Genomic DNA, 142,920 nt, shown 5'->3' with positions numbered 1-142,920 from the left:
TGGCCGGTGCCTGTAGTCCCAGCTACTCCGGAGGCTGAGGCAGGAGAATGGTGTGAACCCGGGAGGCAGAGCTGGCAGTGAGCCGAGATTGTGCCACTGCACTCCTGCCTGGGTGACAGAGCAAGACTCTGTCTCAAAAAAACAAATAAACAAACAAAAACAAACAAACAAACAAAAACCTATTTTGGTTTGTACAACCTGGAAGATCCCCAGAGTCTTCCTTGGCTCTATTTTTTGTCTCATTTTTTTTCTTTGGCATTTCTCCTTTACATGACTCACAGTTGACACTGCCGTGGGCCTGAAGAGCTCAGTCATGTCCCAGGGCAATTCCTACTGGGGTGGGTGTAGGTTGCACTTCAGACAAGTTGCGAGGTGTGCTTCTGGACAAAAGTAGTCAAGGATGGCTGATAATGGGGATAATGGCCAGGCCATTATCCCTATTATCTCATCGGGATAATGGCCTGCTACAAAGAAGGATCTCATAACTGAGCAAGAAATCCATCCTTGCTGTAATCACCCAACTGGTTCTTCTTGCCTGCTGCCCAGAAAAGCCAAGACACCAAGAACAGCAGGAGTTACAGCAGAGAAAGTTTAATAATCACAGGGCCAGTCAAGTGAGAACAGGAGATATTTCTCAAATCCACATCCCCAAGAATTTGGAGGCTAGGGTTTTTCAAGGATAGTTTGGCAAGCAGGGGACTAGGGAATGAGGAATGCTGAGTGGTTGGGTCAGGAATGAAATCATAGGGGATCGAAACTGTCTTCTGTGCTAAGTCAGCTCCTGGGTGTCAGTTGCTGGTCCAGGTGGCGCCAGTTGGTCCATACGGAATGCAAGGTCTGGAAAATGTCCCAAATACCAGTCTTTGATTGTACAATAGTGATGTTGTCCATGGGGGAATTGGGGAAGTTATAAATCTTGTGACCATTGGCTATATGATTTCTGAGTAATAAGCAGTTACAAAAAAAGGCAAGTTATAAAACAATGACTGGTTAGAGTTTAACTATATCCACATCTTAGAAGAAACAATGGCTGTTAGAGTTTAACTATGCCTTCATCTTAGCAGAATTCAGGCCCCTACCACAATTCTAACCTTGAGGTCTTTCATTAGTTATACAAAGGCAGTGTCAGTCAGTCCCTGAGCAAGAAGGGGGTTAGTTTCAGGAAGGGACTGTTATCAGCTTTATTTTATTCGTTTTATTTTTTATTTTTATTTTTTTGAGATGGAGTCTTGCTGTGTTGCCCAGGCTGGAGTGCAGTGGCGTGATCTTGGCTCACTGCAACCTCTGTCTCCTGGGTTCAAGTGATTCTCTTGCCTCAGCCTCCAAAGTAGCTGGGATTACAGGCGTGTGCCACCATGCCTGGCTAATTGTTGTTTTTTTTAGTAGAGATGGGGTTTCACCATGCTGGCCAGGCTGGTCTCGAACTCCTGACCTCAAGTGATCCACCTACCTCGGCCTCCCAAAGTGCTGGGATTATAGGCATGAGCCACCATGCCTGGCTTGCTTTGTTTTAAAGTTAACTATAAACTAAAGTCCTCATATAGTTGGCTTGGCCTATGTGCAGGAATGAGCAAAGACAGCTGTGAGCTTAGAAGCAAGACGGAGTCAGTTACGTGATATTTCTTTCACTGTCACAATTTTTGCAAAGGCAATTTCACAGCCAGCCAGCTGGAATGGGGGCAGTTGATGGAGGTGGCTTTGCCACGAGCTGAGTATGGGCCCAGTAATATATCTTTCATTTCCTGAGGCTATCAAGAATACTCACTTCTGGCCAGGCGCAGTGACTCACACCTGTAATCCTAGCACTTTGGGAGGCCTAGGCAGGTGCATTGCTTGAGTCCAGGAGTTCAAGACCAGCCTGGGCAGATCAGACATGGCAAAACCCCATCTCTACAAAAAATACAAAAATTAGCTGGGTGTGATGGTGGCATGTGCCTGTAGTCCCAGCTACTCGGGAGGCTGAGGTGGGAGGATGGCTTGAGCCTGGGAGGTGGAGGTCACAGTGAGCCGAGATTGTGCCACTGCACTCCAGCCTGGGTGACAGGGCCAGACTCTGTCTCAAAAAAAAAAAAAAAAATTCACTTCTTTCTTCTTCTGTAACACCTTGTCAAATGCAAAGGGCTGTTTATTAATGAGAGTCTTCAGCCTCTATAATTCTTGTAGCTCTATTCTAAGAAAGAAATACTTAGCATGGACATAGTCACAAGGGAGAAGCAGCTTGGCAGTGAGGACTTCTGCACTTTATCTATCATGGCCTGTGGCCAGCTGGGTCAGAAGGGCTGGAGGGAGAAGAAAACGGAGGACAGAAGTCTTTGGTAGAAAAATAAACAGCAGGCCGGGTGTGGTGGCTCACGGCTATAATCCCAGCACTTTGGGAGGCTGAGGTAGGTGGATCATGAGGTCAGGAGTTCAGGACCAGCCTGGCCAAGATGGTGAAACCCTGTCTCTACTAAAAATACAAAAAATGAGCCAGGCGTGGTGGTGGGCACCTGTAATCCGAGCAACTTGGGAAGCTGAGGCACAGAATTGCTTTAACCTGGGAGGTGGAGGTTTTGTTGCAGTGAGCCTAGACCACGCCACTGCACTCCAGCCTGGGCGACAGACCAAGACTCTATCTCAAAAAATAAAAATAAAAAGCAAATACCAAGCAAATTGTCTTGATCATGGACAAGGAGAAGTGGGCCATGCACACCTGGGACCAGCTAGCTCATAAATCTATGATAAAAGTATCAGATTTGAACTTGATTGTCAGTTGTATTTGAGATGACTGCCCCTCACTAGGGACAGGCAGGTGAGTTCAAATGAGGTTCTGGTGTTCTTCTTTGAACTCTGGGCATTTCTTTGAGTCTGAAAATATTAGAAATTCATGGCACTACCAGAGACCTGGGAGGGTTTCGTCAGTGATAGCATCCATCACACAAGCAAGAATGTTAATATGGTTGAGCACTGTGGCTTATGCCTGTAAACCCAGCACTTTGGGAGGCCAAGGTGGGAGGATCACTTGAGCCCAGGAGTTTGAGACCAGCCTGGGTAACCTAGAGAGACCCTGTCTCCACAAGAAAATAAAAAAATCAGCTGGGCATGGTGGTGCATGCCTGTAGTCCAAGCTACTGTGGTGGCTGAGGTGAGAGGATCACTTGAGCCTGGGAGGTCAAGGCTGTAGTGAGCTGTGATGGTGCCACTGCACTCCAGCCTGGGTGAACGAGTGAGACCTCATCGCTTAAAAAATAATAATAAAAAAAGAAGCTGAGGCCTTTGGGGAGGTGATTAGTCATGAGGGTGGAGCGCTCAGGCTGGGATTAGTGCTTATATAAAATAAGCCCAAGAGAGCTTGTTTGTCTCTTCTACTATGTGAGGACACAGTGAGAGGGCACCATCTAGGAAATGGGCCCTCAATAGACACCGAATCTGTCTGTGCCATGATCTTGGACTTCACAGCTTCTAGAAAATGTGGAAAATAAATATTTTTCCTTCCTTCCTTCCTTTTCTTTCTTTCGTTTTTTTGAGACGGAGTTTTGCTCTTGTTGCCCAGGCTGGAGTGCAAGGGTGTGATCTCACTCCCTGCAACCTCCAGCTCCTGGGTTCAAGCGATTCTCCTGTGTCAGCCTCCTGAGTAGCTGGGATTACAGGCATGCGCCACCATGCCCAGCTAATTTTTTGTATTTTCAGTAGAGGCAGGGTTTCACCATGTTCGTCAAGCTGGTCTCAAACTCCTGACCTTGTGATCCACCCACCTCGGCCTCCCAAAGTGTTGGAATTACAGGCATGAGCTACAGTACCTGGCCAATATTTGTTGTTTATAAGCCATCCAGTTTATGGCATTTTGCTATAAGGAGCCTGAATGGACTAAGACAGAAGGAGAGGAATGCAACTGTATGAGAGCATATAACAAAGGAACTTGAACGTGACCTAAGCTGTCATGTGTCATGGAGAGAGGAAATCCTGAATTCCCCTTGCCTTACTCCTGAGGCCCACGCCAGCCATGTCCACACATGCCTGGGAACATGTCAATAGAAAACACACGCTTCCCAGCCCAAACTCCCTTCATTTAGTCTTACTGTGTGCCCAGGAACAATGGAGAGCTGTACCTCTACCCAAGCATACAAACTCACGTGATACAGAGGGCTTAACTTTTTTTTTTTTTTTTTTTTTTTTGAGATGGAATCTTGCTCTATCACCCAGGCTGGAGTGCAGTGGCGCAATCTTGGCTCGCTGCGACCTCCACCTCCTGGATTCAAGTGATTCTCCTGCCTCAGCCTCCCGAGTAGCTGGGACTACAGGTGCACACCACCACGCCTGGCTAATTTTTTGTGTGTTTTTAGTAGAGATGGCATTTCACCATGCTGGTCAGGCTGGTCTCAAACTCCTGACCTCAAGTGATCCACCTGCCTTGGCCTCCCAAAGTGCTAGGATTACAGGCATGAGCCACTGCGCCCGGCCAGGACTTAACTTTTTAAACTTCATAATCAGCAGGGTGTGATGGCTCACACCAGTAATCCCAGCACTTTAGGAGACCAAGGTGGGTGGATTGTTTGAGCCCAGGAGTTTGAGAGCAGCCTGGGTAACATGATGAAACACTGTCTTTACAAAAAATACAAAAAATTAGCCAGGCGTGGTGGCGCACGACTGTCGTCCCAGCTGCTCAGGAGGCTGAGGCAGGCGAATCACTTGAACTTGGGAGGTGGAGGATGCAATGAGCTGTGATTGCGCCACTGCACACCAGCCTGGGCGACAGAGTGAAACCCTGTCTCAAAGTAATAAAATAAAATAAAACAAAACAAAATAAAAATTTCACAATCAAACCTGCCATGTAATGTATGAAGATATTCTCTAGATCTTCATGCTGATACTGTGTACTTAGCATTATCTGTCCCATAACAATGTATCCCATGCTATTGGCAGGATACCTGGGATTCCTTGTGAACAAGGCTAACCCCACGCAAAACCGAGGCTGATAAATTTTCTCTTTGGGATCCCCCCTTCTTGGCAGATACTTTGCTGTGCTTGCCCCTGGAACAAGTTTAGTGCATTTGATTTTCTTCCCATCTTTCCATCAAATGTGCATCACAGTCCTCAGAGTTGGAAAGAAATATTCTGCTTTATACTGAGTTACTACTACTTTTATCATTCAGTCCTTCAGGCCTGCTTTCCAGTTCCAAAAGGATTGAGGCTGTTTGGAGATACTAATTCCTGCAATTTGGAACCTTCCTTTTTATTTATCTTCCAGTCTCTTTAAATCGTACTGTCTCTCCTTTAACAGTGGCACAACCAGGCGAAGGACCCAGATGTGTGGACCCCAGGCCTCCTCTGCTCTCTTCCATTGAGTTAAAAAGCTAGTTGATTGGGTGTGGTGGCTCGCGCCTGTAATCCCAGCACTTTAGGAGACCGAAGCAGGTGGATCACCTGAGGTCAGGAGTTCGAGACCAGCCTGGCCAACATGGGGAAACTCTGTCTCTACTAAAAATACAAAAAATTAGCTGGGTGTGGTGGTGGGTGCCTTTAATCCCAGCTACTCCGGAGGCTGAGGCAGGAGAATCACTTGAACCCAGGAGGCGGAGGTTGCAGTGAGCTGAGGTTACGCCATTGCACCCCAGCCTGGGCAACAAGAGTGAAACTCCATCCGAAAGAAAGAAAGAAAAAGCTAGCTGACATACAATTATTCATACGTATTCTTTTTTTTTTAATTAAAAAAAATTTTTTTGAGATAGAGTCTCATTCTGTTGCCCAGGCTGGAGTGCAATGGCGCGACCTCGGCTCACTGCAACTTTGGCTCACTGCAACCTCTGCCTCCCTGGTTCAAGTGATTCTCTTGCCTCAGCCTCCTGAGTAGCAGGCCTGTGCCACCACGCCTGGCTAATTTTTGTATTTTTAGTAGAGACAGGGTTTTGCCATGTTGGCCAGGCTGGTCTCGAACTCCTGACCCCAGGTGATCCGCCTGCCTTGGCCTCGCAAAGTGCTAGGATTACAGGCAGGAGCCACTGTGCCTGGTCAAAAAAATTTTTTTCTTTATAGAGACAAGGTCTCACTGTGTTGCCCAGGCTGGTATCAAACTCCTGAGCTCAAGTGATCCTCCTGGCCTCGGCCTCCCAAACTGCTAGGCTTACAGGTGTGAGCCACCACACCCAGCCTGTACCTATTCATTTAAAAATTAATTGTATCCTGTCTCTAGCTTTCAGACATGACACTTATTTACTTATTCTTCCACTGGTTATTGCTCTTATTCAGAGAACCCTGAAGGATTGGTAATATCCTAAAACCAAGGACTGTCTCTGTTATGGCTGACTTATGTTCCCCCTCCCCCAAATTCATATGTGGAAGCCCTAACCCCCAGTACCGCAGAATGTGACTGTATTTAGAAATAGGGCTGTTAAAGACGTGATAAAGTTAAAATAGGGTCATGAGGCTGGGTCCAATTCCAAACTGACTGATGTCTTTAATTAATTAATTAATTTTGAGTCAGAGTCTCACTCTGTTGCCCAGGCTGGAGTGCAGTGGCGCAATCTCGGCTCACTGTGACCTCCACCTCCTGTGTTCAAGCAATTCTCGTGCCTCAGCCTCCTGAGTAGCTGGGACTACAGGCATGTGCCACCACAACTGGCTAATTTTTGTATTTTTAGTATAGACAGGGTCTCACTATGTTGCCCAGGCTGGTCTTGAACTCCTGGCCTCAAGTGGTCCTCCCAAATGCTGCCTCCCAAAATGCTGGGATTACAGGCCTGAGCCACCATGCCTGGCCAAGAAGAGGAAATTTAGACACAGAGAGACAGCAGGGATGTGTATGCATAGATAACAGAACATGTGAGGACACAGTGAGTAGGCGGCTGACTGCAAGCCAGGGAGAGAGGCCTCAGAAGAAATCAAACCTGCCAACACCTTGATCTTAGACTTCCAAGCCTTCAGCATTGTAAGAAAATAAATTTCTGTTGTTTAAGCCACCCAGTCTGTGGCACTTTGCTATGGCAGCCTGCGCAGACAAACACAGCCTCCAGTGCTTTAATTTCAGACCACCCCCTTTTTAGCCCAGAGGGAGGAACTACGATTTGACACGGGGGAGGGGGCTTTGCAAAGCTGTCCACCTCACACCCAGAGCACAGCCTGGTTTGGCAGACAGACTTAACAAGCCCAGGCCTGGGATGTGTCTCACGGGTGCAGCATTCTGTTTCTTTTTTCAGGGTGTCATTTCTGAGGGTTTCAAATCCTTCTACTCAGAAATGAGCTCGGGGACAGGCAACATCCTGGTGAGGCTCCAGACTTCTGCGGAGGACTCTACTGAGAGAGCTGTGGGAGTCTCAGGGTGGGTAAAAGGGAAGGACTCGGGGATACACCCAGAAGGAGGATTGTGGGAGAGGCGAGACAACAGGAGTTAGGGAGGGCAGAGGAAGGGACACACTCTCTCAAGCGTGAAACTGGCTTTCTTTCAACAGGCATAGCACGGAAGGGCATTTCATGAGGTCTAGAGGCATAGAAGGGGCCAGGTGTGGTGGCTCATGCCTGTAATCACAGCACTTAGGGGGGCCAAGGCAGGAGTGAGAGGTGACAGCGTGCTGGCAGTTCTCACAGCCCTCGCTCGCTCTCCGCGCCTCCTCTGCCTGGGCTCCCACTTTGGCGGCACTTGAGGAGCCCTTCAGCCCACCGCCGCACTGTGGGAGCCCCTTTCTGGGCTGGCCAAGGCGGGAGCCGGCTCCCTCAGCTTGCAGGGAAGTGTGGAGGGCGAAGCGAGAGCGGGAACCCGGGCTGCGCGCGGCGCTTGCGGGCCAGCTGGAGTTCCGGGTGGGCGTGGGCTTGGCGGGCCCCGCACTTGGAGCAGCCGGCAGGCCCTGCCGGCCCCGGGCAATGAGGGGCTTAGCGCCCGGGCCAGCGGCTGCGGAGGGTGTACTGGGTCCCCCAGCAGTGCCAGCCCACTGGCGCTGTGCTCGATTTCTCGCCAGGCCTTAGCTGCCTTCCCGCGGGGCAGGGCTCGGGACCTGCAGCCCGCCATGCCTGAGCCTCCCACCCCCTCCGTGGGCTCCTGTGCGGCCCGAGCCTCCCGGATGAGCGCCGCCCCCTGCTCCACGGCGCCCAGTCCCATCGACCACCCAAGGGCTGAGGAGTGCGGGTGCACGGCGCGGGACTGGCAGGCAGCTCCACCTGCAGCCCCAGTGCGGGATCCACTGGGTGAAGCCAGCTGGGCTCCTGAGTCTGGTGGGGATGTGGAGAACCTTTATGTCTAGCTCAGGGATTGTAAATACACCAATGGGCACTCTGTATCTAGCTCAAGGTTTGTAAATACACCAATCAGCACCCTGTGTCTAGCTCAGGGTTTGTGAATGCACCAATCAACACTCTGTATCTAGCTACTCTGGTGGGGCCTTGGAGAACTTTGTGTGGATACTCTGTATCTAACTAATCTGATGGGGACGTGGAGAACCTTTGTGTCTAGCTCAGGGATTGTAAACGCACCAATCAGTGCTCTGTCAAAACAGACCACTTGGCTCTACCAATCAGCAGGACGTGGGTGGGGCCAGATAAGAGAATAAAAGCAGGCTGCCCGAACTAGCAGTGGCAGCCGGCTGGGGTCCCCTTCCACAATGTGGTGGCTTTGTTCTTTTGCTCTTTGCAATAAATCTTGCTACTGGTCACTCTTTGGGTCCACACTGCTTTTATGAGCTGTGATACTCACCGCGAAGGTCTGTAGCTTCACTCCTGAAGCCAGCGAGACCACGAGCCCACTGGGAGGAGCAAACAACTCCAGACGCGCCGCCTTAAGAGCTGTAACACTCACCGCCAAGGTCTGCAGCTTCACTTCTGAGCCAGCGAAACCACGAACCCACCAGAAGGAAAAAACTCCGAACACATCCGAACATCAGAAGGAACAAACTCCAGACGCGCCACCTTAAGAGCTGTAACACTCACCGCGAGGGTCCGCAGTTTCATTCTTGAAGTCAGTGAGACCAAGAACCCACCAATTCGGGACACAGGAGGATCACTTGAGCCCAGGAGTTCAAGACCAGCCTGGGCCATATGGCGAGACCCTGTCTTAAAAAAAAAAAAAAAGAAAAGAAACATAGGAAACACTGAAAGGGAATGATGTCAGGTGAGTTGAGAACTAATGGTAATTCAGGGGTGGCGTGGGTGTCTGGGCTTCCAGCCCTGTTCTGCTTCTCTTTATAAGCCAGTGCTATGGCCTGAATGTTTGTGACCCTCCAAAATTCCCCTGTTGAAACCAGATAACCAAGGTGATGGTATTAGAAGGTGATGGTGTCATGAGGGCTCTGCCCTCGTGAATGGGAATAATGCCCTTAGAAAGGGGCTCCAGAGAGCTGTCGTTTTCTTTTGCCAGGTGAAGATACATAGAAAGTGCCATTTACAGGGAATGGGTGTTCATTAGATCCCAAATCTGCTGGCACCTTGATCTTGGATTTCCCAGTCTCCAGAACTGTGAGCAATAAATTCCTAGTCTTTTTATTTTTTATTTTTATTTATTTATTTTTTTTGACGGTCTCACTCTGCCGCACAGGCTGGAGCACAGTGGCGCAGTCTCGGCTCACTGCAACCTTTGCCTCCTGGGTTCAAAGGGTTCTCATGCCTCAGCCTTCCAAGTAGCTGGGACTACAGGTGCATGCCACCACGCCTGGCTACTTTTTGTGTGTGTGTGTATATATATATATATATATATTTTTGTTGTTGTTGTTGTTTTTTGGTAGAGATGAAGTTTCACCATGTTTGCCAGGCTGATATCGAACTCCTGGCCTCAAGTGTTCCACCCGCCTCGGTCTCCCAAAGTGCTGAGATTACAAGCGTGAGCCACCACACCAGGCTCTATGATTTTTTTTTTATTTTTATTGAGACAGGGTCTCACTCTGTCACCCAGGCTGGAGTGTGCTGGTATGATCACGGCTCACTGTAGCCTCAATCTTCTGGGTTCAGGTGATCTTCCTGCCTCAGCCTCCCCAGTAGTTGGGACCACAGGCTCATGCCACCATGGCTGGCTAATTTAATTTTTTTTTTTTTTTTTGAGAGTGGAGTCTTGCTCTGTCGTCAGGCTGGAGTGCAGTGGCGCAATCTCGGCCCACTGCAACTTCCATCTCCCGGGTTCAAGCGATTCTCCTGCCTCAGCCTCCCAAGTAGCTGGGATGACAGGCATGCACCACCACACCCAGCTAATTTTTTTGTATTTGTAGTAGAGACGGGGTTTCACCATGCTGGCCATGATGGTCTCGGTCCCTCACCTCGTGATCTGCCTGCCTCGGCCTTCCAAAGTGTTAAAAAATGTTTTATTTGTAGAGATGGAGTCTTGCTATGTTGCCCAGGCTGGTCTCGAACTCCCAGCCTCAAGCAATCCTTCTGCTTTGGCCTCCGAAAGTGCTGGGATTACAGGCATACACTACCAGATCCAGCCAAATTTCTATTATTTATAAATTATCCAGTCAAAGGTATTTTGTTACAGCAACCCAAGTAGACTAATACATTCAGGAAGCTAATTTAATCATAATTCATAATTATTATCCATGACATCTGTTACTCAATTATTAATCATTAATCAATATTAATTATCTAGTAATCATTAACCATTGCATCTATTAATCATGCCAACCTAAATAACAGAGAGAGCTTTTCTAAAAGAAAAAGGTATTTACTCGGGAACAGAGCATTGCAATAGGAATGCAGTTGTCACAGTAAACTCTGTGTATATTCCGGGAGGCAAAGGGAGACAAAGCTTTTTTTGTTTTGTTTTGTTTTGTTTTTTGAGACGGAGTTTTGCTCTCGTGGCCCAGGCTGGAGTCTGCAGTGGCGCGATCTCGGCTCACTGCAGCCTCTGCCTCCCAGGTTCAAGCGATTCTCCTGCCTCAGCCTCCCGAGTAGCTGGGATTACAGGCATGCGCCACCACACCCGGCTAATTTTGTATTTTTAGTAGAGGCGGGGTTTCTCCATCTTGGTCAGGCTGGTCTTGAACTCCCAACCTCAGTGATCTGCCCGCCTTGGCCTCCCAAAGTGCTGGGATTACAGGCTTTAGCCACCACTCCCGGCCTGACAAAGGTTTTTAAACAAAAAATGAGGAGCAGTACATAATTGTTTTGAGATAATTATTCTTGGCTACACAGATCAGTAACGGGTATGATGCCAGTTTGAAGTTGGATAGGCAATTGCTGGGAAGATGTTCTTGCAGAAGTATTTTTGGTGTATGCAAGGTTGTGGGTTTTGCAGAGTTGGAGTCTTTTGTAATAGTTTTTGTGATCAGGCACCCAACCCTGAGAATCTTCTCTTCATGGCCTTCCCCATCTCTATTTGTCAGGGTTTTCTTTTTTAAAAATTTTTATAATTTTTTTTTTTATAAACAGTCTTGCTCTGTCACCCAGGCTGGAGTGCAGGGGCCAGATCATAGCTCACTGCAGCCTTGAACTGAGACTACAGGTGTGTGCTACCACATCCAACTAATTTTCTTCATCTTCTTTTGGGGGAGAGGGGGACAGGGTCTTGCTATGTTGTCCAGGGTGTTCTTGAACTCCCGTGTCAGGGTTTATTTATTTATTTTTTTCAGTTCCATTCTTTTTTGAGACAGGGTCTTGCTCTGTCTCCCAAGCTGGAATGTGCAGCAGTATGATCTCAGCTCACTGCAGCCTCAACCTCCCAGGCTCAGGTGATTCTCCCACCTCAGCCTCCTGAGAAACTGGGATTACAGGCACGCACCACCACACTAGGCTAATTGTATTTTTAGTAGAGACAGGCTTTTACTATGTTGCCCAGGCTGGTCTCGAACTCCTGAACTCAATATGCCCTCCTCGGCATCCCAGAGTGTAGGGATTACAGGCTTGAGCCACCGTGCCAGGCCTGGTGACTCCATTTTGACTCTGACAACTTTCACAACCTTTACCATTTCTTTTCTCCAGGCTTCTTGTATGACAAACTCATTCTTTAATTGAAAAAAATATTTACTGAGAGGAGACAGCCCCTTCTCTGCAGTGCTGCCTGTTGCACTCTTGCAACGTATTTTCATGCCTTCTCTAATAAATGCCTTTCTTTTCTTTTTTCTTTTTTTGAGATAGAGTCTCCCTCCATCGCCCAGGCTGGAGTGCAGTGGCGCGATCTCGGCTCACTACAGCCTCTGCCTCCTGGGTTCACGCGATTCTCCCTCCTCAGCCTCCAGAGAAGCTAGGATTACAGCCACGCACCACCACCCCTAGCTAATTTTTGTATTTTTAGTGGAGATGGGGTTTCACCATGTTGGCCAGGCTGGTCTTGAACACCTGACCTCAAGTGATCCACTGGCCTTGGCCTCCCAAAGTGCTGGGATTACAGGTATGAGCCACCATGCCCAGACCTAATAAATGCCTTTCTTTACCTAAAAAAAAAAAAAAAAAAAAAAATTTAAAAAAATGGGAAAAAAATTTACTGACTACAGTTGCTTTGCCAGGTACTTAGCAGTGGAGGAGGCAGTGCTTGCCGTCTTGCAGCTTGAAGTCTGGGTGTGCAGAGAGGCGCTGGGCAAACACACCCATGCTGCGCGTTTGGGAAGGGGCAGTAGAGGGCGCTGTGGGCACACGGGGACCGAGAACTACTGGGTGGGGAGGCCTCGGGGAGCAAGCTAAGTCCCCAAGGATGAAAAGGAGTGGGAGGGAGAGAACCGTGTCATGAAACCCCTAAAGTAATTGAGTGCCAGCACAGGACGCTGAAGAAGCACAGAGGGTCCGAGGCTGAGACAGCAAGTAGAGACCTCCTGGAGGAACCTTCTAGAAAAAGTTAAGGGTTTTAGACTCTTCCTAAGGGAAAACGGGCAACTATGGGGGATTTTAAGAGAGGAGTGACTTGACGTTCTGTGCTTGTTGGGTGGATCATGAATTAATTGTAGGAGCCAGACTTGGAAGGCTCCTGCAGCAGTAATTCAAGCCAGAGATGATGGTGGCTTGGGAGAGTGTGACTTCTGTGGGGACTGAGAAGTGACAGGCTTAGAACTTCCAGGACATTCCAAGAAGTCTGCTATGGGAGTAAGGAAGAGGGAGGAGTGAAGGATGACTCTCGGATTTCTTTTTTTTTTTTTTCTTTTCTTTTTTTTTTTTTGAGACCAAGTCTTGCTCTGTCACCCAGGCTGGAGTACAATGGCGTGATCTCAGCTCACGGCAACCTCTGACTCCTGGGTTCAAGCAGTTCTCCTGCCTCAGCCTCCCAAGCAGCTGGGACTGCAGGTGCTCACCCACCATGCCCGGCGAATTTTTGTATTTTTAGTAGAGACGGGGTTTCGCCATGTTGGCCAGACTGGTCTCGAACTCCTGACCTCAGGTGATCCGCCCACCTTGGCCTCCCAAAGTGCTGGGACTACAGGCATGAGCCACTGCACGCAGCCGACTCTCAGATTTCCAAGTAGACCGTGGAGAGCAAGGGAGAAGAGGACCTGGCCCGGCGCGTTGGCTAACACCTGAAAGCACTTTAGGAGGCTTTGGTGGGGAGAGGGGATAGTTTGAGGCTGGGAGTTCAAGTTTGAGACCAGCCTGGGCAACATGCAAGACTTCATCCCTACAAAACAAAAATTAGCCAGGTGTGGTGGCATGTGCCTTTAGTTCCAGCTACTCGGGAGGCCAAGGAGGGAGGATCACTTGAGCACAGGAGATTGAGGCTGCAGTGAGCTATCATGGCACCACAACTCTACAGCTTGGACAACAGAGCAAGATCTTGTTTCTGAAAAAAAAAAAAAAAAAAAAAAGGTGAGACCTAGTCTCTATAAAAATAAAAATAAAAATAATAATAATAACAATAATTTGTAAAGTTAGCCTGGTGTGATGGTGCGCACCAGTAGTCCCAGCCACTTGTGGGGCTGAGATGGGAGAACTGCTTGAGCCCAGGAGTTCGAGCCTGCAGTGAGCCGTAATTACACCACTGCACTCCAGTCTGGGCAATCAAGCAAGACCTTGTCTCTAAGAAAAAAAAAAAAAAAAAAAGAGGCCGGGTGCGGTGACTCACGCCTGTAATCCCAGCACGCACTTTGGGAGGCTGAGGCAGGTGGATCACGAGGTCGGGAGTTCAAGACCAGCCTGGCCAACATGGTGAAATCCCGTCTCTACTAAAAATACAAAAATGAGCTGGGCATGGTGGTGTGCACCTATAGTCCCAGCTACTTGGAAGGTTGAGGCAGGAGAATCACTTGAACCCGGGAGGCGGAGGTTGAAGTGAACCAAGATCATGCCACTGCATTCCAGGCTGGCGACAGAGCAAGACTCTGTCAAAAAAAAAAAAAAAAAAAAAAAAAGCAAAAAAGAAAAAAACAAACCCCAAAACAGAGGATCTGTCTAGGAGGCTTGCTAAGGGGAAGTGGAAGCAGTACAGCTCAATAGCATAAGCCTCAAAGGGACAGGGTTAAAAAACAACAAAGACTATGGATAGGCCAGGTGCAGTGGCTCACTTCTGTAATCCCAGCACTTTGGGTGGCTGAGGCAGGAGGATGGCCTGAGCACAGGAGTCTAAGAGTAGCCTGGGCAACATGGCAAAAACCCCATCTCGACAAACAACAATAACAACAAAACACTAGAAAAATTAGCCGGGCTTTGTGGTGCACACCTATAGTCCCAGCTACTCAGGAGGCTGAGGTGGGAGGATCGCTTGAGTCCAGAAGGCTGAGGCTGCAATGAACCAAGATTGTACCACTGCACTTCAGCCTGGACAATAGAACAAGACCCTGTCTCAAAAAAAAAAAATAGTATGGAGAAGAAATAGTGACAATACCTGGAAATAGTATTGTCGTGCCAAGGTATGGCAGATTGCATTATTGGTCATGATATTTGCTGTCCCTTCAGGAAGGTCCCCAGTGACAGCAGGCTTGGCCATCTGAATGAACCTTGAATGAAACCAGACATTAAAGGATAAATGTTGTAGTGAGACCATATCTCTAAAAAATTTTTTAAAAATTAGCCGGGCTTGGTGGCATGGGCCTGTAATCCCAGTGACTCAGGTGGCTGAAGTGGGAGGATCGTTTGAGGCCTGAACTCTTGAGACCAGCCTAGGCAACGTAGCAAGACCATCTCTCTCTCTCTTTCTCTCTCTCTCTCTCTCTCTCTCTCTCACACACACACACACACACACACACACACACACACACACGACAAATGTATCCTTCTAGTTGTATAAAATGTCCAGAGAGGCAAATCCATAGAGATATAAAGTAGATTATTGGTTGCCAGGGGCTGGGGGAAAGGGAAAGCAGGAAGTGGCTGCTGATGGGTACAGAGTTTCTCTTCAGGGTGGTGAAAATGTGCTTGAGTTAGTGGTGATGGTCACACAACATTGTGAATACATGAAAACCCACTGAGTTGTAGACTTCAAAACGGCCAATTTTGGCCGGGCACGGTGGCTCACGCCTGTAATCCTAGCACTGTTGGGAGGCCAAGGCAGGAGAATAACTTGAGGTCAGGAGCTCAAGATCGGCCTGACCAACATGGAGAAACCCTGTCTCTACCAAAAATCCAAAAATTAGCCGGGCCTGGTGGTGCACGCCTGTAGTCCCAGCTACTCAGGAGGCTGAGGCAGGAGAATCGCCTGAACCCGGGAGGCAGAAGTTGCAGTGAGCTGAGATCACGCCATTGCACTCCAGCTGGGTGACAGAGCCAGACTCCGTCTCAAAAACAACAACAAAAAAACCTACCAAACAAAAAACAAACAAAACGACAAGTTTTATAGTACATGAATTATATCTCAATTTAAAAAGTAAAATATATACAATTTTTATTTGCCAATAAAAATAAAAAATTATAGAACAGTGACATGCTTGTCATACTGAATTTATGGGAGTTTCTTGAATCTGCTACGCATGTCGCCTCTGAATCTTTGCACATGCAGTTCATTCTACTTAGTAACAAATGCTTCAATACCACCTCTCCTCTTTTTTTTCCTAATGGTAAAATTCAGGCTATACACTAATCTACAAAGAGAGAGCATTTCAGGTGAGAATTGTGTTATCAGCATTTTATTTAAAAAAATTTTTTTAAGACAGAGTCTTGCTCTGTCGCCCAGGCTGGAGTTCAGTGTCACCGTTCTAGCTCACTGCAGCCTTGACCTCCTAGGCTCAAGCAATTCTGCCTGAGCCTCCCAAAGTGCTGGGATTATAGGCATGAGCCACCATGCTGGGCCCTCACAGGCACTGTGGTCCATGTTACTGCTAGATCCCTGGGAGTCCTGGGTTTCTCCCAAATGAGCAGACTGAGCCACGGCCCCAGAGTGTGATCTGGGCTTCACTGTGGAGCTGTGGCCCTGCAGAGTGGCACGGCTTTGCAGCTGCACTCTTTGCAAAAGTCACTGGGGATGTAGGACTGCAACCAGTGGGCCTGGGCAGTTGTCTGAAAAACCAGAGGGCTGACCTTGTCTTGTACGTCCTTTGAGTGGCATTTGTTACTAAGAAGCTCAAGGCCAGCACTCTGCTCCATAGACCAGCTCCTTCCCAGGTGGTACAACCCCAGGCCTGGGAATGTTACGCTGGCTTTCCCAGCAACTCATAGCCAAAGTCAGGGAGATGAAAGGCATTGTTGCTTAGTGGCTTGTAGCTCTCTTGACATAATCAGTGGTCTTTCCTTTGGGGAAAACCCTATTCTCTGAGTGACACACAAGAACTGGCAGCACTAGCTGCTTAGGTACATTTTGGGAAGACGGATCTGCCCCGGAATAGCTAAAGGAGGCAATCAGGGGCATTAAGTCTGGGACTTCCCAGGCAAAGGCTTGCTTTATGCCAGATCACTGGAGTCACCAAACCTATTACTCCTTTCCTTTCCTTCCCTTTCCCTCTCCTTTTCCCTTCCCCTTCTGCTTCTCTTCTTTTTTTTTTTTTTTTTTTTTGAGACAGAGTCTTGCTGTGTCACCCAGGCTGGAGTGCAGTGGCGCAATCTCGGCTCACTGCAACCTCTGCCTCCTGGGTTCAAGCGATTCTCATGCCTCAGCCTCCTGAGTACCTGGGATTACAGGCACCTGCCATCACACCTGGCTAATTTTTGTGTTTTTAGTGGAGACGAGGTTTCGCCATGTTGACTGGTCTTGAACTCCTGACATCAGGTGATCCGCCTGCCTTGGCCTCCGAAAGTGCTGGGATTACAGGCGTGTGCCACCATGCCTGGCCCTATTACACCTTTCTAACCTTAAAACAATACTATGAGCTGGGCGCGGTGGCTCACGCCTGTAATCCCAGCACTTCAGGAGGCTGAGGCTAGGGGATCATTTGAGCCCAGGAATTTGAGGCCAGCCTGGGCAACATGGCAAGACCCTGTCTCTACAGAAAATACAAAAATCAACTGGGCATGGTGGCTCAGGCCTGTAATCCCAGCTACTTGGGAGGCCAAGGCACAAGAATCCCTTAAACCTGGGAGGTGGAGGTTTCAGTGAGCTGATATTGCACCAGTGTACTCCAGCCTGGGGGACAGAGCGAGCGAGACCCTGTCTAAAAAAAAAACCAATAAAAAACCCCAACACTATGAGTTAAGTGCCATTTACCACATTTCAAAGAATAGAACTCTAACAGCTAACATTTCAATTATTTATTATTTAAAAAAAAATTTTTTTTTTTTTGAGACAGAGTTCTAGTCTTATTGCTCAGGCTGGAGTGCAATGGCACGATCTCGGCTCACTGCAACCTCCGCCTCCTGGGTTCAAGTGATTCTCCTGCCTCAGCCTCCCAAGTAGCTGGGATTACAGGCATGCGCCACCATGCCCAGCTTATTTTGTATTTTTAACGGAGACGGGGTTTCTCCATGTTGGTCAGGCTGGTCTTGAACATCTGACCTCAGGTGATCCACTATCTCGGCCTCCCAAAGTGCTGGGATTACAGGCATGAGCCTCCGCACCCAGCAAAAAGTTTTATTTTTAGATACAGGGTCTTGTTCTGTCTTCCAGGCTGGAGTGCAGTGGTGCAATCATAGCTCACTGTAGTCTTCAACTCCTGGGCTCAAACGATCTTTCCACCTCAGCCTCCCAGGTAGCTGAGACTACAGGTGTGCTCCCCCCGCCCACACACACCTAGCTGATTTTTAATTTAATTTGATTTTTTTGTAGAGATGGGGTCTTACTATGTTGCTCAGACTGGTCTCGAACTCCTGGGCTCAAGTGATCCATCTCTGCTTCCCAACGTGCTGGGATTGCAGGTGTGTGTGAGCCACTGCCCCCAGCCCACCTAATATTTCAGTTCTGTCTAAAGTCTCCAGCTCTGTACTCTGGACTGAACATTCATTGCCTCAGTTAATCCTCCATGCAATGAATGAGGCACTGTTGTCAACATCATTCTTCTGTAGGAAAAGAATTCAGGCCTGGTGAGCTCAATCTCTTTCCCAAGGCCAAACAGCCAGCAGCTATCTCACCAAGCAGCTTGACACCAGCGCGCTCACTTGTAGCCACAACACGCCATAGCTTCTGCTCTGCTATTCAGCAGAAACTCAGATCATCCTAAACTTGGCCAAAGTTGAATAAGAATTGGCTGGGGCTGCATTTGAACATCTTTTTTTCCCCAGCTTTATTAAAGCATAACTTAAAAATAAAAATTGTATATACTTAAGGGTATACAAGGTGATTTCTTTCTTTCTTTTTTGAGATGGCGTCTCGCTCTGTTGCCCAGGCTGGAGTACAATGGCGTGATCTCGGCTTACCGCAACCTCCGCCTCCCAGGTTCAAGCAATTCTCCTGCCTCAGCCTCCCGAGTAGCTGGGACTACAGGTGCGCCACCATGCCTGGCCAACTTTTGTATTTTTAGTAGAGATGGAGTTTCACTATGTTGGCCAGGCTGGTCTCGAACTCCTGACCTCGTGATCCACCCGTCTCGGCCTCCCAAAGTGCTGGGATTACAGGCGTGAGCCACCGCGCCCAGCCTTTTTTTTCTTTCTTTCTTTTTTTTTTTTAAAATGAGACAGGATCGATCTCTGTAGCCCAGGCTGGAGTGCAGTGGTGTGATCACGACTTACTGCAGCCTCAAACTCCCAGGCTCAAAGTGATCCTCCCGCCTCAGCCTTCCAAATAGCTGGGACTCTAGGCATGCACCACCACATCCTGTCAATTTTTAAATTTCTTTTTTTGTGGAAATGGGGTCTCATTGTGTTGCCCAGGCTGATCTTGAACTCCTGGGCTCAAGCAATCCTCCCACCTTGGCCTCCCAAAGTGCTGGGATTATAAGTGTGAGTCATTGTGCCTAACCTACAATATGATTTTTGAAATACATTGTGAAATGATGATCACAATCAAACTAATTGACACATTCATCACCCCATACAGTCACCTGTTTATGTGTGTGGTGAAAATATGTAAGGCCTACTCTGTTAGCAAATTTCCAGTATATAATACAGTATTGTTAACTACAGTCAGTCACCAAGTTTTACATGAGGTCTGCAGAACCTATTCATCCTATAGCTGCAAGTTTATATCCTTTGACCAATATCTTCCCATGTCCCTCCTTCCCCCTGAATCCCTGGTGGCCACCCTTCTCTCTATGTAAATTTGGTTTCATCAAAAGTCATTTTACATGTATTCAACAAGGGTAGGATGAGTGTCTACTATAGGGAAGATATTGTGCTCAAAATGTGGAATCTGAAGATGGAAAGCCACAGTTTCTGCCCAACAGAAGGTTTAGCATGGTGGAAAGACAGTTGAGTAAACATTTACCGTCGAGCTCATAGAAGGGAGGTACTGAATTCAATAGGATCCCACACAGCCTAGAGTTTGCCTCAGAAGTCTTCACAAAGGAATTCATGCTGGAGAAAAACTGAAGAAGACCTGTCAGAAATCACCTGATTTGAAAAGAAAAAATGTTGCAGTAGAAAGGGTGGGGAGTGGGGAAAGCAAAGTCAGGCTGGGCACAGTGGCTTATGCCTGTAATCCTAGGACTTTCGGAGGCCAAGTGGGGAGGATCACTTGAGCCCAGGGGTTCAAGACTAGCGTTGGCAACATAGTGAGACCACATCTCTACAGAAAATTAAAAACAAAAAAAGCCAAATTTGATAGCAGGCACTTATGGTCCCAGCTACTCAGGAGGCTGAGATGGGAGGGTCGCTTGATCCCGGGAGGTTGAGGCTGCAGTGATCTATGATGGAACCATTGCACTCGGGAGCCTGGGTGACATAGCGAGACTCTGTCTCAACAAAAACCAAAAAGCAAAATCACCCTTTTAACCAGATAACCATGCAAGCTTATTAGCCTTTGAATTTAAGGAAAAGCTTGGTAAATGATTGCAGAATCATTTATATCCCCTGATATTATTTTATAAACCATCTCTAATTTTCAAATCAACCACAGCTTTTTCATTTATGGAATTAATCTAAAGCTGTTCCAAGCCTTAAAATGAATTTAAGGCTGGGTGCAGTGACTCACACCTGTAATCTCAACACCGAGGTTGGAGGATCTCTTGAGCCCTGGAGTTCAAGGTTACAGTGAGCTCTGCCCAAGCTACTACATTCCAGCCTGGGTGATACAGTGAGACCCTGCTTCTAAAAAATTAAAAAATTAAAGAATTCAAGTATAAATATCTTTAGCAGGAAAGAAAACCTAGCAAGTTTCATTAGCACTGGGAGCGTTATCTTTCTTCTCCTTGGGTGTCAGAAGCGTGAGAACAGTAAATACTGTGTAATTCAAAAATACATTTGCTTCAATTTTCTTTGGCCTTCAAATCCAGCTAACATTGAGCTGATCAGAAGTTAACTTCCATTCTTAAAGTGGAAGCACATCTTTTGATCTGATGTTTTCTTCTAAAAAAGGGGTTTGGCTGGGCGGACAGTGGCTCATGCCTGTAATCCCAGCACTTTGGGAGGCTGAGGTGGAAGGATTACCTGAGGCCAAGAGTTCAAGACCAGCCTGAGAAACAGGGCAAGACCCTGTCTCTCCAAAAAAAAAAAAAAAAATTAGCTGGCCATGGTGGTGTGGGCCTGTAGCCCCAGCTACTTAGGAGACTGAGGTGGGAGGATAGCTTGAGTCCAGGAAGTTGAGGCGTCAGCCAGCTGTGATCGCGCCACTGCACTCCAGCGTGGGTGACAGACCAAAACTCTATCTCTAAAAAGGGGGGCTTAATATGCTTTTTTTTTTTTGGTTTGAGACAGAGTCTCCCTCTGTCGCCCAGGCTGGAGTGCAGCAGCATGATCTTGGCTCACTGCAACCTCTGTCTCCGAGGTTCCAGTGATTCTCGTGCCTCAGCCTCCCAAGTAGCTGGGATTACAGGTTCACACCACTCTGTCTGGCTAATTTTTGTATTTTTAGTAGAGATGGAGTTTTACCATGTTGGCCAGGCTGATCTCTAACTCCTGACCTCAGGTGATCTGCCCACCTTGGCCTCCCAAAGTGCTGGGATTACAGGTGTGAGCTACTGCCCCCGTCCTAATCTTCTTTTTATCCAGATGAGGGACTAGTGTATTAAAAGCATAGAAAATGGAGAATATGATTTATTTTTTAAAAATTCAAAGATTTATATATTTCTGGAATGTCAAGTTCAGGAGAGGAGATAAAACTGGGCTGTAACTGAGGATAACTTTGAGGAACATTTTATACCTCATTAAAAAGTTGAAATTTCACCCTGGTTGGCTGGTAGGTAACTATGGAAAACTTTTGGCAAGAGTCTGAAATGATCAATTTTATCTACTTATAAAGCTCCTCTCAATGGCAGCCCAGAGGACGGATTGGAGAGGACCAGGAAGATCATAAACAGTCAGTATCAGGCTGGGCCAGGTGGCTCATGCCTGTAATTCCAGCACTTTGGGGGGCTGAGGGAGGTGGATCACCTGAGGTCAGGAGTTTGAGACCAGCTGGCCAACATAGTGAAACCCCGTCTCTACTAAAAATACAAAATTAGTCAGGCGTGGTGGTGCTTGCCTGTGGCCCCAGTTACTCGGGAGGCTGGGAGAATCGCTTGAACCCGGGAGGCAGAGGTTGCAGTGAGCCAAGATCACACCACTGCACTCCAGCCTGGGCGACAGAGTGAGACTCTGTTTAAAAAAAAAAAAAAAAAAAGTCAGTATCAATTACAGAGTTACTGTCTCTGAGCTCCAAACGCACCATCCTGTGCCCTGCTTTGTGATGCTGGGACAAGCAAGCCACATTTCTGCTTTGCCAGATGGTTCTATGTTAGGCTCTGGCAAGACAGTTTGCTAGGAGACTGCAGAAGTAGGGTAATCAACTCGTCCCACTTTCCCCAGATCTTTCCCATTTTTAGCACTGAAAGTTCTGCATCCCGGAACCCCTTCCACGGGGGCTGGTCACCTCCAGGAGAAGGGACTTTTGCTTCCTGTCTGCCTGCTTTTTTTGTGTTATCCCAGCAACACTTCACTTCAGAAGCAGCATCAGCAATTCCTTCCTGTGGCAACCACGGTAAAAGTTCGTGCCCAGTTTCCTCCTCTGTCTCTTCTCCTAACTGACTCAGGCTCCCTCGTGTGGTCCCCCATGGAATCATGTGCCCCTTCCTCTTGGGAACTGTGAGTAACAAACTGTCTTTTCCATAGCAATCATCTCCTCATCTGTTACCTCAAAATTTATTTCCTTTTCTTTTTTTACTTTTCGAGATGGAGTTTTGCTCTTGTTGCCCAGGCTGGAGTGCAATGGCACGATCTTGGCTCACTACAACCTCTGCCTCCCAGGTTCAAGCAATTCTCCTGCCTCAGCTTCCTGAGTAGCTGGGATTACAGGCACCCACCACCACATCCAGCTAATTTTTGTATTTTTAGTAGAGACGGGGTTTTACCATGTTGGCCAGGCTGGTCTTGAACTCCTGACCTCAGGTGATCCACCTGCCTTTGCCTCCCAAAGTGCTGGGATTATGGGCATGAGCCACTGCACCTGGCCTCTCTTTTTTTTCCTTTAGAGACAATGTCTAGCTCTGTCACCCAGGTTGAAGTGCAGTGGTACAATCTCGGCTCACTGTGGTCTCCACTGCATGGGCTCAAGAGATCCTTCCACCTTAGCTTCCTGAGTAGCTGGGACTACAGGCATGCACCAACATGCCTGGCTAATTTTTGTATGTTTTGTAGAGATGTGGATTCACTGTGTTACCCAGACTGGTCTTGAACTCCTGGGCTCAAGCAATCCTTCTGCCTCAGCCTCCCAAAATGGTGGGATTACAGACAGGAACCACTATGCCCAGCCTCAAATTTTCTATTAGTATTACATCTTTTTTTTTTTTTTTGAAACTGAGTCATGCTCTGTTGCCCAGGGTGGAGTGCAGTGGCACGATCTCAGCTCACTGCAAGCTCTGCCTGCCGTGTTCACTTCATTCTCCTGCTTCAGCCTCCCGAGTAGCTGGGACTACAGGTGCGTGCTGCCACGCCCGGCTTTTTTTTTTTTTTTTTTTGTATTTTTTAGTAGAGACAGGATTTCCTCATGTTAGCCAGGATGGTCTCGATCTCCTGACCTTGTGATCTGCCCACCTTAGCCTCCCAAAGTGCTGGGACCGCGCCTGGTCTACGTGATATTTTAAGACAGGAGGGTAAGCACTGAAAACCATTTGGCAATTAAGTATTGATTATTTGGGTGAGAGTGGTGAAGTTACTATTTTAAAAATAGCTTTCTAGCTTCTACAGTACTCCAGGGCACAGTAGGCGGGGCTTGGGAGTAGATGCAGGGCATCCGTTCCCCATATCCACGGTGGAGGGGCAGGGCCCAGTTACCACTGATTTTGCAGAAGGTTAGTCGAGCTGAAGTACCAGAGGCAAGCTTGTTCAAGGGCTGTGGCTGGAGGGTTAGATGCTTGGCTGATGAAAAATTGATGCCACAAGAATTCAGGAGAATGGGACTTAGTAGTCTAAGACAGGGGTTCCCAACCCCCAGGCCATGGACTGATATGGGTCCATGGCCTGTTAGGAACTGGGCTGCACGGCAGGAGTGAGCAGCAGGTGAGCCAGGGAAGCTGAGCTCCGCCTCCTGAGCACCGCTGTCAGATCAGCGGTGGCATTAGATTCTCATAGGAGCGTGAACCGTACTGTGAACTGTGCAGGCAAGGGACCTAGGTTGCTCGCTCCTTATGAGAAGCTATTGATAAATGTAATGTCATTGAATCATCCCAAAACCATCCCCCCATTCCCACCTCACCCACCCTACCCATGGAAAAATTGTCATCCACAAAACTGGTCCCTGGTGCCAAAAAGGTTGGGGATCGGTGCTCTAAGATGTCAGGGTTTAAAGAATCAATTAATTTGGCTGGGTGCAGTGGCTCACACTTGTAATCCCAGCACTTTGGGAGGCCGAGGCAGGTGGATCACAAGGTCAGGAGTTCGAGACTACTGCGGCCAACCTGGCGAAACCCCGTCTCTACTAAAAATACAAAAATTAGCCGGGCATGGTGGCAGGCGCCTGTAATCCCAGCTACTCTGGAGGCTGAGGCAGAAGAATCACTTGAACCTGGGAGGCAGAGGTTGTTGTGGGCCTGAAGAGGGTTTTCTTTCTAAATGGTAAGGCAAAACTTTATGTGGAGAAGACTCTAGATGTTTCTAGATGTTTGCCCTTCACTTCCTGCCGGAGACGTGGATGTGCAACCTGGAGATGCAGGAGTTATTTTGCAACGAGGAGGAAGAAAGACACAGGGTTGGATGATGAAGCAGGAGCAGAGGAGCACATCTTATTTTTATTTTTATTTTATTTTTTATTTTTGTTGTTAAAAAAGACAGAGTCTCACTCTATCACCCAGGCTGGAATGCAGTGGCATGGTTATAGCTGAGTTCAGCATCAAACTCCTGGGCTCAAGTGATCCTCCCACCTTGGCCTCCCAAAGTGCTGGGATTATAGGAGTGAGCCACTGTGCTGGGCCTGGGAGCCTATTTTATCAGCCTATGGTTGTAAAATAAAACATATATACAGAAAATGACACCAAATTGTTGGGTGTGGAGGTATGTGCCCGTAGTCTCAGCTACTTGGGAGGCTGAGGTGGGAAGATCACTTGAGCAGAGGCAATTGAGGTTGCAGTGAGCTATGACAGTGCCACTGCACTCCAGCCTGTGGAACAGAGTGAGATCCTGTCTCCAGAAAAAGAAAGAAAAAAGGAAGGAAGGAAGCCAGCTACACCAAACAAAAGTCTACCTTAATGAGATAAGACAACAGCCTTTTAACTTCCACTTGCTTCAAGAACAGAACATTGCTGGGCACCCCAGGAACCCCGCCGTGTTCCCCATTGCAGTCCTCTCCCTGCTCCCCTGGGTAGCCACTGTGCTGTCTTTTTTTTTTTTTTGACGGAATCTTGCTCTGTCACCCAGGCTGGGTGACAGTGGCGTGATCTCGGCTCACTGCAACCTCTGCCTCCCGGGTTCAAGCAATTCTTCTGCCTCAGCCTCCTGAGTTGCTGGGACTACAGGCACGTGCCACCAGGCCTGGCTAATTTTTGTATTTTTAGTAGAGCGGGGTTTCACCATGTTGGCCAGGTTGGTCTTGAACTCCTGACCTCGTGATCTGTCCACCTTGGCCTCCAAAGTGCTGGGATTACAGGAGTGAGCCAGCACTCTCAGCCTGTGCTGTCTTTTATAGCAATCACATTTCCCAGTTCCTTCTGGTTGTCACCCCAATGTGCACCCCTATTATGTTTGTGCCCTCCAAAGTTTCTACATTGAAGCCCTAACCGCTTGTGTTATGTTTAGCTGTCTTTGGAGCTGATTCTCTAAGGAAGTATTAATAAAGTTAAATGGACATTCTTTAGGGACCCACAGAAAACCTCTGATTCCTAGAGGCCTGGGTTTTTAAAAAAATGTATTTATTTATTTTTATTTTTAAGAGACATGGTGTCACTCTGTTGCCCAGGTTGGAGTGCAGTGGTGCAATCATAGTTCACTGCAGCCTTGACCTCCTGGGCTCAAGAGATCCTCTTGCCTCAGCCTCCCAAGTAGGTGGGACAACAGATGCATGTCGCCACGCCAGCTAATTTTGTTTTTATTTTTTAGAGATGGGGTTTTGCTGTGTTGCGCAGGCTGGTCTTGAACTCCTGGCCTTGAGTGAGCCTTCCATAAGGACTTGGTTTTTAGGCTCACCTGAGCCAGAAAAATGGTTCCAGACAGCCTTCTTCTGGACCTTGAAAAATAGGCATAAAATTAATTTCTTATAGGTTTCAGCTAGTGTTCATCAGGTTAAAAAAAATTTTTTTTTTGTTATTGCAGCCAAAAGCATTCCTTCCTGATAACAGCTTATAAAAACTGTCCATCAGCCAGGTGTGGTGGCTCACACCTGTAATTCCAGCACTTTGGGAGGCCAAGGCGGGCAGATCACAAGGTCAGGGGTTGGAGACCAGCCTGGCTAACATGGTGAAACTCCATCTGTACTAAAAATACAAAAATTAGCCAGGCATGGTGGCACGTGCCTATAGTCCCAGCTGCTCGGGAGACTGAGGCAGGAGAACCACTTGAACCTGGGAGGTGGAGGTTGTCGTGAGCCGAGATCGAGCCACTGCACTCCAGCCTGGGCAACAGAGCAAGACTTTGTCCCAAAAAACAAACAACCTGTCCATCCAGGCAGCCTGCTTCAGGCCTGGGTTAACCATTGAATGTGTTTGCCTTTCATAAACCTCAGCCTCATCTCCGTTCTGACCACGTCCTCGCTGGCTCTATTAAGGGACACATATCCAGAACTGGTCACACTAATTCTAGTATGGTCTCGGTGTGAGTGGGATGGCTCATCTTTGATGAATTTCCTGATCTGAGCTGGAACCTTTGAGCACAGTGGCTCTCCTTTCCTTTCCTTCCACCTAATAGCTGAGGCCTTGGGCAGGCAGCTTCCACTCTCTGCGCCTCAGTTTACTCATCTTTAAAGTGGGGTTAATAACTTCGCTTTGGGATTGGCTTGGTCAACACCCTTCCAACCCCCTTCAAGCATGACTCCCTATAATGGTGGGATTGAAAAGCCCCCTTTGCAGCTAGATGTGGCTTTGTTTCTGTGTCCGCACTAAAACCACGTAAATGGAAATGTTTGCACAAGTTCCAGTAATTCACATTGCAAGGGAGATGCCATGCCCTTCTTCCTTCCTTGCTTTCATTGCCTGGAATTTACATGTGATGTCTAGAGCTCAAGCAATTGTCTTGGGTCATGAGGCAATGTGCTAGAAGTAACAGACAGTAAGTAGAAGTCAAGGTAATTCGACTTCCTGCCCCTAGGCTTTTTGCTTTATTTATTTTTATTTTAGTTTATTTTATTTTTTTCAGACGGAGTTTCACTCTTGTTGCCCAGGCTGGAGTGCGATGTCATGATCTCAGCTCACCACAACCTCCGCCTCCTGGGTTCAAGTGATTCTCCTGCCTCAGGCTCCCGAGTAGCTGGGATTACAGGCATGCACCATCACACTCAGCTAATTTTGTATTTTTAGTAGAGACGGGGTTTCTCCATGTTGGTCAGGCTGGTCTCTGACTCCCGACCTCAGGTGACCCGCCCGCCTCCCAAAGTGCTGGGATTACAGGTGTGAGCCACCGTGCCAGGCTCTTTGTTTTATTTTTAGGAACAGCTCTAATAAGATAGAATTCACATATTATAAAATCCACCAATTTAAAAGATACGATTACTTAGTTTTAGCATTGAATTGGGTCATTCTTGCATTGCTATAAAGAAATACCTGAGACTGGGTAATTTGTAAAGAGGTTTAATTGGCTTACAGTTCCGCAGGTTGAACAGGAAGCATGGCAGCGTCTGCTTCTGGGGAGGCCTCAGGAAACTTACAATCACGGCGGAAGGCAAAGGGGTTGCCAGCGCTTTACATGGCCAGAGCAGGAGGAAGAGAGACGGGGGAGGTGCTACACATACACACTTTTAAACAAGCAGATCTCAAAATAATAACTCACTATCACGAGAACAGCACTGAGGGGATGGTGCTAACCCATTCATGAGAACTCCACCCCCCGATCCAATCGTCTCCCACCAGGCCCTTCCTCCAACACTGGGTATTACAACTGGACACGAGATTTGGGTGGGGACACAGATTCAAACCATATCAGGCATATTTCCAGAGTTGTGCAACCATTACCACAGTCAATTCCAGAACATTTTCATCACTCCAACAATAAATTTTTTTTTTTTTTGAGACGGAGTCTGGCTCTGTTGCCCAGGTTGGAGTGTGGTGGCATGATCTTGGCTCACTGCAACCTCTGCCTCCTGGGTTCAAGTGATTCTCCTGCCTCAGCCTCCCAAGTAGCTGGGATTACAGGCACCCACCACCATACCTGGCTAATTTTTGTATTTTTGGTAGAGACAGAGTTTCACCAGATTAGCCAGGCTGGTCTTGAACTCCTGAACTCAGGTGATCTGCCTGCCTCGGCCTCCCAAAGTGCTGGGATTACAGGCGTGAGCCACCATGTCTGGCCTCCAACAAGAAATTCTGTATCTGTATCCATTCAGTCACTCCCTAATCCCCCAAGTCCTTCAGTCCTAGGTAACCACGAATGTACTTTCCATCTCTGTATATTGGCCTATTCCAGATATTTCATATAAATGGAATGATATATTGTGTGGTCTTTTGTATCTTCTGCTTGGCATGTCGTTGTGGCTCAGTCATGTTGTAGTATGGATCAGTACTTCATTCCTTTTTATGGCTGACTAATATCCCATTGTGTGGGTGTACCACATTTTAGTTTCTAACCAATTAAGCATATCCTGAAAAATGCCATTCTGACGAAAAGAACTACTCACGGTGGCTCACGCCTATAATCCTGATACTTTGGGAGACTAAAGTAGGTGGATTGCTTGAATCCAGGAGTTGGAAACCAGCCTGGGCAACATGGTGAGACCCCGTCTCTACAAAAATTACAACAATTAGCTGGGTGCGGTGATGCGCCCCTGTAGTCCCAGCTATTTGGGAGGCTGAGATGGGAGGATCACTTAAGCCCAGGAGGTCGAGGCTGCAGTGAGCCATAATTGCGCCACTGCACTGTAGCCTGGATGACAGAGTGAGACCCTGTATGAAAAAATAAAAACAACAACAGCAACAACAAAAGTGCACAGACAGTTCTGGGTCAGATCTTGGCACACAGTGAGTATTATCGGGATGTGATTACTATTAGGGATTGTTTTTATTTTCTGAAAATTTTCTTTTTTCTCTTTTTGTTTGAGACTGTTTTACTCTGTTGCCCAGGCTGGACTGCAGTGGCATGATCTCGGCTCACTACAACCTCCACCTCCTGGGTTCAAGCGATTCTCCTGCCTCAGCTTCCCAAGTAGCTGGGATACAGGTGCGTGCTACCACGCCCGGCCAAGTTTTGTTTTTTTTGAGACAGTCTTGCTCTGTTGCCCAGGCTAGAGTGTGGTGACGTGATCTCGGCTCACTGCAACCTCCACCTCCCAGGTTCAAGCAATTCTGCTTTAGCCCCCTGACTAGATGGGATTACAGGCACCTGCCACCATGCCCGGCTAATTTTTTGTATTTTTAGTAGAGACAGGGTTTCACCATGTTGGCCAGGCTGGTCTTGAACTCCTGACCTCAAATGATCAACCCGCCTTGGCCTCCCAAAGTGCTGGAATTACAGGTGTGAGCCACTGCACCCAGTCAAAAATTTATTTTTTCTCTTAGAGGTGGGATCTTGGTCTGTCACCCAGGATGGGGTTCAGCAGCAGGATCACAACTCACTGCAGCCTCACCCTCCGAGGCTCAAGTGATCCTCCCTCCACCACCTCCTGAGTACCTAGGACTACAGGAGCGTGCCACTACACCTGGCTATTTTTTTAATTTTCAATTTTTTTTTTTTTTTTTTTGTAGAGAAGGGGATCTCACTATGTTGCCCAGGCTGGTCTCAAACTCCTGGCCTCAAGCCCCTCAGACTTCTGCCTCGGCTTCCCAAAGTGCTGGGGTTACCGGCTGGGATTTCAGAGCCCTGAAACATCCTTATAACAATATTATTGACTTATGATTATAAAAGTAATTCATGGTAGTTGTTGAACATTTGGAAACTACACACCAAACAAAAACAAAAAACACCCAAGTGGAAAATAAAAATCATTGTTAATTTCATTCCGATTGAGACGAATTTAGTATGTCCAAGAAAAATGAGAATGAAAGATGACGGGGGATATCCCAGGATCCACAGAGCTGTGTCGTTGATCCCAGACTGTACTGTTTATGGGGTGGATCCTGCCAGCGTCCCTGTGGGGGCAGCCTTCACAAAGAGCAGGGCGCTGTGCTCTCCCTCCCACCCCACTCCCTATGCGTGGAAGGGCTGAAGGATGGGTTTCCCACAAGAGAGCAGCTACTCCTTCGTGAGGGTAGGAATCGGGGCGCGGGGAGAACGCAGCAAGCCCACGCTCCCTCCCAGACCTTGCCAGCTCTGCCTTGAAGTCTCCTCGGACTCCTCCAAACCTCTGCAGACTCCAAAGGTGTTGGTCGTTGGCCGAAGGGCGGAGGTGTAATTCTTCCAATCCTACCCTGTGCCAGGGCTCTGCGCCTGGGCGGAAGTGTAATTCTTCCAATCTCACCCTGCGCTGGGGCTCTGCGAAGCCCTGACCCTAGTCGCCAAGGGTTTCCCAGCAGTCCCCGGCAGCCCTGCAGGAGTCAGTTTTATAAGACCTAGACCCACAAGAGACGTCCTCCAAGCCCGCCTGTTAAAGGAGTCACTGTTTCTGAAGAGCCAGCTCTCAGTGATTTCACATCTGGGAGGCTCCAGGGTTTCAGGAAGTGTGAGTCGTGATAGAAAGTTTGTGCAGATCTAAATTATACCGAGAAAGACAAGAATAAGACTGGGCATGCTTCCCTAATTTTTTTTTTTTTTAAATCAGGGTGAGGTGGGGGCCCTGTGCCTTAAACTGGGGTTGTATAGGTTGTGCACTGCACAAATTTGTTTGACCCAGGAGGCATGTGGAGGCTGAAATGCAACCTGTGCCCTTTCACCAGCCACACATCCTGGTGTGGAGCTGTGTCTACCCAGAGGAAGGGAGGACAGCCTTTTCCTAATTTGCACAAAGGCGTGTACAGGGGAGCTCAAGGGTCCTGAACTGGCAGTTCCAGTAGCCTTCTCTGACTTCTGGCTGGACCTACGTCCTAAGTAGCACCCACAGGTCCACGTTAGGTCTGAGACCTGAAGAAATAAAACAGCCAACAGAATGGAATCAGACCACACTTTGAGACTGTGGTAGGCTGAATAATGTGGCCTCCAAAGTTTCCATGTCCTGGCTGGGTGCAGTGTCTCATGCCTGTAATGCCAGCAGTTGGGAGGTCGAGGTGGGAGAATCACTTGAGTCCAGGAGTTCAAGACCAGCCTGGGCAACATAGTGAGATCCTGTCTCTACTAAATAAATAAATAAGCCATGTGTGGTGGCACGCATCTATGGTCTCAGCTACTTGGGAGGCTGAAGTGGGAGGATCACTTGAGCTTGGGAGTTTGAGGCTGCTGTGAACTGTGACAGCACCACTGCACTCCAGCCTGGGCAACAGAGGGAAACCCTGTCTCAAAAACAAAACAAAACAAAAAAGTTTGGGCACGGTGGCTCACACCTGTAAGCCCAGCACTTTGGGAGGCCGAGGCAGGCAGTTCACCTGAGGTCAGGATTTCGAGACCAGCCTGGCCAACATGGTAAAACCCCATCTGTACTAAAAATACAAAAATTAGTCAGGCATAGTGGTGGGTGCCTGTAGTCCCAGCTACTCGGGAGGCTGAGGCACTAGAATTGCTTGAATCTGGGAGGAGGAGGTTGCAGTGAGCTGAGATTGCACCACTGCACTCCACCCTGGGCAGCAGAGTGAGACTCAATCTCAAAAAAAACATGGCACAGTGGCTCATGCCTGTAATCCCAGCATTTTGGGAGACCGAGGCAGACTTGAGGTCAGGAGTTTGAGACCAGCCTAGTCAACATGGTGAAACCTCATCTCTACTAAAAAAAATTAGCTGGGTGTGGTGGCAGGCTCCTATAATTCCAGCTACTTGGGAGTCTGAGGCATGAGAATCCCTTGAACCCAGAGGTGGAGGTTGCAGTGAGCTGAGATTGTGCTACTGAGCTCTAGCCTGGGTGACAGGGGGAGACTTCATCTCAAACAACAACAACAACAAAAAACAACAACAAAACAAAACAAAACCAAAAAACAAAAGAAAAAGTTTCTCTTGCCCCCCAAGGCTTGGCTAAGTATTAATAATAATTAAGAAGGTTTCTACATCCTAATCCCTAGAACCTGTGAACGTTCCCTTATATGGCAAAATGGACTCTCAGATGTGATTAAGTTTGTTCAGTTGGGGAAATGATCCTGGGTTACCTGGGTGGGTCCTGAATAGAATCACAAAGATGCTTACAAGAGGGACACAGGAGAAGTTGGTCAGAGGGATGTCGATGTGACAATGGAAGCAAACATTAGAGGGATGCGGGTTTGTTTGTTTGTTTTTTGAGACGAAGTCTTGCTCTGTTGCTTAGGTTGCAGTGCAGTGGTGTGATCTCAGCTCTTTGCAACCTCTGCCTCCCGGGCTCAAGCAATTCTCCTGCCTCAACCTCCCGAGTAGCGGGGATTGCAGGTGCTCACCATTACGTCTGGCTAATTTTTATGTTTTTAATGGAGATGGGGTTTTGTCATGTTGGCTAGGCTGGTCTTGAACTCCTGACCTCAGGTGATCCACCCGCCTTGGTCTTCCTAAGTGCTGGAATTACAGGCATGAGCCACCTCGCTCAGCCAAGGGCCACTTTTGGAGAAGGAGGAGGGGGCCACGAGCCAGGGGATATGGGTGGCTAAAAAGACAAGGACATGAGGTCTTCCCTCAGTGCCTCCAGAAAGAATCAGCCCTGCCAACCACTTGACTTTAGCCCAGGGACGCTGATTGCTGGCTTCTGACCTCCAGAACTATAAGAGAATAAATCTGTGTTATTTCCTTTCTTTTCTCTTTCATGCTTGCTTGCCCAGGGAAGCTGATTGTTGGCTTCTGACCTCCAGAACGGTAAGAGAATAAACTAACTTCCTTCCTTCCTTCCTTCCTGTCTTCCTTCCTTCCTTCCTTCCTTCCTTCCTGTCTTCCTTCCTTCCTTCCTTCCATCCTTCCTTCCTTCCTCCCTTCCTCCCTTCCTCCCTTCCTCCCTTCCTTTCTCTCTTTCTCTCTCTCTCTCTCATTCTTTCTTTCGTCTCAAATCCCTGGGCTCAAGTGATCCACCCACCTCAGCCTCCCAAAGTGCTGGGATTATAGGCGCGAGCCACCTTACCCAGCCAATCTGTGTTGATTTGGGGTTTGTGGGAGTTTTGCAGCATGGCCACTCAGTATGGAGTGCTTGGATCTGAGCTTCTCTGGTCCCTTGGCCTAGTAAAGCTCAAGGTAGCTTTGCCCTATCCTAAGTGTCTTACTTCTGTTAAAACAGTTTATTCTCACGACAACCTCTAGGAGGTAGGCATTGTCATGTCTCAGTTTTATGTGTGTGGTCACAGAATCAGAGAGGTTAAGTGATTTGATTAAGGTCACACAGCTAGTAAGTGAGGGAGCCAGAATATAAATCTAGACCATTTGAATCCGGATCAGAAGTTCTCCACGTTTGATCTCACTATAATCTTTTAAGTGAGCCGGGTGTGAAGGCTCACCTGGTACCTGTAATCCCAGCACCTTGGGAGGCCAAGGCAGGAGGATCACTTGAGCCCAGGAGTTCAAGGTTGCAGTGAGCCGAGATCACACCACTGCACTTCAGCCTGGCCAACAGAGTGAGACCCTGTCTTTTAAAAAAAAAAAAAAAAAAAAAAGGCCAGGCTTGGTGGCTCACGCCTGTAATCCCAGCACTTTGGGAGGCTGAGGTGGGTGGATCACTAGGTCAGGAGTTTGAGACCAGCCTGGCAAACATGGTGAAACCCCGTCTCTACTAAAAATACAAAAATTAGCCGGGCATGGTGGCATGTGCCTGTAATCCCATCTACTTGGGAGGATGAGGCTGGATAATTGCTTGAACCTGGGAGGTGGAGGTTGCAGTGAGCCGAGATCGAGCCACTGCACTCTAGCCTGGGTGACAGAGCAAGACTCCATCTCGGAAAAAAAAAAAAAAAAAAAAAAAAAAAAAAAAAATTCTTGCAAGTGGAGAGAGAATTGCAACCTTTGTGGCACCTTTAGACACTTCCAAAGCGTTTGTGTTTCATAGAGAATGCTTTTCTTTTTGACGTAAGTCTATTTCTTAACACATTAGAAAGAGAGTTTCTCGTGGAGGAGCTTTGTCATTGTCAGGAAATGCTGCATTTCAAGTGGTTTCACAGCTAGCATAACGTTGTAAAAGCAAAAATATATTCAAAATTATTTGACATTACAGAGGCCCAAAATAGTGCTGATCAAGATGTCTGGTACAGTTCTTTTCACAGGGTGCCCTGATTTCATCAGCCAGCATTCCTAATTTAAAATAAGGAAAACAAAGGCAAAGTCCCCAGCTTCCCAAATCTGTACGATTATTCCTTTGTTTTCGATTCTGTGATGGTGATGATTTTTTTTTTTCCCTGAAGAAATGCAGATCTCCTTATTGGTGGATCTTTTTCTCTACAAGAGGCTTTGCTTCTAATTTATTAGGTATTGATTCATATAATAAAAATCTTCCTTTTAAAAAACAAAGTACTACATTTCTTTGTTAAAAAAAAAAAAAAAACAAACCCCAGGAAGTTCTTAAAATAGGAGTTCCTGAAATTCAGCGAAACACACAAATTGTGTTATTTTAAGGCAAGCCACTTGTAACCACATCTAAGTCAAGAAATAGAATTTGCCAGCTGTTCATAAGCCTCTCCACGTGCCCTAGCCCAGGCGCCCAGGCCCAGCCCCTCCCTTCTCTCTACCAAAATTAACCCTCAGCCTGGCTTTTTTTTTTTTTTTTTTTTTTTTTTTAAGATAGAGTCTCACTCTGTCATCCAGGCTGGAGTGAGGTGGCATGATCTCAGCTCACTGCTACCTCCACCTCCCAGGTTCAAGTGATTCTCATGCCTCAGCCTCACCAGTGGCGAGATTACAGATGTGCACCACCACACTCAGGTAATTTTTTTGTATTTTTAGTAGAGATGGGGTTTCGCCATGTTGACCAGGCTGATCTTGAATTCCTGACCTCAGGTGATCCGCCCGCCTGGACCTCCCAAAGTGCTGGGATTACAGGCGTGAGCCACCGTGCCTGGCCAGCCTGACTTTTATAGCAATCATCTCTGTGTTTCTTTATAGTAATTAGTTATCCAAATGTGTGTCCATAGTTTAGTTTTGCCCTTTACAACTTCTAAAATGTTATTATTATGCCTCTTTTTTCTTATTCAGAGAATGTTGAATTCTCAAAGAAAAAAAGAGAATTTTGAATTGTAGTGACATCAGCATACGTTTTGAAGTATGTGAATATATATGCATATCTGAATATATATGTGAATATATAAAATTTTAAAATATCAATATTATCACTAGTAATATGATGACTGAATATAGTTTAAGATTTTCTTATGGTGCTTTTTTTTCCAGGAGGATATATATACCCCATTAGGGATTTATGTCAAATTAATATATCTTAAATTACTTTAAGACATTGTTTTAGCCTGGGCAACATAATGAGACCCCGTCTCTATAAAAAGTAAAAAATTAGCTGGGTGTGATCACACACGTCTGCAGTCCCAGCTACTCTGGAGGTTAAGGTGGGAGGATCACTTGAGCCCAGGAAGTGGAGGCTGCAGTGAGCTGTGATCATACCACTGCACTCCATCCTGGGTGACAGAACAAGACCCTGTCTCAAGAAAACAAAAAACCAAAACCATTGTTTTGTGGGTGATTGAGTCCCAATTGCAAAAATTGTTTTGACATTCCATTTACTTGGAAAATATAAACCAATGAACATATGTATTCATTTTCCTCTCTATTGAGCAAAAGGTACATCCTGTTCATACCAATTTGCACTTTGGTTTTTTCACTTAACTACATCTTGGAGGTGACTATATATGTGTGTACACATGGGCCGGGTGCGGTGGCTCACGCCTGTAATCCCAGGACTTTTGGGAGGCTGAGGTGGGCGGATCACTTGAGGTCAGGAGTTCAAGACCAGCCTGGTAAAAATGACAAAACCCCATCTTTACTAAAAATACAAAAATTAGGGCGTCATGGTACGTGCCTGTAGTCCCAGCTACTAGGGAGGTTGAGGCAGGAGAATGGCTTGTATCCTGGGAGGCGCAAGTTACAGTGAGCTGAGATCGTGCCATTGCACTCCAGCCTGGGCGGCAGAGCAAGACTCTGTCTCAAAACAAAACAAAACAAAACAAAAAAAAGTCAAAAAAACAAAACAAAAAACACGTGTGTACACACTTGTACATACACACACATCACATATATATGTAATCTTAATATATCTTACTCATTTTCACAGCTGTACAGTGCTCTGTATTTGTGGATATAGCATAGTTGACTTAAGCAGCACCCTCTTCATGGCTATTGCAATAGTTTCCAGTTTTTTGCTATCATGCATAGGGCTCCAGTGAAGAGGCACGTTCATATGAAGTTTCCTATTTCTGTCTGTGTCTTTGGACCTAATTCCTAGAAGTAGGATTGCTGAGTCAAAGGGCAAATTCACTAGATATTGCCAAATTCTCCTCCATGGAGGTTTTATCTTTTTATATTCCATCAGTAAAATGGAAGAGTCCCTGTTTCCCCACAGCGTTGCCAACAAGAGGGCTGTCCAACATTTGGATTTTTGCTAATCTGTTAGGTGAGAAATAGGATCTCAAGGCAGTTTTAATTGTGTTTCTTTTATTATGAGTGAGGTTGAGCTTTAGTTTATTTTTTATTTTTTGAGACAGGCTCTTGCTTTGCCAGTCAGGCTGGAGTGGAGTGGTGCAATCTCGGCTGGCTCATTGCCACCTTCGTCTCCCAGACTCAAGCGATTCTCCTGCCTCAGCCTCCTGAGTAGCTGGGATTACAGGTGCATGCCACCATGCCTGGCTGCACCATGTTGCCTGGCTGCAACATGGCATGCACCATGCCATGTTGGCCAGGCTGGTCTTGAACTCCTGACCTCAGGTGATCTGCTTGCCTCAGCCTCTCAAAATTCTGGGATTACAGGTGTGATATTTTATTTTTTATTTTTTGAGACAGGGTCTTACTCAGTCACACAGGCTGGAGTGCAGTGGTGCAATCATAGCTCACTGCAGCCTTGAACTCCTGGGCTCCAGCAGTCCTCCCATCCTCCCACCTCAGCATCCTGAGTAGCTGGGATCACAGGTGTGTGCCACCATACTCAGCTAATTTATTTTATTTTATTTAGAGACAAGGTTTTGTCATCTTGCTCAGGCTGGTCTTAAACTCCTGGGATCAATCAATCCCCTCACCTTCCCTTCGAAAGTACTGGGATTACAGGGATGAGCCACTGTGTCTGGCTATTTTTATAAATTTAGGTGGCATTTGCATTTTTTAACGTGAACTCTCTGTTTATGTATCTTGCCTGCTTTCAATAGGTTTCTTGTTTTTTTTTTCCTCTTAATTTTTAGACACTGTTTATATTTTAGGGATTTTAACTCTTTTCTGTGATATAAGTGGTAAATATTTTTCTTATTTTGTCATCTGTAGTCATTGGTTGTGTATGGCTTATTTTGTGGCCACGCAAAAGGTTTTTGTTTTTTTTGTTTGGTCATTTAACAAAATTCTCTTTTATGGCTTCTGGATCTTGAGTAATAGTTTGGAAAATTTACACCCTCCCCGGTCATGAGGGAACTCACCAGTGTTTTATTATCTGTGAGGCTGTGTTTTTTCATTTAGATCTTTGATATGTTTAGGATTTAATCTGGTATATGGGGTGGGAAATGCATTCAAGCTTCTTTGTTTTCACGTGGTCATCTAGTTGCTTCTACGCTACTAAATTAAAACCTTTTCTAAAGTCCCTTCCTGAATTAGAAATTACTACATCATCATATAAATCTCCATCAGCAATTGCTTCTGTCTTTGGATTTTCTAACCTTCTCTTGATCTGTCTGCTTATTCATGCATCAGTAACACATTTTAAAATATTGTTCTTATTTACTTTTTTTTTAGCTCCAACCATGGCAAGGACGCATATTGTTTTATTTTTATTGTATTATTTTTATTATTTTTGATTTTTTTGATACAGAGTTTTGTTCTTGTCGCCCAGGCTGGAGTGCAATGGTGCGAACTCGGCTCACTGCAACCTCTGCCTCCCGGGTTCAAGGGATTCTCCTGCCTCAGCCTCTCGAGTAGCTGGGATTACAGGTGCCTGCCACCATGCCCAGTTACTTTTTGTTTTTTTAGTAGAGATGGGGTTTCACCATGTTGGCCAGGATGGTCTCGAACTCCTGACCTCAGGTGATCCACCCGCCTCGGCCTCCCAAAGTGCTGGGATTATAGGCATGAGCCACCACGCCTGGCCACTTGTATTGTTTTAAGTATTTGGTAGAGCTACTGCCTAAGTTGTTGGTGGCAGCCACGGCTGGTACTGCTTCTTTCTGGGTCTGGGGCAAAAAACAAAACAAAACAAAACAAAAAAAAACACACACATACACACAAAAACCCTTGATGATATCTGTATTGGGATTGCAATAAATTTGTAAACAAACTCAGAGGCAATTGAGTTCATGATGCTGGCAGCCTGCTTCTATCCTTGGAATTCTGGTGCCATCTAGTCGCCATTATGTGCAACAACAACTTTCTGAATTTCAAAAAGAAAATCTGGGAGGTCAAAGCAGTAAACATTTATTGTCTCACACACTGTTTGTGGGTCAAGTATTTGAGAGCGGCTTATCCACATGGTTCTGGTTCAAAGACACTGGCCTGGGGTTCAGTCATCAGAAGGGTTTAAAGGAACTGGAGAATGCCCTTCCAAGGGGGCTCACTCACACTCCTCTGGGTCCACTTGCTCTGGGGGAAGCTAGGCCAACGTCATGGGGACTGTGGGGAGGGCCAGACAGTGAGCAAGTTAATGCAGAGAGTGAGGTGGAAGCTGTAATGCTAGATAATTTTAGACTTGCAGAAAAGTGCAGATAGTATAGAGAGGTCCCGCATATCTCTCATCCTGTTCCCTCTATTGTTATTAGCATAGCACAGTGATCAAAACTAGGAAATTAACATTGGTATCACAGTATCAACTAAACTACCAATCTTATTTGAATGTTAACACTCTTTCTATTGATGTCCTTTTTTTTTTCTTTTTTCTGTTCCAGACTCCCATATTGTGTTCAGTTGTTGTGTCTCTTCTAGACAAGAACATTTCCTCTGTATTTGCTTGTGTTTCATGACTTTGACACTTTGCTTTTTTAAGAGGCAGGGTCTCTTTCTGTTGCCCAGGCTGGAGTGCAGTGGTGAAATCATAGCTCACTGCAACCTTCAACTCCTGGACTCAGAGGATCCTCCTGCCTCAGCCTCTTGAGTAGCTAGGACTACAGCCACATGCCGTGATGCCCAGCTAATTTTTTTTTCGGGAAGGGGTCTCACTATGTTGCACATGCCGATCTTGAATTATTGGCCTCAAGCAATCCTCCTGCCTCAACCTCTCAAAGCTTTGGGATTATAGGTGTGAGCCACCATGCCCAACTGACTTTGACAATTTTGAATGGTACTGATCAGTTAGTTTATAGGATATCCCTCAATTTGGGCTTGTCTGACATTTTCTCATGACTGGACTAAGGTTATGAGTTTTTGCCAAGGACACCACATAAATGATGTTGTATCCTTCTCAGTGCATGATATCAGGAGGCACCTGATGTCAGTGTATCTTATTGCTGGTGATGCTGACCTTGATCACTTAAATTGCTGTATGCTGCACATCTCCACTGTAAAGTTACTATTTTCCCCTTGGTAATCAAAAACTATCTTGAAGGAGATCCTTTGAGACTATACAAGTCTTTTTCCTTCTCAAACTTGTGCCCACAAATTTTAGCATCCATTGGTGGATCTTGTCTGCAACAGTTATTGCTGTGACATTTGACTAATGGTAATTTTTCATATTCCTTTCTCCTTTTACATTTATAAATTGTAAATCTACTGAAAGATAGAACCATCCCTTCTCCTCATGTATTTATTTTTTTATTTCGATCCATGCAGAAGTGTGATTTATTTATTTATTTATTTATTATTTTTCAGGTGGAGTCTTACTCTGTCACCCAGGCTGGAGTGTAGTGTTGTGATCTCTGCTCACTGCAACCTCTGCCTCCTGGGTTCAAGCGATTCTCATGCCTCAGCCTCCTGAGTAGCTGGGATTACAGGTGTGTGCCACCACACCTGGCTAATTTTTTTTTTTTTTTTTTAGTACAGACAGGGTTTCACCATGTTGGCCAGGCAGGTCTCAAACTCCTGATCTCAAGTGATCCACCTGCTTTGGCCTCCCAAAGTGCTGGGATTACAAGTGTGAGTCACTGCACCTGGCCCAGAAGTGTGGATATTTATTTTATTCTATGGATTAAAACCTGATATTGAGAGACTTACATTTTCGACAGTCTGCTGGGTATGAAATGGTATGCCATTGTGGGTTTTCCCTTTCTTTTTGTGGAGAGCAGAGTCTTGCTATGTTGCCCAGGTGGGTCTTGAACTCCTGGGCTCAAGCGATCCTCCCACCTCAGCCTCCCTAAGTGTTGGGATTACTGGTGTGAGCCACCGTACCTGGCCTCATTGTGTGTTAATTAGAATATTCTGAATACTGATGAGGTTGGGCATCTTTGGCCTTTCCTACTGTGGCCTCTATGAAGTGCTTTTAAAAAATCCTGCTCTTGCCTCTCCAGGTCAGGATGTTAGGCTCACTGGACAGAGAAGAGTCTATTTTTTTGGGAAGTTGGCATGAAATACTTTAAGAACCTGTTAATAAGGTAAATGTAACTTCTAGGCTTTGCATAACCGTCTATATGCTGTTGAGGGCTGTTGCTGTTTGAGTTCTCTGGAAGCAGACACTAAGATGCAGTTTGGGGTGCAAGAGACTTATTAGGGGTTGACGCCTGTGGAAGGGAGAGGGGAGCCAGGGTTGAGCAGATGGAGAATTTGAATTAGACGTAGCACAACCTTGGCCATGGTCAACCCTGCAAGAGCTCTGCAGCATAGATAGCTGCTGTGGTCTCAATGTGTCCCCCACAATTCGTGTGTTGGAACCTTAATCTCCAATCCAACAGTGTTGGGAGGTGAGACTTTTGGGGTGTGTTTAGGTCATGAAGGCTCCACCTTCGTGAATGGATTAATGGTATTATAAAAGGGCTTGATGAAGGGAGTTTATCCTTTTTTGCCCTCCGCCTTCTACCAGTGTTCCTCCCCTCCGGAGGACACAGTGTTCAAGGCACCATTTGGAAGCACAGATAAGACCCTCATTAGACACTGAGTCTGCTAGCGCCTTGATCTTGGACTTCTCAGCCTCCAGAACCATGAGAAAATAAATGTCTGTTCTTTGTAAATTACCCAGTCTCAGGTATTCTGTTTTAGCCGTACAAATTTATGAAGAGAATAGCTTATTAGACTTGTTATCTGTTTGGCTCAGATTGCTGGGCCTTATATTCCTTACTGGGGCTTTCCCCGGAAAGGTGTGCATTTGGGCAAGGCAGCTCTCTGCAATTGAGGCTGGTCCTGAAGGACTTGATAGCAGAAAGTTGTCTGCTGACAGCACTCCCAGTGGCTGAAGCAGCAAATCCTGCTTGGAAGAGGGATCTGGACAGGGTATCTCTGTATCCACCGTTAGTCCCAAACTTATATTGGCACTGCAAACCTCTCCTCTGAATTCTGCACTTGAATGTTTAATGGGCTCTCAAATTACTTGTATCCAAAGCTGAGATCCTGATCTTCCGTCCCAAACCTGCTTATCCTGCAGGCTTCCCCGTCTCAGTTAACAGCACCTGCATCTTTTCCTTTGCTTAGGCTGAAATCTTTGGAGTCATCTTTGACAGACTCCTCTCTTTCTTCCGTATGCCATGTCTGATATGTCGGCAAATCCCATTGGCTTTATCTGTGAAGTATTCCACATGCAAACACCTGGGCCAGGACACAGATCACCTCTTCCCTGGGATATTGCAATAGTTTTCTAACTGGACTCTCTGCTTCTATCCCTTCCCTGTGAAGTCATTCTCCTGTTGAAATGCAAATCAGATCCTGTTTCTTCTCTGCTTATTACTGGCAGTGGCTTCACAGTCACTACAAGTAAAACCTTCACAGCCGGCAGCGTGGCTTCTTCTCTCCTCTTTGACCTCTGCCTTGTCCTTACATCTTCTCTCTCTTATAAGAATCCGGTGATTAGATTGGGCACACTGGATAATTCGGGATAATCTCTCCATCTCAAGATCCTTAATTTCGGCCAGTCCAGTGGCTCATGCCTGTAGTCCCAGCACTTTGGGAGGCCAAAGTGGGTAAATTGCTGAGCCTGGGAGGTCGAGGCTGCAGTGAACCAGGATGGTACCACTGCACTTCAGCCTGGGTGACAAAGCAAGACTTTGTCTCAAAAAAAAAAAAATCCTTAGCTTCATATGTGCAACATCCCTATTGCCATGTAAGGGAAACTGCAGTATATTCCCAGGTTCTGGGGGTTAGGATGTGAACATCTTTGGGGACCGTTATTCAGCCTACCCCAGAGGTTGAGTGTGGACTTCTTGGCAAAAAATTCACCTCGTCTTGTGCATCCTTCAGACCCTCCAAGTTACAGTATAGTATGGTTAAAAATGTGAACTGGCTGAATTCAAATCCTGGCTTTGACAAAGCCTGACACCCTAGGTGTATGACTTTGGGCAAAGTATTTCTTTGTACTTCAATTTCCTCATCTGTAAAGTGGATTAATAGTAATACCCAGGGTGGCTTTGAAGATTAAATGAATTGATGCATACAAAATACTGAGGACACCCCTAGCACATAATATGTGTTCAGAAAAATGCTCCGAAGTTGACGTGTTGTTTCCAGGAAGATCTGATGTAGTCAAGGAGATACGTTTAAGCCATATGCTTAGTGAACAAAGCACCCACTTTGTCCCAGTTCAGTGTTTCTAGCAGAGGGAGGGAAAGAGTAACAACAACCAATGGTAACTGAAACTTGTACCTGAAGGGCATACGTTTGAGTCTGGAAGTAAAATGTGAGGTGATGGCAAAGAGCAGGGATATTTGGATCACATCAACAGTTTGGAAGTCAGCTCCATCCTGTGTGATCTTGAATGAGTCACTTCACCTCTCTGAGCCTCAGTCTCTTCATCTGAGAAATGGTGCTAGCCCAGCACTTAGCCCCCTGGAATTGCGGCAAGGATGAAAACTGCTTCATGCAGGCCGGGTGCGGTGGCTCACGCCTGTAATCACAGCAGTTTGGGAGGCTGAGATGGGTGGATTACCTGAGGTAATCAGAACTTGAAGATTTGGAGTATTCTTAGCCTATGCATATTGTAAAAAATGAAAAAGCATGTTCTGAGAGAGTACCAGGTGTCTGCCTGGAAAATCATGTGATGAGAAGAACATGGGTACAACTCATGGTTTTTATCAGCCATCTTGGCAGAAACCAGAAATAGAGATGAGATTTTACCAGAAGACATGCTGCCAGCTTCAACGAAAGGGCCAGAGGTGGGACAGAATAAGGGAGAGTTGTCTCCTTCTGGATTTCAAGGGGTGGGGCTATATCTTCCTTGGTTTCAGTGGGCTAGGCTGCCTCCACCCAGAGCTTTGGAAGTGGACCCGCAAGGTCATGGGAATCGGGCCTCCACTCAAGACTGTGGGGGTGAGGCTGCTGCCCCAGTGGGCTCAGAGTTCAAAGCATCAAGCCAAAGAGGATTATTCTTTTTTTTATTTTTATTTTTTGAAATGGAGTCTCACTCTGTAGCCCAGGCTGGAGTGCATTGGCACGATCTCGGCTCACTGAGATCTCTGCCTCCCTGTTTCAAGTGATTCTCCTGCTTCAGCCTCCCGAGTAGATGGGATTACAGCACCTGCCACCATTCCTGGCTAATTTTTTTTTGTATTTTTGGTAGAGACGGGGTTTCACCATGTTGGCCAGGGTGGTCTCGAACTCCTGACTTCAAGTGATCTGCCCACCTTGGCCTCCCAAAGTGCTGGGATTACAGGCGTGAGTCACCGTGCCTGGCAAAAGGAGCTTTAAGATCTTCTTGAGCTTTAAGATCTAGTGGAATTTACCTTGCTAGATTTTGGATGTAGTTGGGACCTGTTGCTTCTTTCTTCTTTCCAATTTCTCCCTTTTGGAATTGGAATGTCTATCCTATGCCTGTCCCACTATTGTATTTTGGACACATGTGACTTGTCTGGTTTCCTGGGTTCACAGGTTTCAGAGGAATTTTGCCACAGATGAGTCATACCTTGAGTCTCACTCATACCTGACTTAGATGGGATTTAGATGAAACTTTGGACTTAGAATTGATGCTGGAATGGGTTGAGACTTTTGAAGGTGTTGGAATGAGGGTGAGTGTATTTTGCATGTGAGAAGTACATGAATTCGGGGGACCCATAGGATGAGGGCTATAACTGAAAAGTGTTCCCCCCAAATTTCTATATTGAAGCCTAACCCACAGCGTAATGTATTTGGAGACTGGGCCTTTAAAGACGTAATTAAGGGCTGAGCATGGTGGCTCATGCCTGTAATCCCAGCACTTTGGGATGCCATGGCAGGTGGATCACTTTAGGTCAGGAGTTCAAGACCAGCCTGGCCAACATGGTAAACCCCGTTTCTACTAAAAATACAAAAAAAGTAGCCAGGCATGGTGGCACACGCCTGTAATCTCAGCTACTCGGGCATACTCCAGCCTGGGCAACAGAGCAAGACTCTGTCTCACAAAAAAAAAAAAAAAAAAAAAAAAGTAATTAAGGTCAAGTGAGGCAATAAGGGTGGGGCCCTAGTTCAATATTAGCGATGCCTTCATATGAAGAGGAAAAGCCACCCGGAGTGTGTAAGTTCAGAGGAAAGGCCAAGTGAGGACACAGTGAGAAGGTGGCCACATGCAAGTCAAGGAGAGGCCGCAGAAGAAACCAAAACCTGCTGATACCTTGATCTTGGACTTTTAGCCTCCAGAACTGCGAGAAAACAAATATCTGTATTTTTTAAGCCACCTAGTCTGATATTTTGTTATGGCTGCTGGGCTAACTAATACAAGTGGTGACCTTTAGGGGTCAGGGTCAGGAAACTTTCACTATTGTTTTCCATAATTAATTAACACATAAAGGGATAAGAATGGGGGTAATTTACTTTCTTTTTCTTATTATTTATTTATTTATTTTTTGAGACAGAGTTTTGCTCTTGTTGCCCAGGCTGGAGCGCAATGGCACGATCTCGGGTCACCGCAACCCCTGCCTTCCAGGTTCAAATGATTCTCCTGCCTCAGCCTCCCGAGTAGCTGGGATTATGGGCATGTGCCACCCACACCTGGCTAATTTTGTATTTTTAGTAGAGACGTGGTTTCTCCATGTTGGTCAGGCTGGTCTTGAACTCCTAACTTCAGGTGATCCACCTGCCTCGGCCTCCCAAAGTGTTGGAATTACAGGTGTGAGCCACCATGTCTGGCCTCTTTTTTTTTTTTCCTGTTCTTTGTGCCCTAAGTGATATTTTTCATAACAGCTCTAAAAGGCTGTGCTATTATTATTTTCAACACTCTCCAAATGTAGCTAACACATGGGAAAGTGGGTTCCAACTTCCCCTTCTAATGTCTAGGATATGATAGAAGCAAGAATCCATTCTTTTCTGTCCTGCAATCATGTCGCCATATCTCAATAAAGGATCAATAAATTCCTCAGTGATATTTCATTGCTATGCTTACCCCTTGTTATAGAGTGCTAAGACTATAAATTTACGCAGCCACTCAGAAAAGAAAGCTTGGTGTCTAAAGTACTGTCTGATGAAAAATGTAATAGACAAATACTACTGCACAGGGGTACATCAACTCACCTTCAGAAAGGGGATTGGGTCCATAAATAATTTTAAAGTTCCAACTTTTGGCCCTGGGGGAGCAATCTTTGCATGAAAATTTTTGCAAGTTACAGTCCTATGGTGCTTTGCCTTCTCTACATTATAATGGTGCTATATTCAAGATCCAGAACCAACCACATCTGCCACGTGTATCTGAGAGTTTGTGGGGAAATCACTTCTCTTTACTTTTCTGATTAAATTCCCAGCCACACAAATCTTGCCAGTCATGGTAGAGAAATATTGGACCATTAAAGACCAGGTTAAAATGCTAAATACTTCAAAGCTCTCTGATAAAACAAAACAAAACAAAAACAAAAACCAATATGGTTTTTTCTATCCTTCCTTTCTTTTTCTGTAGGAGTGAGAACCAGTACTGCAGTAAACATTTTCTTAATTCCAAATGATTTAATGATCTGGATGGTATATTTTCGGTCGCTTATCTCTTCCTTATTCTGGGTTTTGTAGGTTTTTTTTTTTCCTATATCAGGGATCATAATCCATTTCTTTTGACCATGGGTCTTGGGGTAATTACTTTACAGCTTGGGAATTTAGTTAATCTGAGCAGAGCTCTGGGTCTTCTTTTCTTAATCTTCATAATCTTTCCTAACATGGGCCTTGACATCCAACAGCCTGTTAATTCTAAGGTAATCACTCCTCTTCAGGCAGCTTCTAAGTGCCTGCTTTAAATCCTATTTAATTGGACAAGATGTTGTAAATTCACTTACTTCTTTGTAACAGACACACAACAGAAGCTGAATCAGGCTGATTAAAAATACAAAGAGTTTATTTTTTTTTAAAAGAGTTCCTTAACAAACCATTGAGAGTCGAAGCCCCCCAGAACAATGTTCAAAACATGACAATGAAATGGTCTGATGAGCCAGGTGCGGTGGCTCAAGCCTATAATCCCAGCACATTGGGAGGCCGAGGCGAGTGGATCACCTGAGGTCGGGAGTTCCAGACCAGCCGGGCCAACATGGCGAAACCTCGTCTCCACTAAAAATACAAAATTAGCCAGGTGTGGTGGTGTGCGCCTATAGTCCCAGCTACTCAGGAGGCTGAGGCAGCAGAATCGCTTAAAGCCGGGAGGTGGAGGTTTCAGTGAGCTGAGATCACACCCCTGCACTCTAGCCTGGGTGACAGAGTGAGACTCTGTCTCAAAAATAAAATAAAATAAAATAGTGAATTCTCTAAACACAAAAAGGTGTCCATGTGCTAAGTACCCCTCCACCCCCTGCGCAAAAGAGAGACATATCTATACATTTTATTTAAGGTTGTCTCTGGAAGATCTATAATTAAGATGATAAAGTCTTTCACAGGAAATATCCAGGGCAACTGCATGCATGCAATTATAATTAATGACAGAATAGTCTCTTGCATTTCTAATCAATTAATTATGTATTCAGCACCCTGGCCTCAGGACTAGTTATAGAAGTGGTGACTATAGCAGCCATGTTTTATATTTGCTAATTGCTTATTTTTAAAAATAAATTTTTTATTTATTTCTTTATTTTGAGACCAGGTCTTGCTATTTTGCTCAGGCTGGTCTTGAACTTGGGCTCAAGTGATCCTCCTGCCTTTTATGTAGCTGGGGATTACAGGTGCGTGCCACCACATCCCGCTACTAATTAGTTCTTTAACACATTTCTGCAGCCTTTTATGAAGACCTCTGATGGAAATATGGCTGAATTGACAGTAGATTTTTTTTTTCATCTGGACAAAGATCAAGTGCAATTACTGCAGTTGTGGCAACAAAGAGCGTTCTCCTTCCTTTCATGCTGTGTCTTTAGCTCTTTGGTTAAAAACCTGGGTTGGCTGGAATCCCCCATTCTAAAGAGCAAGTGAGGAGCAAATAGATTGATCTCTGCCAGCTGTTTTTCATTTTCCCTCCTAGGTCCACCCTTTACCTTTCTCCACTCTATTATGTGCCCAGGAGGCTGGCTTGTGTAGATTACATCAGTGGACTCACCTCTTGGCTTTGGATGAGGTCAGTGAATGGGAGGCTTCAGCAGAGGATGAAAGGGTAGATGCAATGATGTCAGAGCATTCATTCCTCCAGCCCCTCTCTGCCAGGCTGTCTTGGGTCTTGCTGTATCCTGGGCTTTGGTAACCATTTTCTCCTCAACTCCTTCTGGTCTAGGAGGAGGGGCAATGGCTATCGGTGCTGCTAGCTTCAAATAGTTTGCTATCCCTTGTTGGTTTCCCTTAACCCCGTCCATACATTTCTGTAAATACTCTCTTTATTAAATTATTCTTGCTGGGCATGGTGGCTCATGCCTGTAATCCCAGAACTTTGGGAGGCTGAGGCAGGCAGATCACTTGAGGTCAGGAGTTCGAGACCAGCCTGGCCAACATGGCGAAACCTCATCTCTACTAAAAATACCAAGATTAGCTGGATGTGGTGGCAGGTGCCTGTAGTCCCAGATACTCGGGAGGCTGGAGTGAGAGAATCGCTTGAACCTGGGAGGTGGAGATTGCAGTGAGCCAAGATTGCGCCACTGCACTTCAGCCTGGGTGACAGAGTGAGACCCCGTCTCAAAAAAATTTTTTTTAAATAAATAAAAATTAGAAAAAATAAATAAATTATTCTTCATTTCCCCTTTGAAGGTGCATCCCCAGTAAACTATCGCAAGAACAAAAAACCAAACACCGCATATTCTCACTCATAGGTGGGAATTGAACAATGAGAACACATGGACACAGGAAGAGGAACATCACACTCTGGGGACTGTTGTGGGGTGGGGGGAGGCGGGAGGGATAGCATTGGGAGATATACCTAATGCTAGATGACGAGTTAGTGGGTGCAGTGCACCAGCATGTCACAAGTATACATATGTAACTAACCTGCACATTGTGCACATGTACCCTAAAACTTAAAGTATAATAATAAAAAAAAAAACTACAATCCTCAAAAAACAAAAAAAAGAAGGTGCATCTCGGTTTTGTCAAAATTCTCACCAGTAGAAACACCAATATGACCCAAGTAAATGTCCATTCTTTTAAATATGAATTAATTCGATAAGCATTTATCAGTATTTATACAGAAAATGTTGAATCATGTCAATAGAGAATATTTACCTTGGCATTTTCCCATTTAAACAGATTCTCTAGAAAAAAGTTAAAGTAACAATCAGAAAAAAAAAAAAAACAAGAAAAGAAACAAGAGAAGACTTCTCTCATAGCTCTCAATATATATTTCTTAGCAAAGCACCTGGGAAATATTAATCACTTTATTGTGCACATAAGGACTTTGTTGCTGAGAAATCATCTTTTTCAATTCTGTAACGTCCCAAAATTGTTTCTGTGCTTCTTGTTGGTGGAGACCATATCATGTTCATTTTAAATAACAGCTTTATTGAGATATAAGTAACATAAAATGCATACTTTTATAAAAGTGTACAATTTAGTGGTTTTTAGTATATTCATAAGGTTATGGAACCGTCATCACTGTCCAGATTTAGAACATTTTAATCATCCAGGGAAAAACATTCGGTCTGTCATTATTGAGTATAATTTTAGCTGTGGGTTTTCTTCTTTTCATACAGGGTCTAGCTTTGAGGCCCAGCTTGGAATGCAATGGCACAATCATGTCTCACTGCAGCCTCAACTTCTGCACTCAAGCAATCCTCCCACCTCGACCTCTCACCTCAGCCTCCTGAGTAGCTGAGACCACAAGTGCATGCCACCATGCCTGGCTATTTTCTTTTAATATGTTTTTGTAGAGATGCAGTCTTACCATGCCGCCCAGGGCTCAAATGACCCTCCTGCCTCTGCCTCCCAAAGTGCTGGAATTACAGGCATGAGCCACTGCCTCTGGACGTTCTTCATATATGATCTTTATCATGTTGGGGGAAGTTCCCTTGTGTTCTTAATTTGTTGAGTATTCTTGTGATGAAACACTGTTGGATTTTGTCAAATGATTTTTCTGCATCAACTGATATGATCTTGGGTTTTTTTCCTTCATAATATTAATGTGGTGTATTACATTGATTGATATTTCTATGTTTAACAACTCTTGCATTCTGGTGATAAATCCCACTTGATCATAGTGAATAGTTATTTTAATATGCTGCTGAATTTGGTTTGCTAGTATTTTGTTGAGGATATTGACGTCTATCTTCCTTAGGGATGTTGGCTTGTAGTTTTCTTTCAGTATCTTTGTCTGGCTGTTGTATCAGCATAATGCTGGCCTCTTAGAATGAATGAGGTAGTCCTCCCTCTTCTTCAATTTTTGAAAGAATTTGAGAAGAGTTGGTGTTAATTCTTCTTTAAATGTTAGGTAGAATTCCCCAATGAAGGCTTCTGGTCCTGAGATTTTCTTTGGAGGGGTTTAATAAAGTGTCTTTAAAAAAATTATTGATTCAATCTCCTTACTAGTTATAGGTCTATTTAGATTTTCTGTTTCTTCTTGCATCAGTTTTGGTAGACTGTGTGTTTCTAGGAATTTATCCATTTTATCTAGGTTATCCAATTTGTTGGTGTACAACTGTTCCTAATATTCTCTAATAATCCCCTTTATCTCTGTAAAATTGGTAGTAATGCTCTCACTCTCCCCTCTCATTTTAGTAATTTGAGTTTTCTTTCTTTATTTTCTTAATCTAACTACAGGTTTGTCAATTCTGTTGATTTTTTTCAAAGAAACAATTTTAGGTTTGTTGATTTTTCTCTATTGCATTTATTCTGTATTTTGTGTATCTCTGGTCTAATCATTATTATTTCCTTTCCTATGCTAGCTTTAGGTTTAGCCCGCTTTTCTTTTTCCAGAGTCTTAAGGTGTAAAGTTAGGTTATTAATTTGAGATCTTTTCTCCTTTTAATGTAGTCATTCATAGCTATAAATTTCCCTCTAGTAATGCTTTCCCTGCATCCCATAAGTTTTAGTATGTTGCATTTTAATTTTAATTTGTCTCAAGGCATTTTCTAATTTCTCTTGTGCTGTCTTTTTCGACCCTTGGCTGTTTAAGAGTTTGAATAATAACAACTTAGTTTCAATAGAGTACAAACACTGCTCTTATTCATTTCTCTTCTTTCTCCTTTATCTTGTTATTCTCATAAGTTATATCTTTACACACTGAATTCTCATTAACATAGACAATAGAACAATAACATAATTATTGTTCTATGTATTTGTCTTTTACATCACAAAGGAAAAGAGAAGAATTACAATAAATTGTATTTTGTATTTACCTGTGTAGTTACCTTTACCAGTGTTCTTTATTTCTTCTAATGGCTTCAAGTTCCTGTCTAATATCCTTTTATCTCAGCCTGAAGAGTCCCTTTGACATTTCTTGTAGGGCAGGTCAACTGGTAATGAATTCCTTCAGTTTTTATGCTTCTCCTTTATTAATTTCTCCTTTATTTTTGAAGGACAGTTTTGCTAGATACAGAATTCTTGGTTGAGTTTTTTTCTTTTAGAACTTTAAATGTGTCATACCATTGCCCTCTGGCCTCTGTGGTTTCTGATTAGAAATCAACTGTTCATCTTATTGAGCATCTATCATATGTGATGATTCACTTGTAAATCTACCTGTAAATTTCTTTGACTTTATATTGCTTGAAGTGTGTTGAGTTTACATGTAGTTAAGATAAAATTTGTTGAGCTTAGGTGTAGCTTCTTGTCTTTCATCAGATTTGGGAAGTTTCAGCCACTATTTCTTTAATTTTTTCCTGCTCCTTTCTTCTCCTTCCAGAATTCCTATGATGCATATGTTGGTACACTTGATGGTGTCCTACAGATCCCTGGGACTCTGTTCATCTTCTTCATTCTTTTTTTTCGTTCTGCTCCTTAGACTGAATAATTTTGATGGCCTTAAATTTAAGTTCACGGATCCTTTCTTCTTCTTGCTCAAGTCTGCTGTCGAATACCTCTAGTGAATTTTCCACTTATTGTACTTTTCAGCTCCAGAATTTCTGTTTGGTTCCTTTCTATATCTTTATAGGTATTCAGGGGTATTCTCACTTTATTCACACGTAATTTTCATGTTTTCTTTAGTTCTTTATTCATGGTTTCCTTTACTCATTGAGCATGTTTAAAAGTTGACTTAATGTTTTTCACTAGTAATTGCAATGTCAGAGATTCCTCGAGTGTGGTCTCTATCAGATTTTTTTTTCCTGTGAATGGGCCATATTTTCCTATTTATTTGTATGCTTAGTAATTTTTTTGAGAGCTGGATACTATCAATATTATAATGTGGTAATTCTGAAAAAATGATTCTCTAACTCCTCAGAGACTGCTGATTTTTGCTCATTGAGGATTAGAGCATCCATTTGTGACTTTCTCAAATTTTTTTTGCAGAGTGTTTATTCCTTTTGTGTGTGATCATTGAAAATTCTGTTTGGCTATCTCTGTAGTTAGACCTATCAAAGATTTCCTTAAATGTCTGAGTCCAAAGAGTAGGGAGGAAAGTGTTCTGTCCCTTTAGAGCTTCTGCTGCTGCTGCTGGAGACGCTACTGCAGTAGAGAGAGCCAAAACCAAGGCAAGAGTCTGTGCCAGTCCCTTGGAGCCAAAATGCACAGCCCCACATTCTTTGAGGAAATATATTTAGCCCTTGTCTACTATCTCCAATATGTGGGCCATCTGTTTGCTTAAATTTGATATTGTTTTTGTTGATTATTAGTCACATTTCTTGCATCTTAGAATGTCTCATAATTTTTAATTGTATTAAGCCTTATTGTTTTAGGTGACCTTTTTTCTGTATTAGACAGTTGTGTAGTTGATCACATTAATCTGAGCTGGTACTGAGTGTGGTCAGAGCTCATTTGCAAAGTTTGCAAGATTTAGTCTATCTCCATTTGCTCACATTTGCTCACATTCTTAAGGCATGGCTGTTGATGGCATTCATATAAAAGCCTTATGGTACTTTGCTTCTTTGTTATGTAAAAATTGGGAATTTTCATACTATTTTAAAGAGCTTTTCAGCTTAATTCTTTAGCTGTGCCTGCATGTAGCATAAGAATCTGGGTATTAGTATTTGAGGACTCTCAAATCTCCAATTTTTCACTATATCCCATTATCACTACGTCATGTGATTACCAAAATTCTTGGTGGTTTCTCTGAAATCTGGCAGCAGGCCTTTTCCCACAACAACATCTGAGTTTTCACGCCTGTAATCCTAGCACTTTGGGAGGCTGAGGTGGGCAGATCACCTGAGGTCAGGAGTTCGAGACCAGCCTGGCCAACATGGCAAAACCCCATCTCTACTAAAAGTACAAAAATTAGCCAGGTGTGGTGGTGGGTGCCTGTAATCCCAGCTACTCGGGAGGCTGAGTCAGGAGAATCACTTGAACCTGGGAGGGGAAGACTGCAGTGAGCCGAGATCGCACCATTGCACTCCAGCCTGGGTGACAGGGCAAGATTCTGTCTCAAAAACAAAAACAAAAACAGAAAATACACATGTATGTATATTTCCTTTTTTCCTTCTGGGATTCTAATTACATGTATAACAGCCCATTTGATAGTATTTAACAGGTAAAGGAAGCTCTGTTCCTTTCAAAAAAATTCTATTTTATTTATCTCTTTTGCTCTATTTAAAAAATTGAAATTGTGTATATTTAATATGTACAGCATGATTTTTTGATATACATACACATGGTAAACTGATTACTGCAGTGAGCTAATTAGTATGTCCATCTGTCTACATAGTTAGCATTTTTTTGGTGATGAGTACACTTAAGATGTACTCTCAGCAAATTTCAAGTATACAATACAGTATTATTAACAATAGTCCCCATGCTGTACATTAAATTTCTAGAACTTATCCATCCTACATAACTGAAACTTTGTACACTTTGACCCAGATCCCTCTGCCTACTCCTGTTCCTTGTAACCATCATTCTACTTTCTGCATCTATGAATTTGACTTTTTTAGATTCCACATAAGAGTGAGATCATTCAGTGTTTGTCTTTTGGCATCTGGCTTATTTCCCTTAGTAGAATGTCCTCTAGGATCATCCATGTTGTCACAAATGGCAGGATTTCCTTATTTTTCTAAAAGGTGAACTATATTTATATATATATATATATATAATATATATATCTCATAATTTATCCATTTATCTGTTGAGGGATACTTAGATTGTTTCCATATCTTGGCTATTGTAAATAATGTTGCAATGAATGTGAAAGTGCAGATATCTCTTTGAGATACTGATTTCTTTTTCTTTGGATATATACTCCGAAGTGGGATTGCTAGATCTAAGGTAGCTCTATTTTTAATTTTTTGAAGAACTTCAGTACTGTTTTCCATGATGGCTAATTTACATTCCCACTAACAATGTACAAGGGTCCTTCTTCTCTACACCCTCAGCAATGCTTGTCATCTTTTGTCTTTATGATGATAGTCACCTTTTGCTCCATTTTGGATAGTTTCTGTTGCTATTTCTTCTAATTCACTGATCTTTTCTTCTCCATTGTGTAACCTATTGTTAATCCCATCCAGTGACTTAATTTTTTTTTTTTTTTTGAGATGGAGTCTCATTCTTTCACCCAGGCTGGAGTGCAGTGGCACCATCTCAGCTCACTGCAACCTCTGCTTCCTGGGTTCAAGCAATGCTCCCACCTCAGCCTCCTAGATAGCTGGAACTATAGACGCCCACCACACCTGGCTAATTTTTGTATTTTTAGTAGAGATGGGGTTTCACCATGTTGGCCAGGGCTGGTCTTGAACTCTTGACCTCATGATTTGCCCGCCTTGGCCTCCCAAAGTGTTGTGATTACAGGCATGAGCCACTGCGCCTGGCTAAGCCAGTCATATCTTGAACATTGTCCGTCTTTGAGCTCTGGGAATTGTTTAGTTCACCATTTTCTGGTTTTTAAATGCCCAATCCTATGGAATTTCACCCTATGAATGCACAATTTAGTGTCCTATGAAGACTCTAGGGGGTCTCCATGTAGATGTTTGCAGCTTTTTTTCCTACACATCTTTCTATTCTCTTTCATTGGCTTCTGGGCCATTAATATATAGTCTCAATTTATGTCATGCCAGTTCATCTCAATCTTTCTTTCTCTCTTTAGTGTAATATTTTTGTCAATCCTTTCTATTTCGGTATCCATAATTCCTTTCTTATTGTCATTCCATGACTCTGAACTGGAAAACCTATTAATTGAATCTGGTCTCCATTTCCCTTCTCCCATAGTTACACTATAGAAGTCTTGTGTAGCTGAATAAGCAACTAGGTAGATTGGCATCAGTCATAAATGTTTCATTGGCAATAATCCGAATCCCTGCTATGATTCTGCCCAACAGCCCTCTTCTGTTTCATCTTCCAACTCTTCCTGCCATTATCCACTGCTGTGCTTTCAAATATTCTCAATTACTCTCAGGTCTCTATGCTTCTCTATCTCTTTTCAAATATGCTTGTCTCCTGCTTCTTAGAGAAGTTGAAGCCATCTTCAGCCTCTCCTAGTTGAGAAATCCCTCTATTTCCTTACACAATTCAGATTAATCCTCACTTTACACTCATTCTTTTTTCCTAAATTTATGTTAATGAGTGATATATTCCTCTTTAAAATTAAGATTAATTCCTTTACTTATGCCATGGATTATACTCTTTTTAAACTAATGATAGGCCTCAATCTAACAAATGTAAATATGTTTACTTAAATTCAACACATTCTGATCTGCCAGATCTTACCCATAAGTATTTATTTATTTATTTATTTTAGAGACAGGATCTCTCTCTGTTGCTCATATTGGAGTGTAGTAGTGTGATCATAGCTCACTGCAACCTTGAACTCCTGGGCTCAAGTGATCCACCTCAGCCTCCAAGTAGCTAGGAACACAGGCATGTACCACTGTACTTGGCTAAGTTTTCAATTTTTAAAAATTTTATAGACCAGGCTAGTCTTGAACTCCTGGGTTCAAGCAATCCTCCTGCCTTAGCCTCCCAAAGTGCTGGGATTATAGACATAAGCCAACCTCACCCAGCCTTCTATGAGTATTTAAATTCTCCCTTAACCTCATCAATCCCTGGGTACCCCTTTATAACGATATTTACTGAGAGAGTGGTCCACACTCCCTCCCTCCATTTCCTCACCCCCACACACTCTTGGTCCATAGTAGGTTGGTTCCCACCACACCACCTCATCTCATTTATTTTACCTCTTATAATGGGTTCTAGGTCAACACTTGCTACCTTGTTTATATGTCCCACATGTTCTATCTTTGGAACGCCTCTCCTCTCTTTTTTTTTCTACTAAATCTTTAATAGGTAGAATTCATCAGGTTTTTAGGAACCCAAAAATTCTCTTCTAAGAAATATACCCCTTAGAGTTGTTTTTTAATATAGCCAGAATCATGTGTTTATTCTCCAATCCCTCACGTTTTAGGCCTCATAATTATTTGACCTCACCCCTATAGGGAGTTCAGAAAACTTTTTCTCCAGCTACCTCTGGCAGCATCTTGGGATGTTCTCTGTAAACACTCATAATTAATTTGGATAAGTTAATTATGCTGAGAAAAAAATGTGTAGAGATATTTCTTGGAGACACTATCACTGATGCTAGAAATAACATAATAAGCACAGCTCTAGAGAGAGATGAGGTCAAGGCAATGAAAACTAAAGGCTTAGCTTTCTCTCTCAGGACAAATCTGGTAAACATTAGGTAAAACATCCTGGAATGGAGGTTACTTAGGTGAGTGGAGTTTTTATTTCAGACTTAAAAATCGTCTGGGAAAGAAAAGGGTGAATATTTAGACATGGGAATCTATGCAATGTCTGGACCATTAATGCTTTTTCATGAGACTATACCAGAGTCATAATAGAGCCCATTTTCACTGTGAAGAGATATTCTCTGGTCATTGCAGATTATTTACTTTTCTTACCCATTTTCCTGCAATGTCTCCTTAACTCTTTCCCTGTATAAGTTCTGTCTGAATTTCCACCTCTGTTCCTTGATTTGTTCTTTGATTTTTAGCCCATCCTTCTGCAGAATGTTTGTTCTTAACCTGAGATTCTTTAAGCATGGGGACAAGATTAATTCAAATTAAAATAGAGAAAATTGTAGGCCTGGTGCACAAGCTATCTTAAATAAATGTTAGTGTCTTTTGTTTCCACTGGACCTTGTCAAGGTGAGACTGCACTTGGGCAATTCATTATACTGAACATTTTTCTGTATGCACTGCGTGAAAATTTCAAGGCATTGTCCAGAATTTTATTAGAATTGGTGCAGCAGAAAATTACATGTTATTAAGGATTCTGACCTTCAAATCCACATAATACTCTTTGGAATAAACACCAGACTCAACTACAGAAGAAGGCGTGTTTACTAGTGAATTTTCTCAGCTGGACCCTCCCTTGTAATAGCTACATGGATCTGAGAATTGGATTCTGAGATGTGATACTGACCCTATAATCACATACCTGATGTAGACCCTACCTTCTGCTCTGTGTTCCAGGGGAGCGATAAAAACCTTGAAAGAATATATGCAGTTCAGGGCAGTGGTTACCACAGAGGTCAGTGCTGGCAAAGGTTTAGTGAGTTAATGAAATCTCACTGAACCTCAGGGTACATGGATCTTGGGGAGGCATCTCCCCTCTTTTTGCTCAAGCCAAGAGTCCACATAGGATTAGCCATCAGGTTTGTGGCCAAATGCGCCTCTGCTATTTCTTTCTGTGTGTGAGAAAAGAGAGTTCCATCTCTTCCTAATTTTTTTCTTTTTGCCCTGAAATTTGTCTGTATGATTTGATTTGGCCATCCAATTGTGTATTTCCCAAATCATTCATCTGTTTTTCTAGATCCTTAATATTGATCAATTATATTCTAATTTGCTGAATTTCCAACTTATAAATAACTTTTCTGGACAATGTTCTGAACCATTGATATGTGTGACTATTCTTTTTTTGTGCTACACACTTTAATTGCTGTATTATGTTTTAGGAAATTAGGTAGGAAATTAATCCATTTCTTTTTTAAATAAATGGCTAAGTTTCTGTATGTTGAAAACTTTTCATTTAAAAAAGTGGGAAAATGACTTGGATTTTCTTGAGCAATGTAGTTAAAATTTGTTGCAAATTGTATAGCTCCTAAAATAGTCCCTTGCAATTTTGATTCATAATGAATTGAATCTACAAATTTATTTGAGGAAATTTCAAATCTTGAGAGCACATTATGTCTTTCCATCCAAGAACATGGAATTTCATTCTACTAATTCAAGATTTATTTTCCACTTTTTGATTGAGAATGCTCATATTTCTGGCATATTACTGATCTAGATTACTCCTAAGATTTTCAAAGTGTTTATACACAGTGTATTCTTTTATTTGTGTTATATTTGGGCAAATTACTATCTTATTACTTCTAAATATTTTAGTTGTTTCTTTGAATGTAACATAAAAATCATCTAACTTTCCCAAAGAGGGATAAACTTTACCTTCCATTTTATTGACCAGGTGAGAAAAATATTGAATAATTGTGGTGCCTGTGGTCACGTTAGTCTTTTTCCCCAATGAAATGAGATGAATTCTTTTTTGTTTGTTCGTTTTGTTTTTCAATTGTTTTATTTTTGTAGAGACAGGGTTTTGCTGTGTTGCCCAGGCTGGTCTCGAACTCCTGGACTCAAGCGATCTTCTTGCCTAAGCCTCCCAAAGTGCTGGAATTATAGGCGTGAGCCATTGCACCCGGCCAAGATGAGATTATATCTAATGTTCATTTTGATATTAATCATGTGTACTCCTGGACTATATCTTTGTTAATGTTTTATTATTAAGGTACTCTGCCTAATTCAGTTTGGGTCCTTGGTCCAAAATTTGTTTTGGATTATAGAAAGATCATGCTTGACAAAGAGTATTTGATAGAATCAAGTGCAACATAGGACACTGAACACTTGTCTCTCAAGAAGACCAAATTTTTACACAAACAAAACAAAGCAAAACCCCCAAATCAAGCAAGGATATGTAGTTTCGAATAATGCAATTAGCTTAATGCACTAGATATTTTTAACTATCAAGGAGAGATTCTGCTTCCCATGTTAATAAATCTATTAAGGTAAAGAACACATTGAAATAATTTTTGACACGGAAATAATGACTCTGTTCAGTAGTTCATTCATTTATTCATGTGATAAATATTGACTGACTGCTTAACAGTATGTTGTTCTAAACCTTAGTTATGGGCTGAAAACAGGGTAGACAAGATGTCTGCCTTCATGACCTTCATCTTTCCATTGGAGGAAATGGTCTTCCTTCAATAGAAATAAGATAATCCAGTAAGATAATTTCTGTTGTTATAGGTACCAAGAAAGATATACTAGGTGGTGAGGAGAAAAAACCTTCATGGATGGGATTTTTATGTGTGACAATAGCATAGGGGTCCCAGGAAGGAGATTTGAAAGAAATTAAGTACATTTCATTTCACTTGAAGAAATTCATGTGTTCCTTCCATTTTTCTCCAGGTTCCTGGATCTGAGCAAAAGCATCATCTCTCAGTCACTGAGGGAATGCTATCTATTGATGTAGCAATGGGTGTGATTATCTTTACACAGACTGGAATAGGGATTGTGGGGAATTTTCTTTACTCCTTTATTATTATATCTGTTCTCTTTTTAGGAGACACAGATTGAGACCGTTAGAGCAAATAACCAACCATCTTGTGTTAGCCAATACATCAGTCCTTCTTTGTGGAGGAATCCCTCAGAAGATGGCAGCTTTTGGGTTGCAATACTTCCTGGATGATGTCGGATGTAAACTTGTCTTTTATTGTCACAGAGTGGCCTGGGGAAATTCTCTCAACACCACCTGTCTTTTAGGTGGCTTCCAGGCCTTAAGTATCAACCCCACAAACTCCAGGTGGGCAGAACTCAAATTCAAACCCCCCAAACATATTAATTCTCCCTGTATTGTGAGCTGGGTGTTTCACTTGCTGGTAAATCTCATTGTTCCCATGAGAATGACTAGCCAATGGAGTAGCAGAAATATCCCTGTGAAATCAAACCTTGGATATTGTTCTCATCTATTAGTTGATACAATTACAAAATCAATGTGTTCAGTTATTTTCTCCTGTATTGATGTTTTTTGCTTGGGAATCATGGCATGGGGCCAGTGGCTCCAAGATATTTTTTCCCTCACAGGTACAAGTGGCAAGTCTGATACATTCATGGCACTAAACAGTGCTCACAAATATCCCCAGAGACCAGAGCCACAAAATCTATTCTGATACTTGTGAGCACTTTTGCCTTATTTTTTTCTTTCTCTTCTGCTTTTGAAATGTGTGCTTTTTCTTTTTGACAATCCACAGGTGTGGCTTATGAAAACCAGCGTTCTTCTAGTATCTGGTTTTCCAACCATCAGCCCCCTTTTGCTCTTAAAAAGTGACACCCATGTTTCCAGCCTCTGGTCCTCCTGCTGAGGAAGTTGTAGAGCCTACCCAGTTGCTGACAGCATTTTATACTCTAGTCATTCATCCACTCATCTCATACTGTGAAGAAGTACCTTCCCTGTGTCACTCCTATTCAGTAGTAAACAGAAAGGTATCTACTTCCTTAAAGTCTGTGGGGGAATCCAGACATCAAAGAAACAATTACAGAACCAATGATAGTTGTAGTTGCATAGGTTGCTGCAATGAGGAGCTCAGGGTAGTTTGTTTCAGGACCATGGAAAGCTCCCCTTTGTTAAATAAACTTTACCATTTAGCCAATGGTTTAGCCATTGGTTTGGGCTGAGCCCCTGCATGAGGCTCAACAGACCAAACAAAAATGGAGTTACTCCTGCTGAAGTTCCATGCCACCAAGCTGAAACTAGGTTATTTATCTGACCTTCCAATAATTCGAGAGAGAGAGAGAGAGAGATGATAGCCAAATCTCCAAGCAGGCCAGTTTTATTTTATTTTATTTTATTTTTAAGTCAGAGTCTCACTCTGTTGCCCAGGCTGGAGGGCAATGGTGTGATCTTGGCTCACTGCAACCTCTCTATCCCAGGTTCAAGCGATTCTCATGCTTCAGCCTCCCGAATAGCTGGGATTACAGACATGCGCCACCACCCACGACTAATTTTTGTATTTTTGGTAGAGACGGGATTTCACCATATTGGCCAGGCTGGTCTCAAACTCTTGTCCTCAGGTGATCTGCCCACCTCAGCCTCCCAAAGTGCTGGGATTACAGGCACGAGCCACTGCACCCGGCCTGACCAGTTTTAGCTGGCATGATATTGAAACCCCCTCTGCTTTAACCTTTACAGGGGAAGTAACTTTGAAATGGCCAAGGCACTTTCTGTTCTCTGTGTCTGTTTTCCTCAGCCCTTTTCTGTCTGTAAAACCACCCTGCTCTGCTCAGCTCCTCTACTCATTCTATTTTGTAGAATAAAGTGCTGCTTGATTCTAGAATCACAAATAAAATAAATTAAGGTCTTTAAAGTAAATGTGTTGTAATTTCGTTTTTTGACATCTTTGTATCTGCAGGTTGGGCTGCTCCCTAAATATTTTAGAGGTTAACCAGCCATAGCAGGCACTTTAGGCAAATGGAAACCATTGTTTGAACAACATTTGCAGAAAGGAACAAAGGACATGCAAAGAATGAAAGGAAATTCTGTGTGCTATGCCTTGTGTTCCAACAACAAGAGAATTGAGCAGGAGCTGAGGTTACTGAGTTAGGATGCCGTGAACATCTGCCATGTTTTATCGATTAGGTTAGGAATTTGTACCCAACAGTAATTTTGGGTAATTTAAGGACTTTATCAAAGAGACAGGAGACATTTAAAAAATTGTCTAGTTTACCTAACAATTATGAGCATAGTTTATTGAATTGAGTAAGCGTAAACATGGGAAGAAGCATCTGTGTCAGAGCCATCATCCCCTCTCACTTAGTTTACTTCAAACATCTTCAAAACAACTGTTGATGTTTTGATCTTTTGAAGATGTTTGAAGTAAACTAGGTGAGAGGGGATGATGGCTCTGATACAGATGATGAGAATCAGCATGAAGGAGAGCGTTGGACTTGCACAATAATTCCTTGGGAAAGAAGTATGCACTAAACATAGCAAGTGTTTCGTAAAGGTCTTTTTTTCTTTTGTACTTTAAAAAAATTTTTTAGAGATAGGGTCTCACGCTGTCACACAGGCTGGAATGTAGTTGTGTGATCATGGCTCACTGTGGCCTTGAACTCCTGGGCTCAAGCGATCCTCCCACTTGGCCTCCTGTGTAGCTGGGATTACAGTGGCGTACCACCACACCTGGCTAATTTTTATATTTATTTTTAGAGATGGGGTCTAGCTATGTTGCCCAGGCTGGTCTCCAACTCTTGGCCTCAAACAGTCCTCCTGCCTCAGCCTCCCAAAGTGTTGGGATTACAGGCATCAGCCACTTTGCCCTCATAAAGGGTTGTTTGAGAAAGGTTAGTATGGTTAATGACTCACGAGTCTCTCACATGAGCAACTGGATTGGTCATGGTGGTGTTTATTGATACTGACAAACTGAAGAGGCTGTGGTTTGGGTGTAAAGGTAAGAGCACACTCTATTTAGCACATGTAGTTTGCTCTGTCTTTAAGGCACCTGCATCATACATGTGGCTAGTCATGTATCATATACACATATGTATGGGTAAAGCTCAGATGGAAGGTTTGCTTTGAGAAGGCTGTCAACAACATATATTAGTAAGAGAACTGTGAAAGTTGTCAGAATCAAAATGGAGTCACTAATGTTAAGAAAACTGACATATCATGGGCCAGGAATAGTGGCTCACACTTGTAATTCCAGCACTTTGGGAGGCCGAGGTGGGAGGATTGCTTGAGACCAGGAGTTCAAGATCAGCCTGGGCAACATAGTGAGACCCCCCATCTCTACAAAACATTAAAAAAAATAGCTGGGTGTGGTGGCAGGTGCCTGCGGTTTCAGCTACTTGGGAGGCTGAGGCAGGAGGATTGCTTGAGCCCAGGAGTTTGAGGCCGCAGTGAGCCATGATCACACCACTGTACTCCAACCTGGGTGGCAGAGTGAGATCCTGTCCCAAAAGAAGAAAAATGAAAAAGAAAACTCTGGCAAATCAAGCGTGGGGAGAACATGAAGAGAAGGTTTTCATGCTTGTATGCCTGATCACAAAAACTGTCACAAAAGACTACAAAAACCACAACTTTGCACAAAGTCCACCATAACCTTATACAAATAATACTTCTGCAAGGACATCTGCTCAACAATTCCCTGTCCAGTCTCAGACTTGTTATTGATCTTTATAGCCAAGGATAATTATTTCAAAACAATTATGTAATCCTCCTCATTTTTTCATTTAAAAACCCTTGTCTTCCTTTATCTCCCTGAATTTGCACATATTTCACTATGGTATACAGATTCCCATTGCAATGCTCTATTGCTAAACAAATATCTTTTCTTTTAGAGAGACTCTTTCTGTTTGTTAAATAGGTTGACATATATGGTGTTTGAAACAGGACCTGAAAAAGTTCACTAGCAAAAGAAATGGTGACCAGGCATAGTGGCTCACACCTGTAATCCCAGCACTCTGGGAGGCTGAGGCGGGCAGATCACCTGAGGTTGGGAGGTCCAGACCAGCCTGGCCAACATGGTGAAACCCCGTCTATACTAAAAATACAAAAATTAGCCGGGTGTGGTGGCGAGCACCTGTAATCCCAGCTACTCAAGAGGTGGAGGCCAGAGAATCGCTTGAACCCCGGGACGTGGACATTGCAGTGAGGTGAGATCACGTAGCTGCACTCCAGCCTGGGCGACAGAATGAGACTCAGTCTCAATAAAAAGAAACAACAACAACAAAAACAAAAAGAAGGAAATGTTGATACTTGGAACCAGTGTGCAGTACTTACTGAGTCACTTCCCTGGCTCACCTTTTCTGCCCTGGTGATGGGCAAATTACAAGTGATCCTCCCTCCTTCTGTTGGAGGCTTTTTGACTTTATTTGGGATCTTGTTTGGATAAGGTCATTTTTATGAAAGACCATACATCCCTCCTGAAATAAGACTTTTTGTCTTTTCTGGTAAGTCCTTCCGGGTATAGAGACAAGTATCTTTCTGCATCGAATACTCTAGGTTTCTAAAGTATTTACATCCTGTCTGCGAGGCACATCTTCTCTGGTCTGTGCACCTTCTCTGGTTTAATATTTTGTTTGATCTGCACACCTGGGTTAAAATATTTGGAACATTCTTATCTTGGTTTCCTTCTATTTGGTTTGACTCTTTTTCCTTGCTTGTTTCTGAAAATCTTACGGGAGCAAAAGTAAATATTCTAAATGATGGATGCACGAGGGCTACTTTACAGCTACCAGGGCAGACACCACCATCTAAAACGCTGGTCTAAACTCCTGAATTTGTCCGGGTGCGGTGGCTCAGGCCTATCATTCCAGCACTAGGAAGCCGAGGTGGGTGGATCACCTGAGGTCAGGAGTTCGGACTAGCCTGGGCAACATGGTGAAACCCCGTCTCTACTAAAAACACAAAAATTAGCTGGGCATGGTGGCGCAAGCCTGTAATCCCAACCACTCGGGAGGCTGAGGCTGGAGAATCACTTGAATCCAGGAGGCAGAGGTTGCAGTGAGCCAACATGGCGCCGTTGCACTCCAGCCTGGGCAACAGAGCAAGACTACATATCAAAAAAATAATAAAATAAAAAAATAATTTTTAAAAAACTTCTGAATTCCCTTACAGGACTTAGAAGATTTTCTTTGCTCCCAGGAGATGAATAAGAAACAAAATGGCATTCTCAAGACTATACTTTCAGGGATCATTTCTATAGTTTGTTACTAGAGAAGTTTCTCTGAACGTGTCGAGCACCGAGGCATGGGCAAGGACTTCATGTCCAAAACACCAAAAGCAATGGCAACAAAAGCCAAAATTGACAAATGGGATCTAATTAAACTAAAGAGCTTCTGCACAGCAAAAGAAACTAACATCAGAGTGAACAGGCAACCTACAAAATGGGAGAAAATTTTCGCAACCTACTCATCTGACAAAGGGCTAATATCCAGAATCTACAATGAACTCAAACAAATTTACAAGAAACAAACAAACAATCCCATCAAAAAGTGGGCGAAGGACATGAACAGACACTTCTCAAAAGAAGACATTTATGCAGCCAAAAAACACATGAAAAAATGCTCATCATCACTGGCCATCAGAGAAATGCAAATCAAAACCACAATGAGATACCATCTCACACCAGTTAGAATGGCAATCATTAAAAAGTCAGGAAACAACACGTGCTGGAGAGGATGTGGAGAAATAGGAACACTTTTACACTGTTGGTGGGACTGTAAACTAGTTCAACCATTGTGGAAGTCAGTGTGGCGATTCCTCAGGGATCTAGAACTAGCAATACCATTTGACCCAGCCATCCCATTACTGGGTATATACCCAAAGGACTATAAATCATGCTGCTATAAAGACACATGCACACGTATGTTTATTGCGGCATTATTCACAATAGCAAAGACTTGGAACCAACCCAAATGTCCAACAATGATAGACTGGATTAAGAAAATGTGGCACATATACACCATGGAATACTATGCAGCCATAAAAAATGATGAGTTCGTGTCCTCTGTAGGGACATGGATGAAATTGGAAATCATCATTCTCAGTAAACTATCGCAAGAACAAAAAACCAAACACCGCATATTCTCACTCATAGGTGGGAATTGAACAATGAGATCACATGGACACAGGAAGGGGAATATCACACTCTGGGGACTGTGGTGGGGTGGGGGGAGGGGGGAGGGATAGCATTGGGAGATATACCTAATGCTAGATGACGAGTTAGTGGGTGCAGCGCACCAGCATGGCACATGTATACATATGTAACTAACCTGCACAATGTGCACATGTACCCTAAAACTTAAAGTATAATAAAAAAAAAATGGCATTCTCAAACATGAATAAGGCATGCCAGATTTTCTGGGACCCACTATAGTTGGCACATATTATGGCCTGTTCTTGTGTACATTTTTACATTGATGGGCAAATTACAGCAAGGAAAATTCAGAGCTTAGATGGTCATTATTAAAAAAAAATCTGCAACTATAGAGTTAACATGTAGAGTCTTCTAAGCTCTCTATCTCTCTAATTTTTTCTCTGCCTACTTGGAATCTGCTGACCTTTCTGCTGGTGTTGAGATAAAACTCACTGCTTATGGCATTCCAATCAAGATTTTTAAAAGAAGAAGTTTTAAAGGGCTTTCGAATTAATAGCTTTAAAATTACAACTCTGTGGTAACCAACAACCGAGACACCTTTTAGAAATACAAATTTAGGCTGGGTGTGATGGCTCATGCCTGTAATCTTAGCACTTTGGGAGGCCAAGGTGGGCAGATTGCTTGAGGCCAGGAGTTTGAGACCAGCCTGGCCAACATGGCAAAACCTGTCTCTACCAAAAATACAAAAATTAGCCAGTGTTGTGGCCCATGCCTATAATCCCAGGTACTTGGGAGGCTGAGGCGCGAGATTCACTTGAACTCGGGAGGCAGAGATTGCAGTCAGCAGAGATTGCATCACTGCACTTGAGCCTGGGTGACAGAGTGAGACTCTGTATCAAAAATAAATAAATAAATTTGGAGTTGTCTGACTAACAATTGTGTATGATGATAAAACACTTATTTGAAAAATTAGTAATCTAAAAGAAAAAGGAATAGATAAATGTTTTTAAAGCTTAGGCTCTCAGATCAAACAAGATAGAAAGGAACCAATAAGTAGGAGAGAGAAATGTGAGAAAAGGTAGGAATATGAAGATGTATTTTTCGTAAGGGAGGTTAAAAAATAAAAGAATAATTTTGTATGAGAAAGAATCTTTTCATGGTAAATTTTTGTCCTAAAGTAAAATGACTGGTTATTTAAGAAAAAGGAAGTATAGGACAAAGTAGAAAGTCCAAGCATGTTGTCAATAGTCTAAATAAATTGTGATAAAGTTCATGAAAAGAAAATTTATTTGGCTGGGCATGGTGGCTCACACCTATAATCCCAGCACTTTGGGAGGCCAAGGCAGGTGGATCACCTGAGGTCAGGAGTTTGAGATCAGCCTGGCCAACATGACGAAACCCTGTCTCTACTAAAAAAATACAAAAATTAGCTGGTTGTGGTGGTGAATGCCTGTAATTCCAGCTACTCGGGGGCCTGATTCAGGAGAATCGCTGGAACCCAGGAGACAGAGGTTTCAGTGAGCCAAGAGCACACCACTGCACTCCAGCCTGGGCAACAGAGTGAGACTGTGTCTCAATAGAAAAAAAAAGAATTTTGTGTGGGATCAACTTGGCTGTAATTTAGTCTTTCTAAAGACTGAAGTTTGATATTGATACAGTTTGGTTCTGTGTCCCCACCCAAATCTCATCTTGAATTGTTATCCCCATGTGTTGTGGAGGGACCTGGTTCATGGGGGTGGGTTTACCCCACGCTGTTCTCATGATAGTGAGTGAGTTCTCACACAATCTGATGGTTTAAAAGTGTGGCACTTTCTCTCTTTCTCTCTCTCTCCTGCAGCCATGTAAGACGTGCCTTGCTTCCCCTTCACCTTCTGCCATGATTGTAAGTTTCCTGACACCTCCCTGGCTATGCAGAACTGTAAGTCAATTGAACCTTTTTTAAAAAAAAAATAAATTACCCAGTCTCAAGTAGTTCTTTATAGCAGTGTGGAAATGGACTAATACAGATATTTAAAATGCTGGCTGGGCATGGTGGCTCATGCCTGTAATCCCAGCACTTTGGGAGGATCACTTGAGGTCAGGAGTTCGAGACCAGCCTAGCCAACATTGCGAAACCCTGCCTCTAGTAAAAATACAAAAATTAGCTGGACATGGTAGTGGGTGCCTGTAGTCCCAGCTACTCAAGAGGCTGAGGCGGGAAAATTGCTTGAACCCAGGAGGTGGAGGTTGCAGTGAGCTGAGATGGCACCACTGCACTCTAGCTTGGATGACAGAGCAAGACTCTGTCTAAACAAAAAAAACAAAAAAAAAAAAAAAGAAAGAAAAAAAGAAAAAAAAGCACTAATGCAAAACTAAAAAAATTTAGTCCTCTATGTTAGAATAAGGTTTTCTTAAAGTATTGATTTGCTCTATATAAAATTACAAGAGGTTCTGGTTTTTAATTCTGAAATCTGTTTAACAACCATCTTTCTATATTATTTCTATTTCTTCCTGAGATATAATTAACCTCCCTAGTTTGAGGTTTGAAATGCTATCTTTTTCATTCAGAATGTGATTTTATTCTCAAGGTAAATTGTTTTCTTTTTGGAACTTCTCAGATTTATTTATGAGAAGTTCATCCTTCGCTGTATCTCACTGCATGTGATGTGATGGTCATACATCATTGCCTTCTGTTCTTTCTCCCCTTGAAATGGTATATCATTTTTGCTTGGCTGAGGTGATAACTTTCTCATTCAACCTTTTTTTTTAAATTGCTGTAACTTCCCCCACCCCCCACCCCCCGGTTTTAATCCTACTGTTATGGCCCAATGCTGAAATGTTTATCTTGCAGGTCAAGAAAAGCAATGCTTTCTTCCAGTATAACTTGATTCTGTACTCTTGGCTTTTCTTGATGTGTCTGAATTGCTTCGTGTAACCAGGAAACTTCCCATGCTGTTACTAAGAGCTATGTTTTCCCCCCTGCTCAAGGTACTAGTTTTCTTATTTACATTCCTCTATAATATAGTGTTTACTCACAGCCTTGGACAAACTCTTCCTGTGTCTGATAAAATTCAAGTACCCTTTCATTAGATTTGACTTCCAGCTTACCTAAACTTGCTTCCCATAAGGAAAAACAATTAGAATACAAGAAGTTTTTAATTTAGCTTTTTGTAATTGGTCTTAAACAAAACCCCAAAGATTTTACATTTTATCAAGATAATTCCTACATTGTCTTTATTAGGTTTTTGATTACTTAGAAAAACTGAGCTTTGAAAGGGTTAAAGTTTTCATATCCATGAAATTTTCTGTATTGTTTTTGAAGCCTTTTGATTATCACTCTGGTTAAATGAATAACCATGATTTTACAGTGATGTGTGATTCTGTTTTGATAAATTGGGAGCCTTCATGGCTAGTCTACGTTTTTGTTATTTACAGTAATTGTTTTGAATTCTTCTCTAAAAACATTTATAATCAGCCATGGTTCAAAATTGCTTTTCAAGAAAGCAACCCTAACACGTACCCTTGAACAGACTTTTTTTTTTTTTTTTGGTGACAGGGTCTCCCTCTGTCACCCAATTTGAGTGCAGTGACATGATAATAGCTTACTGAAGCTATGAACTCCTGTGATCAAGTAATCTACCCATCTCAGACTCCCGAGTAGCTGGGACTATAGGTGTCCACAGCTGTGGTTGGCTGGTTTTATTTTTTTTATTTTTTTGTAGAGAGGGGGTCTCACTATGTTGTCTAGGCTAGACTTGAACTCCTGGCCTCAAGTTATCCTCCTGCTGTGGCTTCCCAAAGTACTGGGATTACAGGTGTGAGCCACTGCACCAGGCTTGAACACAGATTTCTGACAGCTTTAAGATCAATGGATTAAATAAAAATTTCAAGAACTCTAATAAAGAAACTGATGGACTGATAAAACTATTAATTGGGATCAAGAACAACAAAAAATTAATTACATAAAATTAAGTAACTGATAAAGATAATGTTTTATAACTTTTATTTAAAACATCCTTTACTTAAATGTTTTGTTTTCCAGATTTCAGGACATTTTATTTCATAAGGTATAGTTTACAACAATTTGTAAATAAGTATATTGTACTTTTGTCAACAAACATGGAAGCATTTGCTTTTTCTCTCTACTTGATTTCTCCAAAATTCAGAAACCACTTGTGAGTATTCTTGTTTTCATTTACACAAGTTTAATAAAGACCTGCTTTCTTTATAACCAGATTGCAATTTGAAACATTGGCTCTATTACCAAGGTTTTTGACTGAAATGCCACATTTAATAATGTACACTAGATGCCTAGCTTCAGGAGTTCCCAGTCTTACAGTGAGTGATTAAAAATGGTCACTTCCTGGCAGGCCCAACAACCTTAAGATTCTTAGTAAAATCTAACATCTGCCTAGGTTTGGCTTCCTAATCTCAAAAGGTTTTTAAATCTGAGATGTTTTTTCTGCTTCCACTTCCTGGGTTCAAGTGATTCTCCTGCCTCAGCCTCCCAAGTAGCTGAGATTACAGGTGTGTGCCACCATGCCCAGCTAATTTTTTGTATTTTTGTAGAGACAGGGTTTCACCATGTTGGCCAGGCTGGTCTGGAATTCCTGACCTCCAGTGATCCACTCACCTTGGTCTCCCAAAGTGCTGAGATTACAGGCATCAGCCACCATGCCCTGCCAAATCTGAGATTTTTATATTATCAATGTAGAGGGAAAAACTTTGTTTCAAAGAAAAACTATAATACACCCATTATTAGATTAGATTGTAGCCCTGTGCATTAGTTTCAAGTTTTTGTCATCTACCTATAGACTAGACCCATTCATGAATTCTCCTAATTTTTTTCAATATTTGGCTACAACTCTCCAACTGAAAACAAAATCTGCTCCATTCCTAAAGCCCTATAAGCTGAAACTAGATGAATTTTCAGGAACAAGCCTCATGCCTGATGTATGGACCATACAAAAAGTTCTCCAAACCACCCAATGTCATGCCCAGACATTCAAACTACCAGTCAGGAGGAGAAGTTGATGTTGTTATGTTGTAAACAGCTTTCCCCAAGGCTCCCCTTAATGTTACCGTTTTCACTTATCAGGATAATGGTGTAATTAGTCCACACTCACACTGCTATAAAGACATACCTGAGACTGGGTAATTTATAAAGAAGAGGTTTAATCAGCTCATTGTTCTGTGGGCTGTACAGGCTTCTGTTTCTGGGGAGGCCTCAGGAAACTTACAATCATGGTGGAAGGTGAAGGGGAAGCAGGCACATCTTCACATGGCTGGAGAGAGAGAGAGAGAGAGAGAGAGAGGGCGTAGGTGGGGAGGTGCTACACATTTTTCACGAGAACAGCAAGGGGGACAGGGGGAAGTCCGCCACCTCCCACCAGGCCCTTCCTCCAACACTGGGAATTACAATTTGACATGAGATTTGGGTGGGGACACAGAGCCAAACCATATTATGGTGTAAATGAAATTTTACGTTCAACAGCTTCTGCTGGTAACTTAAGAAATCTTAACCTAAGAAATCCTTTAGCATCTATTGGTTAAATAAGAAAAGGTCTGTACTATTGCTAATACTGTTATATGCTGTACCTGGATAGATTCCTCTGGGAAAGTTGAGACGCATATACACAAAATAAGAAAACAGGCCACATGGTTACAATAGGTCTCATCTAATTTTCTGTGGTCACTTGTTATATTCAATTAGTTGTCTTTAAGCCTAGGTTCATGTCTCAAGACCATTATGCAAACTGGGGTTGTCATACTGCAGTTAGTTTTACTTTGTTTTTGTCCCTTTTAAAAACTTTGTATTTGTTACTTGTTAATTTTGCAGAATACAACTCCTAATAAAATAATGCTAGCCAAGCACTTTCAGATGATTACCAAAAAACTACAGAACAGACAAAATAGAATTTAGTAATGGATTCCACGTAGACTTGGCATAACAGCCACTCCTTTGAAATCCCCCTTGTTGTTTAAATGTGGCTCAAAGGGTTTTCACACTGATTCCTAGTCACCAATCACTTCCCTCAATGTGGGTCAAGACCAGCAACTGCAACAGGTTCATGTCAGCATTAAGGGACATAAAAATTTAACTACAGGATGATTGATCAGTGATGTTTTTGGAGAAAGATCTTGAATGAAAGAGGGAAATGTGAAAGTTTCCAGAATCAAAATGGAATCACTAATGTTAAACAAATCCTGACAAATAGAGTTGGATGAAGAGGGCTATGAAGAGGGGATTCTCAGCTTGTATGCCTGATAACAGAAAAGACTTTGCAAAACTCACAATCGAGCTGGGCAAGATGTCGTGCATCTACAGTCCCAGGTATTTGGGAGGTGAGGCATGAGGATCACTTGAGTTGTGTCTAAACAAAACAAAACAAAACAAAACCACAACCTTGCACAAAGGCCGTTGTAATCTTACACAAAAAAATACTTCTGCAAGGACATCTGCCCAACAACTGCCTGTCCGACCTCAGACTGACATCACACTTGTTATTTTCCATGAGGTTGAGGCTGCAGTGAGCCATGATAGTGCCACTGCACTCCAGCCTGAGTGACAGTGTAACATCTTTTTTCAAAAGATAAAAAAAAAAAAGATTTATGAAAGTTCCAGGCTATTATTTACCTAACCTTATGTCTTTTTTCCCATACATTTTATTTCAGTGCAACATTCACAAAGGAAAGAGTTCAAATCATAAGTGTACAGACCTTCACATTTTCATAATTTGAATACTCTCCTGAAAACGAAATCCAGGTTAAGAAACAGAGTAATACCAACATCCCAGGGTCTACTTTCATGCCATAATAAAGCCACTAATCCCAAAGGTTACCACTATCCAAATCTCTAAAACTGTAGATTAGTTTAATTGTGTTTGAGCTTTGTATAAATGGAATCACACAGTACATATACTCATTGTGCCTGACTTCTATGGCTCAACATTATGTCCTGAAACTCATACATACTATTGCATGTAGTTGAAATTTTTAGTTTCTTTCTATTTATTTATTTATTTATTTATTTATTTATTTATTTATTTATTTATTTATTTTGAGACAGAGCTTTGCTCTTTTGCCCAGCCTGGAGTGCAGTAGTGCAATCTTGGCTCACTTCAACCTCTGCCTCCCAGGTTCAAGTGATTCTCCTGTCTCAGACTCCCGAGTAACTGGGACTACAGGCATTCGCCATCACGCCCAGCTAATTTTGGTACTTTTAGTAGAGATGGGGTTTCGCTGTGTTGGCCAGGCTGATCTCGAATTCCTAACCTTAGATGATCTGCCCGCCTCAGCCTTCCAAAGTGCTGGGATTACATGCATGAGCCACCATGCCCAGCCAGTTTTTATTTTCATATCACTGTATTTTTCCACTGTCATAACAGCACTGTTTTTGTGTATGTCTTTGGGACACTTAGGCACAACTTTTTTGAGAATACAGTTTTGTCTTTACTTCAGTTTTGTAATCTCTACTCTTTCCCATTGGTCTATTTGTCTAACTCTGTGCCATTGCTACATTATCTTAATTATAAAGGCTTTTAAGTAAGCCCTCCAGCTCTGTTCTTTTCTTCAGTTTCTCTTCAATGAACTTTTCTTCATCTCTGATCTTTCCATTTCCATTTTGGAATCAGCCTATACATTTTCACAAACAATCCTGCTGGAATTTTCACTGGGGTTGCATTTAATGTATATATCTATTTGGAAGGATTGATATTTTTTAAAAATTGAGTATTTCAATCTTTTTTTTTTTTTTTTTTTTTTCTGCCCAGGCTGGAGTGCAGTGGCACAATCTCAGCTCACTGCAACCTCCACCTCTTGGGTTCAAGCGATTCCTCAGCCTCCTGAGTAGCTGGGATTACAAGTGGCTGCCACCATGCCCATCTAACTTTTGTATTTTTAGTAGAGACATGGTTTCATCATGTTGGCCAGGTTGGTCTTGAACTCTTGACCTCAGGTGATCCACCCACCTTGGCCTCCCAAAGCGCTGGGATTACAGGTGTGAGCCACAGCATCCAGCCAAATTGAGTATTTCAATCTATAAACAGTGTCTCCCTTGCTGATTTAGGTCTTATTTAATTTTTTTCCAGGAACAATTTGTGTTTTGTTTTTGTTTTGAGACAAGGTCTTGCTGTGCTGCCCAGGCTAGAGTGCAGTGGCACGGCTCACTGCAATCTCGATTTCCCAGGCTACAGGTGTGTGCCATCATGCCTGGCTAATTTTTATAAAATTTTTGGGGTTTGACCATGTTGCTGAGGCTGGTCTAGAATCCTGGGCCCAAGTGATCCTCCCACCTCAGGCTCCCAAAGTCTTTTTTTTGAGACAGGGTCGCACTCTGTCACCTAGGCTGGAGTACAGTGGCGTGATGATGGTTCACTGCAGCCTGACCTCCTGGGCCCAAGTGATCCTCCCAATTTAGCCTCCTGAGTAGCTGGGACTACAGGGGCACACCATCATGCCCAGCTAAATATTTTTTGTAGAGACATGGGTCTCACTATGTTACCCAAGCTCGTCTTGAATTCCTGCCCTCAAGCAAGCCTCCCTCCTCAGCCTCTCAAAGTTCTAGGGTTACAGGCATGAACCACTGGGCTAGGCTAGTGTAGAAGTTTTCTACACCATTTATTAGATTTTTTTCTAGATACTTGATATTTTAAATGGCACCACTTTAAAATTTTCATTTTATATTTCTTTGTTGGTAGTATTTAGAAATTACACAGAAATAATATTTCTTTTTTGTATTTGTACTTTATATTTAAATCCAGTGACATTGCTAAATTATATAATACATTGCTGTAGATTCATTTTTATTTTCTATTTTTGCCATGATGTTATCTGTGAGTAACAACAGGTTGTCTATTTTCATTCCATTGATACGCCTTTTATTCATATGTTTTGCTTTAATGCATTGAATGGAGCCTCAAATAAAGTGGTGAGAATGGGTATCCTTGCTTAATTCTCATCTCAGAAGAAGAGCTTTCAATTTTTCACGTTCATTATAATAATTCATCATTAATTATGATTTGCTAAAGTTCTTTGTAAATCTTATGATTAAAATGAACTTTTAAATCATTTTTAAAAATCTTATGATTTGCTAAAGTGCTTTTTAAAGTTCTTTAGCAAATCATATTAGATGATATTTATAAAAATAGGGAAGCTTTTTTTGTTCTTAGTTTGCTGTGTTTTAACTACTGACTTCTATCAAGTGGTTTTTCTGAATCTACCAAGACGATTGTATTTTCTGTTAATATACCAGAATTATACTGATTGATTTTTAATGTTACGCTACCCTTGCATTTCTTAAACCCTACTTGGTTGTGATATATTATACTTCTTATATTTTTCTTGATTTGCTATTATTTTGGTAAAGATTTTTGTACTTATGTTTATAAGATACAAATTGAAGTATCCTTGTCAGGTTTTAATATCAGAATGACTGGACTTTTAGAATGAGTTGGGAAATGTTTCCATTTTTTTCTATTCTCTGGATGAGTTTGTCTAAGGTTGATGATATTTCTTAAATGTTTAGAAGGATTCATTAGTGAAGCAATTTAGACTTGGAATTTTCTTTTGGGAGAATTAAAAAAATACTAGTCCTTTTTTTTAATAGATTAAGGATAATTCAGAATTTCTATTTCTTATGTCAATTTGTACAAGTTTTATTCCTCAAGAAAATTGGACATTTAACTAAATTGTCAAATGTCAAAAAGTTTTTATTGTTTTATCTTAATTATCTTTTTTAAAATTTTTATTATTATTATACTTTAAGTTTTAGGGTACATGCGCACAATGTGCAGGTTTGTTACGTATGTATACGTGCGCCATGTTGGTGTGCTGCACCCATTAACTCATCATTTAGCATTAGGTATATCTCCTAATGCTATCCCTCCCCCCTCCCCCCACCCCACAACAGTCCCCGATGTGTGATGTTCCCCTTCCTGTGTCCATGTGTTCTCATTGTTCAATTCCCACCTATGAGTCAGAACATGCGGTGTTTGGTTTTTTGTCCTTGTGATAGTTTGCTGAGAATGATGGTTTCCAGTTTCATCCATGTCCCTACAAAGGACATAAACTCATCATTTTTTATGGCTGCATAGTATTCCATGGTGTATATGTGCCACATTTTCTTAATCCAGTCTATCATTGTTGGACATTTGGGTTGGTTCCAAGTCCTTGCTATTGTGAATAGTGCCGCAATAAACATACATGTGCATGTGTCTTTATAGCAGCATGATGTATAATCCTTTGGGTATATACCCAGTAATGGGATGGCTGGATCAAATGGTATTTCTAGTTCTAGATCCCTGAGGAATCGCCACACTGACTTCCACAATGGTTGAACTAGTTAACAGTCCCACCAACAGTGTAAAAGTGTTCCTATTTCTCCACATCCTCTCCAGCACCTTTTGTTTCCTGACTTTTTAATGATCGCCATTTTAACTGGTGTGGGATGGTATCTCATTGTGGTTTTGATTTGCATTTCTCTGATGGCCAATGATGATGAGCATTTTTTCATGTGTTTTTTGGCTGCATAAATGTCTTCTTTTGAGAAGTGTCTGTTCATATCCTTCGCCCATTTTTTAATGGGGTTGTTTGTTTTTTTCTTGTAAATTTGTTTGAGTTCATTGTAGATTCTGGATATTAGCCCTTTGTCAGATGAGTAGGTTGCGAAAATGTTCTCCCATTTTGTAGGTTGCCTGTTCACTCTGATGGTAGTTTCTTTTGCTGTGCAGAAGCTCTTTAGTTTAATTAGATCCCATTTGTCAATTTTGGCTTTTGTTGCCATTGCTTTTGGTGTTTTAGACATGAAGTCCTTGCGCATGCCTATGTCCTGAATGGTATTGCCTAGGTTTTCTTCTAGGGTTTTTATGGTTTTAGGTCTAACATGTAAGTCTTTAATCCATCTTGAATTAATTTTTGTATAAGGTGTAAGGAAGGGATCCAGTTTCAGCTTTCTACATATGGCTAGCCAGTTTTCCCAGCACCATTTATTAAATAGGGAATCCTTTCCCCATTGCTTGTTTTTGTCAGGTTTGTCAAAGATCAGATGGTTGTAGATATGCGGCATTATTTCTGAGGGCTTATAATGTCTACAGAGTCTGTATTCAGACCTCATTTATCATTTCTGATATTAGTAATTCCTTCTATCCCTCCCTTTCTCCCTCCCTTTCTTCCTTCCTTCCTTTTCCTCTCTCCCTCTTCCACTCCTCTCTCTCTCATACATTTTGCTAGAGGTTTTTAAATTATATATATTTTTTAAAAGAACCAAATTCCGATATTGCATTATCTATTGTATATTTGTTTTATATTTTACTGACTTCTGCTCTTATATGTGGTACTTCCTTTTACACATTCTTTGGCTTGATTTGTTCTTTTTCTAGCTGCTTGTGATGGGAGTATCAGGTATTAGGGCAGTGCTAAACTTATAAGGTGAGTTTTGAAGCATTCCTTTATCTTTAATTTTTTGGAAGAGTTTGAGAATAATTCATGTTAATTCTTTTTTAAATGTTTCATGGAATTCAGCTGTGAAGCCATCTGGTCCTGGGATTCCCTTTGTAGGTTTTTGATTGCTGATTTGATCTCCATACTTGTTATTAGTCTATTCAGGCTCTATTTCTTCATTATTCAGTCATGGCAGATTATATGTTTCTAGAAATTTATCTATTTTTTCTGTTAGCCAGTTTGTTTGCATATAATTGTTCATAGTTGTCTCTTCTAATCCTTTTGTTTGTGGCGTTTCTTGTAATGTCTACTCTTTTATTTGTGATTTTATTTTTTGAGTTTTCTCTCTTTTTTCCTTAGTCTAGCTAAAGATTTGTCAATTTTGACTTACAGAAAAGCCAACTCTTAATTTTATTAACCTTTTTTTGGTCATGAGTTCACTTATTTCTGCTCTGATCTTTAATGTTTCCTTCTTTATGCTAATTTTAGGTCCAGTTTTTTTTGTTGTTGTTGTTGTTTTCTCTCCGTAGGCCTTGAGGTACATTGTTAGGTTATTTATTTGTGACAATTTTTTCTTTTTTTAAAATGTAAGCATTTATACTATAAACTTCCCTCTTGTAAGCACTTTTGCTGCATCCAATAACTTCTGGTATGCTGTGTTTCCATTTGTATTTCTCTCTCCCTCCCCCCACCCCTCTCTCTCTTTCTATATATATATACGGATATATATATTTTGTTTGTTTGTTTTTGAGACAGCATCTTGCTCTGTCACCTAGGCTGGAGCGTAGTGGTGCAGTGGCATGATCTTGGCTCACTGCAGCATCCTCCTCCTGGGTTCAAGTGATTCTCGTGCCTCAGCCTCCCAAGTAGTTGGGACTAAAGGCATGCAACACCACACCTGGCAAATTTTTGTATTTTTAGTAGAGATGAGGTTTCACCATGTTGGCCAGGCTAGTTTCAAACTCCTGGCCTCACGTGATCTAGCCACCTTGGCCTCCCAAACTGCTGGGATTACAGGCATGAGCCACCGTGCCTGGCCATCTCAATATATATTCTGATTTCCCTTTTGATTTGTTCTTTGACCCACTGGTTGTTTGGTAGTGTATGAGTTTCCACATATTTGTACATTTTCCAATTTTCTTTCTGTTATTTCTAGTTTTATTTCATTGTCGTCAGAAAAGATACTTGACATGATTTCAATCTTCTTGAATTTGTTTAGACTTGTTTTGTGACCTAACGTGTGACCTATTCCAAAGAATGTTCTATGTGCACTTGAGAAGAATGTGTATTCTGCTGCTGTTAGGTGAAATGTTCCATATATGTTTATTATGCCTAATTTGGTGTCTACTGTTGTTAAAGTCCCCTATTTTCTTATTGATTTTCTGTCTGTTTTATCTATCAATGGTTGAAAGTAGAGTATTGAAGTCCTCTACTATTATTGTATTGTTATCTCTTTCCCTTTTCAGTTCTCTTAACATTTGCTTCATAGATTTGGGTGCTCCATTGTTGGGCACGTATATATTTATAATTATTATATCTTCTTATTGAATTGACCCCTTTATAACTATACAATGTTTCTTTATGTCTCATGACAGTTTTTTGACTTAAAGTTTATTTAGTCTTATATAGGCATAGCTGCCCTTGTTCTCTGTTTTTTTCCATTTTAATTAAAAAATTTTAATAGACATGGGTGTTGCTATGTTACCCAGGCTGACCTTGAACTCCTGAGCTCAAGCAATCCTCCCACATCAGACTCCTGAGTAGCTGAGACTACAGGAATATACCACTGCACCCATCAACCACTGGTGTCTTCTGGTTACCATTTGTATGAAATATCTTTTCCAATTCTTCAATTTCAGCCTATGTGTGTCCTTACAACTGAGTCTGTTGTAGGCAGAATATTATTGGATCTTGTTGTTTTTAATCCATTCAACCACTGTATGTGTTTTGATTGGCAAATTTAATCCATTTGCATTTAAAGTAATTATTCATTACTACTGCCATTTGTTAATTGTTTTCTATTTTGTAGTTCCTTTGTTCCATTTTTTCTCCCTTGCTGTTTTCCTTTGTTATTTGATGATATTTTGTAGTGATATGCTTTGATTCCTTTCTCTTTGTCTTCTTTTGTATTTACTGTAGGTATTTTTCTTTGTAGTTACTATAAGGATTACCTAAAACATCTTATAATTGTAGTAGCCTATTTTAAGCTGATAACAATTTAACTTCAACTGCATACAAAAATTCTACACTCTTTGGCCGGGTGCAGTGGTTCACGCCTGTAATCCCAGCACTTTGGGAGGCCGAGGCGGGTGGATCACGAGGTCAGGAGATCGAGACCATCCTGGCCAATGCAGTGAAACCCTGTCTCTACTAAAAATATAAAAAATTATCCGGGCGTGATGGTGGGCACCTGTGGTCCCAGCTACTCGGGAGGCTGAGGCAGGAGAATGGCATGAACCCAGGAGGCGGAGCTTGCAGTGAGCCGAGATTGCACCACTGCACTGCAGCCTGGGCATCAGAGCGAGACTCTGTCTCAAAAAAAAAAAAAGAAATTCTACACTCTTTCTTCTCTTCTCATATTTTACATTATTGATGTCATAATTTGTACCTTTTTTTTTTTTTTTTTTTTGAGACAGGAGAGTCTCACCCTGTCACCCAGACTGGAGTGTAGTGGCATGATCTCAGCTCACTGCAACCTCTGTCTCCAGGGTTCAAGTGATTCTCCTGCCTTAGCCTCCTGAGTAGCTGGGACTACAGGCAAATGCCACCACGCCCAATTAATTTTTGTATTTTTGGTAGAGAAGGGATTTTACCATGTTGGCCAGGCTGATCTTGAACTCTTGACCTCAAGTGATCTGCCCAACTCAGCCTTCCAAAGTATAATTTGTATCTTGTATATATCATGTACCCATAGGCAAATTGTTGTAGTTATAGTCATTTTTAATCCTTTTAGCTTTTTTTGTTTTGTTTTGTTTGGGACAGAGTCTTACTGTCACCCAGGCTAGGGTACACTGACATGAACATAGCTCACTGCAGCCTCAAACTCCTGGGCTCAAGTTATCCTCCTGCCTCAGCCTCCTGAGTAGTTAGGACTACAGCTCTGCACCACCACGCCCAGCTAAAGTTTTTTAAATTAAAAAATTTTGTTTGTTTTATAGAATTAAGGTCTCACTATGTTGCCCATGCTGGTCTCAACTCCTGGCCTCAAGCAATTCTCCCACATTGGCCTCTCAAAGTTTTGGAATTGCAGGTGTCAGCCATTGCACCTGGCCTGTGCTTTAACTTTTAAATGACCTGTCTTCAATCTCATTAATTCTTTATTCTGCTTAAGTCTGCTGTTCAGGCATTCTATGGAATTTTTCAATCTGTTATTGTGTTCTTTAGTTCCAGAATTTTTGTTTGCAAAAATTTTCTATGTTTTCTATCTCTTTTTTGAACTTCTAATTTTGTTCCTATATCATTTTCCTGATTTTGTTTAGTGTTTATCTGTATTCTCTTGTTTGCTCACTGAGTTTCTTTAAAACAGTCATTTTGAATTCTTTGCCAGGCATTTTGTAAATGTTCATTTCTTTAGAGTTGGTTACTGATGGTTTATTTTGATTTGTGTTGGTGTTATGTTTTCTTAATTATTCATGATCTTTGTGAACTTGCTTTGGTGTTGAACATTTGAAGAAGTAGGCATCCCTTCTAGTCTTTACAGACTGGCTTTGGTAGTGAAAGCCCTTCATCAGAGATATTGGGTGGGCTGTATAGAGAAGTTTGTGGGTGGGATTACTGCTGAAGTTATCAGACATGCTGGTCTGGTGCCAGGGTCAACAAATGGATAGGCCTGAGGACAGTGTCCATGGGAACCAGCCTGAAGTCTGGGTCCACAGAGGTTGACCTGTTGCTGGGGTGTTCTGGACATAGGCCCATAATATGCCTTGGTCCTGAGCTCATAGGGGTCACCCTGCTCCAGAATCTGCTTGGGCAGGCATGGACCCTGGGTCCACTGGAGCATAGGGTCACAAGAACCAGCCTGGAGCTTGGGTCTGGTCTGGGGCACAGTTGGGTCTGGATTCCACAGGGGTCAGTCTGAAGCTTGAGGCTGTGGGTGCTGTCCTAGGGATATGGAGGCCAGCCTGGAGCCTGTGTTTTTAGGTGTGGTTCTAAAGCTTTGGTCTCTAGGAGTTGGCCTGGCACTTGGGGTCTCCTGGGCCAGGTCTGGATATTGGATGCGGTGGAGTGGGTTTGAACCCTGGGTTTGTTGGAGTGTAGGACCATGGGAGCCAGCTTAAAGACTGGAGCCACAGGGGCTGGGTAGGCTGACAGCCTGTATCCATGGGGGTTATCCTGGAGCTTGGATCTGTGGGTGCCAGCTTTGTGCCTGGAGCTGAGGGTGCCAACTTGGAGTTTGGGTCAAGGGGGCCAGCTGGTCATTGGGTTTCAGTGGAGTAGTCCTGCTGCCAGGGTCCACAGCAAAGTTGGTGTTCACTTTATTCATCCTCTAACACGGAGGGTATCTCACCACACTATAATTTCTGGGCTTGGGAGAGTGATGGACTAGGTAATGCAAAACGGTCCTTCTTAGCCTCTTTAATGTATCTTTTCCTGTTTCTGTGCTGCAGCAAGGTGCTCTAATCTCTTACTTGGATACTTTAGCTCTTGTGAAAGTTTGTTCATGAGTAAACAGATGTTTAAATTGATGTGAGGGCTAAGTGCTGGAAAGTCCCATTCTCCAATCTTGCTGACATCACTCCTCTTAAGATTTTCTATTTCTTCTTGAATCAGTGACAGTTTGTGTAAAGAATTGTTCCTCATCACACACTGGGGCCTGTCGGGGGTGGGGGACTAGAGGAGGAATAGCATTAGGAGAAATACCTAATGTAGATGACAGGTTGATAGGTGCAGCAAACCACCATGGCACTTGTATACCTATGTAACAAACCTGCACATTCTGTACATGTATCCCAGAACTTAAAGTATAATAATAAATAAATATTGCAAAAAAAGAATTGTTCCTTTCCATTTAGTTTATTTTGTTGGCATACAATTGTTTATATTCTTCTATAATCATTTTCATTTCTGTAAGGTTAGTAATGTCTCCACTTTCACCTCTGACTTTAGTAATTTGAGTCTTTTCTATTTTTTTCTCAGTCAATCCAGCTAAGATTTTGCCACTTCTTTTGATCTTTTCAAAGAACCCCTTTTAATTTTGTAATTTTTCTGTATTATTTTTCTATTCTCTATTTAACTCCACTCTTATTTTTATTATTTCCTTCCTTTCTTGTCTTTTATTTATTTATTTATTTTTGCTATTTTTCATGTTCTAATTCCTAAAGTTGTACAGTTAGGTTGTTGATTTGACATCTTTCTTCTTTTATGTAGGCATGTAGAGCTATAAATTTTTCTCTTAGTAGTAAGCATATCATAAACTTTGGTAACATGTGTTTTTATTTGTATTTATCTAAAATATTTTCTAAATTTTTGTATTCATTCTTTAATCCTTTGGTTGTTTAAGATTGTGTTGATTTGGCACAAGACAAAGATGACTTCTCTTACCACTCCTATTCAACATAGAAATTCAACTGAATTTCAGTTATCAGAACTTGCCAACATGAAGACAATGGGATTTAGTCCTACAAATTAAGAAAGAAACTGAATGAATTAAGTCATGAAATATCAGATGGCATACAGGATTTAATTTTGAAATTCTTCAAATTTTACTTAGGAATTTCTTCAGCTATGGGAATAGTCTTTTGATGATGCTCCAATTTTTAACTGGATCAATTTGCAATTTGTGTCAGAATGGAGCGCAGTTGAGAAGCCTTATGTTACTGCAGCATCTAAATTTGGCTTAACATTCAAAGGAATCATAAATAGAACCAATATGTTTGCCTTGTAAAGATAATTATCAAAGAAATGTACCCTTCTTAGGGTACAAAAAAGAGATGGCAAAAAAAGAGATGTACCTTGAAGGCAAGATACATTAACTACAAGAATATGAACTGCAATCTAATTTTTCCATATTCAATATTCACAATACTTGTGAGGATATCTTCCATTTCATTGGATATATTCTGAGACTTCTAGTTACCTTAGTATATACAGAGTATATATCTCAATTTAAAAAGCATGGTGTTCAGAGAAGAGTCATTTGAAGGTAGCTATAATTTTGAGTTTATTAAACATAAAGTCCAACATTGAAGACTGCATAAAATTTTATCAAAATTTAAAAATAATAGACCACATTGAAAGAAAATACTTAAAAAGAATGGTGATATTGGTTAGGAAATCGATTAAAGTATCAGAATATACTTAAATATTATTCTCCTCTTTATTCTAATGTTTAGTCAACATAAATAGCTTAAAAATTTTTTTCCTTACTACAAAATTGTTATTTTGCTTTAACGTATATATGTTATTGTTTCACCCTTTAGGATATAACAGAATATTATAATTAATACAGGAATTTTTCAAACATTACATAATTTCAATTACCTTAGTATTCATACCTTTTCAAATTTGTACTACTTTGGACAATATATTATATATTCAGCTATTATTGATTTCTAATTCCATTTTTGTCAAAGAACATGCTTTGTATGACTCAAATCCTCTTACATTTATTGAGACTTGTTTTATGGCCCAGAATATGGCCTATACTGGTAAGTATCCCCTGTCCACATAGATGAATTTTACTGTCATTGAGGAGAGTGTTCTCAAATATAAATGAGATCAAGTAAGTTGATATGTAGCTCAAATCTGCTATACCCTGTTGCTTTTCTGTGTTTGTTCTATCAATTACCAAGAGAGATATATTGAAATATCTGACTATAATTGTGGATCTGTCTCCTTTTCGATCTAATAGATTTTTCTTCCCATACTTAGAAGCTTTGCTTTTAGGAGCAAAATTTATGTTTGTTTTTTTCTACTCGATGAGCTATCTCCTTTATCATTATTATGCCCTTCTTTATCTCTGGTAATAGTCTTTGTCCGGAGTCTACTTTGTTTTTAATAAAGCCACTCCAGCTTTCTTTTGACTAGTGTTAGGATGGTGTATATTTTTCCATCCTTTTACTCTTAACCTTTTCGTGCTTTTCATTTAACATATTACCTGTAGGTAGCACCCATTTGGGTCTGACTTTTTGTTTATTTATTTATTTAATTATCTTTTTTTATTATACTTTAAGTTCTAGGGTACATGTGCACAAAGTGCAGGTTTGTTACATATGTATACATGTGCCATGTTGGTGTGCTGCACCCATTAACTCGTCATTTACGTTAGGTATATCTTCTAATGCTATCCCTCCCCCCTCCCCTGACCCCACTATAGACCCCAGTGTGTGATGTTCTCCACCCTGTGTCCAAGTGTTCTCATTGTTCAGTTCTCACCTGTGACTGAGAACATTTGGTGTTTGGTTTTCTGTCCTTGTGATAGTTTGCCCAGAATGATGGTTTCCAGCTTCATCCATGTCCCTACAAACGACATGAACTCATCCTTTTTTATGGCTGCATAGTATTCCATGGTGTATATGTGCCACATTTTCTTAATCCAGTCTATCATTGATGCACATTTGGGTCTGACTTTTTAAAAAATCCAATCTGACAATCTTTTTAAATTAAGGTGTTTAGACCATTTACATTTAATGTGATTATTGATATGGTTGAGTTAATCGTCTTATTTGTTTTCTGTCACAATTCTGGAATGAAAAGACGTTTTGCTCTTTATTATTACATGTTTCCTCCTTATGTAGCATAGGAAACTAGAAACATGATTTTGAAAGTTAAATATTGTTAGACTACAACAGTGAAATCAGGCTCTTCCTAGGAAAAGCAAGCCCTTTTTTGCATTTGTTTATACTGTTTTAACAAAGTGTTAATTATTCATCCTTCAAGATAAGGCAAGTAATTCTCTATTTTTATCCGTTTCCGTGTCGTCCTGAATCACGTTTTTCTCTCCAGATAACAGGAACATTGTCTCGAAGAATCCAGGACATTTGATTCTGAAATCTCCAATGTGAACCACACTTCCTCTCCTAGTATATAACCAACCAATTCTTTAGTTCAAGCTTTTCAAATTTCTCCTAAGTCCCCTTCAAATAGCACAGAGAAGTGGAAGCCTATCGCTGGGGTCTGAGACAAAGGAGTTAAAGCACCTACATGTTGACATAATTTTACTTTAAATTCTTCTTTCTTCTTTAAAAGTTCTGCTCATTTGCATTCTCCATGGAGAGAAAAAGTAAGTTATACTGACGCTCCGAGAGGGAAACGCTCTTCTCAGATGGGGATCCTTGCTCATGGCAACAACCTGTGCACCCCGCGGGCTGGAACTCCCACGAATCCACTAGGCCCGGCTCCCTTAGGGGTTAGCCCCCATAGTATGCTGGGATCAACCTGAACGGATCACAGCTCAAGGCTTCTGAGGCTTTTTCTGTTCGGGACTGTATTTCCCAGCGGCCACCGCGCCAGTCCACTTCCGGTCTCCGGGGTCGACGACATAGTGGGGTAAGGTCTTCACGTCTGAGGAAGAGATCTGTGGCTGCGGGAGATCTCTGCGGATTGGGGCTCCAGCCTGACTGACCCGACAGTGCGGGTGGCCTAGAGGGAGGCGCTCAGAGTAGGAACCCCGGGGTGCAGACGGGATCTGCCGGATCCCCAGGCGTGTGTGTGCGCGGGTATCAGAGGAGGGGGATTGTGAGATCATGAGTGACGGAGGGGACTGTGTGAGTGTGTGCGTGAGGTTCTACGCACAGGCTCGGGAGGGCGTGTGGACGCAGCGCACTTTGCTGAGTGACACTGTGCCGGTGCCCCTAGGCTCCTGCTGCTTCCTCCCTCTTTCCGCTTCACAGCTGCGGGGACTGCAGCAGAGGAATGGCCCCAGTAGGGAGGTCAGATATTGAGCCGAGAATGAAGCTTTACACAAGAAAGCGCAGAAGTGCCCCCGAGTGTTCCCCAGGAGGGCAGCTACATGTTGAGAACCATAGCGTCCTCAGAGCTCTGTCCCCAGAAACCAGCTCCAAACTGGTTGTACTGGTTGAATCGATTCCTCTTCCTTTTACTTCCTTCCTATTTCGTGTGAAGTGAGGGAAATTGTGGCTATGGAGGGAGGGTGCTTTCAAACTTAGTCTGCGCTCCAAGAAATGCCTGGAGTCTCACGCTTGCCGTATCCTTCTCCAGTCGTATTATCCAAAAGAAGGACCTGGAGGAGGATGAGAGCGTTACTGCTGCACACCTAAAGTCAAGGGTGAGTTTGTGCTTTGTATTTGTTCAAGACATGCGTTTTTGATTTTAGAATATTGAGATTCCCCTTAAATTTTCAGTGAAACTAGGGGGATATGCAAATTGATTCGTGCCCCCTCCTTCACCTTTCCACTTAATAGTCACAAAACAATTTGGCAAATCGTTCACACCTTCCCGTGCGCTCTCTTTTTCGAAGCTGGTATAGAAATACAGCTCCAGTAGTTAATATTAAAGCTCCATTTTAGACCCATATTTGAGAAGGAGGAGATTAGTGTTTAGGTGGAATCACACACCAGACATCAGTTGGTCTTTACAGACCTCCTTTTCAAAACAGGGAAGAATGGAGATGGTTGGATGATCTCCATTGTCTGTGAGGCATTCGGTAGTGGAAAAGTGACCGCACAGAAATTGGTATCAACAAGAGCCAGGATTTTCCCAGGGAGTCCATGAGATGATATTTGTAATACTTGCCAGATCTCTCTGAAGTTTGACAGCTCCAGTTGTGTTTTAGGCGTGTGTGTGTGTGTGTGTGAGTGTGTGTGTGTGTGTGTGTACTGTGAGAGGCAGTACACTGTTGTGGTTAAGAATAGGGGAGTGGATCCAGAGTATCTGGGTTGGAATATTGGTTCTGTCATTAGAATGAATTAATATTGTAAAGCCCCTTAGAGCAGTGCTAGGCATATAATAATGTTTAATATGTTTTAACTGTTGTTTTTTGTGTAGTCATTTTAAGTCATTCCCCTTGACTCTCTACAGAACAGGAGCATTGGGAATATGTGATTCATTGCGACTGCTGCTTGTATATTAAGAAAATGAGTGAGGGGCTCAAATGATCTAGGACAGAAATTCTTTTTAAATCGACAGATATAATTGTATGTATTTATCATGTGCAACATGAAGTTTTATGGTATGTATACATTGTGGAATGACTAAATCTAGCTAATTAACAATGCATTACCTCACATAGTTATCATTTTTGTGGTGAGAACACTTAATATCCACCCTCCTAGCATTCTTCAAGACTACAGAATATTGTTATTAATTGTAGATACCCTGTTGTGTAATAGATCTCCTGAACTTATTTCTCTTATCTTCCTGAAATTTTGTATCCTTTGACCAACATTTCCCCAGTCAACACTGCCCTCCTTCCTCCCTCACCCACATTACCCCAGATCTGTAAATACGATTCTACTCTCCACTTCTATGATATCAACTTTTTTAGATTCGGCTGAAGAGTGAGATCATGTGTCTTTCTGTGCTTGGCTTACTTCACTTAATATGATGTTCTCCAGGTTCATCCATGTTTTTGCAAATGACAGAATTTCCTGCTTTTTATGGCTAAATAGTATTCCCTTGTGTAAATATACCTGCATATATACCACATTTTCTTTATCCATTTATTCATTGTTAGACACGTAGGTTGATGCCATATCTTGGCTATTGTGAATAATGCTGCAATAAACATGGGTATGCTGATATCTCTTTGACATACGGATTTCATTTCCTTTGGAGATATATTCCCAGTAGTGGGATGGCTGGATCATATGGTAGTTCTATGTCTAATTTTTTGAGGAACCTCCATACTGTTTTCCATAATGGCTGTGCCCATTTACATTCTCACCCACAGTGTGTAAGCGTTCCCCTTTTCTTGCCAATACTTGTTAACATTTGTCTTTCCAGTAGCCACCCTAACAGGTATGAGCTAATATCTTATTGCGGGTTTAATTTTCATTTCCCTTATGATTAGTGATGTTGAGTATTTTTTCATAAACTGTTGGCCATTTATATGTCTTCTTTTGGGATGTGCCTGTTCAGGTCCTTTGCCCATCTTTTAATCAGGTTTTTTTTTTTTGCTGTTGAGTTGTTGGACTTCTGCATACATTTTGGATCTTAATCTCTTATCATATATATGGTTGCAAATATTTTCTCTCATTCTACAAGATGTCTCTTCACTTTGTTGATTGTTTCCTTTTCTGTGCAGAAGCTTTTTAGCTTGACATAATTTCATTCGTTCATTTTTGCTTTTGTTACCTGTGCTTTTGAGGTCATATCCCAAAAAAAATCATTGCTCAGATCAGTTTCACAGAGCTTTCCCCCTATGTTTTCTTCTATTTGTTTCATAGTTTAGGATCTTACATTTAAGTCTTCAATCTGTTTAGAGTTGATTTTTGTATAATGGTTTGAGATAAGGGTCTAATTTCATTTTTCTGCGTATGGATACCTACTTTTCACAACAGTATTTTTTGAAGAGTCTCTCTTTTCCCCATTGTATGTTCTTGGTACCCTCCTCAAAACTCGGTTGGTTATAAATATATGGATTTATTCTGGGCCTCTCTATTCTGTTTCTTTGGTCTATGTGTCTGTTTTTATGTCAGTACCTTGTTGTTTTGGTTACTATAGCTTTGTAGTATATCTTGAAGTCAGATAGTTTGATGCGTCCAACTTTGTTCCTTTTGCTCAAGATTGCTTTGGCTATTTGGGTCTTTTGTGGTTCTATACAAATTTTAGCATTTTTTGTTTTTTTCCTGTTTCTGTAAGGAATGTAGGACAGAAATTCTTAACCTGAGTTCCTGTGACTCCATTTATGGTCTCAGGGACCAAAAGCTCTTGAAATAAAATATTGAAGTATTATAGAAATTTATAAATGTGGGTTTTAGGGGGAGAAATAGTGTATCATTTCATAAGATTATCAAAAAAATTTATGTGACCCATGAGGTTTGGATCCATTGATCTAGATAGAACATTGGTTCTCAGCTGGGGTGATGTTTAGAAACTTTCGGTTGTCATGCTGTCGGGGAGGGTGCTACTTAGATCTAATGGATAGAGGTCAGGAATGCTGCTAAACATTGTGTTATGCACAGGATAGCTCTCCCCACTCTCCCATCTAAGAATTATCCAGCACAATATGTCAGTAGTGCCTAGGGTGAAAAACTGTAGTCTAGAATCAAAAGATTGTGATATCTGGAATGACATTGTAAATGATCTTGTATAAAATAAGTGTCCTATAATACAGAAATCATTAAGCTAATCATACTAGACTCAAGTGATAGAGTATTACGCAGGTAATAAAATGATGTCTATAAGGAATTATGAAAAGAAAAATATTTGATATATCATTAAGCAATATTCATGCTATGAACAATAATACTCAAGAAAATGTTACATGGGGCGGGGCGCGGTGGCTCACACCTGAAATCCCAGCACTTTAGGAGGCTGAGGCAGGCAGATCATTTGAGGTCAGGAGTTTGAGACCAGCCTTGCCAACGTGGTGAAACCTTGTCTCTACTAAAAATATAAAAACTAGCCGGGAGTGGTGGCAGGCGCCTGTAATCCCAGCTACTCAGGAGGCTGAGGCAGGAGAATTGTTTGAACCTGGGAGGCTGAGGTTGCAGTGAGCCGAGATCAGGCCACAGCACTCCAGCCTGGGTGACAGAGTGAGACTCCACCCCTGCCCCCCAAAAAGAAATTGTTATGTTTTATATGAATCCCATATACTAAGATAGGGTTTTTGTATAAGAATTCTATAAGAATTCTATCTAAAGGCATTCTATAAGAATTATATCTAAAATAACATTTTAATTGGTTATTTGGTGAAGAGGGGAACCAAGCATGGTGGTGTATATTTCACAAATTTTCTCACATAGTTTGCAAATGCCACTTATCTGCATTGTGTTCATTCAAAGAAGAATCTTGATAATGAGAATATCTAGTTATATTGGTGAGATACAGCTAAAGGATATTAGAACTAGCTGATGTTATTTGTTATAGTCACTTTAACCTCTTTTGTTGAATCTCATGACAGGCTCAGGTTTTTTTCCTGATAACTCTGTTTTTATTTTTTACTTCAAAAGTAGAAATAGACTATCATTAATGCATACAAGACATTGGTTGGGGACTTGTAGACAATTTTTTCTAGAGATTGCTCCAACATACATAGAAAAACATAGACATCTTAGTGTTGGTCAAGAATTGGAAAATAAAGGAAACAAACTTGTTAAGTAAAAACAACAGTTCATTAGAGTATCCTGATTTTTCCCCCCCAAGTTCAAAGGGAGATATCTAAATAAAAAGTGTCTTTCATCTAATTTGGAGAAGTTTCCTCATAGGAAAGAAATGTGTATGTACATTTATATATGTCCATATATAGAGATGCATACACACACACACACACATATATATAAATATATATATACACACACACATATATATACACACACACGTGTGTGTGTGTGTGTGTGAATATAACTATATATATTCCAAGTTAATGCTTGGATGTAGTTACAATTTTTTTTTTATATGAAGGCTCGCTCTGTTGCCAGGCTGGAGTGCAGTGGCGCGATCTCAGCTTACTGCAACCTCCGCCTCCTGGGTTCAAGCGATTCTCGTGCCTCAGCCTCCTGAGTAGCTGGGATTATAGGCATGCACCACCACACCCAGCTAATTTTTGTATTTTTAGTAGAGACGAGGTATCACCATGTTGGCCAGGTTGGTCTCGATCTCCTGACCTCGTGATCTGCCTGCCTCAGCCTCCCAAAATGCTGGGATTACAAGTGTGAGCCACCGTGCCCGGCCATGAAATGCTCTTAAGCAAAAAGAAGAAAATTGGAGCTACAATACACAGAGGAGAACTCTTAACATGTATATAATTTTCTAAATTTTTTTCTATTAATGTCTGTTAGTCTTTTTATTAGTATTTCTATATACATATATTTTACAAACGTAATCATATTATCTATCCTGTTTTGTAACCTGATTTTTCTGTTAATCATATATCTTGAACGTTTAATATTTACTTTGTATTCTATTAAGTGGATGTTCTGAACTGTATTAACCAACTGGCTTTTGCTGAATTCAGAATGCTGAACACTGCCAGTGCAATTTGGTGCAAACACTGCCGGTGCAAATATGCTTTCCAGTTCTCATGCCTTCCCCCACTGCACCCAATCCTGATTTCACAAAGAGGTTCTGGTTTGGATGATGCGATCCCTTCTCAGCTCTGAAAGGTGGGACTGGGGGAGGAGGATCTGCTAAGGGCAGGATCAGAGGTCCAGTCCTAGGCCAAGATGGGTATCCCAAGAATGGAGGACTGGCTGGAAGCCACAACTTCAAGGCAGAAATGCCTGTGCTCGGCATTCATGCTTCTGCCGCAGGTTCCCTGGGATGCAGGCAAGAGCTTGGTTTCATCCCTACTCCACCCGTTCACTGCCAGCTATTTGTGAGAGAGTGTGTGTGGGGGCAAGGGGAGTGATGGGAGAAGGGTGGAAGTGTGCGTGTTAGCAGGAGTAGTTGAGAAATAGGAACGGAGGATAAAATAGTTATTTGCTTTTGAGACACAGCTTTAATTGTGGCCTTTTTGTTGTTGTTGTTTTCCAGGGGAGAAGCCTGAGGAAGATTGACCAGTTTTGTAATTCTAGCAACATGGTCCATGTAAGTTTGTATTTCTCTCTTTTCCTTGAAATATGGTGACTTTCAGGTTAGGTGACTGTTATTATTTAACCTGAAGCTTCTTACCTAGAATTCACGATCTTACACCCCAGTTTGTCCCATTACAGTGAAGGTTGGTGACAAAAAAAAAAAAGTCACTGCTCTTCCTATTTGTACCTCTGTTTCCTACTGGTTTTGATGTTTTCTTTGAAAAAGTTATTCAGTCTGTGCTCTGTGCTCAGACCTTGGTCAGGAAGAATATTGGAACGTGGAGGAATCAGTCCCCACAGGGAAACAGGGTCTTATGGGTTTGATAAGTTACAGATGATTGACCACACTTGGGAACACTTTGAAACTTTACAGACTAGAGCTTTCCAGGTAGCTAAGGTAGAATTCCATAGTGAGTAGCCTCAGTCTGCAAGTGTGACAAGGTGATCTGCTTTATGAGGCTTTTAGGAAAATGATCGGTGAGGACAGTGGGCAGTAGCAGGGAGAAGATAATTCAGGGCATGAATGATAGGTGATTACAGATTCTCTGGCTGGACATGGTGGCTCACGCGTGCAATCCCAGCACTTTGGGAGGCTGAGGTGGGTGGTGGATCACTTGAGGTCAGGAGTTTGAGACCAGCCTGGCCAACATGGTGAAACCCCATCTCTTCTAAAAAAAGAAAAAAAAAATTAGCCTGTTGTGGTGGTGCACGCCTGTAATCCCAGCTGCACAGGAGGCTGAGGCAGGAGAATCGCTTGAACCTGGGAGGTGGAGGTTGCAGTGAGCTGCGATCGTGCCACTGCACTCCAGCCTGGGTAACAGAGTGAAATTCTGTCTCAGAAAAAAAATAAAAAATAAAAAATTCTCAGAATTGGGGAAATCCTTAGAGGCCCTGGCCATCCTCAACGTATAAATAGAAAAAAAATGAATAAATCTAATATGTGAGTTCTATTGACTTTAATGCAGCTTATAAAAATCAGTTGTCATGACAAGAAAAAATACTTTTGCTATCATCTCATACCATAATGAACTTGAGGATTAAGAACATTCTTTAATTGTATGCCACCTTTTTTTTTTTTTTTTTTTCTCTGAGACAGAGTCTTGCTCTGTGGCCCAGGCTGGAGTGCAGTGGCGTGATCACAGTTCACTATAGCCTTGAACTCCTGGGCTCAAGCAATACTCCTACCTCAGCCTCCCGAGTAGCTGGGACTACAGGTACGTGATACCACACACAGTTACTTATTTAATTTTTGCAGAGATGGGATATCATTATGTTGCCCAGGCTGGTCTCAAATTTCTAGACTCAAGCAATCCTCCTATTTCTGCCTCCCAAAGTGCTGGGACTATAGGCATAAGCCACCATACTCAGCCAGCAAGAGACTTCTTGAAGAATGTGCAGGCACTCTGTGAATTTCCATATTGCTTTTTTCTTACACTACACTCCTTCACTTCTTCTCCTTTCATCTTGAAACAACTTTCTTCAGTTTCACCATTATACATGTGTTTGTGGTTTCAGGGATCAGTGACATTCAGGGATGTGGCCATTGACTTCTCTCAGGAGGAGTGGGAGTGCCTGCAGCCTGATCAGAGGACCTTGTACAGGGATGTGATGTTGGAGAACTACAGCCACCTGATCTCACTGGGTAAGGTCATTGAGTCCCAGCTATTTTTATATCTATTTTCTGGAATATCAGCTTTCTTCACCGTGAATTTCAGGGCTATCTTTTAAGAGGTGGCTGAATTCCTTCTTCTTGTTCCCAAAGGAATGGATTGGGATTTGTTGGGTTGAAAACAGGCACCTCCCTGGAGCCCCTGCATCTTGCCTACTCCACAATGGCCTCCTTCATTATGCTGGTCCTCTCTGTAATTGCCTCTGTCTTCATGACCATGGGGCTGAATTTGAAATCTTGTACATTCATTGAAAGATATTGTCTAAGAACCAGATTTCATATTATGTTTGATCTCAGAATTACTGTAGATTTTCTGTTTGTTGGTTTTTGTTTTTCTAACCCATCTGTAAGGAGAAGAGTGTCTTGAATTTTTCTATCAGAGAAACCTCTATGATCACTGGGAGGTTGAGGCTGCAGTGAGCTGTACCCATCACTGCACTCCAGCCTGGGCAATAGACCGAGACCCTGTCTCAAAACCAAAAACAAACAAACAAAAATGTCTGTTATTTACGTATACTGATTGGGTTGACAGAAATTCATTTAACACTAAAGGGAATGCATTTCATTTCCTTCAATAAACATTCCATTGTTTTGCAGTTGAAAGTTTCAGACCATGGAGTTTATGTATTTTCATTTAGTGAATATACTGAGTGAGCTGTAAATGTCTAAGGATGCAAAATAAATGACAATAATAAACAATAATTCTTGACTTTGTGCTACTGTATATCAGGCAATGTTAGAAGTATTTTGCATATATATAACTTATTTTGTCTTAGTATCAATCCTATAAAATAGGTATTGTATCATCCCCATTTTAGAGTTGGGAAAACTGAAGGACAGAGTTTAAGTGACTTACCTGAGGTCATACTGCTAGTGAGTAGCAGAGATAGGATTTGAACCTGGCAGTCTGGATTGAAGTTTCCTGCTCTCAACCATTCAGTTATACCTCTTTTCGAGGGATAAGATTCTGAGTTTAAATGAAAGAAAGTCCTTTTCTAACATAGTTAGAAAAGAGTTCTCTTACTCAACCTCTCACTCTTATCTGAAGTCTCTTTTCAATATTGTTTTGACTTGTAATTTATTGTAAGTTTAAGCAGGTCACAAAGATTTGAAAAAAAAATTTTGTATTAAAAAAATTCTACATGTGTCGTTTCTTTTAAGCAGGAAGTTCCATTTCTAAACCAGATGTGATTACATTACTAGAGCAAGAGAAAGAGCCCTGGATGGTTGTAAGGAAAGAAACAAGCAGACGGTATCCAGGTAAGTGAGGGTAAAGCAGGCGGGGGGAAGCCATCATTGTCCCGGACATGTGCTCAGAAAGGAGTCATACCCTTGAGATGTGGTTTGAAAAGCTTTCTTCAATGACCCAAGTCCTGTTGGATAAAAATGCCCAAGACCTGGGAAGGAAATAAAGATTACAGCAGAAGCCATCACCAAGGAACTTCATCATTTACTAATCACCTAATTTCTGTTCTCTTATTTCCTTCCCCTTTTAGTGGAGTAAGTTCCCTCTTTTTTTCCCAGGGTAAACTTTTTTTTTTTTTTAAGGTGGAATCTTGCTCTGTCCTGCAGTGTGGAGTGCAGTAATGTGATCTTGGCTCACTGCAACCTCTGTCTGTTGGGTTCAAGCAATTCTCATGCCTCAGCTTCTCAAGTAGCTGGGATGACGGGTGCCCACCTCCACACCTGGCTAATTTTTGTACTTTTAGTAGAGATGGGGTTTCACCATGTTGGCCAGGTTGTTCCTGAACTCCTGACCTCAGGTGATCTGCCTGCCTCGGCCTCCCAAAGCCCTGGGATTACAGGTGTGAGCCATCGTGCCCAGCCCATTTGCCAACTTTTTAATTGGATTTTTTTTTTTTTTTTTTTTTGCTGTTATTTGAGTCTCTTGTCAGAGAAATAGTTTGCAAATAATTTCTCTCATTTAATTTTGTCTATTCCCTCTGATGATAGTTTCCTTTGCTCTGCAGAAGCGTTTAGTTTAATATAGTCCCATTTGTCTATTTTTGTTTTTGCCGCCTGTGCTTTTGCAGTGTGAACCAGAAAATTTTTGCCTAGGTCAATGTCCTGAAGCACTTCCTTTATGTTTTCTTTTAGTTGTTTTATAGTTTTGAGTCTTACATTTAAGTCTTTAATCCATTTCCAGTTGATTTTTGCATACGGTGAGAAATAGGGGTCTGGTTTCATTCTATCACATACGGATATCCAGTTTTCCAGCACCATTTATTTATTTATTTTTAATTATTATTTTCCAACTTTTATTTTAGGTCCAAGGGGTACATAAGTGGGTTTGTTATATGGGTGAATTGCATGTTATGGTGGGTTTGGTGTACAGATTATTTCACCACCCCGGTAATAAGCATAGTACCCAATAGGTAGTTTTTGGATCTTCGTCCTCCCACCCTCTACTCTCAAGTAGGCCCTGATGTCTGTTTTTCTGTTCTTTGTGTCCATGTGTACTCGGTGTTTAGCTCCCATTTATAAGTGAGAATATGTAGTATTTGGTTTTCTGTTCCTTAATTAATTTGCTTAGGATAATGGCATCCAATGCCATCCATATTGCTGCACATAATCTTGTTCTTTTTTATGGTTGCATAGTATTCCTTGGTGTATATGTACCACATTTTCTTTATCCAGGTAACCATTGATGGACATTTAGGTTGATTCCATGTCTTTGCTATTATGAATAGTGCTACAATAAACATAGGCATTCATGTGACTTTAGGTTAGAACTACTTTCTTTTTTTGTTTCTTCCTTGTCTGGTTTTGGTTTCATGGTATGCCAGCTCCATAGAAAGAGTTAAGGAGAATTCCCTTCTCTGAAATTTTTTGGAATAGTTTCAGGAGAATTAGTTCTTTGAGAGTTTGGTAGATAGAATTCAGCAGTGAAGCCATCAGTCCTGGAGTTTTCTTTTTTGGGCGACATTTTATTACTGATTCAATCTCATTACTCATTATTGGCCTGTTCAGCTTTTCTATTTTGATGATCTTTTCTGTTTCTGTGGTGTCAGTGGTAATATCTCCTTTTTTATTTCTGATTTTGCTTATTTCTTCTCTTTTCTTCTTGGTTAGTCTAGCTAGGGGTTTATTAATTTTATTTATGTTTTTTAAAAAACAACTTTCCATTTCATTGATCTTTTGTATTATTTAGCCTGTATTTTATTTAGTTCTACCCTGATTTCGCTAGATTGTTTATTTGAAGTCTTTCTGCTTTTTCAATGTAGGTGTTTATTGCCATCAACTTCGCTCTTAGCAGTACTTTTGCTGTATCCCATAGGTTTTGGTATGTTGTATTCTGATTTTCATTTGTTTCAAGAAATTTTTTAATTTCCTCCTTATGTTCTTTCTTGACCCAGTGGTTATATAGGAGCAGGTTGTTTAATTTTCATGTGTTGTACAGTTTCCAACGTTCCTCTTGTTACTGATTTCTCATTCTATTCCATGTCTCAGAAAAGACTTGATATAATTTTGGTTTTGAAGAATTTGTTAAGAATTGCATCCTAACATATGGTCTATCCTAGAGAATGTTCTGTGTGCTAATGAGAAAATGTGTATTCTGTAGCTATTTGATGAAATGTTCAGTAAATGTCTGTTAGGCCTGTTTTGTCTAATGTGAAGTTTAAATCCAGTGTTTCTTGTTAATTTTCTATCTAGATGATCTGTGTAATTCAGAGTGGGGTGTTGAAATCCCCAATGATTATTGCACTGGAGTACATCTCTCTCCCTTTTGATCTAATAATATTCACCTTATATATCTGGGTGTTCTGGTGTTGGGATTATAGTATGTTTAGAATTGTTATATCCGCTTGCTGAATTGATCCCTTTATCATTATACAGTGATGTTCTTTGTCTCTTTTTTGCTGCTTTTGACTTAAAATCTTTTTTGTCTGATATAAATATAGCTATTCCTGCTCACTTTTGGTTTCCATTTGCATGGAATATCTTTTACCATTCCTTTACTTTCAATCCATATATGTCTTTACCAGTGAGATGAGTCTGTTGGCAGCATATAATTGGGTCACTTTTTAAAAAATCCATTCCATCTATATCTTTTAGATGAAAAGTTTAATCCATTTACATTCAATGTGATTACTGATATGTGAGGGCTTATTCTTGTCATTTTATTAATTGATTTCTAGTTGATTTGTGTATCCTTTGTTCCTTTCTTTCTCTTTTATTTTTTATCATTGTGGTTTGGTTGTTTTCTATAGGGGTAACATTTGGGTTCTTTCTGCTTATTTGTGTGTTTGCTGTGTCAGTGGGTTTTATAATTTTGTGTGTTTTCACAATGGCAGATATTCTTTCACTTCTAGGTGTAGGACTCTTAAGCATATCTTGTAGAGCTGGTCTGCCCTCAGTTTTTGTCTGGGAAAGATTATTTCTTCTTCATTTATGTTTTATAATTTGCTGAGGATAGTATCCTTGACTGGCAAGTTTTTTCTTTCAACACTTTGAATATACCATTTCATTCTCTCTCATTTCTTTCTGTTGAGAAATCTGCTGTTTGGCTGATGAGAGTTCCCTTGTAAATGACTAGATGCGTTTCTCTTGCTGTTTTTAGTATTCTCTCTTTGTCTTTGACTTTTGTATTTTGACCATAATGTTCCATGGAGAAGACGTTTTTGTGTTGTTATGTATTTGGGTATCTCTGAGCTTCCTGTATCTGGATGTCTACATCTCTTGCTAGAATTGGAAAGTTGCCAGCTGTTATTTCATTAAATAGATTTTCTTTCCTTTATTTTTTCTCTTCATCTCTGGGACCTCAAAATTTCAAATATTTGGTTGTTTTATGATGTCCCATATAGAGTCTTTGTTTCTTTTTCTTTTTTTGTTTTTCTATTTTTGTCTGACTGGGTTATTTCAAAAGAATTGGCTTTATGTTCTGAGATTCTTCTACTTGATCTAGTCTGTTGTTGAAGATTTTGAATGTATTTTATATTTTATTCAATGAATTATTCAGTTTCAGAATTTCTGTTTGGTTCTTTTTTATAATGAAATTGGTAAGTTTCTTCTTCTTATCCTGAGGTTTTTTTTTTCTGATTTGTTTGTATTGTTCTTCCGAATTCTCTTGTATCTCACTTAGCTTCTTTAATATAATTATTTTGAATTCTTTTGCTAGGATATAGCATTTTTCCCCCATTGGAATGTTTCTGGAGAATTATTATGTTCCTGTGGAGATGTCATGTTTCCTTCTTTTTTTTTTTTGTTATTTCCTGTGTCTATTCTCATTTTTTTGAATTTGCTTTTGTAGGGGAGGCTTTTTTCCTAAAGATGTATCTATGGTTAATAGGGTTGGATAGGGCATTTTTGCTTTGATTCTGGGCGTGTGCAGTAGTGTTGTTATGTAGTGTTATGATTTTTTTTTGGCTGTAAACAATGCCTTTGGTGTCTGTGATTTCTTCATTGGCTTTGGTTGTAATGGTTAGTGGAGGGTACGGTGAAGTTTTATTGGGGATGAGGAGTGATATAGTTTAGATATTTTCACTTCTAAATCTCATGTTGAAATGTAATCCCCAGTGTTGGAGATGGGGCCTGGTGGGAGGTAATTGGATCATAGGGGTTGATTTCTCATGAATGGCTTAGCACCATCCCCTTGGTGCTGTCCTCACAATAGTAAGTGGGTTCTTGCAAGACCTGGTTGTTTAAAAGTATATGGCACTTCTTCTTGTTCTCTCTCTTGTTCCTTCTCTTGCTGTGTGACATTCTTTGTCCTGTGTTGCCTTCTTTTATGAGTAAAAGGCCCCTAAAGCCTCTCCAGAAGCTGAGCAGATGCTAGCGCCATGTACAACCTGCAGAACCATGAGCCAGTTAATACTCATTTTTTCGTAAATTACCCAGTCTCAGGTATTCCTTTAATGCAAGAATGGCCTAGCACAAGGACACAAGGTAGGCAAGTCCTTGGGCTCTGGTGGTGGCAGTGGCAGTCCAGATGTGCCTGTTTTGGGGCCCCAGCATAGTGTATGCTGGTACTAGTATTAGTGTGTCTAGGCACATTGATTCTTTGGCCTCCTCGTAGTTTGGATAGTGCTGGCAGTGGTAGTGGTATGCTGGGTAGGTGGATGGGTTCTTGGATTCTTGGGCAGCAAGTGTGGCATGGGTGATGGTAGTAGTAGTGAACAGGACAATCTTCTGGCTCCCAAGCAGTAAGTGCTTGGTGTTGGAGGTGACTGTGATGGGCTGGGTGGGCCAGTCCCCAGAACTTCCGGTTGTGAGTACCGGTGGGTACCAGTTGTGGAGGAAACAGCAGGTTGTATGTGTCTGACCTTAGGCCTCTGTGATGAGTGCTTAGGTAGCAAAGGTGGTAGATGGATCAGGGTGATCCCCGGGTCCCCAGATGGTGTGCTTGGGGACTTGGGCACAGAGCTGGGTCTGCTGGACCTGACCTTAGGCCCCCCAGTTGTACGTGCTGGTTCTTGTGGTAAGCAGGGGTGGGGTGATTCCCAGGCCCCTGGCAGAATGCTGCTGTTGATTTTCTTTTCCAATGTGAGTTGAAATTTTCTTGTATATGCCAGTATATTTGGATTGCATCCTGGACATTCTAATTACTGACTATGAAACTATGGGTCTCATGGTCTTAAGTCCTATAGAACATATCAATATGTTTCAACAGATAGTTGACCTAGTTAGGTTCAACCTTCTGTGGTTCGTTTTCTGATTTTTACATGTACATAACCAGGCTGGCTCAGATGTGCATTTGCTTCCACTGGAAACAGAAGTGATATGAGAAAGGTTCTATCTACCAACTTTGTTGGTTTTGGCTAATAAAATCAATAAAGGTTTTATTGGTTTGAATTGATGGTTTCAGTTGATGAAAGGACTTTGTATGCATGTGTGTTATAGGAAAATAAAATAGGTTTGCTTTCTTCATTTCTTTCAGATTTGGAGTCAAAATATGGACCTGAGAAAGTATCTCCAGAAAATGATACCTCTGAAGTAAATTTACCCAAACAGGTTATAAAGCAAATAAGTACAACTCTTGGCGTTGAGGCCTTTTATTTTAGAAATGACTCAGAATGTAGACGATTTGAGGGACTACAGGGATATCAAGAAGGAAATATCAATCAAAAGATGATCAGCTATGAAAAACTGCCTACTTATACTCCTCATGCTTCTCTTATTTGCAATACACATAAACCGTATGAATGTAAGGAATGTGGGAAATACTTTAGTCGTAGTGCAAATCTTATTCAGCATCAGAGTATTCATACTGGAGAGAAACCCTTTGAATGTAAGGAGTGTGGGAAAGCCTTTCGACTTCACATACAATTTACTCGACATCAGAAATTTCATACTGGTGAGAAACCTTTTGAATGTAACGAATGTGGAAAGGCCTTTAGTCTTCTTACCCTGCTTAATCGCCATAAGAACATTCACACAGGTGAGAAACTGTTTGAATGTAAGGAATGTGGGAAGTCCTTTAATCGTAGTTCAAACCTTGTTCAACATCAGAGTATTCATTCTGGTGTAAAACCATATGAATGTAAGGAGTGTGGGAAAGGCTTTAATCGTGGTGCACACCTTATTCAGCATCAGAAAATTCATTCCAATGAGAAACCCTTTGTATGTAAGGAATGTGGGATGGCCTTTCGATATCATTACCAACTTATTGAACATTGCCAAATTCATACTGGTGAGAAACCCTTTGAATGTAAAGAATGTGGAAAGGCGTTTACTCTTCTGACAAAGCTTGTTCGACATCAGAAGATTCATACTGGTGAGAAACCCTTTGAATGCAGGGAATGTGGGAAGGCCTTTAGTCTTCTCAACCAGCTTAATCGCCATAAGAACATTCACACAGGTGAAAAACCGTTTGAATGTAAGGAATGTGGGAAGTCCTTTAATCGTAGCTCAAACCTTGTTCAACATCAGAGTATTCATGCTGGTATAAAACCATATGAATGTAAGGAGTGTGGGAAAGGCTTTAATCGTGGTGCACACCTTATTCAGCATCAGAAAATTCATTCCAATGAGAAACCTTTTGTATGTAGGGAATGTGAGATGGCCTTTAGATATCATTGCCAACTTATTGAACATTCTCGAATTCATACTGGTGACAAGCCATTTGAATGTCAAGACTGTGGGAAGGCCTTCAATCGTGGCTCAAGCCTTGTTCAACATCAGAGTATTCACACTGGTGAGAAGCCCTATGAATGTAAGGAGTGTGGGAAGGCTTTTAGACTTTACCTACAACTTTCCCAACATCAGAAAACTCACACAGGTGAGAAACCATTTGAATGTAAGGAATGTGGGAAATTCTTTCGTCGTGGTTCAAATCTTAATCAACATCGAAGTATTCATACTGGAAAGAAACCCTTTGAATGTAAGGAATGTGGGAAAGCCTTTCGACTTCATATGCACCTTATTCGACATCAGAAATTGCATACTGGTGAGAAACCCTTTGAATGTAAGGAGTGTGGGAAAGCCTTTCGACTTCATATGCAACTTATTCGACATCAGAAATTGCATACTGGTGAGAAACCCTTTGAATGTAAGGAATGTGGAAAGGTTTTTAGTCTTCCCACCCAGCTTAATCGCCATAAGAACATTCACACAGGTGAGAAGCCATCTTGAATGTAAGGAATGTGGAAAGTCCTTTAATCGTGTCTCAAACCATGTTCAACATCAGAGTATTCGTGCTGGTGTAAAACCAAGTGAATGTAAGGGGTGTGGGAAAGGCTTCATTCGTGGTTCAAACGTTATTCAGCATCAGAAAATTCATTCCAGTGAGAAACTCTTTGTATGCTAGGAGTGGAGGAAGACCTTTAGATATCATTACCAACTTATTTAACATTACCAAATTCACACTGGTAAAAAACCCTTTGAATGTAAAGAATGTGGAAAGGCCTTCAGTTTTCTGACATAGCTTGCTGGACTTCAGGTCATTCATACTGGCAAGAAGCCATTTGAATTTGAGAAATGTGGGAAGGCCTTCAATAGTGGCTCAAACCTTGTTCAACATCAGAGTATTCATACTGGTGAGAAACTCTATGAATGTAAGGAGTGTGGGAAAACTTTCAGATTTAATTTGGTCCTGACTGCACATCAAAGAATTCATACTGGTATGAAACCCTGTGAATGTACAGAATGTGGGAAGACCTTTAGTTGTAGCTCAAACATTGTTCAACATGTTAAAATTCATACTGGTGAGAAACCCTATAATGTAAGGAATATGGGAAAGCATTTACTGTGGATGATCAGCTGTCTCAACATCAGAAAATTCAGAATAGTTAGAAATTTTGTGACCATAAGGAGTGTGGACAAGCCTTCACTGTGTACGAAAAATTTACTCAACACCAGAGAGCTCATATTGATGAGAAATCTTGTGAACATAGAAGAATGTGTGAAGAACTTTCATCATGGCCTGGGATTTGCTCAACTTCTGAGTATTCATACTTCTGAGAAATCTTTGAGTGTAAGGAATGTGGGGCGTTTTATAGCCACACTAAATACCTTAGAGTTCGGAGAAGATAATTCTTGTGAGAAAGTCTTTGAATGAGGAATATAGGGTAGTTGTCATGTTCACAATATACTCCCTATGAAATAATTTACCAGATGCAGGCATACCTCGCTGAATTGTGCATTGCAGTTATTGTGTTTTATACAAACTGAAGGTTTGTGGCAACCCTGTGGTGAGCAAGACGATCAGGTCCATTTTCCCAACGTCAGGTGTGCATTTCATGTCTTTACGTCACATTTTGGTAATTCTCAGAACATTTCAAACTATTTCATTGTTATATAGCTATCATGGTGATCAATGACCAGTGATTTTTGATGTTGCTATTGTAATTGCTTTGGGATACCACAAATTCTGCCCATAAAAGATGGTAAACCTAGTTGATACTTGTTGTGGGTTTTGAAAGAATAGTCAAATATACAATCATATACCCCAACCTAGATTCAAAATTGTTAACAATTTGCACGTTTATTTTTTGTATATTTGTTGTACCATTGAGAATAAGTTTTAGACATCATGACACTTTACCCTTTATTTAATCAACATGTGTATCAACCAAACATGAAGACAATATCATATAGCCATTGTACCATAATTACCGTTAAGGAAAGTATTCATAATTCTGTAATCTCATTCCATTTTCAGATTTCTTCATTGGCTTCCAAACCATCTTTTACAGCTATTCATATTCAAAGGAGAATCCATTGCAGAATCTGCATTGCATTTGGTTATCTCTCTTTAGTGTATTGTAGCCTGGAAATCCTATGAATGTAGGCTCTCAAATTTTGGTAGGTATTAGAATCAACAGTGGCACTTAGTAAAGCTACAGAGGCTTAAGCCCTAGCTTATAATTCTGGGCCTCTATGTTTTTTATTATTTCTCCAGGTGATTGTGATACCAACCAGAGTTAGAGAGCCACTGACCTAGAACATTTCTCCTTTCTCCTCATTCTTTTTTTTTTTTTTTTTTTTTTTTTTTTTTTTTTTGCAGTTGCAAGATTTAATAGAGTGAAAACAGAGCTCCCATACAAAGGGAGGGGACCCAAAGAGGGTAGTCGTTGCCGGCTCGAATGCCTGGGTTTATATCCTGATCATTGTCCCTCCTGCTGTGCTCTCAGGCAATAGATGATTGGCTATTTCTTTACCTCCTGTTTTTGCCTAATTAGCATTTTAGCGGGCTCTCTTTCCTACCTGATGGGTCGGGTGTGAGCTAAGTTGCAAGCCCCGTGTTTAAAGGTGGATGTGGTCAACTTCCCATCTAAGCTTAGGGATTCTTAATCGGCCTAGGAAATCCAGCTAGTCCTGTCTCTCAGTACCCCCTCTCAACAGGAAAACCCAAGTGCTGTTGGGGAGGTTGGCCAACAACTGCTCTAATTGCTTCCTGCTGAATTGGGGTGTAGTAGGGGTTGTACAGTTGAGATTTCCTCTGGAGGGGTGCCTTCGATGTCATTAACATTGGAGCATGGGCTAGCAGGCCGGTCCAGGGGTCCGCGGTAGATTTTAGTCATGGACTGCATCTGGGGCTCCATTTGAAGAACGAGTTGTGGCTTTACAGCTTCGATTCTGGAAAAGACAAACTTAACAAGGAGGGGATTAACTTAACAAGATACAGGGATTGAAATGTATGGCCTACAGTGCAGGGGATTATTTCTTTGGCACACTTCACAGGCCCTGACTATCTGCTTGATAGTTTTGAAAAGGCCTGGTCCATCTCCTCATTCTTAAAAAATGAGATTGAATTTTGATTAGCCCAGGAAAATTGTCTATGTGTTTAGATTTCTTTCTTTATAGTGTCATTTAGCGTTGTTCTCTTTGTTGCATATTCTGTACAAGGGAATTTGAGTCCAGAGGCTCTGTTAGGTCAGATTAAACATTTTGGAGAAGAATACTTTGTAGGCTATTTGTATGTCATGTTTTACTGTCAGAAAACATTTAAGTACAGGTCCTTGCATTAGTGAAACTAAGTTTGATCATTTGGGTAAGCTGGTAACCGCCATAAGTCCATTGTAAAGATCTAATTTGTAGTGGATAAACAATCTATGGAGAGACTTTGACCTCTGAATATTTATAGTCATGTGTGTTTTAGCTGTGGATTGAATACAAAATGAAAATTGAAATAGACTATTCAAAAATGAATGCCATTAAGGTTGTCAACATAAGTCAACTTGTGTGATAAGGCTGACAGTATATTCATTACAAAATTAGCACCCTCTAGTTTATTCAGGGAGCCAAGATTGTTTTGTCTGGAACCTTGTTTTTGTTCAGCATTTATCATCAGCACCTATATATATCATGGCTGGTACGTGAGCTGTTGATAAACTTTGAAAAAAATTAAGCCTTTAAATCAAGCTATAAAACATGATACCATTGTGGCATCATGAATTAGAGAGCTTAACTTTTTTAAAGATCAATAATAATCCTTTGTGATTTTATTCCAGTGCATTTAAAAATCTATAAAATGATAATTTATATTGATAGCTTTCTTCTTTTTGTGAATATACCCTTATCAGATTATTATGCTTTTGATAGACTACTTAATTCTATTTCTTAACATTTAATTGTATCTATAATCATAGGTAAAGTTATAATTTTCTAAACAGTTTTCAGGTTTTGTTAATGCAATGATCTTATAAATCTTACAAAACGAGACTATTTAAAACCTGGCTTTCTAGTCTCATGTTCCTATTTTTTATTTCCACTTTCATCTTTTTCATATTGATTCTCTTTGACTTTCTTTTTTGAACTCAACAGATTCCCCGGGTATTAACCCAGCACAACTCCTTTATGGGTCATTGCACATTCTGGTATCTCATTAAGAATTGTCATAAAAGAGAGATCCCAGGAGGCCTTCCAGTGAAACTCTATCATCATGCAATCTTGGGATTTCTAAGTTGGAAGTCACAGTCCCTTTGCAAACATAATAAAACACTTTAAAATATTTGCTAAAGTTACAAACCAAGTATGTAAAAATTTAAAAATCACCTACTACTTTTAAAAGCAGAGAAGGCATCCATAGACTATTTCCTTGCTTACAAGCTCAGTGAACATACTGAATTCACTTACAAAAAGAATTTTCTCAATTTTAGTTGCTTTTCAAAAAATTCTTATTCCTTTTATTTGTAATTCTTTGACATTGGTGCTGCTTCACAGTTTTGATAATTGGACAGTTTGGTCTTTATTATGCTATTAACATTTTTACCTGTCCTGAAACAAGGAAATACAATCAAAGAAACAGAAGATTGCTGGACCTTGAACCACATTATGATATCAGATGACCCAGAGTCATGGTTACTAAGTTGCTTAAATTTTTAGTAACAAAGATGTATTAGAAAATGACAGGTCAATTAAATAATGGTTTTTTTGGATACATTTAATTATATAATCCCCTTAAGTTGTGCTTAGTCAGCAGTATTTAATCTGTTGTCTATTATATATCTAACTGGTCTGTTATGTTTATTATATATTTATGTATTGCTTATTCATATCTTATTGGAGTAACTCATTTTTAAAACAATATATTTCATCTCCTAGGAGAAGAGGATCGAGTATGTGTTTTTATTCTTTTTCATTAGGACATTAGGGTATTTTCTTATTGTGAAATGTATTGAATATTTCGTTTATTTGGTTTGTGAGTCTGACCTTCACTCCCTAGCACTGATTTTTATTTGGACCTCCTTTTACCTGATTCATAGGAGTTATGAGTAGCCGTTAATATGGATACATTTTTCCCATTTCTAGTACACTGCCCCTTCCAAAAGTGTCTGGCTTACTCAAACTTTTCTGTATTTGTTCCATCTTGCTTTTACAGATCAATACAAATAGGTAACTATACATTCTAAACAAACATCAAGTTGGTGGAAAAAAGGCATATGAACAGTTCTTTCTCACCTACTATCAACAAACAGTAAATTAAACATTCCTAACTGCAGCCTCCTTTTGTAAAATTTATAACCATTTATCTTTTGAGTGTGACATGATACTAGATGTATGATGATTACATGTTTTGTGTATCAGTATGAACATGATTTTTAACAGACTTGTTCCAATGAACTATTATAGAGATGGTCCCCAACAATGTCAACTAACAATTTCTCAGCTTTATGATGGTGCAAAAGTGATATGTTGCTATAGTTTGGATATTTGTCCCTCCAAATCTCATGTTGAAGTTTGATCTCAGTGTTGGAGGTGGGGCCTAATGGAAGGTGTTTGGGTCATGGTGGAAGATCCCTCATGAATAAATTAATGCCCTCTCTGGATTTAGGGGTGAGTGAGCTATCACTCTGTTAATTTTTGTGAGAGCTGGTTGTTCAAAAGAACCTGGCACCTCCTCCCTCACCCTCTTGTTTTCTCTCTTGCCATGTGATGTCTGCATACACTGGCTCTCCCTTCATCATCTGCCATGAGTGGAAGCAGCCTGAGACCCTTAGCAGAAGCAGATGCCGCACCATGATTCTTGTACATTCTGCAGAACAGTGAGCCAAATAAACCTCTTTATTAATCACCCAGCCTCAGATATTCTTTTATAGCAACACAAAATGGACTAAGACATACTCAGTCAGAGTATGCTCCTCAAACTAAGATGGGGCTATGTTAAGTTGAAAATATTGTAGGTCATAAATACACATTTGGCATATGATGTTTTCAATTTGTGATGGGTTTATTTGGATATAACGCTGTCATAAGTTGAGAAGCATCTGTAGTAATTATGATAATTTGGTGTGTAGCCAGTAGGAGTCCAGTTACATTTGTTTTTTTGACTTCTTTTTTTCTTTTCACTTTTTAAATGAATATTGTGTTCAGGTCCTAAGAAGATGTTTTAGACTGATCCTTCTTTGTTGGTCCATGTTCCCCATGCCTCTTGTCCTGAGTCATGGAATCAACCCATGATTCAGTACCCTCGTAGGGTGTCCTGGTTCTATTTAGAGGAAAAGAGCCTTTGAGACCAAGAAATCTGGCTGCTATTGGTGCACATGGCAGTTACAGGTATGGAAGAAGATGCTGCTTTTGTTAGAATTCTTTTAATAGTTTCAGAGTAGAAAATGTCATTGTAAGGTCAGAAGTTCACTCTGATTTTTCTCAACTTACATTTCTATGATCTGCTCTTGTTTGCATTTGATATTTTATTGAATTATAAGGTTTTATGTATGGTGATAGCTGAGAAGTTTATCTCCTGCTAGGGCCTGCCTGAAATGACACATTAATCTGCTTGCCCATTTTTGGAGATATTGGTCTGATTCAAATTTGTCATGGTGTTTCTGAGCAGTGTTATGAAGAACATTCAATAATGGATAATAGATAGATAGATAGATAGATAGATAGATAGATAGATAGATAGATTTATATTTGAGATGGAGTTTTGCTTTTGTTGCCCAGGCTGGAGTGCAATGGTGCAGTCGTGGCTCACCACAACCTCTGCCTCCCAGGTTCAAGCGATTTTCCTGCCTTAGCCTCCCAAGTAGCTGGGATTACAGATGCCTGTCACCACGCCCAGCTAATTTTTGTGTTTTTAGTAGAGACAGCTTTCAGCATGTTGGCCAGGCTGGTCATGAACTCCTAACCTCAAGTGATCCGCCCGCCTCAGACCCCAAAGTGCCGGGATTACAGGTGTGAGACATCTCGCCCAGCCGACAATAGATAATATTTTGAATGTTCATAGATTCTCCAGAAAAAAACTGGACAGAAGATTTCTGTCATCCTTTTTTTTTTTTTTGAGACGGAGTCTCGCTCTGTCGCCCAGGCTGGAGAGCAGTGGCGCAATCTCGGCTCACTGCAAGCTCCGCCTCCTGGGTTCACGCCATTCTCCTGCCTCAGCCTCCTGAGTAGCTGGGACTACAGGCGCCCGCCACCATGCCCAGCTAATTTTTTTTGTTTTTTGTTTTTTTTTTAAGTAGAGACGGGGTTTCACCGTGTTAGCCAGAATGGTCTCGATCTCCTGACCTCGTGATCCTCCTGTCTCGGCCTCCCAAAGTGCTGGGATTACAGGCGTGAGCCACCAAGCCTGGCCTTCTGTCATCCTTCTATAGGGTATTATGATAATCCAGTTTGCAGTATGGGGGATGAGAGACCTGTGTGTTCTAATTTCTAGGATACCATTCCATTTCTATGAGTCTTCTGCACAAGTGTGGTCTCTAGGGTTGCACTGTGGTTATTTGTAATTGCGGAAAGTGAAACTTTCTCCTTGGATTCCCCAGCGGGTCAGAGTCTGTTATTACAGATTAGAGTCCAGGATTATAGAACCAGTAATTTTTATTAACAGTTGGCTATGACTATCTAGAGTAAGCACTGCATTAATTTTTCCAAGATGTTGTCATGTGACATAACTTATGGCCAGTAGGATGTAAGTGAATATTTTTGGCAGTTCTGGAAACCTCTCTTAAAACACAGCTGGCTTAATATATTAATATTTGAGAAATCTGGGTGAGGGATATCCAGAAATTCTTTACGATTTTCCCCAGTTCTGTGTAAGTCTGAGAGCTCATACCATTCTGATGCCAGCAGTGGAAGAATTCATGATTGGTTTGGAGCAAGGCCATAATATCAGGCTTACATCCATATTATATGACAGAGAAATTAACCTTATCTTGTTTTATCCACTTTAATTTGATGCAGTTTTACTATTTTACTCACAACCAAATTTAATCTTAAATGATACACCTAGATTGTCATATATTAAGACTAAGAACAGTCAATATATTCTTCTATGTTCTGTAGCTCAAAAGCACAGATCTGCAGAGAGCAGAGCATCTATCCCATGCATGTTGTCATGTACTTATCCCACACCCTATTAAAATCACAGTACCTGTAAGGGAGACATTTTTTTTCTTCAAGAATATGTATTTCTGCCACATCTATGATTCTCCAAAATGAGATGACAGAAAATGCTAAACGACTGTTAGATGACTGTATGAAGTTCCACTTCTGGATGATAGGATAGGGAGACTCTGCAGGCTCATTTACCAGCAAGACAAGTAAAAGTAAAAAAAAAAAACAAAAAACAAAAACTATTTTTAAAACCTTACTATTTGAGATCTGAAAGAGTGCAAAGAGTATACAGTGAATGAAATATCTAACAACAAAGTCTACTAAAACTTGGTAAGAGCAGTGAGAATTTGTGGTATTTAAGACACAGCCCACTCTCTTCTTGTCTTCACAGCTCAGTTTGATGGAAGCTTCACACTGGGTGGATGCTGCCAGGATTATGCGGCTCCAGCTCTCAATCAAGTTTTATAACAACAGGAGGGTCAGGCTTCCAGGGATTCTTATTCCCACCTCCTCTCAGTTGAAGAGGCTAAATTCCTGGTGATGCAACTAAGAGGCTTGGGGCTCCATTGCTTCCCCCGCTCCCACCCATAGGTTGGAAGCTCTGCCCAGGCACAGTGAACTCAGATTTGGGCCCTGATTGCCTTTGCCTCAGCTTGCTTGTAAGGCAGAGGTTTCACAAGAGAAACAAAATGGCTACCACCCAGCCCATTGCCCAGAATGGTGGTTCAGAGATTTTGTCCAGAGGGAGAGACAGTGTATAAGAGTAGAGCTCTGAAGCTCTCTCAAGAAGAATGGAATTTATTTGAAACAGTGTCAGAAACTTCCCTTAATTAAAAACAACATGAACCGTAAGTCAGCTAATTAATCAGGTAATTCCAGGGGAAGACACAGCTAAGGAGCCCTTCTAAGGTCAAAAGAAACCTTAAAGACTGGCCTCAAAAACTAGCCCTGCTTGGCTTAAATTATACCAAACTGCTTAGTAATTAATGCTCCAAGGACTTGTGGAGAACAGTAGACTGATCAGACAGAAGCCAGTGGAGCCTAGTGGGCTAGAAATAATACCAAAGGAGACAAACATCTTAACAGAGAGATCAGGGAAAGATGGTCAAAGAGACTCCTGTTTAAAACCATACCAGGGTATATTCTGCGTATGTCCAAGGCTGTACCCTCTGAAGAGCAACAAAATGCTTCCCACTGCAAGCTATTTCACTAAAATAGCTTAGTGAAAACACAAAACAAATAACTACGAGTAACTCTGCATATGTCCAAGGCTGCACCCTCTGAAGAACAACAAAATGCTTCCCACTGCAAGCTACTTCACTAAAATAGCTTAGTCAAAGCAGAAAACAAATAACAAAACAAAACAAACAACAAAACCACTCTGAAGAACAACAAAAACCACTCTGAAGAAGGGGACAGGGAATCAGTATCCAGAATCGCTATAGTATGTTACCTAATATGTCCACTTATCAACAAGAAATTGTAAGACATACAAAGAAACTGAAATGTTCGACTTATAAACAGGAAAAAAGCAGGCAACAGAAATGGCCTTTGACAGGGAACAGATATCAGATTTAAAAGACAGAAACTTCAAGGTAGCCATTATATATATATTCACAGCAGTAAGGGAAAATACAAAGATAATGTCTCATCAAATAAAGAATATCAATAAAGGAAATCATAAGATGAACCAAATGTAAATTCTGGAGTTGAAGACTATAATAACTAATATAAAAAATCATCAGAAGGGCTAAATAAGTTTGAGCTGGCAGAAGAATTAGAAAACTTTCAAATAGATCAATAGAAATTATGCAACCTCAATTCCATCTTCCCATTAGAAAATAGAATAGGAAAATGAAGAAATAGGATGAGAAAATAGAACAAAGAAATATAAACAGAGCCTCAGAGAAATTCAGGATGCCTTTCAGTGCACCAGTGTACATGTAATGAGAATACCATAAGGTGAGGAGAAAGAGAAGCACAAAAATATTCAAAGAAATAATGGCTAAAAACATCCACAATTTATTGAACAAACATTAATCTATACTCACAAGCATCTCAACAAACTGTGAACAGAATGAATGCAAACATATCCACAAACAGACACGTCATAGTAAAAATGTTAAAAGTGAAAGGAAATGTTGAAAGCTGTAAGAGAAAAACAATGTGCCACAAGGGTACCCCAATAGATTAACAGCAAACTTCTCATCAGAAACAATGGAGGGGATGAAGGCAGTGGGATGATACATTCAAAGTACTCAAAGGACAAGAGCTTTGTGAACCGTGATCTTATTTCTAGTAATGCTGCCTTCAAAAAAAAGGTGAAACAAAGCCCTCCCAGATCTGCCATATGAGAAATTGTAAAAAAAAAAAAAAAAAAAAGTTATTAATACTGAAAGCAAGTAAAACACATGAAAATTTAAAATCACATTTTTAAAAAGAACAAAATTAATATTTATAATTAAAGGTAATTATAGCCAGGCATAGTGGCTCATGCCTGGTATCTCAGCACTTTGAGGGGCTAAGGCGGGCAGATTGCCTGAGGTTGGGAGTTCAAGACCAGCCTGGCCAACATGGCAAAACCCCGTCTCTACTAAAAATACAAAAATTATCTGGGCATGGTGGTGTGCACCTGTAGTCCCAACTACTCGGAAGGTGAGGCAGGAGAATCGCTTGAAACCAGGAGGCAGAGGTTACAGTGAGCTGAGATCATGCCACTCCACTCCAGCCTGGGCAGCAAAGTGAGACTCTGTGTCTCACACACACAAAATGGTAATTATAAAAGGCAGCATAAATGCACATTTCTTTTACTTTTTTCTCTTAATAGATTTAAAAAGCAATTGTATAATATGTACATAATTGTATTATTGGCCATATGACATGGAAATGTAATATATTTGACAATAGCAGCATAAAGGAAGTAAATGACAGCAGAGTTGTATTGGAGTAAAGAAATGATACGCGATAGTAACTAGAATTCATAGGAACAAATAAAAAGAAGTAGAAATAGTAAATAAAAAGCTATATATTTAAAATACCATATAAATATATATATATACTCTATTCCATCCTTAATAGACATAAACCTATACAGAATAAGTATAATAATGTATTTTTGAGTCTGTAGCATGTGTAGACATAATGTAGAACAATAATAGAATTGAAAAGCAGGATAGATTAGAACTATATAAATAACATTTATATATCTCACTGGGATCAAGTTAGTATTATTCTGAAGCTGATTCTAAGATGTATATAATAAACCCTACAGCAGCCATTAAGAAAATAACAAAAATACAATGAATAAAAAATTTAAATGTGTTATTACAGAAAATCAACACAGAGGAAGGCAGTAAGAAAAGAAATGTGGGACTGGGTGAACTATAATACATACAGAAAAAAACAACATGGCAAAAATAAGTCATTCCTTATCAATAGTTACTTTAAATGTAAATGGATCAAACTTGGCGATCAAAAGACATAGATTGGGAGACGATAAATGAACGAGATCCAACTAAATGCTATCTATAAGAAAGTCACTTTAGATCTAAGGACACACATAGTTTGAAAGTGAAAAGATGGGCTGGGCGCAGTGGCTCACGCCTGTAATCCCAGCACTTTGGGAGGCCGAGGCGGGCGGATCACCTGAGGTCAGGAGTTTTAGACCAACCTGACCAACATGGAGAAACCCCGTCTCTACTGAAAATACAAAAACTTAGTCGGGCTTGGTGGCGGGCGCCTGTAATCCCAGCTACTTAGGAGGCTGAGGCAGGAGAATGGCGTGAACCCTGGAGGCGGAGCTTGCAGTGAGCCGACATCGTGTCACTGCACTCCAGCCTGGGCGACAGAGCGAGACTCTGTCTAAAAAACAAACAAAAAGAAAGTGAAAAGATGAAAAAAGATATTTCATGCAAACAGCAATTAAAAAGAGTGGGCATGGCTGTATTAATATCAGACAAAATATAAGTTAAAAAAGGTTAGAAGAGACAAAGAATATATAATAAAAGGGTCAACTTACCAAGAAGATATATCAATTACAAATACATATACACTAAACACCTGAGCTCCAAAATATATGAAGGACACATTGACAGAATTGAAGGAAGAAATAGACATCTATGCAATAATAGTAGGAGACTTCAATACACTACTTTTAATAATATGTAGAGGAACAGGACAGAAGATAAATAAGGAAATAGGAGACTTGAGCCAATTGGGCCTAACACACATATATACATAACATTTCCACTCAACAATAGCAGAGTGCACATTTTCCTCAAGTGCATGTGGATTATTATCCAGGATAAACTATGTCTTAGGCCACAGAAGAAGTCATAATGTTAAAATATTGAAACTAGAATTCAATAGCATAAGTAAAACTGTAAAATCCACAAGTATGTGAAAACTAAGCACACTCTAAACTAGTGGATCAAAGAAGAAATCAAAACAAATGAAAATGAGGTAAATGAAAATGAAAACACAACATACCAAATTTATGGGATGCAGCAAAAGCAGTGTTAAGGGAATTTTATAGCTGTTAGTGTTTACATTAAAAAAGAAGAAAGATTTCAAGTCAGCCCCCTAACTTTATGCCATTAGAAACTAGAAAAGAAGAAGAAACTAAATCTGAAGCTAGTAGAAGGAAGGAAATGAAAATATTAGGCTTGAGATTAACATATTAGAGAATAAAAAATAGAGAAAATTAGTAAAACTAAGAGTTGGTTATTTGGAAAGCTCAACAAAATTGAGAACCATTAGGCAGATTGATTAAGAGAGGAAGACTGAAATAACTAGGATCAGAAATGAAACAGGGAACATTCCATTCCTACCAACTGTATACTAATAAAAAGCATTATTCAAGAGTACTTTTTACAATGGTATTCCAATAAATTTGATAACCTAGACAAAATGGAAAAGTTTCTAGAAACACACACCTTTCTAAGACTCAATAATGAAGAAATAGAAAATCTGAATATACCTATGACCAGTAAGAAGAATGAATAGCAATCTAATACCTCCTAACAAAGAAAAGCCAAAGACTACATGGTTTCACTGGTGAAGTCTACCAAATGATTTTACATCTTTATTCTTTTCTAGCACTATAGGCATTTAAAGCTAAAAATAAAAACATATTTAGCTGCTCCAAAAATTTGGATTGTTTTTGTTTTTATTAAAAATACATTCTAGGCAAGGTGCGATGGTTCATGCTGGTAATCCCAGCATTTTGGGAGGCCAAGATGGGAGGGTTGCTTGAGGCCAGGAGTTTGAGACCAGCCTGGTCAACATAGTGAGATTCTCATCTCTATTTTTAGGAAGTAAAATAAAAAATACATCCTAATTTCTCTTATAATTTATTCTTTGATCCATGGGGTATTTAGCAATGTGTTGAATAATTTCAAAATATTTTTACATTTCCCAAATTTCCTCAGTGTTTGATTTCTAATTTTATTTTCACTGTGGTCAGAGTGATTTGCCATATATAGGTCTAGTATATTGTTTAGTTTAGAAAATGTTGCATGTTGAGTATGTATTTTATTGTTGGTTGAGTGTTCAACCAACCATCAGTTAAGACAAACTAGTTTGTAGTGTCGTTTAAGTCTTCTATATCCTTGCAGATTTTCTGTCTAGTTGTTATATGTATTGAGAATAGAGTGTTAAAATCTCCACCTTCTATTGTTGAGCTGTCATTTTCTCTCTTCAGTTTTGTCAGTTTTCCTTTCATGTATGTAGCCTCCTGTTTTTAGGAGCATATACGTTCATTGTAGTTATATTTTTCTAATTAACTCGCCCTTTTATCATTAAATAAATCTCTTTTTCTTTAGTAACATTTTGAAAGTCTGTTTTGTCTGATGGTAGTATAACCATTCCTGTTCTCTTCTGATCACCATTCGTATGGTACCTATTTGTATCTTTTTCCATCCTTTTGTTTTCCGTCCGTTTTCAGCTTTTAAAAAGAACGAATGTATATCTTAGCTTAAAAAAATCTAATTGAGATTATTGCTAAAATAATAACAATAGTCGTCAGGCATGGTGGCTCACACCTGTAATCCCAGCACTCTGGGAGGCTGAGGTGGAAGGATTGCCTGAGCCCAGGAGTTCACGACCAGCCTGGGCAATATAGTGAGACCCTGTCTCTACAAAAAATTAGAAATAAAATTTTAAAAATCAAAATAAATAATATAATATCAATAGTATACAGAAAGTTTACTCCAATATAGCTCCCTTCCTTTGTGCTATCATAGTAATATGAATGTGACACAAATTACAACTTTATACATTATGAACAAAATAATACAATTGTATAATTATGGTTTTATGCAGTTATCTTTAATCAGTTAAAATAAAAAAGTAAAAGTGTATATTATCTTTTATTTACCTATGTAATGACTTTAATCAGTGCTCATTATTTCTTTGTGTGGAATTCCAGTGACCATCACCTTCATCCTAAAGAACTTTAATATTTCTTATTAGGAAAGTCTGCTAGCAACAAAGGCTTTCAGTCCTTATCTGCAATTCTCTTTATTTTATCTATATTTTGAGAGAGAATATTCTGGATATAGAATTCTTGGTTGACTGGTAGGGTTTTATTTGCTTTTTTGTTTTGTTTTGTTTTGTTTTTTGTTTTTGTTTGTTTGTTTTTAGTACTTTGAATCTCATCCCACTGCCTTTTGTTCTCTGTTGTTTCTGATGAGAAGTCAGCCAGTAGTCCTGTTGAGAATCTCGTTTATATGATGAATAATGTTTCCCTTGCTGTTTTCAAGATTTCCCTTTGTTCTTGGCTTCTGACAATTTGACTCTGGGGTAGCTCTCCTTGAGACATGTTGATTAAGTATTAATATCTGGGTTTATCCCACTTGGAGTGTGTTCACATTCTTGTAAATGTAGGTGTGTGTGCATGTGTGTGATCAACTTCACAGAGAGTTTGGCCATTATTTTTCAAGCATTTTTTCTTTTTCTTTCCTTCTGACCCTCCTCTTATATGTATGCTGGTTTGCTTGATGGTGTACTACATGCCTCTGATGCTTTCTTCATTTTTATTCCTTCTGTTTTTCTTTCTGTTCTTCAGACTGCATAATTTTATGGACTTGACCTATTTTCAAGTTCACTAATTCTTTTTTCAGGTTAAATCTGCTATGAGTTCTTCTAGTGAATTTTTCATTTCAGTTATTGTGCTTTTCAACTCTAGAATTTCTACTTGGTTCTTTCATTGCAGTAATAATTTCCATCTCTCTGTCGATAGTCTCTGGCAGGGTATTATTGTCATACTCTTCTTTAAATTCTTTACATATGGCTTGTTTTAGTTCTTTGAACATAATTAAAATAGCTGCTTTCAGATCTTTGCTAAATCCAACATTTTTGCTGTCTCAGAGACAGTTGTCTACTAGCTGCTTCATTCCCATCCCCTCTGAGTGAGCTACTTGGATTCTTTAGCTCCTGTGAAAGTTTGTTCATGCATAGATATACGTTTAAATTGATGTTTCTGTGAGAGCTAAGTGCTGGAAAGTCCCATTCTTCTATCTTGCTGACATCACTCCTGTTAAGATTTTCTATTTTTTCTTGAGTCAGTGATAGTTTGTGTGTTTCTAGGACTTTTTCCTTTCCATTTAGGTTATTTTGTTGACATACAATTGTTTATAATTTTCTTCTATCATTTTCATTTTTGTAAGTTTAGTAATGTCTCCACTTTCAGCTCTGACTTTAGTAATTTTGATGTTTTCTCTTTTTTCTTGTTCAGTCCTGCTACAGTTTTGCCACTTTTTTTGATCTTTTCAAAGAACCAGCTTTTAATTTTGTAAATTTTCTCTATTATTTTTATATTTTCTATTTAATCTAACCTCACTTTTATCTTTATTATTTCCTTTCTTCTCCTGGTTTTGCTTTTTTTTTTTCTATTTTTCATATTCTAATTCCTAAGTGTATACAGTTAGGTCATTGATTTGACATCTTTCCTCCTTTTTATAGGCATGTAGAGCTATAAATTTTTCCCTGAGCAGTAAGCATCTCATGAACTTTAGTAAATTTGTATTTATCTCAAATGTTTTCTAAATTCTCTTTTTATTTGTTCTTTAACCCTTTGGTTGTTTAAGATTCTGTTGATTTGGCACAAAACAGCGATATCATCTATCCTTACTCCTATTCAGTATAGAAATTCAACAGAATTTCAGTTATCAGAACTTGCCAACATGAAGACAATGGGATTTAGTCCTACAAATTAAGGAAGAAACTGAATAAATAAAGTCATGAACTAACATATTATATACAGGATTTAATTTTGAAATTCTTCAGTTTTGCATAGGAATTTCTTCAGCTATGGCAGTAGTCTTTTGATGGTGCTCCCATTTCTAACTGGATACATTTACAATTTGTGTTAGAATGGAATGCAATTGAGAAGGTTTATGTTTCTGTAACACCTAAATTTGGCTTAACATTCAAAGGTATCATAAATTGAGCCAATTTGTTTGGCTTTAGGAATAATTTTGAAATAAATGTACCCTTCCTAGACTAAGTGGCAAAAAAAAAAAAAAAAAGAAAAAGTAGAGATGTACTGTGAAGGCAAAATACATCAACTGCTAAAATATTTGCAATCTAATATTCCATGTTCACAATACTCATGAGGATATTTTCCATTTCATTGGATATATTCTAAGACTTCTGATTACCTTAGTATATGCAGAGTATATATCTCAATTTAAAAGGTATGGTGTTCAGAGAAGTGCCATTTGAAGGTAGCTATAATTTCAAGTTTATTAACCATAAAGTCCAGCGTTGAAGATTACATACAATTTTATCAAAATTTAAAAATAATAGACTGTGTTGAAAAAATATCCTTAAAAATATGGTGATACTGGCTAAGAAATTGATTAAAGCATTGGAATATATACCAAAAATAATTATTCTGCTCTTTAATGTATAGTCAATATAGATAGCTTAAAATTTTTTCCTTACTACAAAAACATTATTTTGTTTTAATGCAAATATGTTATTGTTTACCCTTTAGGATATAACAGAAAATTATGACTCATAAAGGAAATTTTCAAACATTATATAATTTCAATTATCGTAGTATTCATACATTTTCAAATTTTTACTACTTTGGACAATATATAGTGAGCTGTTATTGATTTCTAATTTAATTCCATTTTTGTCAAAAACATGCTTTGTATGACTTGAGTTCATTTACTCATTTATTGAGACTTGTTTTATGGCCCAGAATATGGTATATGCTGGTAAGTGTCCCCTGTCCACCTAAGATGAATTTTACTGTCTTTGAGAAGAGTGTTCCAGAAGTGTAAATGAGATCAAGCAGGTTGATATGTTGTTTAGATAATCTATACCCTGTTGCTTTTCTGCATTCGTTCTATCAATTACCAAGAGAGATATGTTGAAATATCTGATTATAATTGTGGATTTGTCTGTTACTTTATTGATCTAATAGGTTTTTACTCACATACTTAGAAGCTGTATTAAGAGCATAATTTAGGTTTGTTCTTTCCACTGGATGAACTGTATCCTTCATCATTATTATGATGTAACTTTCTTTATCCCTGATATAGTCTTTTTGGTGAAGTCACTTTGTTTTTAATATAGCCACTCCAGCTTTCTTTTGACTAGTGTTAGGATTTTATATATTTTTCCATCCTTTTACTTTTAACCTATTAGTGCTTTTATATTTTAAGTATTACCTGTAGGTAGCACGTATTTGGGTCTGACTTAAAAAAAAAAAAAATCCAACCTGACAACCTTCTTAAGTTAAGGTGTTAGACCAGTTACACTTAATGTGATCATTGATCCAATTAAGTTTGTTATCTTGCTATTTGTTTTCTGTCACAGTCGGGAATGAAAAGACATTTTGCTCTTCATTATTCCATGTTTCCGCTTTATATAGCATTAGGAAACTACAAAAATCATTTTGAAAGTTCAATGTTGCTAGATTACAACAGTGAAATCAAGCTTTTCCTACGAAAAACAAACCCCCTTTGGCATTTGTTTAGACTGTTTTAAGAAAATGTGTTAATTATTCATCCTTCAAGATAAGGCAAGTAATTCTCTGTGTACTTTTATCTGTTTCCATGCCGTCCTGAATCACGTTTTTCTCTCCAGATAACAGGAAGATTGTCTTGAAAAATCAAGTATATTTGATTCTGAAATCTCTCATGTAAACCACACTTCTGCTCTAGTATAAAACCAACCATTCCTTTTCTTTCTTTCTTTCTTTTTTTTTTTTTTTTTGAGACGGAGTCTCTCCAACCATTTCTTTAGTTCAGGCTTTTCAAATTTATCCTAAGTCCCTTCAAATAGCACAAAGGGGAAGCCTATGCTCGGATCTGAGACGAAGAGGTCAAAGCAGCTACATTTTGACGTAATTTTACTTTAAATTCTTCTTTAAAAGTTCTGCTCATTTGCATTCTTCTGCATGGAGAGAAAAGGTAATTTACCCTGACGCACCGAAAACGGCAACGCTCCTCTCAGATGGGGATTCTCGCCCGTGGCCGCAACCTCTGCACCCCACAGTCTGGAACTCCCACAAATCCATTAGGCTCGGGTCCCTTAGGAGCCCCCAATGTATGCTGGGATCAACCTGAACAGACCATAGACCAAGACTTCTGAGGTTCTTTCTGCTCAGGACTGTATTTCCCAGAGGCCACCGCACCGGAATTAGCGGTTCCACTTCCTGTCTCCCGGGGTTGACGACCTAGCTGGGTAAGGTCTTCACGTCCTAGGAAGAAATCGGTGGCTGCGGGAGGTCTTCGTGGACTGGGACTCGAACCTGACCGACCCGGCAGTGCGGGTGGGCGAGAGCGAGGCGCTCAGAGGAGGAACCCGGGGCGCAGACGGAATCTGCCAGATCCTTAGGCGTGCGTGTGCGCGGGCATCAAAGGATGGGGATTGTGCGATCTTGAGTGACGGAGGGGACTGTGTGAGTGTGTGCGTGAGGCCCTGTGCACAGGACCGGGACGGCGTGTGGACGCAGTGCGTTTTGCTGGGGCTGTGTGAGTGTCACTGTGCCGGTGGTACTAGGCTCCTGCTGCTTCCTCCGTCTTTCCCCTTCAAAGCTGCAGAGGCTGCAGCAGAGGAATGAAAATGTCCCCAGTAGGGAGGTTAGATATTGAACCGAGAATGAAGCTTTGCACAAGAAGGCGCAGATCTGGACTCGGGGTGGGAATATGAGAGCTGGAAGTGCCTCTTGAGGGTCCCCCAGGAGGGCAGCTACATGTTGAGAACCCAGCGTCCCTCAGAGATCTGTCCCCAGGAACCAGCTTCGAACTCAGACCGATTCCTCCTCCTTTTATTTCCTTCTCATTTCGTACGAAGTGAGGGAAGTTGTGGCCATGGAGGGTGCTTTCAAACTTAGTCTGCGCTCCAAGAAAAGCCTGGAGTCTCACGCTTGCCGTATCCTTCTCCAGTCGTATTATTATCCAAAAGAAGGACCGGGAGGAGGATGAGAGCGTTATTGTTGCACACTTAAGTCAAGGGTGAGTTTGTGCTTTGTATTTGTTCAAGAAATGCGTTTTTGATTTTAGAATATAGAGGTTCCTGTAAATTTTTAGTGAATTTCAGGAGAATATGCAAATTGATTCTTGCCCCCTCCCATTGTGCCGCCTCCCAGCGAGCCGTTCCCCGCCCCGCCCGCTCCCCACCTTGCCATTTAATATTCACAGAGCCATTTGGCAAATCGTTCACACCTTCCCGTACGCTCTCTTCTTCTAAGCTGGTATAAAAATAGTCCTCCAGAGGTTTATATTAAAGCTTTATTTTAGACTCTGCTTTGAAAAGAAGATTAGTTTGTGGAATCACACGCCAGGTATCTGACTGTCTTTACAGGCCTCCTTTTCCAAGTAGGGAAGAATGGAGATGGTTGGGTGATTTCCATTCGTCTGTGAGGCTTTCAGGAATCGGAAAGTGATTGCACAGAAATTGGTATCAACCAGAGTCAGGATTTTTCGGGAGAGTCCATGAGATGATAATTGTAATACTTGCCAGATCTCTGTGAGATTCGGCAGTTCCGGTTGCATTTTGGGCTATTTGTGTGAACTGGGAGAGGCAGTACGCTGTTGCGGTTAAGAATAGGGGAGTGGATCCAGAGTATCTGGGTTGGAATGTTTGTTCTGTCCGTTTCTGGTCTTCTCAGGCTTGTAATGAACATTAGAATGAATTAATACTCTAAAACCTCTTAGAGCAGTGCTAGGCATATACTAATAAATGTTTAATGTTTTAGCTTTTGTTTTCGTGTGGTCATTTTAGGTCATTTCCCTTGACTTTCTATAGGACAGGAGCATTGGGAATATGTGATTCATTGTGATTGCTGCTTGCATAGTAAGAAAATGAGTGAGTTGCTCAAATGATCTAGGACAGAAGTTCTTTTTAAATTGACAGATAAAATTGTATGTATTTATCGTGTGCAACATGAAGTTTTATAGTATATGTACATTGTGGAATGACTAAATCTAGCTAATTAGCAATGCATTACCTCACATAGTTATTATTTTTGTGGTGAGAACACTTAATATCCACTCTCTTAGCATTTTTCAAGACTACAGAATAGTTATTAATAGTAGATACGTTATTAATAGTAGATACGTTGTTGTGTAATAGATTTCTTGAGCTTATTTCTCTTATCTTCCTGAAATTTTATATCCTTTGACCAGCATTTCCCCAGCCAACACCATCTTCCCTCCCTCACCCACATTACCCCCGACCTGTAAACACCATTCTCTTCTCTAATTCTATGATATCAAGTTTTTTCTTTTTTTGAGAGAGAGTGTCTCGCTCTGTTGCCCAGGCTGGAGTGCAGTGGCGTGATCTCGGTTCACTGCAACCTCTGCCTCCCAGGTTCAAGTAATTCTCCTGCCCCAGCCTTCCGAGTAGCTGGGACTACAGGTGCATGCCACCACACCCAGCTTATTTTTGTATTTTTAGTAGAGACAGGGTTTTGCCATGTTGGCCAGGGTGGTCTCGAACTCTGGACCTTAGGTGATCCGCCTGCCTCGGCCTTCGCCTCCGCTTTCGAAAGTGCTGGGATTACAAGTGTGAGCCACCGTACCTGGCCTATATGAACATTTTTTAGATTCCACTGATGAGTGAGATCATCTGTCTTTCTGTGCCTGGCTTACTTAATATGAATTTCTCCAGGTTCATCCATGTCGTTGCGAATGACAGCATTTCCCTTTTTTTATGGCTAGTTTTCCATTGTGTATATATACCTGCATATATACCACATATTCTTTATCCATTCATTGATAGACAGTTAGATTGATTCCATATCTTGGCTATTGTGAATAGTGCTGTAATAAACATGGGTGTGCAGGTGTCTCTTTGATATACAGATTTCATTTCCTTTGGATAAATACCCAGTAGTAGATTGCTGGATCATATGGTAGTTCTATTTCTAATTTTTTGAGGAACCTCCATACTGTTTTCCATAATGTCTGTGTCACTTTACATTCTCACCAACAGTGTGCAATGGTTCACATTTCTCTACATTCTCACCAACATTTGTTAACTTATGTCTTTTCAATAGCCACCCCAACACATATGAGGTGATATCTTATTGTAGGTTTAATTTTCATTTCCCTGATGATTAGTGATGTTGAGTATTTTTTCATATACTGTAGCCATTTATATGTCGTCTTTTGAGATGTGTTTATCAGGTCCTTTGCCCATTTTTTAATTGGGTTGTTTTCTTGCTGTTGAGTTCCTCACACATTTTGGATATTAACCCCTTATCAGATACATGATTGCAAATATTTTCTCTCATTCTGTAGGTAGTCTCTTCACTTTGCTGTGCAGAAGCTTTTTTAGCTTGATGTAATTTCATTTGTCTATGTTTGCTTTTGTTGCCTGTGCTTTTGAAGTCATTTCCAGAAAAAAAAAATTATTGCCCAGATCAATGTCATGAAGCTTTCCCCGTACGTTTTTTTCTATTTGTTTCATAGTTTGGGATCTTACATTTAAATCTTTAATCCATTTAGAGTTGATTTTTGTATAATGGTTTGAGAAAAGTGTCTAATTTCATTCTTCTGTGTATGACTCCCCAGTTTTCACAACAGTATGTATTGAAGAGACTGTCTTTTCCTTATTGTATGTTCTTGGCACCTGTCTCAAAAATCAGTTGGTTGTAAACATATGGATTTATTCTGGGGCTTTCTATTCTGTTCCATTTGTCTAGGTGTCTGTTTTTATGTCAGTATCATGCTGTTTTGGTTACTATAGCTTTGTAGTATATATTGAAGTCAGGTAGTTTGATGCCTCCAACTTTGTTCTTTTTGCTCCAGACTGCTTTGGCTATTTGGGTCTTTTGTGGTTCTACACACATTTTAGGATTTTTTTTTTCTATTTTTGTCAAGAATGTAGGACTGAAATTCTTAATCTGAGTTCCTGTAACTCCACGTATGGTCTTGGGGACCACAGAGCTCTTGAAATAATGTATTGAAGTACTATGGAAATTTATCAATGTGGGTTTTAGAGGGAGAAATAGTATATGATTTCATAAGACTATCAAAACTGTGTGTGACCCATGAGGTTTGGATCCATTGATCTAGATAGAACATTGATTCTCAGCGGGGGTGATGTTTAAAAACTTTTGGTTGTCACACTGTGGGGGAGGTGCTACTTAGATCTAGTGGATAGAGGTCAGGGATACTGCTGAACATTGTACCGTGCACAGGATAACCCTCCCTATAGCCCCAACAAAGGATTATACAGCACAATATGTCATTAGTGCCTAGGGTGAAAAACCTTAGTCTAGAATCAAAAGATTGTGATACCTGGAATGACACTGTAAATGATCTTATATAAATCAAGTGTCCTGTAATATGGAAATCACTAAGCAAATTATACTAGACTCAAGTGATAGAGTATTATGCAGCTAATAAAATGATGTCTATAAAGAATTATGAAAAGAAAAATATTTGATATACCATTAAGCAGTATTCATGCTATGAACAATGATACTCAAGAAAATGTTACATGTATATGAATCCCATATACTAAGATAGGGTTTTTGTAAGGCATTCTGTAGGAATTGTATCCAAAATGGTATTTTAATGAGTTATTTGGTGAAGAAGGGAACCAAGCATGGTGATGTATATTCCACAGATTTTCTCATGTAGTTTCCAGATGCCACTTATCTGCATTGTGTTCATTCAGAGAAGAGTCTTGATAATGAAAATGTCTAATTATATTGGTGAGATACAGCTGAAGGATGTTAGAACTAGCTGATGTTATTTGTTATAGTCACATTAATCTTTTTTGTTGATCCTCATGACAGGCACAGTTTTTTGTTTTTTATGATTAAAAGTACTCACTCTCTGATAACTCTGTTTTATTTTTATTTTTGAATTCCGATGTAGAAATATGACCATCATTAATGCATACAAGAAATTGGTTAGAGACTTGTAGACAATTTTTTTTAGAAATTGTACTAACATACATAGAAAAACATAGACATCTTAGTGTTGGTCAAGAATTGGGAAATAACGGAAACAAATTTATTACATGAAAACAAGAGCTCAGTAGAGTTTCCTTTTTTGTCCCCAAGTTGAAAGGAAGATGTCTAAATAAAAGGTGTCTTTCATCTAATTTGGAGAACAATTTCCTCGCAAGAAAAAAAAATGTGTATGTACATTTAAATATGTACATATATAGATACATACACATGTGTATATGTGTGTGTGTGTGTGTGTGTGTGTGTGTGAATATAATTATATATTCTAAGTTAAATGCCTGGGCATAGTCACAATTATGACATACTCTTTAGCAAAAAGAAGAAAATTGGGGCTACAATACAGAGATAAGCACTGTTAGCCTGCATATACCTGTCTAAATTTTTGTATTGAGGTCTATTAGTCTTTTGCTTAATATTTCTATATACATATATTTTACAAATGTAATCTTATTGTTTATCCTGCTTTGTAACCTGATTTTTCTGTTAATCATATGTCTGGAACAATTAATGATTACTTCGTATTCTATTACATGGCTATTCTGAACTGTACTTAACCAGCTGGCTTTTGGTGAACTCAGAATGCTGAACACTGCCCATGCAATTCTGTCTATATCCTTTCCAATTCTCATGCCTTGCCCCACTGCACCCAATCCTGAGTTCACAAAGAGGTTCTGGATTGGATGATGCAAGCCCTTCTCAGCTCTGAAAGGTGGACTAGGGGAGGAGGATTGCTTACAGCAGGATCAGAGGCCCAGTCCTAGGCCAAGATAGGTATCCCAAGAGTGGAGGGCTGGCTGGAAGCCCTCCTGCTGGAGTTTCTTTGGAGCAACTTCAAGGCAGAAATGCCTGTGCTCGGCATTCATGCTTCCGCCGCAGGTTCCCTGGGATGTAGGCGAGAGCTTGGTTTCATCCACACTCCACCTGTTCACTGCCAGTTTATTTGTGAGAGTGTGTGTAGGGAAAAAGGGAGTGACGGGAGAAGCGTGGAAGTGTGCGTGTGAGCAGGAGTAGTTGAGAAATAGGAATGGAGGATAAAATATTTATTCGTTCTAGTGCTTTCGGACACAGCTTGACTTACGGCCTTTTTGTTGTTGTTGTTTTCCAGGGGAGAAGCCCGAGGAAGATTGACCAATTTTGTAATTCTAGAAACATGGTCCATGTAAGTTGGTGTTTCTGTCTTCTTGAAATATGGTGACTTTCAGGTTAGGTTAGGTGACTGTTATTATTAAACCTGAACCTTCTTACGTAAGGATCCACAATTTTTTTTTTTTTTTTTTTTTGAGACGGAGTCTGTCACCCAGGCTGGAATGCAGTGGTGCGATCTTGGCTCATTGCAACTTCTGCCTCCCAGGTTCAAGCAATTCTCCTGCCTCAGCCTCCCGAGTAGCTGGGACTACAGGCACCCAACAGCACGCCTGGCTAATTTTTTGTATTTTTGGTAGAGATGGGATTTCACCATATTAGCCAGGATGGTCTCGATCTTCTGACCTCATGATCCCCCTGCCTTGGCCTCCCACAGTGCTGGGATTACAGGCGTGAGCCACTGTGCCTGGCCAGGATCCACGATCTTACACCCCACTTTGTCCCATTACAGTGAAGTTTGGTGACCAAAAAATAAAAGTCAGTGCTCTTCCTATTCGTACCTCTGTTTTCCCACTGGCTTTGATGTTTTCTTTGAGCAGGTTATTCAGTCTGTGCTTAACTCAGTCCTTGGTCAGAAAGAATGTTGGAACAGTGGAGGAGTTGGTCCCCACAGGGAAACATGGTCTTGTGGGTTTGATAAGTTACAGATGATTGTCGCATTTGACCACACTTGGGAACACCTTGAAACTCCTCCACAGACTGGAGCTTTCTAGGTAGCTAAGGTAGAATTCCATAGTGAGTGGCCTCAGTCTGCAAGCGTGACAAGGTGTTCTGCTTTATGAGGCTTTTAGGAAAGTGATCAGTGAGGACAGTGGGCAGTAACAGAGATTATTCAGGGCATGAGTGGTAGGTGATTACAGATTCTCTGAATTTGGGAAAACCTTAGAGACTCTGACCATCTTAAATGTATAAATAGAAAAATATGACTAAATCTAATATGTCAGTTATTTTGAATTTTACGCAGCTTATAAAAATCATTTGTCATGACAAGAAAAAATACTTTTGCTATCATCTGATACCACAGTGAGCTTGAGGATTAACGGCATTCCTCAATTGTATGCTGCCACCTTTTTTTTTTTTTTTTTTTTTTTGAGATAGGGTCTCACTCTGTAGCCCAGGCTGGAGTGCAGTAGTGCCATCACACTTCGCTGCAGCATTGAACTCCCAGGCTCAAGCAATACTCCCACCTCAGCTTCCCAAGTAGCTGGGACTGCAGGCACATGCCACCACGACAGTTCTTTCTTTCTTTCTTTTTTTTTTTTTTCCAGGGAGTGCATCTCGTTATGTTGCCCAGGCTGTTTGCCAACTCCTGGGCTCAAGCAGTCCTTCCACCTTGGTCTCCCAAAGTGCTGGTATAACAGGCATGAGCCACCACACCAGGCCAGCAGCAGGATTCTTGAAGAATGTGTAGGCACTCTGCAATTTTCCATATTGCTCCTTTATTGCAGTTTAATCCTTCACTTCCTCTCCTTTCGTCTTGAAACAACTTTCTTCAATTTCACCATAATCCATGTGTTTGTGGTTTCAGGGATCAGTGACATTCAGGGATGTGGCCATTGACTTCTCTCAGGAGGAGTGGGAGTGCCTGCAGCCTGATCAGAGGACCTTGTACAGGGATGTGATGTTGGAGAACTACAGCCACCTGATCTCACTGGGTAAGGTCATTGGTCCCAGTTATTTTTGTATCTGTTCTCTGGAATATCAGCTTTCTTCATCATGAGTTTCAGGGCTGTCTTTTAAGAGGTAGTTGGATTCCTTCTTCTTATTCCCAAAGGAATGGATTGAGATTTGTTGGGTTGAAAACAGGCACCTCCCTGGAGCCTCTGCATCTTGCCTACTGCACCAGGGCCTCCTCCATTATGCTGGTCATCTCTGTAATCCCCTCTCTCTCTTCATGACCATGGGGCTGAATTTGAAATCTTGTATATTCGTTGAATGATATTGTTCAAGAACCAGGTTTCATATTATGTTTGATCTCAGAATTACTGTAGATTTTCTTTGTTTGTTTTTGTTTTTCTGGCCCACCTGTAAGGAGAAGAGTGTGTTGAGTTTTTCTATTAAAAGAGCCTCTATGATTGCTTGAACCTGGGAGGTCAAGGCTGCAGAGAGCCGTGGTCATGCCACTGTACTTCAGCCTGGGCAACAGAGCAAGACACTGTCTCAAAAAAACAAAACAAAACACAGCCTCAATGATTTACATATACTGATTGGGTTGACAGAACTTATTTAGCACTAAGTCAGTATATTCCATTTCCTTCAACAAACATTCCGTTACTTGTTTTCTAGTTGAAAGTTTCAGGCCATGAAGTGTATGCTTTTCTGTTGGGTGAAAATTCTTAAAATGAGCTGTAAATGTCTAAGGATGCAAAATAAATAATGACAATAAACATAATAATTTTTAACTTTGTGCTACTACGTATCAGTGAGAGTTAGAAGTATTTTACATATATTACCTTATTTAATATTAGTATCAATCCTATAAAACAGGCATTATTATATTTCTGTTTTAGAGTTGGGAAAACTGAAGGACAGAGAGTTCAAGTGACTTACTTAATGTCAAAGTACTAGTGGGTGGCAGAGACAGGATTTCAACCAGGTAATCTGGCTTGAAGTTTCCTGCTGTTAACCACTAAATTATACCTCCTCTTGAGGGATAAGTTTCTATTATGAGTTTAAATGAAAGTGCTTTTTTTTTTTAAACATAGTTGATCCCTTACTCAATCCTCTCTTATCTGGAGTCTCTTCTCAATATTGTTTTGGCTTGTAATTTATTATAAGTTTAACTAGGTCTCAGGGTTTTAAAAAAATTTTTATATTAAAAAAATTCTACATGTGTTATTTCTTTTAAGCAGGAAGTTCCATTTCTAAGCCAGATGTGATTACATTACTAGAGCAAGAGAAAGAGCCCTGGATTGTTGTAAGTAAAGAAACAAGCAGATGGTATCCAGGTAAGTGAGAGTAAAGCAGGCAGGGGGAAGCCATCATTGTCCCGGACAGCCCATGTGCTCAGAGAGGAGTCACACCCCTGAGATGTGGTTTGGAAAACTTTCTTCAATAACCCAAGGTCCCCCATTGGACAAAAATGCCCAAGACCTGGGAAGGAAATAAGATCACTCTAGGAGCTGTCCCCAAGGAACTTCATCATTTACTAATCACCTAATTTCTGTTATTTTCTTCCTCTTTTAATGAAGTGAGCTTCCTCTTTCTTTCCCAGCGTAAACTTTAAACAGTTTTTAAAATTATTTTTTAAGAGGCAGCATCTTGCTATGTTGCCCCGGCTGATCTTGAACTCTTGGCCTCAAGTAGTCTTCCTGCCTCAACCTCCTAAGTAGCTGAAATGACAGGCATGAGCCAATGCTTCTGGCCCCCAGTGTAAACTTTTAACACGTATTTTGGATCCAGCTACTTTCCAACTCTGCTTTTGCATTTAGATTTCTACATGTGTTTTCACTAAGAAATGTATTCATGTTCAGTAAATATGTATAGAGTGCGCATTCCTAGAAGGCATATGCTTGGCTCTGGTCAATACTGTAATGTACAGGTAATGAACAAGACTGAGAAAGTCACTGCTGTCATGGACTTTACCAGCAGTTGGTGAGACATGCCTCAAACAAGTAAGCAAATGAATAGATAAGGAATACCAAATAATCATGCTATAGAGACAAGGAAATAGGAGTGATGGGGTGAGAATGGCAGCACTTGGGTGCTTAGGGTACCTGTCTGGAAGTGGGCTTGCTTGCATAGAGATGTGAAGTAAGTGTTCAAGTACTCCAGTCAGACTGAGCAGGAAACACAAAGGTGGAGTAAGTAATGGAACAGCGGGAAGAAAGGTCTGAGAGTTACGTCGGAGTCGTATCATACAGGGTTTTGACTGTCGTTGTGAGGAATGTGGGAAGTTCTTCAAGAGTTATTTATTCATTTTTAATTGATACCCAATATTTGTACATATTTATGGGATACATGTTATGTTTTGTTCCATGCATAGAATGTGTAATGAACAAGTGTCAGGGTATTTGAGGTATCCATCAGATCCACCAGAGGAGGGTTTATCATTTCTTTCTGATAGGAACATTTCAAGTCTTCTAGCTATTTTGAAATATACAATACATTGTTGTTAATTAGAGTCACTCTACTCTGCTTATGAATATTAGAAGTCATTCCTCATATTTAACTGTATGTTTGTAACATTAACCAACTCCTCTTCATCCCCCACCCCTCACCCACACACCCTTCCCAGCCTCTGGTTTCTATCATTCTATTCTCTACCTCTGTGAGATCTTTTTTTAGCCTCCAGATATGAATGAGAACATATGATATTTGTCTTTCTTTTTTTTGAGTTGGAGTCTCATTCTTGTCGCCCAGGCTGGAGTGCAGTGGTGCAATCTTGGCCCACTGCAACCTCCACCTCCTGGGTTCAAGCAATTCTCCTGCCTCAGCCTCTAGAGTAACTGGGATTACAGGTGCCTGCCACCACGCCTGGCTAATTTTTGTATTTTTAATAGAGACGGGGTTTCACCACATTGGCCAGGCTGGTCTCAAATTCCTGACCTCAGGTGATTCACCCACCTCGGCTTCCCAAAGTGCTGGGATTACAGGTGTGAGCCACTGCGCCCAGTCTGATATTTGTCTTTCTGACCTCCGATTCCCTCCATGTTGCTGCAAATGACATGATTTCATTTTTTAAATGCCTGAATAGTATTCCATGTGTATATATCACATTTTCTTTATCTGTTTGTCTGTTGGGGGACACTTAGGTTGATTCCATACCTTTGGTATTTTGAATAATGCTACAATAATCATACAAGTGCAGGTATCATTTTGATATACTGATTTATCTTCCTTTGGATTAATACCCAGTAGTGGGATTGTTGGATCATATGGTAGTTCTATTTTCAGGTTTTTGAGAAATCTGCATGCTGTTTTCCATAGTGATTGTACTAATTTATATCCCACCAACAGTATATAAGAGTTCCCTTTTTCCCTCATCCTCTCAGGTATGTTTAAACCCAATGTTTCTTTGTTAATTTTCTCTCTAGATGATCTAATTCTGAGAGTGGCACATTGACGTCCCCAGTGATTATTGTACTGCAGTATCTCTCTCCCTTTTGCTCTAATAATATTTGCCTTATATATCTGGGTGTTCTGGTGTTGGTGTTATATGTTTAGAATTGTTATATCCTCTTGCTGAATTGATCCCTTTATCATTATATGATGACCTTCTTTGTCTCTTTTTGCTGTTTTTTACTTAAAATCTGTTTTTTTCTGATATAAATGTAGCTATTTCTACTCACTTTTGGTTTCCATTTGTATGGAATATCTTTTCCTGTTCTTTTACTTTCAATCCATATGTGTCTTTACCAGTGAGAAGAGTTTCTTGTAGGCAGCTTATAGTTGGATCATGTTTTTTCATCCATTCAGCCCGTCTGTATCTTTTAAATGAAGTTTAATCCATTGACGTTCAATGTGATTACTGATATGTGAGGGCTGATTCTTATCATTTTATTAATTGATTTCTAGTTATTTTGTTTATCCTTTGTTCCTTTCTCTTTTATTTTTTATCATTGTGGTTTGGTTGTTTTCTTTAGGGGTAACATTTGAGTCCTTTGTCCTTATTTGTATGTTGCTGTGTCAGTAGGTTTTATACTTTTGTGTGTTTTCACACTGGTAGATATTGTCCTTTCACTTCTAGGTGTAGGACTCTTGAACATATCTTGTAGGGTTGGTCCAGTGGTGATGAATTCCATCACCTTTTGCTGTCTTGGAAAGACTATTTCTTTTTCATTTTTGTAGAATACTTTGCTGAGGATAGTGTCCTTGACTGGTGATTTTTTTCTTTCAACACTGAAGGTATAATCACATTCTCTCTCATTTCTCTCTGTTGAGAAATCTGCTGTTAGGCTGATGAGAGTTTCCTTGTAAGTGACTAGATGCTTTTCTCTTGCTGTTTTTAGTATTCTCTTTTGTCTTTGACTTTTATATTTTGACCATAATATGCCATGGAGAAGACCTTTTTGTATTGTATCTATTTGGGTATCTCTGAGCTTCCTGTATCAAGATGTCTGCATCTCTTACTAGAGTTGGAAAGTTTCCTGCTATTATTTCATTAAATAGATTTTCTATCCTTTATGTTTTCTCTTTGTCTCTAGGACCTCAAAAATTCAAATCTTTTGTTGTTTTATGATATCCCATATGTTACAGAGGCTTTATTTATTCATTCAGATGTTCTGAGGAAAACATTTATCCTAAGGCTTAAAAGATGAGTTAGAGGGGTGGAACTAAGATGGCCGAATAGGAACAGCTCCGGTGTACAGCTCCCAGCATGAGCGATGCAGAAGACGGGTGATTTCTGCATTTCCATCTGAGGTACCGGGTTCATCTCACTAGGGAGTGCCAGACAGTGCGTGCAGGACAGTGGGTGCAGCGCACTGTGCGCAAGCCAAAGCAGGGCGAGGCATTACCTCACTCGGGAAGTGCAAGGGGTCAGGGAGTTCCCTTTCCTAGTCAAAGAAAGGGGTGACAGACGGCACCTGGAAAATTGGGTCACTCCCACTCTAATATTGTGCTTTTCCAATGGGCTTAAAAAACGGCACACCAGGAGATTATATCCCGCACCTGGCTTGGAGGGTCCTATGCCCACAGAGTCTCGCTGATTGCTAGCACAACTGTCTTGAGATCAAACTGCAAGGCGGCAGTGAGGCTGGAGGAGGGGCGCCTGCCATTGCCCAGGCTTGATTAGGTAAACAAAGCAGCCGGGAAGCTCAAACTGGGTGGAGCCCACCACAGCTCAAGGAGGCCTGCCTGCCTCTGTAGGCTCCACCTCTGGGGGCAGGGCAAAAAGACAGCAGTAACCTCTGCAGACTTAAATGTCCCTGTCTGACAGCTTTGAAGAGAGGAGTGGTTCTCCCAGCACGCAGCTGGAGATCTGAGAACGGGCAGACTGCCTCCTCAAGTGGGTCCCTGACCCCTGAGCAGCCTAACTGGGAGGCAACCCCCAGTAGGGGCAGACTGACACCTCACACGGCCGGGTACTCCTCTGAGACAAAACTTCCAGAGGAACGATCAGGCAGCAGCATTTGCGGGTCACCAATATCCACTGTTCTACAGCCACCGCTGTTCTGCAGCCACCGCTGCTGATACCCAAGCAAACAGGGTCTGGAGTGGACCTCTAGCAAACTCCAACAGACCTGCAGCTGAGGGTCCTGTCTGTTAGAAGGAAAACTAACAAACAGAAAGGACATCCACACCAAAAACCCATCTGTACGTCACCATCATCAAAGACCAAAAGTAGATAAAACCACAAAGATGGGGAAAAAACAGAGCAGAAAAACTGGAAACTCTAAAAAGCAGAGCGCCTCTCCTCCTCCAAAGGAATGCAGCTCCTCAGCAGCAATGGAACAAAGCTGGACAGAGAATGACTTTGACAAGTTGAGAGAAGAAGTCTTCAGACGATCAAACTACTCCGAGCTACAGGAGGAAATTCAAACCAAAGGCAAAAAAGTTAAAAACTATGAAAAAAAATTAGACGAATGGATAACTAGAATAACCAATGCAGAGAAGTCCTTAAAGGAGCTGATGGAGCTGAAAGCCAAGGCTCGAGAACTACATGAAGAATGCAGAAGCCTCAGGAGCTGATGCGATCAACTGGAAGAAAGGGTATCAGTGATGGAAGACAAAATGAATGAAATGAAGTGAGAAGGGAAGTTTAGAGAAAAAAGAATAAAAAGAAATGAACAAAGCCTCCAAGAAATATGGGACTATGTGAAAAGACCAAATCTACGTCTGATTGGTGTACCTGAAAGTGACGGAGAGAATGGAACCAAGTTGGAAAACACTCTGCAGGATATTATCCAGGAGAACTTCCCCAATCCAGCAAGGCAGGCCACATTCAGATTCAGGAAATACAGAGAATGCCACAAAGATACTCCTCGAGAAGAGCAACTCCAAGACACATAATTGTCAGATTCACCAAAGTTGAAATGAAGGAAAAAACTTTAAGGGCAGCCAGAGAGAAAGGTCGGGTTACCCACAAAGGGAAGCCCATCAAACTAACAGCGGATCTCTTGGCAGAAACTCTACAAGCCAGAAGAGAGTGGGGGCCAATATTCAACATTCTTAAAAGAATTTTCAACCCAGAATTTCATTCCAGCCAAACTAAGCTTCATAAGTGAAGGAGAAATAAAATCCTTTATAGACAAGCAAATGCTGAGGGATTTTGTCGCCACCAGGCCTGCCCTAAAAGAGCTCCTGAAGGAAGCACTAAACATGGAAAGGAACAACCGGTGCCAGCAACTGCAAAAACATGCCAAAATGTAAAGACCATCAAGGCTAGGAAGAAACTGCATCAAGCAATGAGCAAAATAACCAGCTAACATCATAATTACAGGACCAAATTCACACATAACAATATTAACTTTAAATGTAAATGGGCTAAATTCTCCAATTAAAAGACACAGACTGGCAAATTGGATAAAGAGTCAAGACCCATCAGTGTGCTGTATTCAGGAAACCCACCTCACATGCAGAGACACACATAGGCTCAAAATAAAGGGATGGAGGAAGATCTACCAAGCAAATGGAAAACAAAAAAAGGCAGGGGTTGCAATCCTAGTCTCTGATAAAACAGACTTTAAACCAACAAAGATCAAAAGAGACAAAGAAGGCCATTACATAATGGTAAAGGGATCAATTCAACAAGAAGCGCTAACTATCCTAAATATATATGCGCCCAATACAGGAGCACCCAGATTCATAAAGCAAGTCCTTAGTGACCTACAAAGAGACTTAGACTGCCACACAATAATAATGGGAGACTTTAACACCCCACTGTCAACATCAGGCAGATCAACGAGACAGAAAGTTAACAAGGATACCCAGAAATTGAACTCAGCTCTGCACCAAGCAGACCTAATAGATATCTACAGAACTCTCCACCCCAAATCAACAGAATATACATTCTTTTCAGCACCACACCACACCTATTCCAAAATTGACCACATAGTTGGAAGTAAAGCACTCCTCAGCAAATGTAAAAGAACAGAAATTATAACAAACTGTCTCTCAGACCACAGGGCAATCAAACTAGAACTCAGGATTAAGAAACTCACTCAAAACCACTCAACTACATGGAAACTGAACAACCTGCTCCTGAGTGACTACTGGGTACATAACGAAATGAAGGCAGAAATAAAGATGTTCTTTGAAACCAACGAGAACAAAGACACAACATACCAGAATCTCTGGGACACATTCAAAGCAGTATGTAGAGGGAAATTTATGGCACTAAATGCTCACAAGAGAAAGCAGGAAAGATCCAAAATTGACACCCTAACATCACAATTAACTAGAAAAGCAAGAGCAAGCACATTCAAAAGCTAGCAGAAGGCAAGAAATAACTAAAATCAGAGCAGAACTGAAGGAAATAGAGACACAAAAAACCCTTCAAAAAATTAATGAATCCAGGAGCTGGTCTTTTGAAAAGATCAACAAAATTGAAAGACTGCTAGCAAGACTAATAAAGAAGAAAAGAGAGAAGAATCAAATAGATGCAATAAAAAATGATAAAGGGGATATCACCACCAATCCCACAGAAATACAAACTACCATCAGAGAATACTACAAACACCTCTACACAAATAAACTAGAAAATCTAGAAGAAATGGATAAATTCCTCGACACATACACCCTCCCAAGACTAAACCAGGAAGAAGTTGAATCTCTGAATAGACCAATAACAGGCTCTGAAATTGTGGCAATAATCAATAGCTTACCAACCAAAAAAGGTCCAGGACCAGGTGGATTCACAGCCGAATTCTACCAGAGGTAAAAGGAGGAGCTGGTACCATTCCTTCTGAAACTATTCCAATGAATAGAAAAAGAGGGAATCCTCCCTAACTCATTTTATGAGGCCAGCATCATCCTGATACCAAAGCTGGGCAGAGACACAACGAAAAAAGAGAATTTTAGACGAATATCCTTCATGAACATTGATGCAAAAATCCTCAATAAAATACTGGCAAACCGAATCCAGCAGCACATCAAAAAGCTTATCCACCATGATCAAGTGGGCTTCATCCCTGGGATGCAAGGCTGGTTCAACATACGCAAATCAATAAATGTAATCCAGCATATAAACAGAACCAAAGACAAAAACCACATGATTATCTCAATAGATGCAGAAAAAGCCTTTGACAAAATTCAACAAAATTCATGCTAAAAACTCTCAATAAATTAGGTATTGATGGGACGTATCTCAAAATAATGAGAGCTATCTATGACAAACCCACAGCCAATATCATATTGAATGGGCAAAAACTGGAAGCATTCCCTTTGAAAACTGGCACAAGACAGGGATGCCCTCTCTCACCACTCCTGTTCAACATAGTGTTGGAAGTTCTGGCCAGGGCAATTAGGCAGGAGAAGGAAATAAAGGGTATTCAATTAGGAAAAGAGGAAGTCAAATTGTCCCTGTTTGCAGATGACATGATTGTATATCTAGAAAACCCCATTGTCTCAGCCCAAAATCTCCTTAAGCTGATAAGCAACTTCAGCAAAGTTTCAGGATACAAAATCAATGTACAAAAATCACAAGCATTCTTATACACCAATAACAGACAAACAGAGAGCCAAATCATGAGTGAACTCCCATTCACAATTGCTTCAAAGAGAATAAAATACCTAGGAATCCAACTTACAAGGGATGTGAAGGACCTCTTCAAGGAGAACTACAAACCACTGCTCAAGGAAATAAAAGAGGATACGAACAAATGGAAGAACATTCCATGCTCATGGGTAGAAAGAATCAATATCATGAAAATGGCCATACTGCCCAAGGTAACTTATAGATTCAATGCCATCCCCATCAAGATACCAATGACTTTCTTCACAGAATTGGAAAAAACTACTTTAAAGTTCATATGGAACGAAAAAAGAGCCCGCATCACCAAGTCAATCCTAAGCCAAAAGAACAAAGCCGGAGGCATCACACTACCTGACTTCAAACTATACTACAAGGCTACAGTAACCAAAACAGCATGGTACTGGTACCAAAACAGAGATATAGATCAATGGAACAGAACAGAGCCCTCAGAAATAATGCTGCCTATCTACAACTATCTGATCTTTGACAAACCTGACAAAAACAAGCAATGGGGAAAGGATTCCCTATTTAATAAATGGTGCTGGGAAAACTGGCTAGCCATATGTAGAAAGCTGAAACTGGATCCCTTCCTTACACCTTATACAAAAATTAATTCAAGATGGATTAAAGACTTACATGTTAGACCTAAAACCATTAAAACCCTAGAAGAAAACCTGGGCAATACCATTCAGGACATAGGCATGGGCAAGGACTTCATGTCTAAAACACCAAAAGCAATGGCAACAAAAGCCAAAATTGACCAATGGGATCTAATTAAACTAAAGAGCTTCTGCACAGCAAAAGAAACTACCATCAGAGTGAACAGGCAACCTACAAAATGGGAGAAAATTTTCACAACCTACTCATCTGACAAAGGGCTAATATCCAGAATCTACAATGAACTCAAACAAATTTACAAGAAAAAAACAACCCCATCAAAAAGTGGGCGAAGGATGTGAACAGACACTTCTCAAAAGAAGACATTTATGCAGCCAAAAAACACATGAAAAAATGCTCACCATCAATGGCCATCAGAGAAATGCAAATCAAAACCACAATGAGATACCATCTCACACCAGTTAGAATGGCAATCATTAAAAAGTCAGGAAACAACAGGAGCTGGAGAGGATGTGGAGAAATAGGAACACTTTTACACTGTCGGTGGGACTGTAAACTAGTTCAACCATTGTGGAAGTCAGTGTGGCGATTCCTCAGGGATCTAGAAGTAGAAATACCATTTGACCCAGCCATCCCATTACTGTATATACCTAAAGGATTATAAATCATGCTGCTATAAAGACACATGCACACGTATGTTTATTGCGGCACTATTCACAATAGCAAAGTCTTGGAACCAACCCAAATGTCCAACAATGATAGACTGGATTAAGAAAATGTGGCACATATACACCATGGAATACTATGCAGCCATAAAAAATGATGAGTTCATGTCCTTTGTAGGGACATGGATGAAACTGGAAACCATCATTCTCAGCAAACTATCACAAGGACAAAAAACCAAACACCACATGTTCTGACTCATAGGTGGGAATTGAACAATGAGAACACATGGACACAGGAAGGGGAACATCACACTCCAGGGAATGTTGTGGGGTGGGGGGAGGTGGGGAGGGATAGCATTAGGAGATATACCTAATGCTAAATGACGAGTTAATGGGTGCAGCACACCAACATGGCACATGTATACATATGTAACAAACCTGCACATTGTGCACATGTACCCTAAATTTTAAAGTATAATAATAAAAAAATTAAAAATATATATATATAAACAGAAAAAAAAAAAAGAAGGTTGGATGTTTGTTACAAAGAGCAAAGCCAGAGGATTCTTGGAAGATGAAGCAGTCTAAGCAAGCAAGAAGATAAGAGAAAGGTTATATCATGTTCTGGTTGCTAAAAGGAGGGAGTGGTTAGAGATCAGCCACAAAGGAGGACAGTGCCGTGATAGGAAGTTTTGTTCTCTGTGTTAAGGTTTTTGGATTTTGTGTTAAGACTAAAGATAAACCATTCAAAACCAGTTTTAAGTATGATCTGTAAACTTTGATCTGAATCAGAATCATCTGGTAGAGATATTAAAAATACAGCTTTGGCTGGGTGTGATGGCTCCCACTGGTGATCACAGCATGTTGGGAGATCAAGGCAGGAGGATTGCTTGATGCCAGGAGTTCAAGACCAGCTTGGGTAACATGGTGGGACACCATCTCTACAAAGTGAAAATAAAAATAAAGTAAAAATTAGCCAGACTTTGGACTGCAGGAAGACTAAAGAAAAAGAAATTGTCCACACTTAGTGGCATGTGCCTGTAGCTGTAGCCACTTGGGAGGCTTAGGCAGGAGGATTGCTTGAGCCTGGGAGTTTGAGGCTGCAGTGAGCTGTGATCATGCCATTGCACTATAGCCTATGCAACAGACAGAGACCCTGTCTCTTAAAAAAAAAAAAAAAAAATAGAGGCCAGGCGCAATGGCTCACACCTGTAATCCCAGCACTTTGGGAGGCCAGGGTGGGTGGATCACCTGATGTTAGACATTCCAGACCAGCCTGGCCAACATTGTGAAACCTTGTCTCTACTAAAAATACCAAAATTAGCCAGGCACGGTGGCAGACGTTTGTAATCCCAGCTACTCTGGAGGCTGAGGCTGAGGCCAGAGAATCACTTGAACCCAGGAGGTAGAGGTTGCAGTGAGCTGAGATTGTGCCATTGCACTGCAGCCTGGGCGACAAGAGTGAAACTCCATCTTAAAAAAAAAAAAAAAAAAGCTTTTTTCACTAAAAATTCTGATTCGGTACATCTGAGTTGCTTGAATATCAATATATTTAATCTTACCAAATGGTTTTGATTCACACCTAAATCTGACAAAGTTAACCTGTTCCCTTATGCACACCACCATCTTACATAAATTCATTATTGGCACCCTTTTCCTTTTTCAGATCCCTTCCCTGAAAGTATTATATTTTATACTTAGGCCATTTGTTTAATGGATTTTGTATGCATGTATGTTATAGGAAAATAAAATAGGTTTGCCTTCTTCATTTCTTTCAGATTTGGAGTCAAAATATGGACCTGAGAAAATATCTCCAGAAAATGATATTTTTGAAATAAATTTACCCAAACATGTTATAAAGCAAATAAGTAAAACACTTGGCCTCAAGGCCTTTTATTTTAGAAATGACTCAGAATATAGAAGTAGATTTGAGGGACGACAGGGACATCAAGAAGGATATATCAACCAGAAGATCATCAGCTATGAAGAAATGCCTGCTTATACTCATGCTTCTCCTATTCATAATACACATAAACCATATGAATGTAAGGAATGTGGGAAATACTTTAGTTGTGGTTCAAATCTTATTCAGCATCAGAGTATTCATACTGGAGAGAAACCCTATAAATGCAAAGAATGTGGGAAAGCCTTTCAACTTCACATACAACTTACTCGACATCAGAAATTTCATACTGGTGAGAAAACTTTTGAATGTAAGGAATGTGGAAAAGCCTTTAATATTCCCACCCAGCTTAATCGCCATAAGAACATTCACACAGTTAAGAAACTGTTTGAATGTAAGGAATGTGGGAAGTCTTTTAATCGTAGCTCAAACCTTACTCAGCATCAAAGTATTCATGCTGGTGTAAAACCATATCAATGTAAGGAGTGTGGGAAAGCCTTTAATCGTGGTTCAAATCTTATTCAGCATCAAAAAATTCATTCCAATGAGAAACCCTTTGTATGTAGGGAATGTGAGATGGCCTTTCGATATCATTACCAACTCATTGAACATTGCCGAATTCATACTGGCAAGAAACCCTTTGAATGTAAAGAATGCAGAAAGGCCTTTACTCTTCTGACAAAGCTTGTTCGACATCAGAAGATTCATATGAGTGAGAAGCCCTTTGAATGCAGGGAATGCGGGAAGGCCTTTAGTCTTCTCAATCAGCTTAATCGCCATAAGAATATTCACACAGGTGAAAAACCATTTGAATGTAAAGAATGTGGGAAGTCCTTTAATCGTAGTTCAAACCTTATTCAACACCAGAGTATTCATGCTGGTGTAAAACCATATCAATGTAAGGAGTGTGGGAAAGGCTTTAATCGTGGCGCAAATCTTATTCAGCATCAAAAAATTCATTCCAATGAGAAACCGTTTGTATGTAGGGAATGTGAGATGGCCTTTCGATATCATTACCAACTTATTCAACATTGCCAAATTCATACTGGTGGGAAACCCTTTGAATGTAAAGAATGTGGAAAGGCCTTTAGTCTTCTGACACAGCTTGCTCGACATAAGAACATTCATACTGGTGAGAAACCATTTGAATGTAAAGACTGTGGGAAGGCCTTCAATCGTGGCTCGAACCTTGTTCAACATCAGAGTATTCACACTGGTGAGAAGCCCTATGAATGTAAGGAGTGTGGGAAGGCTTTTAGACTTCACCTACAACTTTCTCAACATGAGAAAACTCATACAGGTGAGAAACCCTTTGAATGTAAGGAATGTGGGGAATTCTTTCGTCGTGGTTCAAATCTTAATCAACATCGAAGTATTCATACCGGAAAGAAACCCTTTGAATGTAAGGAATGTGGCAAGGCCTTCAGTCTTCACACCCAGCTTAATCGCCATAAGAACATTCACACAGGTGAGAAGCCATTTAAATGTAAAGAATGTGGGAAGTCCTTTAATCGTGTCTCAAACCTTGTTCAACATCAGAGTATTCATGCTGGTGTAAAACCATATGAATGTAAGGAGTGTGGGAAAGGCTTTAGTCGTGGTTCAAACCTTATTCAGCATCAGAAAATTCATTCCAGTGCGAAACCCTTTGTATGTAAGGAGTGTAGGAAGACCTTTAGATATCATTACCAGCTTACTGAACATTACCGAATTCATACTGGTGAGAAACCCTTTGAATGTAAAGAATGCGGAAAGGCCTTTGGTCTTCTGACACAGCTTGCTCAACATCAGATCATTCATACTGGTGAGAAGCCATTTAAATGTAAGGAGTGTGGGAAGGCCTTTAATCGTGGCTCAAACCTTGTTCAACCTCAGAGTATTCATACTGGTGAGAAACCCTATGAATGTAAGGAGTGTGGGAAGGCTTTTAGACTTCACCTACAACTTTCTCTGCATCAAAAACTTGTACAGGTGAGAAACCCTTTGAATGTAAGAAATGTGGGACAGCCTTCAGACATCAGTAGCAACTTACTGAACATCAGAAAATTCATACTTGGGTGAAAACCTTTGAATGTAAGGAATGTGGGAAGGCCTTTCAATATCATTACCAATTTCATGGACATTATCGATTTCATATTCTTGAGAACCCTTATTAATTTCAAGGATGTGGGAAATGCTTTACCAGTGGTAGAAACCTTAGAGTACATCAGAGAATTCATACTGGTGAGAAACCATATCAATGTGAAGAATGTGGGAAAGCCTTTAGTCATAGTTCAAACCTGTTAAACATGTTAAAATTCATACTGATGAGAAACCCTATGAATGTAAGGAATGTGAAAAGGCCTTTAGCAGTAATTATGATCTTACTGTACATCTGAGAATCCATACTGCTGAGAAACCCTGTGAGTGTAAAGAATGTGGAAAACTTTTGGATTTAGCTTAGTCTTTACTGCACATCAAAGAATTCATACTGGTATGAACCGTATGAATGTAAAGAATGTGGAAAGACCTTTACTTGTAGCTCGAGCCTTGTTCAACATGTTAAAATTCATACTGGTGAGCAACCCTGTGAATGTAAAGGATGTGGGAAGACCTTTAGACTTAGTTCAGTCCTTTCTGCACATCACAGAATTCATACTGGCATGAAACCCTGTGAATGTAAAGAATGTGAGCAAACCCTTACTGTGAATGATCTGCTTACGCAACATCAGAAAATTCATTATAGTTAGAAGTTTTATTAATATAAGGAGTGTAGACAAGCCTTCACTGTGTATGAAAAATTTACTCAACACCAGAGAATTCATATTGATGAGAAATCCTGTGAACATAAAAGAATGTGTGAAGAACTTTCATCGTGGCCTGGGATTTGCTCAACATCAGAGTATTCATACTGCTGAGAACTCCTTTGAGTGTAAGGAATGTGGGATATTTTATAGCCACACTAAATGCCTTAGAGTTCAGAGAAGATAATTTTGGTGAGAAAGTTACTGATGTGAGGAAGGTAGAGTAGCTGCCATGTTCACAGTTTACTGCCCGTGAAATATTTTACTGGATACAGGCATACCTTGCTTAATTGTGCATTGCAGTTACTGCATTTTATACACACTGAAGGTTTGCAGCAACCTTGCAGTGAATAAGTCTATCAGCACCATTTTCCAAACAGCATATGCACATTTCATGTCTTTGTGTCACACTTTGCTAGTTTTCATAATATTTCAAACTTTTTCATGTTAAATCTGTTATGGTGATCTGTGACCAGTGTTTTTTGATTACTAGTGTAATTGTTTGGGGATACCACAAATCCTGCCCATAAAAGATGGTGAACCTAGTTGATAATTGTTG

At 41.0% G+C, this 142,920-nt stretch overlaps 2 protein-coding genes and 2 pseudogenes across 37 annotated transcripts; all 4 read left to right on the top strand.

Annotated features, from left to right (window-relative positions):
- The first annotated feature begins 34,670 nt into the window (after positions 1-34,670).
- Positions 34,671-106,907, top strand: ZNF780A (zinc finger protein 780A). Of its 24 annotated transcripts, none has more exons than XM_063801686.1 (8): positions 84,836-85,135; positions 85,808-85,874; positions 86,627-86,777; positions 90,726-91,036; positions 91,244-91,297; positions 92,800-92,926; positions 94,118-94,213; positions 99,831-106,907. In XM_063801686.1, exons 4-8 carry the CDS (start codon positions 91,031-91,033, stop codon positions 101,522-101,524), a joined length of 1,977 nt encoding a protein of 658 aa, XP_063657756.1. In that variant the 5' UTR covers positions 84,836-85,135; positions 85,808-85,874; positions 86,627-86,777; positions 90,726-91,030; the 3' UTR covers positions 101,525-106,907. The 24 variants fall into 24 exon arrangements, with proteins under 24 accessions (XP_063657755.1, XP_063657754.1, XP_063657756.1 ...); XM_063801690.1 differs by having other exon boundaries at positions 85,035-85,135; positions 90,726-90,873; positions 94,115-94,213; XM_054674087.2 differs by having other exon boundaries at positions 85,035-85,135; positions 94,115-94,213.
- On the top strand, positions 59,088-59,995 carry PANTROV1R-PS275 (vomeronasal 1 receptor panTroV1R-ps275 pseudogene; annotated as a pseudogene).
- Positions 64,306-64,402, top strand: LOC112206461 (small nucleolar RNA U3; annotated as a pseudogene).
- A 12,910-nt stretch (positions 106,908-119,817) lies between the features above and the next one.
- Positions 119,818-142,428, top strand: ZNF780B (zinc finger protein 780B). 13 transcript variants are annotated; one of them, XM_063801674.1, is made up of 6 exons: positions 119,827-119,869; positions 120,482-120,642; positions 125,719-125,772; positions 127,285-127,411; positions 128,606-128,704; positions 139,454-142,428. In XM_063801674.1, exons 3-6 carry the CDS (start codon positions 125,764-125,766, stop codon positions 141,637-141,639), a joined length of 2,421 nt encoding a protein of 806 aa, XP_063657744.1. In that variant the 5' UTR covers positions 119,827-119,869; positions 120,482-120,642; positions 125,719-125,763; the 3' UTR covers positions 141,640-142,428. The 13 variants fall into 13 exon arrangements, with proteins under 13 accessions (XP_063657753.1, XP_063657749.1, XP_063657745.1 ...); XM_063801677.1 differs by having other exon boundaries at positions 119,850-119,957; positions 128,609-128,704; XM_063801680.1 differs by lacking the exon at positions 119,827-119,869 and adding an exon at positions 119,872-119,957 and having other exon boundaries at positions 120,574-120,642; positions 128,609-128,704.
- The last annotated feature ends 492 nt before the right edge of the window (positions 142,429-142,920 follow it).

The sequence above is a fragment of the Pan troglodytes genome, chromosome 20 (assembly GCF_028858775.2).
Source record: "Pan troglodytes isolate AG18354 chromosome 20, NHGRI_mPanTro3-v2.0_pri, whole genome shotgun sequence".
Taxonomy (NCBI): domain Eukaryota; kingdom Metazoa; phylum Chordata; class Mammalia; order Primates; family Hominidae; genus Pan; species Pan troglodytes.
Note: the sequence above shows the minus strand (reverse complement) of the source record. Positions and strands in the feature narration are given on the sequence as shown.

Coding starts and splice junctions, on each gene's coding strand:
- ZNF780A (XM_054674084.2), top strand. Junction 92,927..94,114: donor CAGCCACCTGATCTCACTGG/GTAAGGTCATTG, acceptor GTTTCTTTTAAG/CAGGAAGTTCCATTTCTAAA. Junction 94,214..99,830: donor AACAAGCAGACGGTATCCAG/GTAAGTGAGGGT, acceptor CATTTCTTTCAG/ATTTGGAGTCAAAATATGGA.
- ZNF780B (XM_063801675.1), top strand. Junction 127,412..128,605: donor CAGCCACCTGATCTCACTGG/GTAAGGTCATTG, acceptor ATTTCTTTTAAG/CAGGAAGTTCCATTTCTAAG. Junction 128,705..139,453: donor AACAAGCAGATGGTATCCAG/GTAAGTGAGAGT, acceptor CATTTCTTTCAG/ATTTGGAGTCAAAATATGGA.